Genomic DNA, 144,179 nt, shown 5'->3' on the forward strand with positions numbered 1-144,179 from the left:
CTCATTACCTGACTTAGGTAACTATAATTCCACTGTATATCACCTTTACAATAACAATAAACAAGAAAAATAAATAAATAAAATACTAATGTAAAGTTGGCACCGTTATCCCTGCAGTTTCATCCGGCTACATATTTTCATTTGAAAAGAAAAATAAAATCTTACCTATGAAAATAATTTTCCATTTTAGAAAGACGATGATCTACACTGAACCAGTATAAATTCTAGAAACAGACACTTTGGATGATTACCATATATTTCTGTTTTGCAAGTGATAAATTCCTGACTTCAGCTACATTTCACACACAACTTAACTTTTGAGTAAGATAAATGTTGTCTTTTGGATAATATTTATTTTTAACCTGCATCCCAAGAGACAGATTAGTTGTAAACTGTGAAATTTCTTAGAGCTCTAAAACCTCTTGCTTCCACTATATTAAATTTAACCCAGAGGCTTAGTAAAAAATGCAAATATTAAATAATTTTGCCCCAAACCCACTGAATTAGATTCTTTAAGGTATACGGTTTGAGAAGAAATCTTTTAAAAGCATTCCCTATGTTATTCTAATTCATACCAAAGTTCAAAATGTGCTTCACTGGAGGTTCCTTCCAGTCCTATGATTTTATGATTTTGGTTTATGACTAATAAGCCTCAATTTTAGTTGGTAGACCACACATCTCCCTGCACCAAATATAGCAAGAGCTGACAGATGCCAAAGCAGCAGCGGTCTTTGTCATGGCCCATCCTAAAAGCAGCTGGGCCACACAGCCCTTGCCTCAGCTGTCTGGAGCTGAACGGCAGGTGTTGTGATGGCCAGCTGTTCTGATGAAGCACGTCTGGCAGCTCTGCCTGCCCAGGTTTCAAATTCTCCCTTGGGTGGCCTCGTTTTTGTGGGTGGTCCAGCCCAACCTTAGTTCTGATGAGTATGCATTCCAATGCTGAAATACCCAAGCCAGTGCCTTACAGAGGGCTCATATGTGTTTTCTGTTTATAAATAAGTATGCACACTTTTGGATTGCATGATCACTTAAAGTCCATTTTAATTCTATATCTGTGTGTGCTCATATATATATATATGATACAAAATGTTGTCATACAGGATTCTCAACTACGAATGATGGTTGAGCCATCTCTTAAATCTCTTCAGTGTATTTAAAATTAAGTCTGTTTTCAAGAGCAATTATTTGAGACTGCAAAACCTAATTCTATTTTAATGTCACCAGCCTAAAATAACTCCACATAGCCAATTCTACAGAAAAGAAAAAAATGATCAGAGATTATCCAAGAACAAAGGGCATTTATAAAGTGGAGGGTGGAGGGTACAGCACAGCAAGAGGTTTTTAGTACGGAGAATAGTTTGCATGATATTACAATGATGAATGAATCACCAACAGTGAATGGTGAATGTCATTCTACATTTGTTCATTAGAACATCCAACACTAACAATGAGCTCTAATGGACTTTGTTTGATTGTAATGGACTTTGGTGGATAATGACATGCCAATGTAGGTATGTATGTATATGTATGTTTGTCTGTCTGTGTGTGTATATATATATATGTATATATATATATAATTTCTAGTGCTAGATGTATTTATTTTTGGGTCTGAAAGATATATTGCTATCTGTGAACCTAAAACCATTGCAAAAATTCAGTCCTTAAAAAATACCTTAAATCAGAGACAGTGCCCAGACCCTGAGTTCAAGCTCTAGGACCAGCACCAACAAATAAAGAGTGCTTTAAATATGAAGGAAAGAAAATATGTCTCCTTTCTGTGTAAAATTATAAAGAAGTTTGTGGCATTAAATTGCAATTGCCATTGTCATTTTGCTTTAACTTTTAATGTGACTGGAAAAATAATTATACCTTAATGTTATACTGGCAATATTGAGTCTGTAAAGTTATTGCAAAATTAGGTTTAAATTTAAAAATGAGGCTTTATTGCATTGCATTGAGATATTCATTGCTTGGTATTATTTTCACAGTTTTTTTTCTGGCAGTGGTAAATATGAGAAACTCCATTAGTTAATGAGATCAGATAAACTAGAGAAATTACTCACTATTTGAAAATGAATGACTGGTTTATAGATTGAACAGTGTCAAATTTTCTAAGAAAAATATCCAATCCTTTCATACTCTGAGTCAATACCATGGCAACCTGCTTCAGCCACACACTAATATCATGAATGGATAAGGTTGGAAAACTTCATTTTTTGAAGCACTTTTTTATTTTTCTCTTCATAGAAAATTATTATGATACATGACACTGAAAAGTCATATCTGAGATACTTTAAGAAACAAAAACTAAAAGGGGGAGGAGGGGGAGGTATGAGGGACGAGGTAACAAACAGTACAAGTAATGTATCCAATGCCTAACGTATGAAACTGTAACCTCTCTGTACATCAGTTTGATAATAATAATTTGGAAAAAAAAAGAAACAAAAACTAGTTTAAAAAAAAGAAAGAAAGAACAATCGCTAAGGCTACAAAATAAGACAAAAATACCTAGTAATTCTTTGGAAAGAGGACATCAAGTTTGTACATCAGCCTGCACCTATAGAACTATTTGGAGAAAAAAATCAAACATTATAGGAAAATGAGCAAATGCCTCCTGGAACAAGGTGAAATTCTCCTTTGCATATTGATTGTCATAAACAAGGGAGGCTTTACAAAAGCACACATATTGTTATTAAACACACAGACTGAAAATTATATGGTACCTACAAATGTAATTATTTTAACCAATTCAATAGCTTACTTCTAATTTCTAACTATGCATCTACATAGCTCCAATAAGCATATACAATGGTAGCATTGCAAAAATGGAGAAGAAATCTGATGGCAGGTTCATTTGATCAGGAAAATACACAAAGTGATGCAAACAAAGTCATGTGTAATACTGAATTTCCAGGGTGTCCACGCTGAGGGGCAGATGTCAACCCTGTGACCCTCAATTCAGTCCTTGGAATTTGGAAAGAACTCCTTCGGGGCCACTATGCCAGAAGTGGCTCTTCCCTCCCTCCAGAGCTTTTACTCTCTGCAGAAGCAAGGCTCATTCCCTGCCGGGTGATCTTAGTTCTCCCATGTTCTCCCCAGCTCTCCTTTTCTAGTTCTCTGAGAAAATTATTTGAAATGTAGTCATCACAATTGTAATATGAAGAAATATTTGGAACATTATATCTACTAATCCATATATAACTAACCTTTAAAATTGTTAAGTCTCTTGCTAAAGAAAATGATTTAGATTAATATGCCAATTAAACAGGTGGAAAAAATGGAACTCTAGGGGGACTTGCTGAGAAGAAAGGCCTCAGGAAAGCCTCTACATTATAGGCCCTGCAGTTACTGGGCCATCTCCACACTCATAACCCAACATACCATTATCAGCCTTTCTCCATTTGACTCTGTAAACCCTCCCAAGCCTAAGGAAAGTGAAAGACATAAACTTCCTTGTGACTGATGACATAATGAGAAGGTAAAGGCACTGGAGCCAATAACCAGGTGCCTTCCCTGGATTGGCTACTTCCTAATGATACAATTTTTGGCATTTAACTAGGGCATTTGTGGCACTGCACTTTTCATTTCTCCACCTTTATAATAAAAGCAGAATGAGGACTAAATGAGTCAATATTATGAAGTGTTCAGAATACTGACTGGTTAATGTAAGTGTGATAGATGATCAATAGATTACTATTTACTAGAAGAAACTATTGAAAAATAGACAATATAAAGATTAAACGCATATTTGTAAATGACATCACCAAAATATTAACATAATAGAAAAGATAGGAGAAGAAAAGTTTAGTAATAGGCAAAGAAGCTTCTGCTACATAAGCAAGTATATTTATTTACAAACAAGGTAAAATGCAGATTTTAATAAGCTTATAAAAATGTTTAAAATTAGTAAATAATATCAACAGCTCCATAAATTTTAAAATAAGTTATCAGATAAAATTTAACTTTTCTGTGATGTGAGAAAGAAATATTAATAAATAAAAATTATTAATGCTATCCAGCAGTAGAAAGGCACAAATGTTCCCAGACAAATGTTATTATCCCAAGAATATAAGAGAAACATAAGAGAACTTACCAATATACCCCATATTTTCACTGGTTTACAAGAAACTCATATCTAGGAATTTTTAAAGAAATAACTTAAAATATATTTTAAGTTTTTAAAATATTTGTACGTACAAACTTGCTGCAACATGCTTAAAACACCATTTGGAAATAGAATGGTTAATGATATAAAGTCAATAAATTAAGTCAAGATATTATTTTACATATCATCCATAGCATATTTTAAACTTAAAAAGGAAAAAAATTAAAGTGCATAACAAACTGTAATCTCTGGTTATCTGTGGGTTCTGTAAAGACTTTTATAGCTTACATTATACACACTGTATTTTTAAATTAATACTGTTTATTTCAAGGTAAAAGTAAATACTGCTGTACTACTAATCAAACATCAGATGCAAGGCATCCAAAGAGTGTATTCCAAAAGGAAAAAAAATCAATAAAACACATATCAAATGTTGGTATTTGATAATACTATTGCAGATGCTTTTCGGTTCTTTTAATTATATACTTTTTTAAATGGTCTTAATTGCCTAGGAAAAGCTAGTGTGGTTTCTATATTGGGGAGAATACAATGCTATTATTCTTTACAACCCTTCATGTCTCCCAAATGCCACAACTGACTATTAGAATAGAGTGCAAATGATGTAACTTTATTGGGGAAGAGTCTGGGTGATGTGCAGTAAATCTACAGTTATAATTCCTCTCACGATCTCCTTGTACATTCATACCATATATATATGTATTCATGCCATATATAATATATATATATATATATATCTTCACCCTCATTCTGAGATTCTAAAGCATAGACTATCACAGACACCAACAAGGGAAGACTGTAAAATGAATCATCAGGTGGGAGGAAGGAATAAAAAACTATGTGTTTCTACAAAATGAATCAAAGAAGTCTATTAAAAAGCAAACTTTAAAATTCTTATTAAATGATTTGAACTGTGATGCTTCATATAATATATTGTAATAATTTATATAACTGTAGAACTTTTGTTCAATTAGAGATATCAGTCACTATAATTAGGTTGCTTTACATGTTTTCAATTTTTATATGGATTTTCTTTCCATATTGAAATTGGCCAAAAAAAAAAATCTGAAATTATGTCAGTATTGTAGGTTTTGGAAGTAAAATCTCCAGTGGCCAAATGGATCAAATCAAATTTAATTTGATGTGATTTTTAAGGAGGCCAAGATACTAAAAATTGAAAATTAGTGTTTATTCTGGAAATATGACCTAAAATTTTTGAAATAATTTATGAAGGAAGCAACTTTTTTTTCACCTTAAGCAGCTCTGTTACATTTGGCAGTAATTTTAAAAAATTGTATCCTATAACCATTTTCAATTTAATGAATGTATCCAAGAATTGTACCACAGTGGCCTGGGTGGTAGCAGTACAGATTATTAAGAGTAATCGTTCATAAATGGGTTACTTTCAATGACTGATATAGCATGAAATCCAAAATCAGAGAAAAATAGAGACTTTAAATAGGTTAGAACTTTAAAAATTTTTCCTCAGCTTAACAAGAAGTACATTTTAATGATTAAGATTTTATGGAGGAGAAGGAGAGGAAGAGGAAGAAGAGGAAGAAGGAGAAGGAGAGGAGGAGGAGGAGGAGGAGGAGGAGGAGGAGGAGGAGGAGGAGGAGGAGGAGGAGGAGGAGGAGGAGGAGGAGGAGGAGGAGGAGGAGGAGGAGGAGGAGGAGGAGGAGGAGGAGGAGGAGAAGAAGAAGAAGAAGAAGAAGAAGAAGAAGAAGAAGAAGAAGAAGAAGAAGAAGAAGAAGAAGAAGAAGAAGAAGAAGAGGAAGAAGAAGGAGAAGAAGCTGCAGCTGAGTCCATAGCCAGGCACTTGTGGCTCACACACGTAATCTTAGCTACTCAGGAGGCTGAGATCTGAGTTCAGGTTGGAAGGAGGAATGTCTGTGAGACCCTTATCTCCAGTTACCCACCAAAAAGCAAGAAAGTGGAGCTGTCGCTCCAATGGTAGAGCACAAGCCTGAATCCTTCCTTGAGATAGTTGGAAAGGGCTAGAGGACTGACGATGTTGGTTCCAGGACTTTGGTAAAGCCAAGTTGGGGAGGAGAGAAACAGTTGGTTTTTCTCTGTAACGAGGAGCACCGTATCAGTTGGATGGTTGGTGCTGCCTGTGTTGCAGTGTGTTGAGGGCTACGATGTTTTGTGGAGATTTCCCTTTGCACAAAAACTGCTGTGGCCTGGGGGTGGTTGAACAGAAAACCTCAGTGGCATGTGAGCATCTCGGAGGTCATCTCGTGTCACCTGTTGAGGGTTTAAGTTGATTGTAAAATATATTGTAGCTGCTCACCTTTTTTTCTTCCCCATGTGAGTCAGTAGTAGTCATTCAGGTATGAAGATAAAGATTTTCCACTGGGCAGTGATGGTTTATGTCTGTAATCTTAGCCATTCGGAAGGTGAGATTGGAGGATTTTGATTTGAAGCCAGCCTGGGCAGGAAAGTCGGGAGACATCTTTAACCATCCAAAAGCTAGAAGTGGAGCTGTGGATCAAGTGGAAAAGTGCTTCCTTGAGAAAAAAAAAAAGCTAAGGGACAGTGCCCAGGCCCTGAGTTCAAACCCCAGGACTGGCAGAACTAATTTTTAGAAAATCCCATGATCTCTGTTCCCAATTTCATAGCAATAATGACAAAATACTAACCAGACTGTTTCTCCTAATGAGAGTGGGAAATCCTACCGAGTGAGACCAATGTAAGTAAAGCAAACAATATAAAACAATGTGAAGAGTGATCCTGAGATAGGAAGGATTCTAAAATAACTCCTAATAACCACATCTGCAGCTTACTGTGGGCTGAACCTGTTCTTTGCTGCTCCACCAAGAACACAGTGGGTTACTGTTCCTGTGATTGTTATACTGCTTGGCAGAGTTCTGGAAGTCTGCAGGTGCTGTTAAGGTCACTCACTGACCAGTTGATATTTAGTCAGAATGAAAGTGCCTGAGGACGGTCTGTACCCTTTACAAGAGAGCCTAGAGATCAAAAAGAAGTTGCCAGTCTTCTAGCTTTGAAAAAGTGGACTTCCATGTTTTGGAGAGGACCACAGAGCAGGAAACTGGATGCCTGCTTCCGCTGAGCTCCTCAGTTCTATAACTGTACACACTGGAATTCTGCCTGCTTTCAGTCAGATCTAAAATCTCAACCCTAGCTGACATCCAGACTTCAACCTGCTTAGACCCTGGACAGAGGACCCAGGGACCCAGATCTGGTGTCTGGATGCATGGAAACTGAGATGATGAATTTATTTGCTTGTGCTAAATTTGTGGTAATTTGTTAAAAGCAGCGAAAATGAATGCAGATTCTATGCTTTTCAAATGACATCTCAAAGAGTCTTCTAGATGATAACTACTTCAAGACTTTATTGTCATTCGTGTAAATTGAGGTCACAATTACTCTCTTCTTCAATCACTACCTGCTATGACTGGAAATCACTTAGTAGAAACCTCTATTCTGTCATTAAGGGTTTCCTGTGAGCTTGCTGCTAGGGGCTTCAGGAGGAGAAATTCAACAAAGGTGTTTGTCTTCTGTCTTCACTTTGCAAAATGATGTTATTCCAGTTTCTGTGGATGTCACACATACCTCCTTTTGTAGACTTTTGAGCCACCTCAGGGATGGCATTGGTGAGCAAGAACACTTGGGAAGGCAGTTCTGGGACAGCCTGCCTCCTGTAGTATGCAAATCATGCAGCAGTATGCAAATGATTGCTCAGGTCTATGGTCCTTTGCTCCATGTCTTTGTAGTTTTCACCTGGGAGTTAAAAATGCTCTTCTATTTTGCTACTTCTCAATCCATTTTTGTTGCAAGAATCTGGAAAATGTACTTTGTGGATGGTCTGTAGAGAGAGACCCAAAAGATATTTTGGGTTGACGGCAGGCTGTCCCTTCATGCCCATCTCTTCCTGGGGTGCCTGCTCTTCCTGGGGTACCTGGCACCCTCACTTTGTCTATGGAAGCATTATGGAGTTATGCATAATGCTGATGTTAATTTTGGTTTTATGATTTTTTTTAATTATTATTTTTTGTGGCACAGGGTCTTAAATTCAGAGCTGGTGCTTTTCCACTTGAGCCATAGTTCAACTTTTGGCTTTTGGTGGTTAATTAGAGATAAGAGTTTCATGGACTTTTCTGTCCAGGGTGGTTTCAAACTATGATCCTCAAGTCTCCGCCTCCTGAGTAGCTAGGATTACAGGTGTGAGCCACTGGCACCCAGCCTTTGAGTACATACTGAAGGATAAAGATCATCATGGAGGTTGGTTGGAATTCAAACTCCTGTTCCAAGTTGTATGACTTGTTAGCCGTGGAGCTGCTTCTAGAACGTCAGTTTTCGGAATTCCTGTGTTGCCCTCTGCCTAAGTCAGGTCAGAAAGCCAGTGTGCTTCTGATGAGCGGGTGGCAGGAAAGGGGCTGGGTGCTTTGTCCAGAGACTTCAGCTACACCAGCCTGCTTGCACTGCAGCCCTGCCTTAGGTCCCTCTTGGTGTGGAATCTGTCACACACGGCATTCTGATGGCCTCCCTTGCCCAATTCCCTGCAGTGAACTTTTCAGCTTCACACTTGGTGAATTTTATTTGCAATCAATAAATAAAGCTGGAAAAAAAGATTTTATGCGGTTTTTCTAGTTCTCATAGAAGAGAAAGAGATGGGAAGGGGGAGAGAGAGAGAGAAAGAGCAAGAGAGAGCCATAGTTTAAATAGGAGAACTGTTGGCATCATGACTCAAGGATATAGTCAACAATTAAGGAAATCTCTATTAAAAGTCATGTAAAATGAGACCCCGTTTTCTTTATATATCCTTGATATGAATAAATTACTTATGCTGAGAGAAAAAACGAACAATAAAAGATGACTTATCTTCTGCCTAAAAGATAGGAAATCATAACATGTAATCTGAAGCAGCAATGATTTATGACTATAAATCTATTTTTTGGAAAAGGAAAACACCACCTATTTTTTACAAAAAAGATTGTCATTCTTCTTTTTCATAACAAGCTATGGCTTCAAAGAGAAAATTAGAGCCAGGTGCTGGTGGCTCACACATGTAATCCTAGCTATTTAGGAAGCTGAAACCTAAGAATCACTATTTAAAGCCAGCATGGGCAGGAAAATTCATGAGACTCTTATCTTGAATTAACCACCAGAAAACGAGAAGTGGTTCTATGGCTCAAAGCGATAGTGTACTAATCTAGAGTTAAAAAAGGTTAGGGACTGCGCCAAAGCCCTGAGTTCAAGCCCCATGATAAGAAAGAAAGGAAAAGAAAGAAGGAAAGGAATGGGAGAGGAGGGGAAGGGAGGGGAGGGGAAGAGAAATTAATAGGGCCAGGTATGGTACTACTTGCCTCTCAAAAAGCAAAGATCAGGAGAATGGCAGTTCAGGCAAAACATTAGTGAGATACCATGCCAACAATTAATTTAGGTGGTGGTTTATACTGTAATTCCAGATACATAGGAGGAGATGCTAGGAAGACTACAGCCTAAGGCTGGGTCCAAGGCAAAAAGTGAGAGACTTATCTGAAAAGTACGTAAAGCAACAAAGTAACTTAAGTGCTACAGTACCTGCCTAGCAAACTTAAGGTCTTGAGTTTAAACCCCAGTATTAAAAGGAAAAAGAAGAAGAAAATAATGAAAGAAAGAAGAAAGCAAAAGAAAAGATTAAACTAAGATAATAAAAAAATAAGTTGTCTATTACATTTTAGGCCAGAGGAAGAGAATGTGATCGAAAAGAGGAAAAAATCCAAATCTTAAAATGTATATTGTTTCTTAAATTTCTCATAGTTATGAATTAAAGGTATTATATTATCTTCTTCATGATTATCATTTTCAAACATGTATTAGACAGCTTCTGTTACCATGTTAAAATGTACACTCTCAGGCTATATAGAGAGGTACATATCAGTAATCCCAATTACTCAGCAGACAGAAACAGGCAGATACCTGCTCAAGGCCAGACCAGGCAAGTGCATGAGAGCCTGTCTGAGGAGAGTGGGGAGAAAGTAAAAGGATTGGGGAAATGCTCCAGTAGTAAAGTACTGGCCCAGCAAGTGTTTGGCTCAGGGTTCAATAACCAGTACTGCTAAAATAATACAAACAAGAAAGATTATCCAAAACGTTATCAAGAGCTAAAATATGGCAATGGTTTTCCAGGCTCAAACGTAGCTAGGAATTAATTGCATATGTGTTGCAATTCATGTGTTTAGATGGCGTCTGCTCAAGAAAAGCATTCTAGCAGAGACTCTGTAAAAGTCGGACCTTCTATCTGACATTGCCAAAACCTCACTCATTTGTATGCACAAAATATGTGTCTACTGGCTAGCTCCCAGGTTCTCAAGGAGGCGTGCTGGCTGCATTTTAACTTTCCTGGAGTTAGACATGCTGAATAAAATTCTAAACTTATGTAATCAATTCATCATCATAAATGTTATCACATCGTTGAAATGAAAATCATAAAATATTACAAAATCTTTAAAAGCCATTCACAGTATATACACTTAAAATTGTTGAAATTACTTAACATATTTTAATTAAGAATAATTACACAAATTAAACCTAAAAATTAATGTATATTTTGGCTAATGTATATTTTGGCATCGTTTTCTAAGCATTGAACAACAAATAGTTAATAAATTATCTTACAAAACTCTAGAAATATTTCCAGATTATCTATTTGCCATTCAGTCAATGTAATAATTGTAAAAAATTCAATAAAACATTACATTTTCAATAAATGAAAATTACGGGCTGCATATATTTTTTGTCAGCTATTAGAAGCACAGCGTTCTACATTTTTCAGGTTATCAAACTAGTGAAAGTACTTGCTTCCCATAAAAATCAAAACTCCTATCTTAATTTTCATGAGTTAATGCTCAAATTCTTGAATGCAAATACAGTCAGTACTATCTTCTCAATGGTGAGGAATGATACCGTGCTGGATTATGACAGAGATGACAGAACACAGTTCTATTTGGAAGTGTTGGGTCACTTATGTATCATAACCTTTAACCTCATTCTATGACATTTGGAAGTAGTCAAACAGAAACAATTAAAGAATCAATAATTAAATAATAAAAGAAATGCAAATGTTCAAAATTAAAAATTTTAAAGCAATTCTTACCAGAATTATTATATTAGTATGTTTTAAAGGTATCTTACCCCCTCCCTTATTATTAAATAAAACAAGCACTCTAAAATTCATTTCTCTCCATTTATGCATTTATACCATTCAAATTCAAAATTCCTCCCAAATTATGCCCTTACACATAAGTGAAAAGCATAGATGTAAAGAAAACATTTGGAAATATAAAAGATAAATCAAAAGCACGTTAATTTTATGATCTACATTAAAGATAACAACAAAGTGATTGAAGGAATTTATCATGAGAATTAAGAACACCAATTTTGGGCTAAAATCTAATAAGCAAAATCTTCAATAGCATTTTCACACAGAGTTCAGAGGCATATGTTTGGAAAGACATAAGACAAGTATTTCAGCTACCACATTTCTATGGGAAGAGTTGATGGACTGGTCCAGAAAGTCAAAGGGATTTCATCTCTTTTGGTCTCTCCTCCCGTGGTACTGATTGTCCCTTCTCTTTTTGGACAGTAACTCTGCCTTGATTCAAACTTAATGTTGACAGTAAAATCTTACAATATGAATATTTTACTTTTGTTCTAAAAATGACATGCTTTGTACCTCTTGGTTTTCTCTGCAGAATTTCTATGATGGCTAATAGTGTAAAATGTAGGGGCATTTTGTTGTCATGACTTACACATGACTTCACTTAACTTCATGTACTAAGAACAATGTAAAGCAGAGGCAGCACTGAAACATGTTAAGTGCTCACAAGAGTAAATTTTCTTTGAGAAGCTCCTTGTACCTAACCACCTCTCAGTTAAGTCAGTCCTACTTCTGTTCAAACTCTGCATGGAAGACGTTAATTTATGTTAAAAAATATTAAGGCCAGGTTGCTGTTATCATCTTCCTTGATCATAAAATTATTACAAAAACAACTCAGAAAGGTGTAGACTGATGCAGTTCTGCCTCAAGTAGGTCACATAAACAATAATTAACTGAAAAAGATATTCAGATAATCAATTAAATTGGCTTCCAAATTGGTTTATTTAGTTACATCCATTTTGGTTATTTGAGAACATTTGCTAGACCTATTGGTGGAGTTAATGTAATTAATATTAAACTGTTCCTTCTGGAGATATATAAACAACAGCATCATTTGTCTTTTTTAAGCTATTTCTGGCTGTCAAAATAAAATTATATAGCAGAAAGGTACTTTGTTCCTATCGGTGCTGACAGGAAGGCCTGACTTAGGTTCACCAAATCCTGTCACTGAATTTCTTAAATTGATGTGGAAAAATTAAGTTAAAAGAAGAGGTTTCTAGACACAGTTTTTCTTTTACAACATCTAGGCAAGCCCTATGAGCATAGCGTTATGAAATTATTTCAGCGTAATTCAATCCTTGTATTAGTGTTTTGAGTCCAGAAAAACTGGCATTTGGGGCTAAGTTAGGGATAGAGGGAGGAAAAGAATGGATAGATGGAGGAAGGGATAGAAGAAAGGAGGAAGAGAGAGAAAACATTGATAATATAGGAACATGTGTACTTCTTCATTTCTCTCAAAATAGGATAGGAAACTTGATGCTTAATCGTGTTTTAAATTTTCCCTTCCATATCTGTTGTGTAAGAGGCACAAGATTCATCCATTAATTTGTCTGGCTTTATAAAATTACTCTTGTTAATTACAATATGCACATAATTCACTTCAATATGCACAATATTCACTTCAATTATTTTAGGATTTTTTTAAAACATAGAGGCAGTAGTAATTCATTTCAGTCCTATGAGAAAACTACTTTTGTTTACAATTTAATAACCTGATGTTATCACATACTATATTCACTTGTAGCTCAAATCACCAACTGTGTGTCAGCTTGTGACACTATGTTACTGTGGTAGAAAAGATTAAAGGCTGTTTGGGATTTGAGAACTTGTGAATTAAAAGAACTATTAAACCCAGACATGTGTTTCAGCAAACTAACTTTCCTTAGTCACGTGCATATGGTAAGTTCTTATGCTCTAGAGAAGGCTGTAGAAATGACCATAGCAATCATTTTGTCGTGCTACTTTATACTTCTTTTTGTTCCTGAGCCATTAAGAAAAGGCTTGCTAAAAGTCAGAACTTAACATGTCAGTCAGCTAATAAAGCAGAGATACCAAAAACCTGTTCCCAAGTACAATTCTGAAGTCTAGAACAATAAAGCTTATGTTTAAAAAAAAAAACAAAGAAGAAGCATTCACATACATGATTTTCAAGCTAAATCAAAGAGAATATTTAGAACTGAATTTACTTATAAATCTATAAGTAAACATGTTGGATGGTACGGAAGTGGTAATAATGTATAAATGGAAGTGGTAATAAATGAAATAAGGTAGATTCTAGGAAGACCTCAAATAATGTAGTTCTTTAGAAAGACAAAGTTAAGGCCCAACAAAATAAGCACCAGGAACTGATTACTTGCAAGAAGTCATGGCTGCCAAGAGGAGAGGGGTAGATGGATGAAGAGAAGTGTAAAGAATGCAGTCAAGAATTCATTTTATATATTACAAAATGAAGAAAAGTAAAGGAAAGAGTGGGTCAAAGTGGGGTAAAACGCTGAAAGCGGTAACAATGAACAAGATGCATTGTATACATTACTTTTTTAAATGTCAACAACTATTGTTATATTATGCTCTCCAAGATCCAATGGAGTCATAACAATGGACACAAAATTATACAACTGTCTCAACAAGGCAAAATCTATTTCTGCAGAAGGGTACTCCATCAGCCAGAAATCTGGCAAGTATACAAGGCAGGTAGGCTGTTCCCATATTTATCCCTAACACAGCAGGCCCTGCTCGTCTGCTCAGATTGACTGAGCTTAGGTTCAAAATCTGCTCGTTCAGGGGATAGCTTGAGTAGGGTAAGATGTATTTACGTAAAGTGGCCATTAAAAGACTGAAATGAGATTAACAGTATACAAGTAATCTCAAAATACAACTATACTCTCTTCTATTTCTTGAACCATCTGAAGTGTGCATTCTGAGATTTAATTCCATCTTGGAAAAACCAGTTAAAATTAAACCCTACATTTCAAAAAGCTTTCTTTACCCCAAAGCAGTTCTTTTTTTCCTTTCCATATCTGTTCTTGCTAATATTGTCTTAGCAGAATAATCAAGAGGCATGGCACCGGGCTAAAGTTGGAACTTTTACGCAATGCAATTGATAGAAATGACAGGGTGTTGTTGTTTTTTTAAGACAACATAAAGATAATTAAAAAGAAAAAGAAAAAAAGTTGGAGGAATTTAAATGTAATGGTAAAGAAGGTAGGACCTATCACTATACAGAACTTTTTGTATAGTTGTACTCTTTGGGAGTGAAAATTAGCAAAACCCAGCAACTAGTTTAAATGCAATCTCTTGACATGATGAGATATTCAATTTCATTCATCTTACCTATTAAAGCACAAGCAAGAATCTTAAAGAGGAAGTGCCTATATAATAAATTTTGCATATGTCTACACTGCTTGAATTTTTTTAAATTTTAAATAAGCATGTTCTTGTTAGGTATATTGGGAAAAAGCAGAATTTTAAATTTTTTCTAGTGTTACAAACTAATTAGCATATGCGCCTGTAAATAATTCACATGTTATCTAATTTAAGCTCCTTGTGCATTCAGAATATTTAAAGCAGTTTCTTTTTCAATGAGCCCGAGTCCTTTGGTAATATTTATTTATAATTTTAAAGCAGGGTTTCTCACCATTGAAGCAGACGGAAACCTTACATATTTTTCCTTTTCACAGTCTTACAGCAGAGCCAACAATAAGTAAATATTCTAAAAGTAGTTTTTTTTTATCTTTTAGGAATAATCACACATTTCCTTTCTCAAATTCATCAATGTAACATATTGATCCATATGTGGAACTGAAGCCAACCATTCTTCTGCTTGCATTTCTAAAACAATATTTTTCTTTTGCCTCAGGTTTTCTTACATTGAATATCTTTAAAAATTCAAATATTTGTGCTATCTTTTAATTATCATATATCCTCACCTGTTAATATGGATAATTAAAATATGGATAAATGAACTTTAATGAGTAAAATAGGAAGTAATCGTCGATAACATATTTTCTTTGCTTCATGAATTATATATTAAAGTATTTCATTACTCTCCAGGTTGAAATGCATATTTTTTTGATCCAGGAAAATGATTAGGTAGATTTACAATAGGAACTTGGCACTTGAAAAGCTAACATTTGTAATTTTCAGCCATTTAAATGAAACTTAAACATCAATGACATGTCATAATTTGTAGATTTCCTGAAGTACAGACTTGACTGTCAGGTAAGTTAAGAGTGTTGGAATGGAAAAAGTCACCAAACCAGAGGTGACCCTAGTTGACAGGTACTGGAAAACTTTGTTGTCATTAATCTTGTATAAATGTCTATCATTGAAAAATGAGCTAAAAACCCCAAGAATCACTTTAATCAAAGAGAGCATAAGATCCAAGAGAATGATTTTTGTTTCTTAACATTTTAATAGCAAAAGGTAATTATATATCTCCATAACATCAATGTTCCACAAACATTACATAGAATAGAAAGAGAATGAAAACTAGCGAACTCATTCTATGAGTCCAGCATTAGCTTAATACCAAAAAATCAATAAAACACAATAAAAAGAAAAAGAAAAACTTTCTTGATGAAGAGTTAAACTTATCACAAAATATTTAAGTTAAAGCTGAAATTAAACAACACATTGAAGTACCATATACCCTGAATATGTTTTTATTCCAAGCAAACATGATTTACCATACAAAAATTAATGTTACACATTATTAGAAAAAATATTAAAATACTGTATTTATAGAATAAAGACCAAAGATACCCAATAATAGATGCAGAAAAATACCCTTTGACAAAATCATTTATTCATAATAACATCTCTGAAGAAACAAGGAATAGGAGGACATAGCTCAACATAATAAAGGCTGTATATAAAAACCCTATAACTAAACATGGAAAAATTAAAAGTTTTTTTTCCCTAAAATAAGGAATAAAACAAGAATTTATGCTTCCTCCATTCTTATTCAACATAATGCTCCAATTCTTAGCTAGAACAAATCAGCAAGCAAAAGAAATAAAAAGGCTATAAATAAGAAAGGAAGAAGTCAAATTGTATCTTTATAGACATTTAAAAGACGAATCTGAAAATTCTTTTAGCAAAACTTTTAGCAAAGTAAAAGAATGTCAAAGTCAATAGCATATCTAACCTATACAACAATAATAAGCATTCTGAGAAGAGAAGGAAATCAAGGTAAAAGTCTTATACCAACTAACCTCAAAAGAAATAAAATATAACAAACAAACTCAGTGAAATGCCCTACAAAGAGTAGCATAGAATGGTTTAAAAAATGATGCTCCTCCCATGATCATATACTGACAAATAATATTGTGATGTATTTAAAATTCTAATGACATTCTTAACAGAAATTGAGGTAGCAATCCCAAAGTTCATATGGTTTCAACATAAAAGACTGTAAATAATCAAAATCAGTCCTCGTGAAAATAGCAATGCGGTAGTCAATCGCATTGTACTATAGAGACATAACACCCAAAGCATAGTTCTAGCATAGAAACAGATATATAAAAAGTGGGATACAATAGAAGGCCAGAAATAAATCCACACAAATATAGCTACGTTGTGGTCAACAAAATGGACAAAAACACAGAGAAAAGGAAGACTCTTCAACAAGTGGTACTGGGGAAAATGGATTCACATGTAGAAGGCTGAACTAGATCCTTATCTCTGAGCTTTCACAAACACAACTCAAAATCGGTAAGTTCTTAATGTGTGACCTGAAACTCTGAAATACTTGAGAACAACTGAAAAAAAAATTCAAGGCATAGGCAATAAGTTCTTGAGTAGGATTTCAATAATTCAGGAAATAATAAAATGGACAAAGAGGGTTACATCAAATCACAAAGCTTCTGTAGATCAAAGTAAGCTATTACTACAATGGAGATATTAGCAGAATGAGAGAAAAATCATGCCAGCTTTGCATGTAATAAGATATCAATATCTAGAATATATAAAGAACTAAAATAAAAAACAAAGAAAGAACAAATACAAATTAGTGGGAAAATAAACTGAACAGAGTTTTTGAAGGAAGGACTAATAAATTCATTAAAAGGAAAAGGTCAACATCTTTACCTATTAGAAATAAAAAGCAAATCAGAATGACACTGAGATTCCATCTCACCACAATCAGAATTGCCATTGGAAACAAAAGTGCAGACAATGAAGTGGAAGTGGGAGGGAACCATTTTTAGAAATGTTAGTTCAACAATTATGGAAATCAATGTGGTAGTTTCCCAAAATATGAAACTGGAACTAACATATGATTCTGCTATATCACTCCTAAGAATAAACCAGAAGCAATCTGAATCAGCATAGGGTAGGAAGACTTGAACACACTTGTTTTCTCATGTGCTATTCACAATAGCCAAATTATATAATCAGCCTGGGTGCTGATTAATAAATAAATAATAGACAAAAACATATGCTGCACATGGACATTGGTGAGTGTAGCTCACACCTGTAATCCTAGCCACTCAGGAAGCAGAGATCTAAGGATCACAGATCGATGCCAGCCCAAAGAGGAATTTAATATCAGAAAGCTGGAAGTGGAGCTGTGGCTGAGTGGTAGCCTTGAGCAAATAAGCTCAGGACAGTGCCCAGGCCCTGAGTTCAAGCCCCCACGACCAACCAAAGAGAGAGAGAGAACTTTTGAGTACCTTGTATACTTGCATAAGTATAGCATAGTTAAACCCATTATTTGGAGCAAGTAATAAAATCAAATAAAATAAAAATAATGAACAATTAGTAGCAATATTTTAAGGTTGAAGTGGAGAGTAAAATGTTGTGTGTTAACTGTCCCTCAAAAGACTAAGACTAAAAATAAAAGTTACATCTGTCTGCTTGCCAGTTCTCTGAAACCATAAATAGCCTTGTGGTAGTAAGTTACTGTGACATTTAGGAAACCCCAAAACCCACACTGAACATACAGACTGCAATATGGAAATAGCAACTTTAGCGCAGATTTCTTTCCTAACAACACAATTGGTTCATTTTTTTTCACAACACTTATTCAAATTGTCCTCTGAGTTGTTGAGATACTAACCATAATGAAACCAGAAAACTTCATTAAATTTAGAGGCAGTCTTTTATGTCCTTGAGGAGTAGGAAATCTAGCCTTTTCTACCCCCACCACCTCTGCCCAGCACGAACAGAGCTTAGTTTAAATGATGACACTACATGTATCGTTTTCCATCTCCACAAGACCATCACCCCTGATATTAATGTACAATGAACCCCCAAAACCAGCACAGTTTCAATCATGTGGTGAGAAGTCACAAGCAAGCAGCACTGAGCCCTGGCAGACTAGAGAAGTGTAAGGGCTGACAGTAGTGACACTAATAGTGCTCAGCATCAATGGTTTTGACCTCCTAAGCAGTTAAACTCTTTATATTTCCCATATGTGTGCACAAAGTCCTTGGAATTCAAAATTACTTTGAATTAAATAAATAAAAGATATTACCTTGAGTAAAGAAAAGGACTGTTTTAAAGTAATGTGTGTCTAACATAATGATTTCTACTCTCCTTTCTGATATTTCCTATTTTAGGACAACAAATAAAAGGAAACCTCTGAAAGTTATGGAGATATAAGCCAGTTTTCCAGCACTGATTACTTCAAGCTTACAAACTTCAATAAAAGCCTGAGGTCGGTCTCCTACTTGAGCTAGACTGTGCTTCCATCTGAAGGGTAACCTTACTTTGCTCTCAGTCTTCTTTACATTAACAAATCTGTTCCTGCTTGTCTTTCCTATGAGCAGCCTCAATTCTTTCTTTGATGAGACTAGAACTTTCTGATCCTCAGACTCAGTGATTTGTTTTGGCACGCCAAGGTAAGAGATTTGAGTCAATCCTTAGGCAAGAGAAAGTTATTTTATTTTTCTCTGATTCTGGAAAAGCTCTCTAATTTCATATGGATATGGGTGGGGAACATCTTTTTCAGTCTTACTGTCATTCTGGACTTTTATTTTGTTAAACTTGCACAACAATGCCAATTCCTGTGTCAAAAAAGGCCAAATAAATACCTATCAATTTGCTTATTGTATCCTGAACTAAAACTACAAGATTAAATGCAAAGATTAGACTGTTCATGTTTTCTTTGTTCTGCCTTCTTTTGGCTTGCACTAAGATAGTTTTGCAGTTCAAGGCTAGATGGTAGTCTTATGAACTTAGCCACCCCCATTGGAATGTAACATACTGTAATGCAGACTTATGTAAAGACAAAAGTGGGGGGGAGGATATCTAAAAGAATCTTTTGGAAATACAAAGTGATAGTAAAGTTTCAATATTATCTGTAGCTATTTGTGGAGTAGTGAACTTTGTTTCATTTTGTTCTTAAATATATTTTTGCTTAAAAATAAAAGTAAAAAAGAGCCAATAAGTAAGAGATAAAGATATATAAAAAGGTTATTAAAGAGAGCTTTAATGGAAAATATGATTTTAAGTAATTAATTTTTCATCCTTAAATGAAAGGATTGCTCTTAAATGGAAACAGACAGATAAGAGAAAAATCAGAACACAAAAGGTAGGTTGCAAAAGCATGGTGTTATGCTAAGAACTATCTCATGAAATATGGTAGGGCATGAAACAGCAAGTATGTCACTGTTAACAACCTTTGCTATTACTTTCATTATGGTTTATATCTTGCTTGAAATCTCCTGTAGGAATATAAGAACCAAGAATACCTCCCCCACCCCAAGCCCCTCATCAACAGGAGGATGGCTTAAGGCTGAGAAGTTGGAGGCTAGCCAAGCAATACAGTGTTTTCCCCTCTCCCCAAAAATGTTTAAAAAGGAAAAGCTCAATAAATTGCTTATTTTGATTATTAGTTTGCTATTTATTATTTCCAACAATAATTCTATTCCACTTTGATTATATTAATATCACAAATGTTAAAAATTACTTAGGGAAAGTATATTCCATCTTTTTTGTTCCCTTGATAATCTTTTGATTGTACCTTACACAAGTATGTAGACAGTGAATGAGTATCAACCTGAATAGACAAGTGTTTTGTGATAATTCCATAAATCCTAAGTATATGAGGAAAAGTGGTCATCTTGTAATAAGGAAATAGTTGAATAATTAAATTGGAAAAATATCTCAATTCTAAGTTCCACAAAATTGCTTTCATTTATTGTACCCTCTATATTTTCAATACGGGTACAAATGAAATCACAAAAGCAACAAAATATTTAAAGGACTAATACAGAGAAAAGGAAAACTTGTGAAAAGAAACTTTGTGCTGGAATCCCTTAGGTAATGCCAAGCTAGCAAATGGTAGAATGTGATGAATATTGAGAACATCCAATATTGAGAACTGCCCAACAATCAAGAAAATCTTTGTAAGGACTTGTAATGTCCAAGTTCAAAAATGCCTAGTCTTTTCCTCTAACAAGCAAATACACTTTGGGGAGGAGGGAGTCATTTGAAAAATGGCAAAAAGATCACAGTGAAAAATTGAATAACAAAGATGTGAAATTTAGTCTTTATCTCATACAATATATCATACAATATCCTCCTCCTTCCCAGAAAAGTATTTACCTAATACGGATTCCAAAACCCGTACAATCATGAATAACAGTAGAAAATTAGGAGCATTCTCTATCTGTTATGATGCCTTTTATAATGTCACTATGCATTAGTGTCTATCAGCATAACTTCATTTACTAATAGTTGTATAACATTCAACATACTTTAGAGTACTTTATATGGAATGATTCCGTATTTTATATGGAATGATCACAATTAGTTACAGAAGGTCCTTATAGATGCACAATCTCATTTCCTGTTTTTGCTTTAATAAACAATATTAGACTGAACATTTTATATACATTTTGACAAATTTTGTGAGTACAAATTACTGAAGTATAATCCAATGTTTAATTTCAGTTTAATGATGATGTTGAAATTACTATAACTAAAAAGATGGTATTCATTTAAAACTTCATATGTTTGTGAAAGTTCCTCCTCAGTTAATGATGAACATAAACAAATTAGCTATTATTCTTATCAAGCAGAAGGGCTATGAGACTTTTTTTCTGAGTAGCCTTTGGATACATTTATTATTACAAGCGGTTTTTAAAAAGTCTCTCCTAGGACTTTCATGATTTTTTGAACTTTCACTCAGTAATGAGCTGTATATATTTTTCAATATTTGGTTCTTCAAAAAAAAACCCAATCAATGGTCTTCTAAGCCCATATGACACACTAAAAATATTTATCTTCATTGGGTAATTTATCTTCCCTTCAATGATTTAATATTAATGTCACAAATACTTATAGCCAATCCTTCATGGAGTTTAACCTTTAGTGAGGGTATTTTTGATAAATAAACAGACAATGCACAAATTGTATACTATTCTATTTATAATGCTAACTACCATTCACTGAACACTTGCAGTGTGCCAGGTGATTTCCAGGGGACATCTAAACAAACAAAACCTTTGTATAAAATTTTACTTGACGTTAACAGGTTATTGTAAATAATTTTGGATCAAAGCTTCTTGTTACCCTCTTCTTCCCCTCCAGTATTAACTTAAATATACTTGTTGTTTCTAAGGAATTGTTTTGTATATAGGCTACTGGATGCTTAGGAGACCAGCACTTTCTTAGAGACATACTAGAATAAGCTGATCTGAGGATTTCCCTGACATAAGCAGGAGAAATTCCAATGAAAAGCTCATGTTAATATCAAGTTCTCGGAAAGCACTTGGACTTCAGAGAACACTGGATTCCTGGGAGACGATCAAGACCAGCTGCCTGAGTGTGCTAATTCTCTTTGGCCCTCAAGAGACCAAGGAGAAACTATAGCCTGAGTCATCGTAACCTCTAAATCATAGTAGTTACTGCGAGAGATGGAGACCTCTTTCTTTAGCATCACTGGCATACAAGTTTAAGTAGAACTTGTTTCAGCTTCCACCTTTGATAAAGATAGACTCATTTAGCATCTCCGGCATAAAATGTGAGCATTGGTAAGCTGGACAAATGCACAAACCTTAGCCAGAGCCACAAAAGTGAGAGAAAAGAGGGTCAAGAAGAAACATCTAACTATATATCTGCCAAATGAAATGGAGACAGTATGAATTGAGAATATTAGCAGAAGTTCAAGCTCAACAAATACACATAAAAATTTCTGGAGCAAACAAGCACATGTGTTTCATAAATTAATAAATCAATACATAAGGGAAGGAGACTGGCCACAGTTGAGGATCATATTGTCATGGAAGTTCAAGTATACAATTTTGCATAAAGTAAAGATATCAAAAAACAACTAGCAATCTTCCCTCCAGGACCCTTAGTAAATAAAAAAATTATACAAACAAAGGAAAGCAGTAAAAGAAGACCAATATTTAAACAAATACAAACGGATATTAAATTAAAAACTACCTCAGTCATCTTGGGATATTGCCTTGAATTCTCTTGATGAAAAAACATAGTATTAATACTTTATATTATCTCCAGAATCTATTCGTATCTATTATATTGTTATATATTCTTTAGTCATTTAACACTGTATTTAAAGCATTACATTTATTTCATGACTACATTTGTTCACCCTTCCTCCTTCTCTTTCTGTATGCCACTTTGCCCTCCCTAAAAAAAAAAAAACCAAAGCATAAACAAATACCACAGCCACTACCATCAACAACAATCATACAGCAGAAAAAAAACATTGATTCAACAAATAGTATAAATGTTCAGAGAAGTTACACTTTTGTGTTCCTCCCACAAGGGAATTCTCCTTTAGTCTAACGGTCCATCAATGCCTAGAGTCCTGTAGGTTATCATGTCCAATTATATTTTAGATCTAGCTTCCATGTATGAGAGGAAACATGTGCAGTTTGTCTTCTGAGCTTGACTTACTTCACTTACCATGATTTGTTCTAGGTCTACCCTTTTCCCTGCTATTGGCATAACCTTATCCTTTCTAATGGATGAGTAAAATTCTATTGTATGCATAGACCACATTTTATTGATCCACACATCTGTTGTAGGGCATCTGGGCTGTTTCCTATTGTGAAGTTGGCTATTGTGAAACCTGCTGCAAGGAACATGAATGTACAAGTGTCTTTATACCATATCCTAACTTGTAATCATCTGGGTAGATGTCCAATAGTGGTATGGCTGGGTCATAGGGAAGTTCTTTGTTTAATTTTAAATGAATTTCATTTATATTTTTATTCTCATGTATACTAGATAAGTGTTCTACACTAAGCTGCATTACACCTTTTATAAATTTTATTTGGGGAGAAGTACTTGCTACTTTCCTAGGTTACTTCAAATATGTAATTATTATGCCTCAAACCTTTCACATTGCTGAAAAATAAAAACATTTTCAGATACAGACAACACTGAAAAGATACGCCTTATCACATAAGAAAGACCTCAAGTAAAATAAACAAGAAAATCAAGGAAAATGAAAGACCCAGATATCAAGAAAGGAAAATTAGATGCCCATATGAAGAATGGACCAGAAAGAAATCAGAATCAAGTCCAAAAATTGCATGCTCTGAGTCAGGTGGGCTAGTGTATTTTAGCAGTCTAGCTGGGAAAGATCTGTGGATCAAGTCTTGTCTCTAAGATACAAAGCTAAAAAAGGATAAAATTTCATTTTAATTTAATGGAGAAAATATTTCTGATTACATGATTTTTTTTTAAAAAAGAGCTGCTTTAAAAGAGCAGGCAAAAAAACTTCTGATCCTTTCCCATAATCTTCAAATATAAATAAATGATAATTGCAGTGAAATATTTCATTCTACCATTTAGGTCTCTTGTGAATCCAAAAAGAGAAGATGATTTTAATTTTATAGGTAAAGTATTTTCACTACTACAACAATAATTTTTGTCCATTGTGGAGCTTGAAATGTGGGCCTGGGCGCTGTCCCTGAGCTCTTTAGCGCAAGGCTAGCACTCTACCACTTGATCCACAGCACCATTTCCGGTTTTCTTGCGGTTAATTAAAGATAAGAGTCTTTGGTATCCCCTTTCCCTTCTCTAGTTCCAGTACATGTATATACAGCATCCAGGGTACTAAGATCAGTTACAGTAATAGCAGGAGAAAAACCACAGTAAGGGAATACGAGAGAAAAAAAGGTACGGTTTCACATGGCATGTTGAAATTAACTACAACAATGATATACCACTTATTTTCATAACATGGAGTTCATTTTGGTTAGCATTATCTTATGTGTTCACATGGACATAACTATTGAGCTATTGGGATCTTCTGCTATGTCTGTCCTAGATATGTATCTGTATGAGGGAAACCAGAGTTCATGCTTCTTTGGGTCTGGTTCACTTCACTTAGTATGATTTTTTCCAAGTCCTTCCATTTCCTTATGAATGGGACAGTATCATTTTTTCTGATAGCGGCAGAGAAATCAAGAGACAAAGGTTAAAAAGACAAACCACTGCAATAGTGATACTTACAAAACCAATTGGTGTAAACGAATCATACAAGGCATATTGAGGAGAGGGAACTGGAGACGGGGGAGGGGGGAAATGAAGGAGGAGGTAACAAGTTGGATAAGAAATGTACTTGCCAAAAGAAAAAAGAATTGTACTTGCCTTACATATGAAACTGTAAACCCTCTATACTTCACTTTGACATTAAAGAAGAAATAAATAAATAAAATAAAATAAATTAGACTTTCTTGCCCTGTCTGGATTTGAACTGTGATCCTCAGATCTCAGCCTCCTGAGTAGCTAGGATTACAGACATGAGTCACCGATGCCCAGCAAAAATAATATTTTTGAAAATAGACTAAAATACTCCATTTAAATCATGAATATGTCTATTCATCAGTGAACATATTCTGTACTAAAATCCAAAACAATTGTGTAAGCATTCATAAAATATATTATTTTATTTCTTACATGTATTTCATCTGAGCTGGGAAGCCTAGAATTTTTTCTTTCACTGAATGAATTCTGTCATCAACTGCATCTGATTATCATAGCCTTAATCTCGCAGCATTATTTGTTACTATGTCATTTTAAAGTTTACTTGCTACACTTTGGGTGAAATAATAAAATCTTTATTTCTCTTTAATGAGTAATGAATGTGGACTGTGCATTGGAGAACAAAAGAGTATAAAAAAATAAAATAAAGCACCCACAGGAAGGCAATTTGGATTCAGAAACGAGTACCAGAAAAATAAAATACTTTGCTATTTATAACGGGAACAGGTGCAAATTAAAATTGTTTTACATCAGAGTCCAAGACATAGACCAAAGATTCCAATGAAGCAGGGAATTAAAAAGAAAGATCAACTATTACTTCATGGCATTGAGTAGAACTTTTTGAAATATTTCTAATTTCTGCATTATCAAAAAGAAAAATGTTAATGCTATATAATTATAATCAGCATAATTAATTTTCTTACCACCTGCATGTAAGATCTGGACTTCTTGCCATAGTTTGCCATTATTCAAATAAAATATAGCCATTATTAAAATAAGAATATTGCCAACATGGTGAATGATAATTCTCTTGTAATAGGTTGTGTTATATACTAACACAGATATGCATGCAGATATACATTTAAAAGGTCTCGTTTATTTCCCTTAACATGATGATCTCCAATCCATCCGTTTTTCTTTCTTCAAGCAATATAATTTTATCATCTTTATGGCTTATAGTACTCCATTGTGTATATATGCCACATTTTATTTATTTATCCATCAGTAAATAGATGTGTAAGCTAATTGGATAGCATGCTATTAATTTAAAACCACCCACAATTTAGATACTCTTCTCATAGCATATAAAAGTAATGCTCAATTGATTAAGATGAAATGTAAGAAAATAATAAAACGTTAAAATCATGAGTAAGATAATACTGGCTATGATGAATGAGAACATTCTTGTAACAAGGCACTAAATCCAAGAGGAAATGGTGATAGATTTGATAAATGAAATATTTATTATAATATGCCATGCTATATAAAGTCCAGAACAAATATGAAAAAATAATTGTGTAAGATCTAATTAATTTAATGAGCCTATATAAAACAAAGAATGAAAATATTTAACTGAAAAATAAGTATGAAAAAAATGCAACTCACCAAAATCAGTGTAGCTATCAGGCTGGTAAGATGTAAAGGATGGCTTGTCAGGCACGGGGGAATGCATTTTCTAACAGCCTATCCCTCCAGGCACAAAAATGCTGCAAGGGAAAAGTTGAGCTCTATTCAATCATGACTTTTAAAAAACTTTATTCAAGTATACTACTTGTGCAAAGAGTTTCCTTGTTCTAAATCCATGCATGCATACATTGTATTTTGATCAAATTCATTCCAGCTATCACCCTTTCCTATTCTTTCTCCAGAGCCCTTCTCCTTACTAGTTTTTAGTGAGTTTCATTATGCTATTTTCAGGCATAGTATAATGTACTTTGATGTTATTCATCCTCATTACTCTGCTTCACTCCCACCTCCATCTAGTGTATCTTCTCTCACTAACAGTTCAACTTTCATAGTAAGATTATATTATTGTTTTCATTATGTTTAGGCCTTAATTCCATATATGAGGTAAAGCATGTAATATTGTCTTTCTGAGTTTGGCTTATCTCACTTGGAATTATGACTTCTGTCTTACTCAATATTATGAAATCTGGTTCCATCCATTTTCCTGAAACATACTGAACCTCACTAATAGTCGATAAAATGAAAACAATAGAGATCTTGCTTACATTTATATATGGAAAAATCTTTAAATGTTGCTGTCAAATATCAGTGAGCTAATGCAGGAATGTTGGCTGACAGATGGGGTTACAATTTTTATAAGAACAATGGAAGGTATGACATTAGTCAAGATGCATTGTTCTCCTAACCTGATTTCTGGAATTAAAACCCATTTGTACAACCACTTAATCAAAATAAACACTGTTTTTAAATTATGGAGTGCTGGTAGCTCTTGCATATCTGTAATCATGGCTACTCAGAAAGTTGAGATCTGAAAATGCAGATCAATGCAGAAAAATTCTAAAGACCCAACTGGGCACGAACGTCTGTAATCATCTAATCTTCACTTTATCACCAAAAGGCCAGACATGGAGCTATGGCTCAAGCAGTTGAACTCTATTGTTGAGCAGAAACGTTCAAAGACAGTGTTGAGGGGCTGGGGGTACATCATCCCAGCAATTTTCCTGTAAATTCTTTGTAGTTTTCCTAAATTTTGAATTGTGTCTCACATACACACTAACACTCTCTTAACACAGTAAACAAGTTTTAGAAAGCATACTTCACAGAAGTGAAGGATGATAGACTTATTTATTCTCAATGGGATCTAAAGTATCTATATAACCACCAGAAAGGTAAAAATCAATTAAATCATCTGTTTTAATATATAATGCCTTGTGGCTATGTCAGCAAATTGTCTGTGTTTACACATAATTTTCCATGTCTACATGTATTTCTCTTCTACATCTAGCCAGGCATGAACTTAAAGAGGATCTATGCAAAAGATCCATTCTGTGTAGGAAGCTGTCATTCTGGGGAGGCATCCTCAGACCCCGAGCCGTGACGACTCAGGCAAAGCCAAGCTCTCACACCATCCTTCCAGGCTCACCATATGGAAAAGCCATATTTTTCCTTCCAACAAATTATTCAAAAGATTTTTCCATTTTTTAACATGATAGCCAGCTACAGCCATGAACAATGGTGTCCTTTTCTTTTTTACATAACAAAAAAATAGTCAAAAAGTAGTGAAATATGGCAATATATTCTTAAGTATCCAAGTCAATTTCTGATAAAATCAGTAATCAGTATGCTAACACTGTAAGTTCTGGACATTTTCTTTTTTAATTAAAAAATGACTAATGGGAATGATGAGAGAAAGTTAATTCCGAGTATAAAGTGGAAAGTTGTAATACAGGTAAAAAAATAACAAATTTATTATCCTTTAAAGAGTGATAAGTCCTTTAACAAGCTGCTATTCTCTAAGGAAGCCTTGGGTTAAATGTCGATTTGCGGATTCAGATTGTTGACTTTGCTGTCATTGAAATTCAGATGATGATATTAAGAAACACATGGCTTTCGAAGCATCCAGAATACCTCCATATGTGGGCTTTATTGTATCAGGACCTCCAACAACGAGACAATACTATACATGCAGTCACTATTCCACAGGGTAAAAGGAAGGCAGAGCCTGTAGTTTAGGGTCAGCAAATAATTCACAGAAATTTAATCTAAATAAACATCCATTCACTAAATATCCTCTCTAGGTTGATCTCCACCCTCACAGCTCACGCTTTTCCTGTAATACACAGGCTTGACAATGGCCACTTGGAAAAGTAGTGTGGCCATTTGTCTTCAGGCTCACTAGTGCAAATCTGCAATTGAGAGGCTGCAGAAAATGCTCTGTTATGGGAAGGGACAACACAGTAACATTACGGAAACACTCAATGAGTATCTCCAACTTAACTTGAGATAATTCATCTCAACAAGGACAGGCTGAAAAATTTTCAGTAACTGTGTCATCCCAGGCAAAGTCAAAATATATGAATACGGTCTGATCCTCAAACAATGTATGAGAAAGTTTTCTGGGCTAGATGTGTGAACAACTATGTTGCTCATTATCTGGTCTGATGAGACACTAAACTGCGGAGGCTTTCTGCTCTAACAACTTAATATGGGTTAGATTATGGCTGGTTTTTTTTTTCCTTCAAATCACATTGCAAATTACTTAATGACAAAAATTATACAGTGCAACACAATTCTTTTGGCCACATTCCCCCCCCCCCAATTATCCTATTCCAATGAACTGATCACCACTAATGGAATAATCATATCTCATTAATTGGTCTTGATGCTTTCACACATGTTAGGTGGCTGTTTTTATTTGGTGAGTTAGATTCAGATATCATTTTTTATTTAAGGTGTTTGAAATACTTCAGTGATTATTAGTTAAATGTATAAGAAAATTGTCCATTAGCAAGTATTGACAGAGAAAACATGACTATTCCTCATATCAAAAGGCGTTCTATCCTCAACACAACCACCTTCATAAAGGGGAAGAGCCTTGCACTGTGGTTTTTTTCTTCTCTTCTTTTTTTATTGTCAATATGCTGTACAGAGGGCTTACAGTTACTGACTTTCTTTTTTTAAAATTTTTATTGTCAAACTGATGTACAGAGAGGTTACAGTTTTGTACGTTAGGCATTGGATACAAAAGCCACTTCCTATCTTCTTCCCCTCTGTGTTTTCCTTCTCCCTCCTTTTGTTTTGTTCTTTTTCTATTTCCTTTTAGATTTTTTTTTTTTTTTTTTTTTTTTTTTTTTTGCCAGTGCTGGGCCTTGGACTCCGGGCCTGAGCACTGTCCCTGGCTTCTTTTTTTGCTCAAGGCTAGCACTCTGCCACTTGAGCCACAGCGCCACTTCTGGCCATTTTCTATATATGTGGTGCTTGGGAATTGAACCCAGGGCTTCATGTATAGGTGGCAAGCACTCTTGCCACTCTTGCCACTAGGCCATATTCCCAGCCCCTTGAACTGTGTTTTCCCATGTCTTCCCAGTTCCCATCTCCAGCCCTTGGACGCAATGCCAAATGGTCAGAAACCTCATACATATGGTCAGGACAGAGTTATTACAGTGCTGATGCAGTAGTGATGCATCTTTCTTTCATGTGAGAGTAATGCATAAATTACTATGGAAATGTTCCTGAAATATCCCGTGTATGTTAGTTTTCTCGGCTATCATAGCAGATTACAACAAACTGAGTAGTGTTAAAACCCCCAATATGTAGTTTCTCATAAACTAGAGTTAAAAGTCTAAGATTTCAGGAACAGTAGGGTTATCGTCCTCTAAAGCTCTTTGGGTGGTAGGTGGTCGCCCTGTTGCGCCTCTTTACAAAGCCATCCTTCTTGCATGTCTGTCTTCCTGTGTAAACTGCCCCTTTAAGGATAATAGAACAGATTGTGACGCTCTCTACCAGCTTCATTTTGACTTAATTATCTCTCTAAGCATTCTATTTTCTTTCTCCAAGTAGCACCACATGCTAAGGTAATAGGGTTAGAGCCACAGCATAAGAACTGAAGTAGACATGACCACAGCAGCTTATTAACAGGAGTTAAGGAATATGAGAATGAGAAAGTCTACTTGGAGGGTAAATTAGTAAACACATAGCTATATTTATTAGAGTATAATTGCAACAAAATGGAACCTATGAACATTTTAAACCTTAAGAAAGAACAGTGATCATAGGGCAGGGAAAATATGAAGACAAGGAAGAGAACACCACAATAGTAAATCTTTTCTCTTGTTTTTCTATCTTAGTTAGTATGTCCATAAATGATCTAAGAATTTTCTTGAATAGCTGAGCAACATTTTCATTTATCTCTTCAGTCCCAATAATTCTCAGGTTCACTTTGTATACTGTGCTTCAAAATTCTTTTATATTTCAATTGACAGATGCTACACCATCAGTAGTTAGTACTTTATTTTCTTTATAAATGTATTGTTCTTATTATGATAACTAATTTTCCGTGTTAACTTAATAGACTATAGTGTCCAATTTTTTGGTCAAACATCACCCTAACTCTGCTGTAAAAGTATTTTGTAAGTGTAATTAACATTCATAACCAATTGAGTGTACACAAAGGGAACTACCCTCAATAATGTTAAAGGCAAATGTGGTTATCTGAAGAAGAAGGAATTCTTCCTCAACCAGAAGATAGAAATCCTTCTAGGTTTCAAGTCAGTCATCCTCATGCATTTCATGTGGCTGATTCTGTAACACCAAATGAAGTCGTATCTTCCGTGCAATATTCAAACAGATCCCTACAATTTTATTAGCCAATTCCTTAAAATAAATCGAGATGGATGGTTAATAGATGGTGAGAGATAGATGGTAGATAGATAATATACACATATATGGTTATATACATAATCCATATATAAATATACATATGTATATGGAGAGGGAGAGACATATATATATATATATATATATATACACAGATAGATCCTATTGGCCCTATATGTGTGTGTGTATATATATTTTTTAACCAAATCTCTAGTAGATCTAATTGATCAAATTATTCTAAGCAGTTTTAGTTTCTTACAGTCATTTTTAATTTCACTTTTACTTTTTTATTTTTTTTTTAATTTTTATTGCCAGTCCTAGGGCTTGAATTCTGGGCCTGGGAGCTGTCCCTGAGCTTTTGTGCTCAAGGCTAGCACTCTACCACATGAGCTATTACTCCACTTCTGGCTACAGTTTTTAAAGTTTAGCAGAGATAAGAGACACTGACTTTCCTTCCTCGGGCTGGCTTCAAACTGTGATTCTCAGGTCTCAGACTCCCGAGTAGCTAGGATTACAGGTGTGAGCCACCAGCGACTGGCCACCACTTTTATCTCTGTAAATACTTCCAACATTAGAATTGAAAAGCTTACATCAGCTATTTGTGAGTTCTGAATCATTAGGCTATCTAACACTATTGTCATTTCACTTTGAGAACACTCACAATGTGATTTAGTTCTTTGTGTCTAGTGAGGTTAAAAAAAATGTAGTTCACATTTGATATATTTCATCCTATGAATAATCTACTTATCCAAATGCAGAGTATTTTCTTGACAGGATTTTATTTGCTTCTTCTGGGAGCCAGAGGATGTTCAGAAGCTGAAAGACTTTCTAGTCTTTTCTTCTTTTCATATTGCATTCCAGAGGATGTTCAGAAGCTGAAAGACTTTCTAGTCTTTTCTTCTTTTCATATTGCATTCCATGCTACTTTTACTCTGTGTTCTTGTCCACGGCCTAACTTGAGGACCACTGAACTTATATATGTATAAGACACAGATACCTGACCTTGAATAATCATGTGTCTGTAGTATTTGGTTCATATATTGTTGGCTACACAAGGATCTTTTACTTCCTGTGAGATTAAACTCACATGTATACACAAAAACATTTTGTGTAAGTTCTCATTATTATTTTACCCCAAAGTTCTCTCATAATAGCTGATTTGATATCCTACCAGCAGCACAACACCAAGCTAAGCATTATGTAATGAGACAGAGAGTTCATGATAACTGAGTAGAAATGTGATATCAAGATAATTGAAAACCTATAGAATTTGTTTAAAAGACATATGTTAACACATTTAATTGGTTGGCCATTTTTTAAATTTTGTTTCTAATAGAATGTCAGAGACTTCTGTATTTAGACAGTGGAAGGCCCAGCAAAATATTTCTATAAGCTTGTACAAATTGAACTTTGGGTGATTTACCATCTCAAACTGCAATATTGAGAGTTGTATTTGTCACTGGTGTCTTACAGAGCCAGAAAGTCTGCTTGAAACACTTTTATATTTGAAGGAATCTTATTTTTGCTGGCAAGGAGGAAAACAATGATTGGAAGGACCATCAGTCAGAAGATTAAGCAATTTTTCTCATATATGAATCACAGACCCATGGAAAGTAAAGTTTTAAAAATGACCCAATAATTCATCTAACTCACCTCTTTCTCAAAATAAGAATCTCTTTCCCAAGAATTTAAAGGAACATGTCATGTTTCATTCATTTTTTTAAGTCTCCTTGGGCCTCTCTTTCTTTCTCCCTTTTAAACTGTTCTAGTTATAATATGATATGAATGATATAAAAGTTTTTCAAATTGCCAGGGATTAAAATGGTAAAAAAAATTTAGGTTAATATATGAAGAATGAAATACAAATTAAGGGAAAATGTTCTGTTTTGTGAAATTCAGAAACTTTATATCATCTGAAATTTTAAGTCTTCAAAGTCTCAAATAAGAGAAACATATACAAGTATCTCAAATAGAAAGAGGCTGCCATAGACTTACAAAACAATAATTTATAATCATCAGTGAGACATATTTGGAATTTATGATATAAAGTGAGGCTGAACTTCAGAGTAACTATGCATGAGTATAATCACTATCTTTTCAGCCAAAACAACAGCATAGTAGTTCATTTCCTCTTAAACATTACCTCCATTCCCTCTGTCTCTCTAAACCATACTTGTCCTGACTACCTGTCCCTCTCAATACAAATCTAATCTTGTCATATGATGGTACAAGCCTTTGACTGGCTCTAGGTCTCCACATTATAAAGTTTAAATAATTTGATTTAGAATCTAAATTTCATTCATTTCTCATGAACCAAGTCCCTATCTCCCTTTTATTTCCTGTGATTTAGTTATGATGAGTTTGATCCATCTGTTCTCTGAAAATGTCTTCCATTCCTCAAACTATTTATCTTTAGAGATTTTCAAATCATACTCTCCTTATCTCTCTCTATCTCTACCTAGATATCTAATTTCTCTATCCTTAATATACTTTCTGCAGAACAGCACTGCTTTTTTTTTTTCGGTCGGTAGTGAAGCTTGAACTCTGGCCTGGGCACTGTACCCGAGCTATTCAGCTCAAGGCTAGCACTCTAACACATGAGCCACAGCGCCACTTTCAGTTTTCAGGTGGTTAACTGGAGATAAGAGTCTCACAGTCTTTCCTGCCCAGGCTTGCTTTGAACCATGATCCTCAGATCTCTGCCTCCTGAGTTGCTAGAATGACAGGTGTGAGCCACCGCGCCCAGCCCACTACTGTTTTTTCTTTGCTCATTTGTTTATCTTGTTTTTGTTTTTTGCCTACAGCACTCAGTATTTCCAGGCTGTCTCCCAACAAAGGATTAACCAGGCCTGATCCTGCTTAGCTTCCAAGATCAGACGAGATCGGGCACATTCAGGGTGGTATGGCCGGGCTTTTATACTACAAATTTATAAAACTTGTATTATTTTCACAAGACAATATGTTGGAAATTAACTGTACAACTCAGGGTTGTGATTGGAAAGTAGGAGAAAAATGAGAGAGGGGGAACAAATTTGACCAGAAATATGCTCACTACCTTACGCATGTAATGGTAACCCCTCTGTATATCACCTTGCCCAAAAAAATTTTAACTTAAAAAAACTTGAATTATTTATAGATATTCACATTTAGTACCTTTAACTTTCAATCAAATAAACTTTGTTAGATTTGCCTCACAGGCCCTTCAACAAGTCTATGATATCTGCTTGATAGTTGTGAACTCCTCAGTACATGAACAATATTATTTCTTAGCTTTCTCTTTATTTCATTCTTAACTTATAAAGCGGTTATAAATAGAAATTTGTTGACCTTAAAGGACTTAAAATTTTGTATCACTTTACTTATATGTCTATGTCTCTTCCTCCCCCCTACTTCATTCTCTCTTTTCTTCCTTTCACCTTCTCCCTCTCCACCATCCTTCACCTTCTCCCTCTCCACCATATCTCTCCCATACTCTCTTTCTCTCTCTCTCACTCAACTAGATTTTCTTAGACCGCCTTCTCTCTTTATTGAATGGCCTTATTTTACCTCTAGTAAGGTTATCGTTGCAACAAGCTATTCATGAGACCCTAAGTATGAACTTAAGAAACATTCAGTCGTAACTGCTATTTACATACATAACTATTCCTTACATTCACCACTTAGCTCTCCTGATATGGGTCAGTTTTCTTCCTCTTGAATCAATAAGAATTTGATGATAACTTTCAAAAGGAGTATTTCCAAGTAGTAACATTTTCATATGCATAGTGGCAGAAAGGAACTATTTAGAGATAAAAGTCACAGAAGTTCAAATGCTTCAGCTACTATTCAGAATTAATTCCTGTTGAATTTGCCACACAGAGCCTCCAAAAATAAAATCCATGACAATATGTCTTACCCTTAGAGAATTTAAAAATTTTAGCACTCGAGATTTATTATTTCAATCCAGAGGTATTTGGGATATAAAGTATGTTTTTGCCTTTGATAGCTGTTCACAAGCTGTAAAGTATATGAAAGAGCATTCCTTACTAAAAACCAATCCAAATCAGAAAATAGAAATGACTGTATATTAACATCTGCAACAACAAGAAGAAAAATTAAAAGGATAAAACACACTTGGTATAAGAAAAAACATGTCATCCAGCTTCAACGATGTAAATTAGTTCTTTTGAAGAAGCACAGATATTTAAGGTTGTAAATTATAACACCAAATTAGGTAGGAATCTTCAATCTAGCTCAGACACAAAATCATGCATGTTTCCTTTGGACTCAATACTGAAAGACTGTATCAATGTCACAGAACAGAGAGATGAGATATGATAATATTTTCAAAATGAATGATAAGCCTGCACCTGGAATACAACACTCAATTTTGTGCATGTTGGTGCTCAGAAGATCTAGATAAATTGAAAGGAATTCAGAAGGGCAAAGAAAAAATATCCTCAGTGGAATGAAAGGTTAAGTTGGATGGAGTGAAGAAAAAAAGAGTAACACACAGAGATTCTAAATAAAAACCTGGAGGGAGAATTAGTTAAGAAAATCCTAGTGATAATAGAAAATTTAAGCTTTAGATATGGCAAAAAATAGACTTGAGGAAAAAAAATAAACCTATAGTATTTTGGATATTTACCAGAATAATGAGATGAAATTATAAAAAAAACAAAACACATTATCTATGAAAAGATAGCAACTCAAGTGAATGTCCCTTGCTACTCAAATCATGGCCCAGAGTACTACACCACAAGCATCTCTGAAAAATACAACAAATTACCTCTGGGTAATCCTGAGTGTATTTTAAATCTTTAAAAACATTGGTAACATACCAAAGAATAATTTTAGACAAGGCTGACTTTAAGTTTTGATGTTCACACTAATAACTATGTGACTATGAATATCACTTACCGTCTATATATTTGAGCTCCAAGAGGTGTATAAGTCGACATCTGATAACATTCAGTATAATACATCTGTCATGATAGTGAGGTTATTGCAATACTACAAATAAAGTGCTTATCTGGACAAAGGGGGGCTGCAAATTACAACATATAAAATGGTATAATGAACCAAGGGAAATGAAAAGTACAAGAAAATTAGAGCAAGGAAAATGTAAGGCAGTAGAAGAGTGAAGACTTAGTGAAAGATCATGTTCAGGAGTTTAATGAGAGTAGTTTTCCATCTTTCACTCATCAAATTCAGTACCCACATTCTGTGGGCACTTGATCTGCTTACTACTCAGCACTTTTTGAAATTTTATTTTATTGTCAAGGTGATATACAGTTACACATGTAAGGGAGTGAGTACATTTCTTGTCGAACATTATTACCCCCTCCCTCATTTTTCTCTCACTATCCCTCTCTCCCAATCTCCCCCCTCCCAAGTTGTAAAGTTCATTTCAAAGATATTGTCTTGTGAGTATTGCTGTTGCATTGGTTCACCTTTTGTCCTTTGTCTCACCATTTTGTTGCTCCCCTTCCCTTCCCTAATTCAAATACAAAATACACAGGGTACCAAAATCAAGTACAGTGACAACAGGGGATAATCCACAGGGAAATAAAACAAAAGGAAAAAAGCAATAACATCACATAGTACATTAAAAACAACAACATCAAAGAAAAAAATCTCTTGTTTCCTTATCTTGGAGTTCATTTCACTTGGCATCATCTTTTACCTCTTTCTTAGATTAATTAAATATTTACTTGCTCTTAATGTGTGACTTAAAGACTGGTAGTTTGTCACAACCATGAAATCCTGAAAGAAGAAATAACAAAAGACCCACTTAAACCTTTGGAAAGGGAAAATTGGGATAACATCGCATCTATTCTGTCCCTACATTCATATTTTTAATTTCATTTTGTTGTGAAGGTGCTGTACAGAGGGGTTAGAGTTACCTAAGTAAGGTAAAGAGTAAATTTCTTGTCAGTGTTATACCTCCCTCATTTTCGCCCAGTTTGCCTCCTCCATGACTATTTTCCCCCGCCCTCACATTGTAAAGTTCATTTCCAACACAGTGTCTTGTGAGTGTTGCTGTTGCACTGGTTCACCCTTTGTCCTTTGTCTCACCATATTGTTATTCCCTTTCCCTTCCCTAAATCAGGTAAATGTATATACAAGACACAAGGTATCAAAATCAGAAACAGTGACAACAGGGGATAAACCAAAAGAAAAAACAAACAAAAGAAAAAGAAATAACTTTACAGAGCATATTAAAAAAATACAACCTCTTGTTTCCATATCTTGGAGTTGATTTCATTTAGCCTCATTTTATATGGTCATATGTAAATACCTACTGAGCCATTGTGATCCTCTGCTAGGACTATCCTAGACACATACTAATTATTACAAATGAGGGAAACCATGCATTCTATGTTCCTGTGGGTCTGGCTTACTTCACTAAGTATGATTTTTTTTCCAAGTCATTTCATTTCCTTATGAATGCGGTGATGTTCTTCCTTCTGATGGCAGCATAGAATTCCATTGTGTATATATAGTACACTTTCTTTTTTTTCCCTTTATTGTCAAAGTGAAGTACAGAGGGGTTAGAGTTTCATATGTAAGGCAGTGAGTACATTTCTTTTTTTCTTTTTTTTTTTTTTTTGCCAGTCCTGGGCCTTGGACTCAGGGCCTGGGCACTGTCCCTGTCTTCCTTTTTGCTCAAGGCTAGCGCTCTGTTACTTGAGCCACAGCGCCACTTCTGGCCATTTTCTATATATGTGGTACTGGGGAATGGAACCCAGGGCTTCATGTATAGGAGGCAAGCACTCTTGCCACTAGGCCATATTCCCAGCCCCGTGAGTACATTTCTTGTTCAACTTGTTACCTCCTCCCTCATTTTTCCCCTGCTTCTCCCTCCCCCTTTCCCTCCCGCGCCATGAGTTGTACAGTTGGCTTACACCAAATGGTTTTGTAAGTATTGCTTTTGAAATTGTTTGTCTTTTTATCCTTTGTCTCTCAATTTTGGTATTCCTTTCCCTTCCCTAGTTCTAATACCAGTATATATAGTATCCAGGGTACTCAGATGAGATACAGCGATACAGGGTACAACCACAGGAACGGAATATGAGAGGAAAAAAAGGTACAGTTTCACATGGCATGTTGAAAATAATTACAACAATGATATAACACTTGTTTGTGTAATGTGGAGTTCATTTCACTTAGCATCATCTTATGTGTTCATACGGGTATAGCTATTGGGCTGTTGTGATCTTCTGCTATGACTAACCTTAACATGTGCAATGTATTCCCTATGAGGGAAACCAGAGTCCATGTTTCTTCGGGTCTGGTTCACTACTTAGTATAGTTTTTTCCAAGTCCTTCCATGTCCTTATATAGCACATATTCTTGATCCATTCATCTACTGAGGGGCATCTGGGTTGGCTCCACATCTTAGCTATGGTAAATTCTGCAGTGAACATAGTTGCTCTGGTAGCTTTAGTGTGGCCTTGTTTCTACATTCATTTTGACTGAAGTTCTGAGGGGATAGATGTGCAATTCCAGTATCTTTACCTCCTTGCACACATTCAAACACGGTCAGAGTTATCAATTCTACAAGGTGAAAATTCTAGTTCTGAACAGCAACAGCTATTACCATAGGAGAGACTATGCCTTTCTTATCAAAATTATAAATCTTATCACTTATGAGACATCCTTTTATAAATTTGTTTTCTCTTTGCTAGTAAAACATTAAAATGTGTTCCAAAGCACATTTTTTATTCTAATGAGTTTGTTTTCTAAAACACTCTAGTTAGCTTGTATTTGAAGATGAATTTCCTTAAAGTGATCTGTTTTATTTTAAATATCTGTGCAATGTGTGAAAGAAATACTGAAATATAATTTCCTAAGAGTCAATGAGCTCAAAAATTATTTATTGAACAAGACCGTACAGTGAAAGCAAATTTACCTAGAAGTAAAATTGAAAAATATAAATTTTGTAGATACAATACTCTATAGAGTAAGTCATAGGATTGTAATTCGTCTTAGAAATTGATAAATTCAAGTTCCATGTTTCAGATAGATTAACCTTTAGAAATAATAAGTTATTCCTAATCACTATAACATAACTAAAACTGCACTTGAAATTTAATAAAGAGAATAAATAATAACAAGAAAAGAATTGTATGATAGTTTTTTCAACAATTCTTATCATGGTGATGCTTTTCCCAATACTTACATTTCAGGAGAAATCAAACTTATCATGCCTACAGCTCACTTAAATATTTGAAGATTTTAAGTGTACTACTAGATTTCTTAAGAGCAAAATATACGAACACAAGAATATATGTATACTAGGCCACAGTAATCTTTAAAGCTAATTTTTATGGATGAACAGATCTAAAACATGCACAGAAATAAAGAAAGCCCTCATAATGTGTGTTTTATATCCACTTTATTTCCATTGCCACTCAGGGGCTAGCTCTGAGGAAAAAAGAGTGTTGTTCTACCAATAATTAATAGCTCTTCCTGAGTTATAACTTTCTCACTGGGCAGTCATGCTGTGGGCAATCTGTACTATGTCTATGGATATTGCTATAAGGGCAGAGCCAGTATCAGCCCCTACCTAGCCCTACAGTGAACATCAGAAAGCCTGGCTATAGGATGCCAAAAAACAAGGCTGCTGGAAGAGAAGCATTGCAGCAAGCTCTTCTTACTTCCAAACTGAAGCTAGAGCCAGGTTAGTGGGAGAAAATCCTGAAATTAAAACATATCTTTTTAGTAGAATGTGTATTTACATATATATTTTAATATAGGCATTCATATATACTTGTATATGTATATTTGGATATATACATTGATATCTATATCATATTTGTATATATACATTAATATATATGAATATATAGTTATCCTTAGAACCATTATCTCTGTCTACTGCTAACTTCTCAAAGAGATTGCAAAGAATCTTAGTAATCTAGCTTTTAACTGAAATAAGAGAATAAACTACTTTGAGACAGTCTTAGGAGCACTTTTGGGTAGCAACGACAAATTTGAGACAATCACAGGGTTGAGTGATTTAATTTAAAGTAGGCCTTTTACAACAAACAGTACAAGAAATGTATCCAATGCCCAACGTATGACACTGTAACCTCTCTGTACGTCAGTTTGATAATAAAAATTTGAGAAAAAAAAAAAAAATAAAGTAGGCCTTTTAATGTTGAGACCAGCTAGGTGTTAGTTAAAACAGTTATGATAAAGATTAGCAAACACATTAACAAAAGAATTTGAATACAATCTTGGAAAGTAATAAGCAACTTGATAATCCTACTTGATGAAACTGTTGCAGAATGAATTGTTGTTTAGATAATGGATTTTCAGTAAGTCCATTTGAAATAAACTGTATATTGGCAATATTGGCACTATTATATTCCTAGTTTGGAGTTCTTAGGATAGCACAGTTGGAGACATGTCTACATTAAACTAGTGGCTGATGGTTTCAGTTGTTATTGCTGTAAGAGGCTTAATAAGCTAATTGCTTTCTATTTAAAAACCAGCTGAAAACTCTGACTTTGTGTGTGTGAACACACAAAGTTTATTATCTTTACAAGTTACTAGAAGTAAAATACAGTTCTCATTCCTTTGGTAACATTTTACAAAGAGTATAATATCTATTAAAAAAAAAAGGAATCTCTATTGCTTTTTTGATGCTAACAATGACTGTTCAGAGAAATAGAACTCAAAACAAGTGGCCAGAAATTACCCAACAATAATGCCTCTATTCTAGCACTCTGCAACCGTCCAGTAATTATTTCTGAAAACCTGACATTACAGAGCATATATATTAGAAGTCTTATTTTGACTGGTAGAGGTATGTCTTGGTCTGTTTGATGTTGCTACATATGAATAATGCATTCTGAATAATGTGCAAGGACATTTTTTTCCATAGTTCTGGATACTGAAAAGATCAAGTACATGGGTTACATCTGGTGAGAGCTGGCCTGCTGGCGGGGTCTCTGCAGAATCCTAAAGTGGAATAATGCCATCACCAGGCAGGTCAGAGCTTCCAGCTCAGGACTCTTCTTCTCTTCCTATACAGCCATGTTTCATGGGATTAGAGCTCTGTCTTTACAGCTTCATTGACTCCCAAGTGTCCTATTTACATATGTAATAGTTGGGTTGAATTCTTCTCTCTTAGTTGAATTCTTCTCTCTTAATACATTCCAATGAGAATTGTATTTCAGCCTGAGTTTGGTGGAGATACTGATTTCATAGGAAGGTGATTTAGAAAGCAAGACTCACCAATGGTTGGAAACAATGAAAGAGGATTCTTTCTTTTTTTTCTCAAATTTTTATTATCAAACTGACGTACAGAGAGGTTACAGTATCATACGTTGGGCATTGGATACATTTCTTGTACTGTTTGTTGCCTTGTCCCTCATGCCCCCCTCCCTCCCCCCTTTCCCTCCCCCCCCCCAGGTGTTCAGTTCACTTACACCAAACAGTTTTGCAAGTATTGCTTTTGTAGTTATTTCTTGAAAGAGGATTCTTTACCAAAATAATAATCTGCATGATCGATATGCTTTCTAGGAGAAATTAGGGGGAAGAAGAAATTGCAAAACACTAGAGTATCTTTCTTCCTTAATGTACAAATATTCATTTTGTGCAACAAGGCAGAAATAAAAGCTGCTAGGTAGATATCCTTGTAAATCAATGGATATCATAATATGCAGATATATCTAGACTAATAATGGCAAGCAGGCAGCAAATAGTTGTAGAAAATGTGTACACCACTGAACCCTGTTTTTTACTGCTAAAATGAAGTTCTCCATATCTTTTTTCCTTGGGCTAGCCTCATACCACAATCCTGTCAGTCTTTATCTCTGAGTGTTTAGGATTACAAATGTTCCCACTGTTCCTAACTATAGTAATTGCCATTTTTCATGAGGAACTTGGGATTTGCTCTTTCTTCCACACATCAAGACAAAAAGACTGAATGTATAATTTCATTAAGAATGCAAAGTCAGTGTTGGTGATTTGTCAGCCTTTAACCACAATGCATTATTTTAAGTAAGATACTAGAAATCTCTCTTAAATCTCTCAAATTATGTGTAATTTAACATTGCACAGTCTAGAACTGAATGCCCCCAAGAGTTTTGAGAAAGTAGCTCAGAGCCTTATGATTACAAAAGCTTATTAACAAAGAATGGAGAAAAGCAGTTAAGCTACTTACAGAATGGCAGAAAATAAGAAGAAATGAAGTCAACACCACCAGGAATGAAAGATAGCAAAGTCGTTTCTGAATTTCCTCCCAACACCATATATCCTGTTGCCGCCAATTTATTTCTCCTGTTTCAATGAGTCTGCTGAACTTCAGCTTGTGCGTAAACAGGTTTCCTTTTGCTTTTGCAAAGACCTTAGATCTTTATTAATTCGTTTTGTTTTGTTTTTTTTGCCAGTCTTGGGGCTTGAACTCAGGGCCTGAGCCCTGTGCCTGGCTTCTTTTTGCTCAAGGCTAGCATTCTACCACTTGAGCCACAGCACCACTTCCAGCTTTTTCTATATACGTGGTGCTGAGGAATCAAAACCAGGGCTTCATGTATATGAGGCGAGCTCATCACCACTAGGCTGTATTCCCAGCCCCAAGATCTTTATTAATTTGAAGAACTGATCATATTGAAATGGAAACTGGCCTAGTGGCAAGAGCGCTTGCCTCGTATACATGAATCCCTGCAATCGATTCCCCAGCACCACATATACAGAAAATGGCCAGAAGTGGTGTTGTGACTCAAGTGGCAGAGTGCTAGCCTTGAGCAAAAAGAAGCCAGGGACAGTGCTCAGGCCCTGAGTCCAAGGCCCAGGACTGGCAAACAAAAATAAATAAATAAATAAATAAATAAATAAATAAAGGCCTTATAAGGCACTGGTGACTTGAAACCCTTGTTAAAAAAAAAAAAAAGAAATGGAAACTGGGACAAAATGGATACAACACAAGCAAAAGAAATGCCTCATCCATGAAAACAGTTGAGAAATTTGTAGATGATGAAGACCTGACAACATAATCACTGGGTCAAAGAAATTGTATGGAACTGACTCTCCAAGCAAGGAGCATTTGCACACTAATTCTCTGCAGTAACTATAGAATAGCATAACAGCCTGACAGCAACAAGCCACAAAAAGGAAAATGGAAGAGAGAGTAAAAATTTTAATGCTCAACCAAAAGGGCCAGGAGAGCCATTGTTTTTATTTTTTCTGCCAGATCTGGAGACCAAACCAAAGGTCACACTCATGTTATTCTCCCACTGTACTACACCCCAGTCTGAGTGATCTAGTGTTACACCAAGCATTTGTCATGAAGTGTCTTCCTTATTTTAGGGAGCTGGAGACAACTTGGGTCCATGCAAGAAAAAAAAAATAGAGAGAGAAAGAGAAATCTAAGTGCAAGGGTCAGTATTATGCATTTGAAGCCCACAGATCTGAGGAAGGATGGGAAAGAATTGAGAAGATCACATCTCTGAGACTCATGATTCAGCAACTACTTAAGACTCAGATTTACACCACACTACAAAGGTTGCCCTGCCACAATGCACTCTCTCACTAACCCACATCCAGTGAAAAGTAGGAGCAGAACATTCGAGGGAGAGGTCCAAAGAACGTGCTCATGTAAAGTCCCTTTACAGGTACAGCTCCAGAAGACTACTGAAATTGCAGCATGCACATAAAATATTCCCCTGGATTCCTATTTCCATACTAAACACAAGTACAACTACTGGAAAGAGAAGTCTTTAATGCATTGAAGATAATCATTGCATAACAAACTCCAAACAGGGGTCAACTGCTAACAGGTTTCAACTCAAAGGCAAACCATACAAATCATGTTCTCAGTTCCTAATGGAATTAATATCAATGACACAAAGGTTTTTGGAAAATCTCCAAATATTTAAAAATTGAACAACATAATTCTACATAATCCACAGGTCAAAGAATAAGTCTCAAAGGAAATTTAAAAAGTTGAACCGAATGAATAGGATAATTCAGTATATAAAACTAGTGGTTTGTAGTGAAAGCAGGGTTTGTAAGGAAATTTATAGCACTAAATGTTCACTTTGCAACAATATAACTTCTCAAGACAGCAACATTAGTTCCTTCTTAGCAAACTAGAGGAAAGAAAGAAGAATATTAGTGAACTTCAAAACAGAAAAAAATAGTGAAAATTAGTAAAGCCAAAATTTTGTCCTTGGAACTAATAAAATTTATAAACTTGGGTCAGATTAGCCAAGGGTATCAGGTTTGATATCAAGTCACTACTGATCTTATGGACAGTATGAGGATTTTATAGGAATAAAATGAACAATCCTACACCTACAAATTCTAAAAGTTAAGCACAATGGACCACTTACTCAAAAGGCATAGATTACCAAAATTAGATAAACTAGTTAAAACTAGTTAAATAGTTCTTTATCTATTAAGGAAACTCAATTGCAGTTAAAAATCTCTAAAAATGTCTAGGCCCAGTGATTTCACTAGCAAATCTCACTAATGCAATGAAGAATTTCTATCTGTTCACACAATCCTTTCTGGAAAATAAAAGAGGATACAGATGCAAAGCAACAGGCCCAGCTTTTTCTGTGGAAATGGAGTCAAGTGAGTTTTATTGCCTGGGTTTGCATATAACTGTAATCCTCCTGTTCTTAGCCTCCCTCATAAATGAAATGACAAGCACCACTACACTCAGTTCTTCATTAATCTTTGTGTGTGTGTCTATATGCAAATCCTAGGGTTTGAACTTAAAACCTAGGCACTGTCTCTGAGATTATCACTCTACCACTTGAGCCACAGCTCCACGTTCGGCCTTTTGGTGGTTACTTGGAGATATAAATCTTACAGACTTTCCTGTCTGGATGGGTTTAGAACCACAATCCCAGCTTCTTGAGTAGCCAGGACCACAGGTATGAGTCACCGGTGCTGGGCTAAGAAGAAATTTTTTTATATATCTTTTTTTTTCATTTCTTTATTGTCAAAGCAATGTACAGAGGGGTTACAATTCCATATATAAGGCAGTGCAAATAATCTGTCCAGACTGGTCATGAACTGCATTTAAATAGTGTTAAAAACAATTCAACCACAGCCAGAGGTGGGAATGAATTTAGCTGCAAGTTTGGCTCCTGACAGTTATATGTGTATTTACACATGAATATGTGTGTATCTGTGTGTGCTTGTGCACAATGCTTTATTAAGGCTATGATGATTCTCTTATGATTTCACCTCTGTAAACTCTCAAAATGTCTAGTACTAAATATTTAAACGTACAATTAAAAGGAATGTTTTCTATTGAAAAAAAAAAAAAACCAATTCAATCTCCAGAGGCAAAAAAGTTGAACCTTGAGCATGCAAAATGATTCATAAACATTAATATAAGTCCTAAAACAAAAGCATCTAAATACAAGTATAGAAGTAAAATCTGTGGCAATTTGAGATTTCAATTATTTTAAGACAGGACTCTACACAGAATATACTTAAAAACATAAAAGTTGGACAAGTTACCAAGGCATTTTTTGCCTTCTAAGAGATACCACAATGATCATTAAAAAATAACCCATTTCTGGAATCCTGCCTTGGGTATACATTGCCTGGCAAGACCACACACTCACACAAATAGATAAGCCATATCGTGGGAGATGGAAACATATGTAAATCACATTATAATATTGAACTTGTAACCAACTATAAAAAGAACCCTCAAAACCTAATGTGTAACAACAGGAAAGATCCACATTAACCAAAGGAAAATACAAATGAAAAACCCAATTACTTACTGCCAATATTATTAAAATTCTAGTTTCCCAGATAAAATTTTTAAAAAATGAAAATGTCAAATATGGTGAAAACAAAGTACGATTGGTGGATATATAAATGTTAGAGCAACTAAGGAGTATTTGGGCAGTTATATATAAATACATTTTGGCAGTTATACATAAATGTATTAATCATACCACCCAGCATTTCTACACCTAAGCATTTACAATAAAGAACTATAATAGTATACATAGAACATTTGTTCAGGTGTGTTCATAGCAGTTCCATTTATATGATCTAAATATCAGAGGCAATGCAAATATTTTTCAGCAGTAACTATAGAATCAAATGACACACAGAATACTATTGAGCATTAAAAAATTATGGGCTTTCATTTGATTGAAATACAAAAACAATATCGTTTTCACCATAAAATGTTTCTTCAATATAGGTATTATGGTTGAATCAGACCAGCAGTCATGTAAGGTAATATCATGGTAAAGGAATGAAGGGTATGGAAAAGCAAGAATCTATTATTCGGAGAGTGATATGAGTTGGCAAAGAAACGCTAAAATCTTAGTAGAAACAAAAAAGTTGGCTCAGTGTAGAGATGGAGAAACAAAATTTATTCCATTATGTAGACTTTGTAGACAGTGAGTTATTCCTTAATTGTCTTCTCATCTAAACTCCATTCTCCAAAATTTGGAGTACCCTCCTTTCTGACAAAGTGTGTTATATCTCTTTCCCTTGCTAGACACTTAGTTCTCTCTGTAACTACATCTTAGTTGCTATACTCCCACCATAACCCTCATCTAGTGACTCAAAAATAATGAATATGTTGTAAGTGATTGTCATTTTGGCTTGATTAGATTTTGCTAAGGTTTGACATTTTCTTGCAAGCATTGTTTCTTTTCAAGTTCAGGCAATCTCAACACACTATCCTCTCTACCTGAACTTCTTTCACCACCTAGTACAATACTGTGGTATGTGTGTGCAATGTCAAGTTGACTAATTAGGATATGAGAAATGTCAAATTCTCTTTAGGGTAAAATGCCTCCAAGGAATTCAATGGACAGTACTTTAGTTCAGAAACATGTCAAAGACTTAATTTCATCTTGACTTGATGGAAGCTCTCTGTATATAGATTCTGGCTCTGAGGAAGCCTAAGCCTGTCCTCCATCTCTTCTGACAGACTTTTTTTAAAATTAATTTCCTTATTGTCAACATGATGTACAGAGGGGTTACAGTCCTTTGTTTAGGCTATAGGTGGGAGTTCTGTCACCGTCAGCTTATTTTGGTACTAGTCAGTCTACAATCCATAGTGAAATTTCGCAGTTGGCAAACTGTACCCTTTTCAGGACACCTGCTTTAGGCTTCTCCCTTAAGTATGAGTGGTCTCTAGGGTTATTTCTAATTTATTTCTATGCCTGTGATGAAATTCAGTTAGCAGATTTCACTTCTCTAGCTAAGCCAGCTGGTGCTGAGACATGCCTTCAAGAGATGCACAGAACAATTCCAGCTGTTTCACTGTGGTGGAGTCCTGGAGGTTCCAGTTCAAGTCAACCCTGAGCATGTCAGAGCTACACTCACAGGAAACAGCAGCCACAGCACAGACAACAATTTTTGTCCATCTTTTTCTATTTTATACAGTTGACCCCTCCAATTCTCCTTTTAATTATTGACATTGAAGAGTTTTGAGGAAGAATCAGAAAAAGAGAAGTAGGAACTAAAGATGTGAGTACGCAAAGAAACTTGGACACAATACTTGCTGATTTATGAGTCATGTATCCTGAGACTTTTCCGAATGAAGATGAATTGGTATCAGAATGATACTGACTAAAAGGAAACAGAAGTTTGGCCTCAGATTACCATCCTGAGATCACATTTTACATGGCCATAAAGAGAATAAGAACTCCTGCTCAGAAAAAGTAGAATAAAAGTGGGCAGGACTTGGTTCTGTATTGTTTCATGGAGTCTTGCAAGCAAGAGACAAAACAGCCCTTTCAGAGGAGCTATTTTCCTTTATTTCCTAAATCTAACACTATGTGTACCAGAATATGATCAGTTCCTCTCAAGGGAAATGTTTCCCAATTTACAAATTTCCCAGCGAATCTACAACTAAATCCAACATATTGTTAGCTTTTTCTGGGATGCCAGAGTGTCTTCACTTTACAAAACAGAAAAGTGAAAAGGAAGTGAAGAGATGGGAGGATAGTTAAGAAAAAAAATGATACAAATGGGTGAATTTGGTCACCGTACATCATATACAGTTTGTAGACATCACTACAAAACCTCTTTGTTCAATTAGCTTTTCTCATATAATGAGAGAAGGCCTCAAACTCAGCAGATTCAAGCTGATTGCTCAGCAACAGAATACCATAGCAACTTTGCTGGATTGGCTCTGCTTTACCTACATGTTCTGCTTACCACCAAACATGACCTCATCTAGGAAAGCAACAATCCATCATGAAGAAAATATTCCATCAATAAATCATCTTTGTTTTCATGTCATTGAGGCTTACTAATTTATCAAGCAGGCATAGAAAATATTACGGAAGTAAAAGCTAGGTTTGTTATCTAGTGCAGTAGCACAGGGCACTGTTGACTAAATAAAAAAACCCTGATGGCCTGACCCACCCATGTGTAATGACACTGCAACTGAGAAACTTATTTTAGTACATTCCATATGGGCATGATGGAAAGAAGGGGTGCTTGGCTGAAAAATAATTTAAAAAGAAAGCACAGACAAATCAGGAAAGGAAATTAGTCAGATTATTTTCTCACCTTCAAGTGATTGTTGCAGATGTTTTCACAAGTCTTGGGACATCTGCTGTTCATCAATTCTAACAAATGCATGGTGTCACCAGACAGCCAAAGCATTACCCTGTATTTACAACCTGGTGCTTTTCAACTTTTCTCTCTCTCCTGCTTTGTTTCTGAAACTTATCATCCACATGGAATAAATTATTCTAGGCAGCTTTTGTTCTGCAGCAGGAGAAATGGATCTCCTTAATTCAAGGCAGAAAGGTGGAAAAATCCATGGTATATAATGGGCACAAGAAGCAGAAAAGAATTAGCTATCTTATTACCCACCTATTGAGGGTGGAAGGGGGGGTCTTTAAAACTTATTTATATTTTCTTCTAGGAAACAAATTAAGTACTTGATGTAATTAACTTGGACTATACTCTATTCACTGTGATTTAACTGAATGTAATTGCTTGTTAAAACAATTTGTTAGCTGTCTTACTCTTCTAGTAAAACCATCTAGGATGTTTATAATAACAGTTCTACCTTTGAAATTGATTATTATTCAGATATGGAAGAAAAAATTTAAATATAAGACATTTTAGTTAGAAACAATTAAAAAACTGTTAAAAATCTTTAGCATGGTTTAAATTTTTTAAATATTATGCAAGGCATTTTAAATTGGGGTATAAGACATAAAGTTTAACTAAAAAATCAATATCCTATTTGACCCATGTGTTATAAAAATAAAAAGTCTTTTTGAATTTTGTAACTCAAGCAAAATTTTTAAAAATAATAAGAATAAAATAAGTCTATGTGTGATTATGTAAATATAACTGCACTGTGTTCCTCCCTGGTTAGATTCTCCATTATGAATAAGTGCTTTTGTTTTCCTTGTCCCTGTGGGAGAGCTCAGGTCAGAGGTCAGCTATGGCCTCAAAATGGCCTCTTAAAATCCTGGCTTTCCTTCCTCCAAGAGCAGGTGCATGAAATAAAGCAGCAGGCAGTCAAAGTTGAAATTACATTTGTATGTCCTAAATCATGACATTCAGTCTTGAAGAATAAGAAGAAAGCACAGATGTCTTTCCACCAAAGGGCCTATCTCTGTGGAAAAAGAAAAGGGAGGGGGGAACAGGAAATCTCAGAGACACAACACATTCCTGTTTGCTCCAACTGAACACTTCCACAGACCGCCTTTGTACCAGAGAGAATGGAGACCAGACTCACACAAGTATCCAGACCCAGAGCAGAGCTGCAGATTCCCTGCATCTCTGAGCTCACCATGCTTGCTCTAAATGATCAAAAGTAATACCATTTCATGTTTAATCACTGTGAGTCTCATGCACTGGGTAAGCAGGAAAACATTTATACTATAAAGAGATGAAGAAGAAAGTCCTGCTGGGGTGCATGGGGCCCATTTCTGGACAATCCATCTGCTTGAAAATTATCCAGTACTGTACCCTGGTCCCTCCACACACACACTGACTTCCAAATACTGCAGATCCTCCAATGAGCTCAGCAACTTCCCTACAATGGCCATTTGAAAAGTTCTAAAGGAAACTATTTAGAGATCTGGAAATGTAATTTAAACTTTGAAACGACACTGTGTTTTGCACCTGCATTTTCCTTCATCATCAAATGAAACATTTGAGATATTTCCCAAGTCATGCTTCTGGTTGGTTTTATTATATCTATCTTATTGTGTTTTTTTAATTAAACTTTTTTCTTTATTGTCAAAATGTGGTACAGAGGAGTTCCATATTGATATGTAAGGCAGTGAGTACTTATTGTGTTTTAAATGTATGTTTTAGCTTTTTAAAAATTACAGGACAAAAAGAAAATAATGTTTCTCTTTGAACTCAGGGAAGGCGCTCTCCCATTTGACCCAGACTTGCTGCTTTTTGCTGTGGTTATTTTCCAGATAGAATGTTGTTTTGTGCCCAGCCTGGCCCCTACTTCCATTGTCCTATTGATGCTTCTTGCCATACTTAGCACAACACATGAAATAATACATTTCTGAAAATTAAGAGAAAGCCAAAGAGAGGATTTTTATGATAATAATACATGCAAGTCTGAAATGCCATGGGGAAACTCTTGGTACAATGGAAGCACACTAAAAAGAAAAAGAATGACAGGAAAATACAACAGGTTGGGGGTTAGTGTCAGAAAGATGGGGAGAGTGAATGGAAAGCATCAATGAGTATGACTTTGGTCCAAGTAGCCCATGTTCATGTATGAAAATAAAATAATGAAATCTGAAATTGTTTGTAAAAATCAGGAAGGTGTACTAATTATTCCTGATGAGGGAAACCATAGAGTCTATGTTTCTTTGAGTCTGGCTCACTTCATTTAGTGTAATTTTTTCCAAGTCCTTCCATTTTTTTACGAATGGAGCAATGTCGTTCTTTCTGATAGAGGAATAACTATGAAAACACAAGATGATGCTAAGCAAAATGAACTTCAAGTTATAGAAACAAGTGGTTTTTCATTGTTGTTATTTTCAACATGCCATGTGAAATTATGCCTTTTCCTTTTGTCCTTCTTCCCCGTGGCTTTTACCCCTGATATCACTGTACTGATTTTGGTACCTTGGATATTGTATATACATGTATTAGAACTAGGGGAAGGAAGGGGGATATCAAAGTGGATAGACAAAGGATAGAAGACAAACCAATGCAACAGCAATACTTACTAAACTAAGCTGTAAACCAACTGTACAACTTATGAGGGGTGGGGAGGAAAACGAGGAGGGAGGGAGATGGGGGAATAAGGGAGGAGGTAACAAGATTGATAAGGAATGTACTCACTTCCTTACTATGCAACTGTAACCCCTCTGTACATCATTTTAACAATAAAGAAATAATTTGAAACAAAAAATCAGGAAGATAGAGATTGATGACAAAAGGGGTGAGCTGATCCAGATACATATATACACATATATGTATATATGTGTGTATAGAAATGTTATAATGAAGCCTTCCCTTGTAGAACTAATGTGTACTAGTTTTTAAAATGTTATCCAGTCGGGGCTGAGAACATGGCCTAGTGGCAAGAGTGTTTGCCTCATATACATGAAGCCCTGGTTCGATTCCCCAGCACTCTGCCCACGTGAGGCTAGTACCATTCTTCACTAGTTTATCAGCCGAAAGGGTGATTTCCCCTTAGGGAACCAGAATCACCTGTATTGAGAACTGCTGCACTAAGCCTTTCCCAATTACTTTCCTCCAGAATTGACTTGATGGACATTGTAATAGGGAAATTGCTATTAAGTGAGGATTCCAATTAAACATTTATCATGTAGAGCTTACTCTACTGAAGATGATTGACATGTGGATCTCCACCCCCTTTATTCAACATCCTCTACTTCACCTGAAAACAAACCTCACAGGACTCACATCAAAGGTAAGATCTTCCCAAGTTCTTCCTGACCTCTCCTCAAATGTACGTCACTCGTCTCCTTAATCATTTTATCCCTTCCTCCTTTTCATTTACTAAAACATATTTAATAAGCTATTATGAGCCAGGTACTCTTCTAAGTTTGAGATTTAAAGTGCTAAAAAAACCTTTTTAGAAAAGATAATCTCCCTCATGGAAATTATCATTTGATAATGAACGTGGGGAATGGCATTTATTAAGGTAGTGGTGTATATTAATAAAGAATAAGTAAAATAAAAAGCGGATGGTTTGATATTATTGGCAATCTCAAGGCCTCTCTAAGTGGAACAAACCAGAATAGGGTGAGAGGTGAGACACATAGTTACTACTGATGAATCAGGTGCTGGACTCAAGGGAGAGCATCAAGATGGCGTGGAAGATTCCACAGGGTTCCACCCCTAGACATCCTTCTCACCTTTTCCACATGGAACTACAATGCTGTTCAGGGTTTCGTCTTACTATTCATTGTATAATGTTTGATATAATCATGTTGTTCATGGATATTTTTTGTGGAGGTGGATTGTTTTTAAACATCTGTTCCAGAGCTGAATAATTTACTCAGTGGTGGAGCAACTGCCTCAAACACACAAGGCCTTGAATACAATCCCACATTGCAGAAACAAACAAGAACGATTCCAAACATGCCAACCTATAACCGTCAGTCTGTATTACTGCATTCATATTTTTAAATTTTGAGACTCTAGGAAAATGTCTAACTATATGTCTTGAAATTCATTTATAAATTTCTCAGTCTACACGTCTACCATCTATTGTTGTATCTGTTTTAAACATGTGCATATGACCAGCCAAAATGACATAGAATAGGATTCCAGCCTTGCTCAAGGTTTTTAGTCTATTTTTCCCATTATAACTGATTGAACTCTTAAGTGTCCACTAAGTGTGGTCTTTCTTATGGCTAAAGCAGAGTAACCCAGCCCTGCTGAGACTTTGCATCAGCTGTCAGGCATGCAAGCTGGCCTAGAGGGGGCGGTTTCTTCTTTGTCTCCTGAGACTTATAACTATTTGTGAAAACTCCTCAGCCTCTTCCTCTGTGACTGTGCAGAGCTTTCAAAGGTGATTCATACGCAGGCACCACAAAATCTTAAATGCTTTCTAAGACTGCTTTCCTTTTCTTCTCCGAGAGACTCTCCTTCCCTCTGCTGTCAGTGCCTTGTCCTTGTGTTGCTGTTTTCCATCTGCCTGCCCCATGGTAATGAATGGAGGATTACTTCCTTCCTGTGCTGCTGCTCAGAGCGAGGAAGATCCAGGTTGCTGACAGAAGCATTGGTGCCCATTCTGGCCCACACAATATCCATTCTGTCTGCTCCAGGGCCCCAGGCATTTGTATTCCCAATCAGCTAGAATCCCAGTAGGAAACAGATACAACATTCAGTCTCACATTATCTGTGATAACTTTAAGAACGTAAATATTTTCATAGATGTAGTCAGAGTAAGAGAATAATGAAGAGGAATGTAGGAGCAAAGGACTCATGACTTGTGTGGCAGGGGCCCAAAGACAAGCAGCATTGCAAACCACAAGGGCAGGCTGATGGACTCTGCAGCCTTGATCGCATCAGCCATGGAGGCCCTGCAGGAAAGAAATAGGCTCAGTCTACATTCCACCTCTTTTTCATCTCTCCCCTCTTCCCTCCCTTGATCTGAGATCCAAAGAACCTTTGGTGGCACTGCACAGACAGCAGCCCCTGCAGCCCCGCAGCGCAGACACGGGTGGAGTGGGAAGCACCAACGGAGGATTCACAGCACAGATCGCTGAGCACCGCACTCTTCTTATTCCCTAACAGACATGCAAACCTCACAGAGGACGTTCCTCATCTAAGCTCCTCAGACACTGTAATATTATGGAAGCCAGTTAGAAACAGAAAAATTCCCATACATCTGGAGACAGTAAGTGATTTCCACTGTACTGTGCCAGGCTGACACAAGAAACCTACAGAACTGAAATGATAAACTCAAGTTAGAGCTTCCTTCAAGGTGATGTATGGGGGGAGGTGTTACCTTCCTCTCCTATCCTTTCTCCCTCCCCATCATCTTCTTCTTTTCCCAGGTCCCACCCCCTCCCCCCCCTCCTCCTCTCTCTGTATACATATGTAGATAGATAGATGGATGGATGGATGGATGGATGGATAGATAGATAGGTATAAATACATATATGTATGTCTATCATCTATCTATCATCTATCTAAGTATATATGTGTATGTAGTCACAGACAAATGTAAATATTCATCAGAGTTAAAATGGACAAAGAACACAATTGGTACATCAGAAAAATCTCTCAGAAATGCCCAGGCCAGAAATTTCATAAGAAATACAATTCCACTTAATTGAACACAGGTGTGTAACTGACTGATTTCTTACAAATAATTCCCCCAAATGGAGATCTTTATACTTCATATTTTTATTTTAAATTTTATTGTAAAGATGACAAACAGAAATGTTACAATTGCATGTCAGGTAATGAGTACATTTCTTTTTGAACACTGTCACCTCTCCCTCATTTTCTCCCACTCTTTCCCCTCCCGATCCCTCTCCCCATCTAGTTGTGTAGTTATGTCCAACACAGTGTCTGGTGAGTATCACTGCTGAATTGGTTCGCCTTTTGTCCCATGTTTCTGCGCTATCCTTTCTCCTCCCAAAATTAGATAAACTTATGTACAAAATAAAGGATACAGAAATCAAAAACAGTAGCAAAACAGAATAAAACAAAGAAAAAAGAATCACAAAGATTATAATACAAAAACCTCTTGTTTCTACTTTTTAGGATTCATTTTAATACATGCTTCAAATTCATACTTCAAACTTAATACATGCTTATAATTACTTCTTTAAACCAAGAAAACTCTTTTTATCATCACATCTCTTTTTCTGTCCTAATATCAAAAATCTTCTATTTTGCTGGAATGCACACAAAATCTTTGAAGTATGACTTGTTTATGTAATGATAATGTCTTACGCTTTTTATTTGACTTGTGATTTATTTATCACTATACAAGTCATTTTTCAGATAACTTTTTAAATTACCAAAATAGGCAGCATATTTTTACATAAATTTAGCTACTTGAGGGAATAAAAATATTTATGAACTGTATTACAAATTACTCTGACTACTTATGCTAACATATACTTTAAATAATAGAATCATTTTTTGGTAATGCATAGATGTTATTGTAAATGTCAGTTGTTTACTAAAATGTATCTGGTTATTTTCAAAGTTGAAGGGAAATTATTTGTCTCTACAAGAAAGAACTTTGAATTGTTCTGCTTTTGAAATTATGCTATCTACTTTGTGTGTTTGATTGTTTACCTCATTAGATGCTGCCAAGAGTTAAGCCGTAAGTCTTGTTATCAGTCTACCTCCTGCTTGTGTCACATAGTTCACAAATTAACTCCGCTCAGTACATTTCTGCATTTATATGGCCAACAATGCTTCTTGCAGATCTTCTAAGAAAACTTCAAAGAGGTAGATTATGTTAACATTTATAAGGGTTCTAACAAACCCATCTAAAGATAAAACAAAATTCCTCCTCAAAAAATTACCAGTGTCTCAGTTGGGCACTGTTAGCTCACGCCCATAATCCTAATTACTCAGGAGGCTGAGATCTGATGACTTAAATTGAAGCCAGCTGTGGCAGAAAAGTCTGTGAGGCTCTTATCTCCCATTAGCCACAAAAACGCTGGAAGTGGAGCCGTGGCTCAAGTGGCAGAGCATTAGCTTTGAGAACAAAAGCTCAGGGATGGCATCCAGACCCAGAGTTCAAGCCCCAGGACTGGCAAAAAAACAAAACAAAACAAAACCAACATACAGCTGTCTTGTCTTGCAATCTGTGTAACTATCATGTGTGCCGGATCCTCATGTGAGGGACTGTCAGAAGCAAGGCTTCACTAGCATAGTTAGACATCAGGGAGTCAACTCTGCAATATTAGATCATTCACAAGATTTTTGGATACTAGCTGTCATTTTCTTGAAAGGCAATTTTTTGTACGTGTATGCTGGTCCAGGGGTTGACATGCCATGGCACTGTTTCTGAGCTTTGTTGCTTAAGGCAAGTACTCCACCACTTGAGCCATCATGACTTTCAGATTTTAGGTAGTTGATTGAAAATTAACTTACAATTCTCCTTCCCAAGCTGGATTTGAAGCTGATCACAGAAACCCGAGTAGCTAGGATTATAGGCATGAGCCTCTGGCATCCAAAAAGTGGAATTTATTCTTTTTTTTTTCACTTCTTTACTGTGAAAGGGGTTACAGTTTCATATGTAAAGCAGTGAGTACATTTCTTAAGTGGTATTTATTCTTACCACCAAAGCCTAACTCACTTTAACTGTAGTTAGCAATGTCAAAACAAAACTGTGAAATTGATTATTTCTTGGCTCTCAGTTATTGCAAGGAGGAATGGTTTACAGGTAAACCCTGACAAAAGCTCAATTATGGAATCAACCTAGATTTCCATCAACAGAAGAATGATAAAGAAAATGTGATATATGTGTGTGTGTTCACATGTATGTGTATGTATATATGTACAAACATACTCATATATATGTGTGATATGTATATTGTATATGCATATGTGTATGCATATATACATATATACTCAATGGACTATTATATGGATATGATTATTATTTGGACATGATTATTATTTGGACACACATAAAAATGAATGGAAATGGAGATGGTCATGTTAAATAAAATAAGTTATATGCAGAGCAATAAATACTGCAGTTTCCTCTCACATGTGGAAGCTAGTGCTAAAGAAAAAAGAATAGAATACACATTAGTGAAGAACTGTTTGATGGGAAAACCAGTGGGTGGTGAAAGGGGGGAAAATGTACATTCTGTACATTGTAGGCATGGAAGAAAAAGTCAAAATTAAACCTACATTAAATTATTCAAGAAATTTTTGAAAAGGGATAATGGGGAGGAGGGATAAGAAAGAGTAATATAGGGAGTTATTATGATCAAATTAAAATATATGCATGTATGAGAATATCACAAGAAAACTGTCTACATTATATAATTAACATGTGCCATGCTACGAAAATGTGAGAAAAGAAATAGAATGATAATATCTGTCATATCTCCAAGAAATGCTCCAAATTCCTTTACTATGCTAATTATTCTTAGTGAGTTTACCCAATAATCAATACCACAGTGAAGAACATAAAGCATTATGTGGTTTTATTTGATCAAAGTCTAAGTAAAATTCGCAAAACAAAGAAACTCTCTGGGTAGCCAAATATGAGCTGAGTTCACCAGTTTGACTAACAACAAGAATACTATTCACTGTCAATTTGTTGAAAAGTGCAACTTTTTTCTCTAAAACTTCCCTAGAAAATAACCTTCAAAACCAATGAACTGGGCCGGCGGGGGAGGGCGTGTGGAACTGGGGAGGAGGGAAAGTGGGAGAAAAATGAGAGAAGAGGTAACAAGTTTGACAAGAAATATACTCATTATGTTATGTAAGTAACTGTAACCCCTCTGTACATCACCTTGACAACAAAAAAGAAAAAGAAAACCAATGAACCACCCACCATGGGTGAAAATAAATCATTATGTAAAAGTGGAGTCGGACTTGGTATATAAAGCTATGAAGAATATATTATACACAGAGTAGGCTCATTCACTTCAAAAAGTTGGTGGCACATCTCTGGTGTCTCCTGTAGTCTAAAAGATTCATCTATGAAGAAAAGAGCCAAAAACATTCTGTCCTTGTGGAATGTATTGTAGTCTGAAGAATGGAAGTGCAGAAAATTAACAAAAGACAATAACTGTTTGAAATTTAACATTATTATATAGTAAGAAGTGCTAGGGCAAAAAAGAAAGGAAAGACTAGTGGGGTAGACTCAAATTTTAGCTCAGCTAGACCAAGACATGCACCATCAAATGTGACTTTCAAGTAAAAGCTTGATTAAGTGAAAGTGTTCGTGACAAGGGGCATTGCTAACAAACTAAAAAAGTAGTCTACAGAAGCTGGGAATATGGCCTAGTGGTAGGGTTCTTGCCTCATATACATGAAGCCCTGGGTTCGATTCCTCAATACTACATATACGGAAAAAGCTGGAAGTAGCACTGTGGCTCAAGTGGTAGAGTGCTTGCCTTGAGCAAAAAGAAGCCAGGGACAGTGCTCATGCCTGCAGTTCAGTCCCCAGGACTGGCAAAAAAATGAAAAAACAACAAGACAGTCTACAGAAAGGGAGAAGTACTTTGACAGCTGTTTTCACAGGAGACAATGGCCTAATATATATACAGAGCTTAAAAAACTAAACCCTCAACAAAGCTGTTCGATGGGGATGTAAATTCATTCATTCACCCTGGGAAGCAGTATGGAGGTTCCTCCAAAAACAAAACATAGAATTCCCCTATGTTCCAGTAATCCCACTCTTGGGCATTTAACCAAATGATTCCAAACCATGATAGATACAATAAAAGCACCAGCACAACCATGTTTATTGCAACATTACTCACCATAGTCAAGATATGAAATCATCCCTGATTTCCCTCAATAGATGAATGGATCAAGATTTATACACAATGGATTCCATTGTGTATGTATACACAATGGGATTTTATTCAACCTTTAGAAAGAATGATATTGTTTTCTCTCATATGTGGGAGCTAGAAATAGTTTATAAATACATAACTAAAGGCTTTGGAAGTTATGCAAATGTTTAACAGAAATAAGGTAGATACAGGGGAGAACTCAAATAGTATAAAAACCTTAGAAAGGCTAAATCAAAGTCAACAAAATAAACACCAGGAATTTAGTACTTGAAAGTGATGGGGTAGAGTTAAAGGGAGGGAGTAAATGAATGAGCAAAAGAAGAGGGGAGATGCCATAAAAAAAAATCAATACATATCCTACAAAAAGAAAAGAAAAGGAGGGAGGGATGGAGAGGGAGGGTTGAGAATAGTCACAGAGAGATGACATTGACCAAGCACACTGTATGCTGTATTCATAAAGTGCTTTGTCAAATGGCAATTCCTTTGTGCAACTAATTAAGGAGAATTTAAAAAGTGAATTGCTGGATCAGTTCATACCTTGTACCAAAATATTTCAGGCACAATGACACAAGGTGAGGTCCCTGGAGCTGGCCTACCTAGATATTTGAAGATGAACCAGAAAACTGATGCATAGAAAGTCCAGGAGCAAAGGAGGGTGTGTGGCCAATCATAGAACAACGGTTCACAGGTGGTCATGCAAATATTGACTCTGCAAACAAGTGGTATGGGAAAACGGAACTTTTTGAATAAAAGAATAACATGATGTGGCTTGTATTCTCACAGGAACACTTCAGCTACTGTTGACAGTGTACACTGAAGGGGACAAAAGGAAGAAGGAATGGCAATCAATAGAGTGATGACTCAGAGCAGATTGGTTATACACTTGTACTGCATTGACAGTGGAGATGGTTAAAAAAAAAAAGTGGTTGCATGTTTCAAGATGTGTTTTTAAAGCACTGATGTTAGATCCAACGTGAAGCTTCAAGGATGAGACCAAGATTAAGTGGGAATACACAAGGGCCTAAGGTAGTTGGATCAACACTGAGTTGCTAGTTATTTTCCTTGGCCTAAGGACCGCACATACCTGACATAATGGTTTATATGGTACATAAGGATGTCCAGAGGAAGATCATCTAATTCCACAGGCACATGTACAATGCAGAGAAATAAAAAGGCTGTGGCTATAAGGAAGATTTGACAGATTTTAGAGGAGCATAACAGCTGATCTTTGCCACTAAATGCAATTTGAACTTTACCACCTAGGCAAAGTAACACAGCTAGACTCAGTTCTTCATTTTTTCTGAGTGTTTCTCAGAAATTTATAACTATACCTAATATTATTAACAAATGAACTTCATTTATTATTTGTATGTGCATGGCACTATAGTATGTTAAAGTTTAAAAAAAACTGCTAACTTTTGAGGAAATTCATAATTTAAGAAGTCATTTTTGACTCTGTGGCATTAGCCAAGCTATTTAATTCATATGTGATGAATGAAATCATTTTCAAAATGATCTGATTATAATTGAGAGATTGCAAAACATAAAGAAGGGTTGCATTGGAACAGTACAAATTATTCTGCATTTATCCTAACGGCTGCTGTTGAGATCTCCAATAATACCTTGTAATGGTATTCTATTTTCTGTTTCTGTGTGAAGACTTATCTCATGCATCGGGTGAGATAATTTCTGGAATAGCAATAGCCATTCTGAAAGCAATTTAATTGAAATGAACTATGGGACACTGACCAATTATTTCTATGACCTGCCAACAAATATATGAAGTCTTAATTGACTAAAGAGTGAGTCAGTTCTTTTTTCTCCCCTTTGTGTAATCTATTCTTATTGGGAAAATATTACTTCCAATATTCAATTATATCACACTTCCCTGGAATATGATGCTGCCAACACTAACATGCAGAACTTCTGCACTGTAAGACCATAGACCATCTTCTCTTCATGGATTTTGCTTTCTTGACATTCTTCTGTTTATTAGTGGCACTTTTAGGATCACAGTGACTTTGCTGTACCTCTTGGTACAGATGTAGCTAGACAATGACAAAAACAAAACATCAAATCTAAGGGTATAAACCTACTTTTTATGCAAAGTAGCTGTGCACTGACTACTTTGGAAAATTCTAATAGCTCGAAGTCTTTGGCAGGGTAAATTCCTGTGTGTGGTCTGATTAGTGAAATAGTAGCACTGCCCTAAATGAGATTAATTTCTAAGATATCAGTAGTCATGACTCTCTCATCAAAGAAGACAGTTCTCTTTGTCTTTCTCTGTTTTTATTTTTATTTTTCAAGTTATTTTTGAATGTCTACTACTAAAGTCAAAGTTATCTTTGTATCTTTAGCAGTTAAAAATCCATCTGTTTTTGTTTCTGCCACTTCCAAGCATGTTTTACAAAAACACAATTGTTGTGTGCCTCCTTGGGGAATTGTATCTATTTTTGCCAAGTTAAAGTACAAATAGAAGATAAAACTGCTGTTGACTCATAAAAGAAATGCAAATCAAAAAAACTTGAGATTCCACCTCACCCCAGTTAGAATGGCCATTATCAAGAAAACCAATAATAACAGATGCTGGTGGGGATTTGGCCAAAAAAGAATGCTACTACGCTCTTGGTGGGAATATAAACTTGTTCAACCACTCTGGAAAGCACTATAAAGGTTCATCAAAAGACTACACATACATCTTTCTATGGCCAAGAAATCCCACTCATGACCATTTACCCAACTGACCACAAACAAGGCCACACTAAAGCTACCAGCACAATTATGTTCATTGCTGCATTATTTACCATACCTAAGACATGGAACCAACTCAGATGCCCCTCAGTAGATGAATGGATCAAGAAAATGTGATATATATACACAATGGAATTCTATGCTTTCATCAGAGACAATGAAATTGTCCTATTTGTAAGGAAATGGAAAGACTAGGAAAAAATTATATTAAGCCAAGTAAGCCAGAACCAAAGAAAAATAGGTTGCATGGTCTCCCTCATTTGTAATAACTAGAATATGTCTAGGATACTCTTAGCAGAGGATCACAATGTCTCAATAGGTATGTGCATAAGACCAATAAAATGATGCTTATCAAAATAAACTCCAAGAAATGGAAATGAGCTTTTTTAGTGTACTGTTTTCAGTTATTTCTTTTTTTATTCTTTTCTTATTTTTTTCCCTTTGGTGTATTTCTTGTTGTCACTGTTTTTGATTCCTGTACCCTTTGACCTTTATGTAAGTTTATCTGATTTGGAGAAGTGAAGGGAAATCACAGAAACAGTGGGACAAAGGGTGAACCAATGCAACAGTGATACTAGACACTATGTTGGGAATGAACTTTACAACTTGAAGGGGAGGAGAGCCGAAAGGGATGGAAGAAGCAAGATAAAATTAGAGGATAACACTGTTCAAAAATAAATATATTCACTGCCTCACTTATGTAATTGTAACCCCTCTGTACATCAACTTTACAATAAAATAAAATAAACTGATATTGGCTCAATGTGTCTTCTTCTTTTTAATTTTTTTTTTTTAATGTTAGGACCAGGGCTTGAATTGAAGTCCTCGGACTCTCATTTGGCATTTTTGTTTGAAGCTGGTGCTCTACCACTTGGACAACTCCACTTCTAGCTTTCTGAAATAAAAATATCTTTGATTTGTCCCCCTGAGTTGGCTTTCACTGTACTCCTCAGATCTTAGCCTCCTGAGTAGCCAGGCTTACAGGTGTGAGCCACAAGTGCTCAGATTTCATTGGTTTTTTAAGGTCTTTCTGTCTCTTCTTTCTCATAAACACAAGTCAAAAGATATTTCTGGAGCTAAATTTCCTATCTGATTATATCCCAACGTGAGCAATTTTAAAAGGGAATATTTAACAAATGTGCTTTGGGCTTCTAATCAGAATAAAGCGTTGTGAAATGCTGCTCCAAAATATTCATGTGCTTCCTGTTTCTGGAGTGTTCCAATCCGAATGCAAAGAAAAGTAAGTTCACAAATGTATTTACATTGCAAGACAATCTTTGTACAGTGAAAAAAGTACAGTCCATCAAGAATGTTAGAAAGGTTCTCTAATTAGTCTTCATTAGTCTAGAATTTATTCATTAAATAAGATTATGGTGGTGATGTTATTATTAAAGTATCGTTATTAATCTTGGCCAGCAGGATCATAACTTATCTGGAAAGTATTGTACTATTTATAATCTCACATTTTGGGCACGTAACTCTCTTTCACACATATTATTGTTCTTTTTTAAAAGGGAGATTTAGGGCTGGGAATATGGTCTAGTGGCAAGAGTGAAGCCCTAGGTTCGATTCCTCAGCATCACATATATAGAAAATGGCCAGAAGTGGCCCTGTGGCTCAAGTGGCAGAGCAAAAAAAGAAGCCAGGGACAGTGCTCAGGCCCTGAGTCCAAGCCCAGGACTGGCAAAAAAAGAAGAAATAAGAAAATAAAAGGGAGATTTAGTATTTTGCAAGAAACCCTACAATCATATTACTTATTGCTATCATTAAAGCAAAGTGATTTACAAATAAAATAACTCACACTGTTGATTATACAAAGTCATAAATTGACAATAAATCAAACTCTGGAGTCATCTTTTAAAGGCACAACTAATAGAGCACCCTGGTTAGACTATATCAGCCTAACCCAACTCTGCATTGTCTACTTAAAAAATAATGATAATAAAACTGGGCACCAATGGTTCATGCCTGTAATCCTAGCTACCCAGGAAGCTGAGATATGATGATCACAATTTGAACCATATTACTATTCTTAACTGGAAGATAGTTTTGAAAAATCAAAGTAAGTTATTTCTAGAACATTTATATTTTAGATAGATAATAAATGCATGCTTTTCATCTTTTCTTTGTAAATTTTTAATTATTTGTATTTGCAGCAGCTCTGAATTACAATTATTTCTGTTGTGGTTCCCACAAGGAAGAGACTCTGAGGCAGATATAAACTCGCAAAAGGCTTGATGGATAGTGTATTTGGAAACATCATTGGTTAGAAAGTGAAAAGAGCAAAATTTAGGAGAGATGTTGGATTTAAAGACTGACAACTCAACATAAGCTTATGGTTTTGTTCATAGGGCATACCCAATGACATCAGACAACTTCACAGGTTTCTGCTCCATCTTCTGTCTTCATCATTTCTGCATATAGCCTCTACAGTTGTGTAAGAGATATTTATTGCTTTGGTCTGAAAAATGACACATCACCTAATTACAACTTATTATCCAAGATTAGTCTCATAGCTCTACAAGACAATTGGGAAGTTTATTTCCATGCACCTGGAAAACCTAAGAGACCCAGATAATCATATCTCCACATTCTCTCAAGATACCAGGATAAGTTACACTAAAGTGTGAAAAATCAGGCAATTAGTATGTACTTAGTAAACATTAGTTTTGATAAGCCATTTGTACCAGAAAAATAGAATATTAGAAAGCTAGATGGGATGAAGGGAAATAAAATCATGGCAGAAGAACAAGAGAAAGTTTTACAGGGAAATACACAAGTAAGAACTATTTTGTGAATATTGGTGCTAAATAATAGACAAATATGTGGAAAAGGTATCAAAGAAATGAGAGATCAAAAAATGCTTCATGAAAAATATAATTTAATTGAATGCAGAAATCTATCTGCACAAGGTCTTGGAGGTTAATCTCCAACATCTCACACACATACACACACACACACACACACACACACACACAATATCTCATGAGCTATGGCTAGAATGTCCCCTCCAAAATTATTTATTTATTATCACTGTGATGGCTCTGGGTAGCTAGGATTACCAGCATGAACCACTGGCACCCAGCTGGGAAATGAGATTTTTTTTTCAAATTTTTATTATCAAACTGATGTACAGAGAGGTTACAGTTTCACACCTTAGGCACTGGATACATTTCTTGTACTGTTTGTTACATCGCCCCTCATTCCCCCTTTCCCTTTCCCCCCATGAAGTGTTCAGTTCACTTACACCAAACAGTTTTGCAAGTATTGCTTTTGTAGTTGTTTGTCTTTTTTTACCCTGTGTCTCTCAATTTTGGTATTCCCTTTCAATTTCCTAGTTCTAATACCAGTATAGACGGTTTCCAATATATTCAGATGAGATTACAGAGATAGTGTAGATACAACCACAGGAAGGTGATACAAGAACATCATCAATAGTAGAAGCTACAGATACACATGGGACGTTGAAAGTAGTTACAACTGTGATATAACAATCATTTCCATAACATGGAGTTCATTTCACTTAGCATCATCTTATGTGTTCCTAAGGGTATAGCTATTGGGCTCCTGTGATCCTCTGCTATGACTTGCCTAGACCTGTGCTAATTATTCCCAGTAAAGGAGACCATAGAGTCCATGTTTCTTTGGGTCTGGCTCACTTCACTTAGTATAATTTTTTCCAAGTCCTTCCATTTCCTTACAAATGGGGCAATGTCATTCTTTCTGATAGAGGCATAAAATTCCATTGTGTATATGTACCACATTTTCCTGATCCATTCGTCTACTGAGGGGCATCTGGGTTGGTTCCAGATTCTAGTTATGACAAATTGCGCTGCAATGAACATTGTGCTGGTGGCTTTACTGTGATTTTGTTTGTGGTCTTTAGGATAGATACCCAAAACTGGGGCTGCTGGGTCATAGGGGAGTTCTATATTTAGCCTTCTGAGGAATCTCCATACTGCTTGCTAGAGTGCCTGAACCAGTTTGCATTCCCACCAACAATGAAGTAGGGTTCCCTTTTGGCCACATCCCCTCTAACATTGGTAGTTATTAGTTTTCCTGATAATGGGTATTCTTACTGGGGTGAGTTGGAATCTCAATGTTGTTTTGATTTGCATTTCTTTTATGGCCAGTGATGTAGAGCACTCTTTCATATGTCTCTTGGCCATCCTGGGAAATGAGATTTTTAAGAGGTGACAGGTCTTGTGAGGCCTACCTTCAGATGAATACTCTTACATGAGAATGAGTTGGTATTTTCAAGATTGGTTTTGTGACAAAATGTTTCAGTCATATAAATCATAAAAAAAAAAAATCCTCTTAAAATCTGAGAAACAAAGCCAGGGTCTGGTAACTCATGCCTATAATACTCGCTACTCAAGAGGCCAAAATCTGAGGCTCACAGTTTGAAGCCAATCCATGCAGACAAGTACTCAAGATTCATATCTCCAATTAACCAGTAAAACTCCAGAACTAGAAATAGGACTTACGGAGTACAGCACAAGGTGTGAGTAAAATATATATATGTATATACATATACATATATATGCATATATACATATATACATATATATACTATATATATATACATATATTGATTTCAAGCTCTAGTACTGGCACCCAGACAAAAAATAACAGTATCAGCAATAAGAAGAAGTACCGGGAAACAATTGTTGAAAATAAAAACCAAATCAAGAAACTATTTGTAGAAGAGCAAAAATCACTAAGGTGAAAATTTGTCCAAAGCAAAAAGCCTGGTAATAAATTTGTTTAGTAAACTATGTTCCTTGGATTTCAAGACCTAAATTTAACTAACTGTATATGTGCATTTAGTATATCCTCTCTGTAGCAACTGATTTTACTCTAAATTCATCCCAGACAATCCGTGATTCTGCTTGTCCAGTCTCACAAAGATAGGAAAATGAAGGAGCAATTTTATCTATGGCCCCTTAATGTAGTCAGCTCAGAATATGCAGCAAAACTTTAGCTAGCCATTGAGGTTGTGAGAAGACTGCGAAATGAGATGTCTGCTGTTTCAGGTGTGCCACCCGCTCTCTAACTTAATTCTCACAATCCTTGAGGGTAGATAATTTTATACCAATTTTCTGTATAAAGATTTGAGGTTTCGTGAGGTTGAATTACTTTTCCCAGGGTTATAGTTGGTTAAATTGCTGGTGCTAGGCACATTTCCATTTCCAATCTCTTATCTATTTGATTCTAAGATTCATCATCTATTTACTCTAAAGGTCTCAGCCAAGTTAATAATTCTAACAATGTCAGTCTGTACCAGATCCCAGTTTTATTCCAGGCTTTTTATAAAGTGAAACTTAGTTTGAATTTTAGAGTAATGTAATTGCTAATATTCCTAATGGAGAATTTCCAAATGCATCTGCACCATATGGTGGTCCCGGGCCACCGTCTCTGGGAAACCGCATTAGGGAAGCTCAAACGTAATTCACAGTGTGGTTGTCAACATTTACTCCACACTGGTAAGCTGCAAGAAATTACACTGAGACCACCCAATTTGTTGAACTGATCCTTCAGTTGTTTCTGACCTGAGCCATGCTCACACCAATGACCATAAGGTAAAACATGTTGTATTCCATTCTCACTCTGTGAAACAATGCTGTTCCTTTTGATTACTTTGAAAAACACATGCTCCAAAAGCATCTGTCCATATTGCTATGCAACAGCAGTTTTCAATGGACCATGCTTGAGATAAATGGAAACACAGGATGTGTCTATCACACAGAGCAAAGCATGAGAGATTAATGAGACCAGATGTTCCAAGGAGTTGTGGGGAAGGAACAATGGAATGTTTTTCTGCTCTTGCTATTGATTTTTTTTTTCCTTCTCTTGTTTTCTGGGACCAACTACATAATGTAATACAGGACATAAGCAAAGTAACTCCATATAATTTAATGTGTGATGTATCCAAGTTGCTAGGTGAGCATATAAACAATCTATGACTGCAGCATGAGATCCCACAATCTATTTCTGTTCAATAATCAATTACACAAATAAACAAATATGAACATCCAACACTAAATAAAAGAGTTTAAAAGGCTGGTGGTGTGGCTTAATGGTATTACTTGAATCTAGTAAGTGTTAAACCCCAGGACAAAAAAAAAAAAGAATTCAAGAGGAAAATTATCCATGCTATAGTCAACAAAAGAAGATAAACTTTTTAGGACCATTGTATTTACTGGAGAGTGAGTCAGAATTAATTTTAAAAAAGACTAAAAAGTCATTTAAATTATAAGATAAAGTGAAACTGATTAAGTGATTGTTTTTGCTTTTCATAGGGCTGCTTTAGTAAATTCCGTAGTATTTGATCTTGCCTTTGAGAAGGTGGTGTATTCTAAAATCCCCACTCATAACCAAGTCACTCAAGGCTGCAATTCCATCCAACACAAAGTGTTACTGGAAAGGGAAAGGGAGGGAAGCTCTCAACACTTGCTTTCCAGGTTCCCTCACATTTCAGAAGCCAAAGAAAGACCCAAGTGGATGAGGAGGAAATGCAATCACCCTTCTCACCATGCTGATCAAAATCCCCTCTGTGGTAATCACCAGGCAGCTTCTGGGAAAAAGAGCATTTAATCTAAATGTAAAACAGAAGGAAAGTACTTTTGACGGTCCGGGGCTCAGCCCACTGATGGGAAACATGTCATGTTCTTACCTTTCCCTTCTCTGGAAACGAATCAGTGTGTTCACTTTGAAACTCATCAGCACACCCCTGTTTTCACTTTCCCCACAAATAGATAAGAACTCTCTAATTTTGACTGAGAATGAACACCCTGCAGGCAGGATGATTTGTGGCAGATAATGCAATTGATTCCAACCGTGTGATGGAAGATCACCAGTGATGTGAGCATTCTGCAGAATGAGATTTCTTCATGTACAGTACTGCTCACCAAACACACACACACACACACACACACACACACACACACACACACACACACACCCCACAACAGTTCATGAACAGGATAATCCTAACCACTGGCAACCAGTTCCAGTGCTGTCATTTGTTTAGAATTGTATCCAATAACTTCATGATAATACTTGCCTCAAAATGCAGAAGTGGGCAAGGAAAAGAGTAAATATGGGAGACGGGGAAGTCTGGAGGATTTGGTCTTAAGAAAGTTTGGGGAATTTAGTGTTTAGCAAATTCACCACTCAATGACAAGGCTAGAAAATTCATCTCTTATTTTTTAAAAACTTAATTCCTATATGTAAAATATGCCTTTACCATGGTATCATAAGAACTAAACAATTAAAATATTTTTATATTCTTTCTCTTCTCGAATAAAACTTTAGATTTACTATGGAAGAGGAAAATAAATTCTCCAGTCCTGCCTTTCCTTTCTATGCAGCTTTAGTGATTCTGCAGAGTTGGTCACGCCACTGATTGAGACTTACCAAAAGAAACAGTAAGCTTAATTTCACCTTTCTCTTGGGGTTGAGATGCTGAGAAAAGCTGAAACTCTGTTCTGATTTCCCTTTCTCTCTCTTTTTTAAATGAAAGACTCAATTTGATCTTTTATTCCACTCAGGACAATCTACAGGAAGTCAAATTGAACATATAATTTTAAATCTATTTATTCTTATTGTAAAGGTGACATACAGAAGGGTTACAGTTACGTAAGTCAGATAGAGTATAGTTCTTTTTGAACAATGTCCACTTGTTCCCTGGCTCTCTCTGTTTTTCTCTTTCATCCCCATCTACAAGTTTGCTCTTGATGCCTTTGTCTGGGCTAGACTCTAAATTCAGCGGATTAACATGAACAAAAGCTACTTTCACTGAGATAATACCTCTTTTATTTTTTCTCTGTCTGTCTTCCCTCTCTCTACCATCCCACCCTGCTTTCCTCCTTCCCTCCATTTCTTGGCTGTTTTCTTCCTTCCTTTCACTCTCTTCTAGCTCTTAATATCTTTCCTTTCTCATGCTTCCCTATTTTCTCCCCCTCCTCTCTCTCCTTGCCCTTCTGTGTCCCTTTAATCTCTACCACCACCTTCTCTCTCTAATCTCTCTCTCTTTCCTTTATCACTTTTGTTCATCCCCCAATTTACTGCTTTTTCCATAGACAGCAGGAAATCTCTACAACCCTCGTAATTCTCAGGAATCAGGGCAGCTTACTTGTTAAAACTGCCCATTCCTAAGAATTAGTATTAGGAAACTTATTCATTTCTCATATTAACTTACATCTTATAACTTACCACTATTCAAAATATAAGTTATATTCAGATTTATTGTCAACCTTCTTTCTTAATTCATTACCCTATTAGACAAGTATAGTTTTTACTAAAACCTAGAAACATGAAGTCATGTGTTTGTAAAACATAAAATACAAAAAAGAAAAGAAAAGAATAAAAAGTACAAAAAACTACAAGATACAAATGTGTGTTTGTGCACGGGTGCACACCTGTGTGCATGTACAAAATTGTTTAATGGGAAATTTGGTCTTTGGCTAGTGACACTCTTTTATATCTGGTCACATATCTTAATTCTGTAGATCCTTTTTGGTTTTTGGTACTTCAAACCATCACATTGAAAGAACAATTTGAATTGGTGCTGGTTTCAAGGTTATTTAATTGAAGCCAGAAAACATTTGAAAGTTAAGTGGAACTTGTGGGTGCAGTTAATAATGTTGTTGGGACAAATAGGGTCCCTTGGGGATATTTCATGAAATAGAATCTATTTTTCTTTGTTTATGAAATGAGACCTTCCAACCTAAGAGTCTATGAATTCTGTACTATTTGCCTTTTCGTCTTCCTCCTAAGAAAGTACTAATGCATCTGCCTAACTTTAAAAAGAGTGACTGTTAAAGCTTTTAATGAACTTTTTTCTTTTTTATGAGGATATACTAAAAATTTTTTCTATTTCATTATGACATTTTCATACATGTTTTTAATGTACTTGGACCATATTCTTTTTTCCTCTTTACTCAAAATCATTTCAATTGGATGTAAAGACCTCATTTTTGTCCACACCCATGCATTTTATTATATTCCTGACTTTTCTCTATGAAAATTTGCTAAAAGCAAAAACAAGTATTTTACTTGTCAAGAGGAACAATTGCACGTCTGGAAGCCCTATGCAACATGAAAATATTTGAGGCTCAAGGCGCTTTGTGATCAACTCTCTCTCTGTCTCTGGAAAGCTGCCTCAGTGCTCCATTTTGGAGCTGATATAACCATCGTGGGTGGTATTGAGAACATCTGTCCCCATGATTTCCAAGGAGCAAGTGCCATGAATCATTATATCCAAAAAAGATTCAGTTTTACTTGCGGTCTTAAAAGTCCCTAATGATATATTAATATTCCCTTCCAGGGTGTTTTCAGTAAACAATGAATGTTTAGTGACCTAAGACTGACAAGAGTTGCCATGATACTATACAGAAGCTAAAACAATGGTGTTTTTTGTTTTTGTGTGTGTGTGTGTGTTTTAGGACAAAACACTTCATTTTATCTTCCCCTCCCTCACAACACTAAACATTTCATGGAAAATTCTCATGCAGTCTAAAACTCATAAAAGTTTGCTTTTGAGCTAGCTCAGCGGTACAGGGGTTACCTGGCATTTGTAAAACCCTGCGTTCAATCTTTAGTACTGAAAAAAAAGTTATTGTTAGGTTGTCAATGAAGATTCAATTTCCTTTTCTATTTTTTTAATTAATTAACTTATTTATTTATTGTCAAAGTGATGTACGGGAGTTACAGTTTCATACATAAGGCAGTGCATATATTTCTTATCCAACTTATTACCTTATTACCTGGACCCTCATCCCCCCTGCCTTCCCCATCCCTGATTTGTCTCTCTCCCACCCCCCATGAGTTGTACAGTTGCTATACAGCATATAGTTTTGTTAGTATTGCTGTTGCATTGGTTTGTCTTTTGTCCTTTGTCTCTCCATTTTGATATCCCCCTTCTCTTCCCTAGTTCAAATATATGTACATACAATATCCAGGGTACCAATATCAGTTACAGTGGTTTCAGGGATAAAACCCTGGGGAAGAAAGACAAAAGAAAAAGGAATAATTGCCCATTATGTTGAAAATAACAACAACGATAAACCACTTGTTTCCATAACTTGGAGTTTATTTTGCTTAGCATCATCTTGTGTGTTCATATGTACATAGCTATGGAGCTATTGTGATCTTCTGCTAGGATTATCCTAGACATGTACTAATTGTTCCCAATGAGGGAAATCACAGAGTCCATGTTTCTTTGGGTCTGGCTCACTTCACTTAGTATGATTTTTTTTCCAAGTCCTTCCATTTCCTTATGAATGGGGCAATTTTATTCTTTCTGATAGAGGTATAGAATTCCACTGTGTACATGTACCATGTTTACTTGATCCATTCATCTACTGAGGGGCATCTGGGCTGGTTCTATATTTTAGCAATGACAAATTGTGCTGCGATGAACGTAGTTGTGCTGGTGGCCTTAGTGTGGTCTTCAATTCTCTTTTCTAAGAGAAGTTAGATGTAATTATTTTATAATAATTTGTTATATTTTTATTGTATTTGCATGCTACTGAAAAAGTTAACCTAATCCAAGAATGCTAACCCTCCTTACAGGTTTGGAACTTGGGGATTTCATTTGGTATTTGAGTGAGACAAAAATACCTTGAATGAGCAATATTGTTTTTGCATTGAATTAAAGAAACTAAAGAAGCTAATCAAGTCAGATTGCTGAGGACCTGCAATAATGCTAAGAATTTCATTTTTTAAATGAAATAATAACTTCTTTAAACTTATTCTCCCTTCCCTTGCTATAATTTATGTTAAAGATAAATTGTAGGTATCAAGCATCAAGCCATTATCTAATGGGGATAAGCAGTGACAAAAAAAAAAAAAACTTTGCTGCCTGCTGCTTTCTGTGTTTCTCCCCAGAACTATCATTTCATTAAATACAATGTTATTTCTTGAATTCATTGATACCTATTCATTGCATTGACTTTTAAGTATAGTTATAATAAGATAGTACATTTTTATCAACAAAATTTTATAAACATTTTGTTTGAATTGATTCTCATTTTATTAGTGAACCTTGTTTATTGGTATATAAATATTTTATTAAATATGTTTCTCAAGTACTTTTTCCTCACCAACTGCTTGTCTTTGAATATTGGGAACAGTGTCTTTTGAAGGGAAAATGTTTTTTTGATGACACATCACTCATGATATTTAACAAAATCCATAACCTTAGGAAGAAATAGGGAATAAATAAACATTTTCTAGAAGTTGAGAGGAAACTGACTGCAAATAGACACAGGGAGGGAGGATATGTCTTATTGTTTGTGATGTATATTCAGAATTATAAATATTGTCAAAACTCATTGAACTGTACTCTTACAAATATTCATATCTGTTGTTTGTAAAGCATACCATTATAAGACTTATTTAAGAATAAAACAGAGCCCACAGGGAACCTCAGTGGTGGAGTAGACAGAGGCCTTAGATTCAGTCTTCAGCACTGCAAAAACACATCAACAAACACGTTTTATGAATTAATCTAATGTTTGAAAATTTCACATTTGTGGAAAATGTGATGTCAACAGGTCCCTTAACAACAAAAAATTAAAACTAAGGATGAGATGGGATAATATTAATAATAAAAGTATTGCCTGAAAATTCTTGGACTATAGGAAAGAAGTCTTAATTCTGAGGACCTGCCTGAAGAAATGGAGGAAGTAAATAAACAAATGAAAAGAATCGGAGAAAGGTATGGAGAGAGGAAAAGAAATAGAAAGAAATGCTATATGCGTTTGTTTACCCTGGAAATATTTTTCTCTACGAACATTTCCTTATTATTTTTTCTGTGGAGTTGCTCAACCACCGGACACACTTTAACTGAATAAACATGTTCTTTTTAGTATTATCTTTTTGTGTGAATATATATTTATGGTTGATCTTAAAGAGATATTGATTGGTAACAAAAACAAATCATGTTTTCCATGACAAAAGCATTATTTATCATATGTAGTGTAAATGGACTGGATTTTCAATAAGTGAAATTCAATGGAAACTGTCACTTCATGGTCCAAATAGATTTGTCTTTTATAAAAAGCAATCACTAACCACAGATTACAGTTTATATCACTTCTATCCTTTCCCTCCTACAATCAAGATTGCATTTGAGGTGTAAGAGGTATTTTATGTATACTAACCAAAAAATCATTTTTGCATATTAGTTTCTTAAAACATCAATGATATTATGTTGGAAACTTTAAAATGATAAAGAACTAAATTTGAAATTAGAACCACAGATGACACAGATTACGTTAGTACTTGGTTGTGAAACTTTTTACATTCAAAACTCAAGGTGTCTGAAAGTATAATACCAGCACAGGACTAACAGCAAAATCCAATACAATGATGGTTTTTGTAACACTCTACCAGGCAATAACATAAGTTTACATGGATAACCAGAGCTGTCATACTTCATTTTATTTGAGAAGTATCTAAGAACCATAAGAACTCTTTTTGCCCAGATACTCTTTCAGGCAATTTCTTGTAATAAATGATTAAGTACCCATTCATTCATAGATAAACCTGTGTCACTAAGTCTGAATAGGTAGTTTAAAAGCCAGTGTTCTGAGCCAGGGGTGTGGCTCATCAGAAAAGAGCTTGTCTAGCATGTTCCAGGCTCTGATTCTTAGCCCTGTAAAACAAATACCAGAGAGGTGCTTGTTATTGATCCTTTTCATTTCATATTCTCATGGTATTTCCATGCTGTCTCAACTCTCTCAAACTTTATATTTGGGACAGGATAAATGTGTGTGTTTGTGTGTGTTTGTGTGTGTTTGTGTGTGTATGTGTGTGTGTGTGATTGACTGAGATAGCAGTGCTAACCTGATATGGTTTTTCATACTTCTAGGTGAAAGGCACTTGGCTTACCTGTTTCTGCTCCTCTATTTTCTCCATTTACAACATAGCTCAAAAGTCCCTTTATCTAGACACCAGTAAAAGAAATTGAGCCCATTGAAACCATCTAAAAATACATTTGAAAGTTTAAAATAGTCCATTCCTATGTTGCTTATCAAGACAGTGAAGAATTACTTTTATGTCCTAGAGAAAAATTATTATTATTATTTACTACTAGCTATAAATACTGAGTCTGAAAGGTAATGTAACAATTCACCAGATACCCTGAAATGCCTACGGCCATTGATGGCCATTGGTTGAATATGACTCACCTAAATATGATGTTTTAGAGCCATACTTTTTCCTCTTATACATTACTAGCACTCCCCCACCCCCCCTTCTCCACCCAAAGAGTGCCAAAAGAATGGAAAGAAGCTAGGGAGCAAGTGAGCAGATGACAACTAAAAAATGCTAGGCAAACATAGAATTAAGTTGTTGGAGAATGATTGATATAACTTCCATATTCCCTAGACATAAAGGAAGCAATGAGGCAGTAATTACATAATTCTTTTATGAATGGAAACTACTATCTTTACCAGCTAATGGGCAGGTAAGACCTGAGACTATAAGACAAGAAGATAGGCTGCATGAAGGCTATGCCAAAACAGTGCTAAGAAAAATAACTTTTCTTCAACCAACTCTAAAAATGTATCACCAAATAGAAGACTCTTTTGAACTATCAAAAATGAGCTGCAAAGAACTCATGTAGGCAAAGGAAATAAGATTACTGAGTTTAATATAGCTTTCAGGAAATTGTCTTTTTATTATCTCAACACCAGGTTCTGAGTGACACAAGCTTAGAATGAATGAAAATGTATCAAATGTACAATCAAATGAAAAAAAATGCTATAGCTTCATAGAATATTCTTCTTGACACTTATCTTTCCCAACCGGCATTTAAGCAGCTGAAATTATATCTAAGGAAATATTATCCTGTGGCAAATGGGTCCCTTGCACGTTTCTATATCGGGTGGGTCTATGGATGTTCCTTTCAGTGCAGAGTAGAGGCTCCGCTCGCCTTTCTGACTTCATCCGGAGTCAGTGAGGTGCAGACTCATCCTCTGCGGTTCCCCCCACCCCACCCAACAGCCTTCCTCCAGATCCTTCTCTGGGTGAGGAACTCCTCTTTCCCAGTCACTTTGTCTAAACCAAGCCACAAGTGCTTTTTACTCTTTTGATTTTTGTGTGTTTGTTTCATATATTGTTTGGGCAAAGAAAATATGAAGCAGAAAACAAAAATAAACAGCAAATTCATTTGGTATTATAACGCACCTTTGCACACTTAATTGTAATAATCCCTGGATTCCATGTGAAAGAGCATGCTGGCTCTTTATCACTTCTTTGTTTCTTGAACTTGATATTTAGATGTCAACCCAGTCAAGATAATACCAGAGCTGGGTACTGGTGAATTATGCCTATAATCCTAGCTACTGACCAGACTGAGATCTGAGAACAATTCTAAACAGTAAAATTCTTGGCAGGAAAGTCCACTGACACTCTTAGCTCCAATTAACCACCAAATTGTCAGACGTAGAGCAGTGACTCAAGTGCAAGAGTGCTAGCTGGGAGCAAAAACAGATCAGTGACAGTGCCCGGGATCTGAATTTAAGACCAAGACAGACACCAAAAAAAAGGGGAGGTGGGGGGAGTTTTCATAGATTTCTGGCCTCTTCTTCTTAGTCATTTTGTTTTCATCTAAAATCTCCTCTTAGCCTGATCTCTGCTAAATGTGTATTAGAAAATCTCTAGCAATCTCAGCTCCTGCTTTATTTCCTCAATTTGTAAAGGAAGAAACAAAATTCTTCAGTAACCAAATAGGATACCTGAATTCATTTTGGAGCCACTTCCTTTGTCCTTTCTTGGCGCCAATGGACTACCTGAAATGCTACATGCTCCCTTGGGCTAATATCTTTTGTCTCTACTCAGTTTATTTGATTCAGTAGCCAGTTACTAAGGCAGCAAATGAACTTATTTGGTAGATGGTCATTATTGAGAGCTGCTAATGTGCTAGTCACTACACTAGGCATAGAAGCCATTGTTGCAACCAAACAAACAAAAAGCCTGTCCTGAGGAAGCCTAATTAAGAGAAAGAAGTAACACAGACTTTAATGCTATTAGTATAATGGGAGATAAGAAAATTCCTGGGAGGGGAATTAAAGGTATCTACTTTAAATTGGATGCTTAGAGGGAGCATACATAGAAATTAAATTTTTACTGGAGATATTAAAGCAAGGAAAAGCTATTCTGGAAATGAGCAGGGAAGGAGGCAATAGAAGCACACTGCACATCTGACATAATGTTCCAGTGCATTGAGGTGGCCTCCCATGCTTACTTAGGATACACAACAGCACAGGTTGCTCTGGGCTACACAGAGATTCTGACAGAGCTGTCTGGCATTAGACCTTAGCCTAAGTCTACTACTATAAGTTAAGGTTATTGCCTAGCTCCTAAAGAGATCTGGTGCTTTGAGGCCCTCATTCAGAATACCAGATTACTACAGATCTTTTAAAAATAACTCTGTCCTATTCTGCCTCTGTTTCAAGGTTCGGGCCTCTTAGAGACTTTCCACTAAGCTTAGTGCCTAAGCAAACTATTTCTAGGCCTCAGCTTGTTTTCAGAGACGTTTCAAGCCCTTCTTGCTCAGATTGATAGTTCTGCACATTTTCTCAGATCCATTTGGAGAATTATCTATAGTTTTTGAAAAATATTTAATCTTAGAAACGACTTATCCTCATTTAAATAAGTATGAGCAATGCTCTAAAAATAAAAATTGAATGGAAAAATGAATTTGATTTTTACTTTTTAGAGGTGATTTTTCAAGAGAGGCTCCTAGAGGGTGATTGGATAATGCCAGGCAGCAATATTTCTCATGATCATACTTTGCTAAACATCTGTTCCTACTCCTAAGATCCTACAGAACTGTTAGGGAAATGTGATAGACAAACAAATTTGAAGTCAACTGCATCCCATGAGTGACATAACATAGCACAGTGCAGGTCAATAGAGAACACTGCAAGAGTGCCAGACCCTCTTTCCTGGTCCCTAATTGCATGTCTGTAAGAATAACATTCATTCAAAAAAAAAAAAAAAAAAGACCATGATGAGAAAGTGAAATAATAGCAATAAATCCAAAATTCTCAGTAAAATTCTTAGCAAACTGAACTCAACACATTTATGAAATCATGCACCATGATAAGATTTGTTTCCTTCCAAGGACACAAACTAAAAATAACAAAAATCTTGTAGATCTGAAAAGCATTTCCTGCAATGTAGCAGGTTATAAAATCAACATACAAGGGCTGGGATGTAGCTCAGTGGCAAAGTGCTTGCCTAGCAAGTGCAACGTCCTGGGTTCGATCCCCAGTACCAAAAAGAAAAAAATAATAATAATAAAATAAAGAAAGAAAGAAAAAAAAAAGAAAAGAAAAAAAATCAACATACAAAACCAGTAGCTTTTTACTAAAAACAAACAGGTGGAGAAATGTCACAATGAAAACTCACTTATATAAATAATGTATACTAACAGAAACGTTCTTTTAAATGTTAGCTTTTATTTTCATTCTTTGAAGAGAATGTGCTAATATTTTTACAACATAGAGCTTTAAAGGCATTAAAGCCATACTTCAGAGATAAAAATCCAAGGACTGTTTCTATAATATCCTGAGATAATTATCTTTGTTCAGAATATAAAAATCATAATAAAAATTAGGAGTGTCACAAAAGAGAATTTTAAAGGATGAATTTATGAGAAAAATATAGTTAATGCCAATAAATCTGTTGCTTCAATGTCAAAAGGGTTTCAATGGATAGGCTCAATGAAGCACTTTCTAAATCTTGCCAGTTTGTGAAAACTTCAAATCAATAGAAGAGAAAATTTTAAATTAGAGAAGTATTTAGTAGAGATGTTTCTCTATAACCTTGTTTTGAGGCACTAGAAGTAGGAATGAGTCTTATAGTGGAACCCTGTCAGACTGCTTAAAATGCCTCTTATATGATATTATTAATCTGGTCTATTTTTAATTAGAAGTGATACTATTCCTCAAAAGAAACATGAGTCTTCAGATACACGTTTCTGTATACTAATCTCACTGTTTTTTCCAGGTCTAGATAAATTATAATGAATATAATGATGCTGTCACAACACAGAGTAAAACCCTAAGGAGAATATTGGTTAATTAGTTTCTCCAGATCATCTGGAAATAATAATTTTATTCATAAAAGAGAAGTAAATTAAGCCTATTTACTAAATCTCCAAAATTAGGGCATCTACCTATTACCTTTCTTGAAGTATGCATTTCCTATAGAATTGAACTAAGAATAGATCTTTTCCAAATTAAGAAGAGCCGTTATAGTGTGTGTGTGAGAGAGAGAGAGACAGAGAGAGAGAGAGAGAGAGAGAGAGAGAGAGAGAGAGGAGTCCTGAAGCTTGGACTCAGGGTTTAAGCCCTGTGCCGAGCTTTTCTTTTTCCGTGTGTGTGTTTGTGTGTGTGTGTGTGTGTGTGTGTGTGTGTGTGTGCGCGCGCGCTAGCTACTGGAAGATGAGTCTTTTCTGTTTGACCTAGTATTGAACTGTGATAGTCAGATTTCAGCTTCCTGATTAGCTGGGATTACAGGCGTGAGCCACTGGTGCCCAGCATTTTTCTTCTTTTTCAATATTTATTTCATCAAGTTTGGTTACCCCCTACCACATGCATTCAACTTTTGGTTGAACTTTTGGTTTTCTCTGATATTCATTACTTTGGAAACCTGAGTTTTGTGACTAGAAATGCTGGTGGGAAACTCGTTGGCAAGTGCTAGACTTAAGGGATGTGCTAATTCATTTTTCATTTTTGTTTTTGTTTGTTTTGGGGGTGGGGGGCTTTGGTAGATGAGGATTATCTGTGAAACATGAACGATATGATTTCCTGCTGAGTTATTCAAGAGTCTGACTGCTATGTATGACTCATTATTCCATTATTTATTTGTTAAGTAATCTTAGCTCATAATTGATTCTCTACATTCATATATGTTGTCATCTGTGAAGCAGGAAAAATAAGTGTTTATGTCAAAATGTTTCAAGAGGATTAGTGAGTTAATTTGTGTGAAGAATTTAGAAGAATGCTAAGCTCATGTTATATGCTCAACAACTGTTAAGTATTACTAGTACCCACATTTAGGAATAAACAGTACTTTATTTCATGTCTTGAAATTGCATGTCGCTGTAAGTAATATGTACATGAAAGAACATAGACTATAATAACAAGTAAAAGGTGGAAATCAGGACTTCAAGCTTTAGTTAAATATTTGTGTACATTTCCAATCCATAGGCATAGCCAAAGTATATAGTATAGAGTTCATGTTTTTTCAGGAAAACAGGATGTTATAAATATTAAACTTATTTTCTCTGTGCAAGTTACTTTAATGTCATCACCTTATCAAAGACTACTTATAAGACCAAAACATAATTAATGAGAAAAGTTTTATATTTTTACACAATCTTTTAAGTGTTCAGCTATCACAGAGTGTTAGATTCTCATCTCTACTCATTCAATCTGCTATGAACATCACTAGCCATGTATCTTCTGGTAAACTCCACAGCACACTAGTTATAAGAGTAAAAGTAAGCCAGACCCAAAGAAACATGGACGCTATGGTTTCCCTAATCGGAAATAATTAGTACAGGTTTAGGTTAGTCATAGCAGAAGATCACAATAGCCCAATAGATATGTCTGTGTGAACATATAAGATGATGCTAAGTGAAATGAACCCCACCTTATGAAAACAAGTGGTATATCATTGTAATTATTTTCAACGTGCCATGTGAAACAGTACCCCTTTCTTTTCTTTCTTTCTTTTTTATCTCATATTCCCTTCCTGTGGTTTTACCCCTGCTATCACTGTACCTCATCTTAGTACCCTGGATACTGTATATACGTGTATTCGAACTAGGGAAGGGTAAGGGAATACCAACATCAAGAGACAAACAATAAAAAGACAAACCATTCCAAAAGCAATACTTGCAAAACCATTTGGTGTAAACCAACTGTACAACTTGTTGTGGGAGGAGAGGGAAAGGGGGAGGGGAGGCAGGGAGGGATGAGGGAGGAGGTAACAAATTGGATAAGAAATGTACTCACTGCCTTACATGTGAAACTGTAACCCCTCTGTACTTCACTTTGACAATAAAGAAAAAAGAGTGAAAAGGACAAGTACTACCTTATTGTTGTTAAAAAAAAATAACTTTGAACTTTTAGATTCCCTGAAAACATTTGAAGGACTTTCAAGTGTTCCCCAAACTGCACTTGAAAAATTGTTGTCCTTGGAAATTAGCTTGTTATCTACCAAGAAATTATGCTATGGTAGTGATGCATTGTGGAGTAAACAAGAAATCTAAGATGGACAGAATTTCTTCAAAAAGGTTATATCCTACATAAGGAGATTCAAAGCACATATATCCTCAATTGCATAACACTTTCAGGACAGCTCCTTTTCTTCTTTTCTTGCAGTGCTATTCATACATTCTACTTTTAGATAAGATTATAGACATAAAATCTTATGTCCTATGAGAAGAAGCATAATAGTTCAATGAAAAACAATTACTATAGCCTGAGCACATATCAAGGGTAGAAAAAGGCTCTGAACTGAGCCCAGAATAATCAGTAAGACAAGACAAACATAGGAATTAAATATTGGAAATGCATTCCAAGGCACATGAACATAGTATCATTTATACATGGTACTTTGAAGAGACTACACAATTCAGGGGAAAATTCATGAAGGCAAGTAATAATCAAATTTAACTTGGATTTAATTATGAAAATCTTTTAATATTGCAATGAATATGGGGATGGTTCTTCATATGAATAATACATAAAAGTGATTTTGAGACTTGGGTAATGCAAACCATGTATGATCTAGATGTGGGGGCGGGGAAGATAATGATTAGAATGAGGGAGAATACTTTGTTCCAAGTATCCCCATTTCTTTACAAATGGTACAATATGTTTTTTCTGATGAATGAGTAGAATTCCATTGTGCATATATACCACATTTGCTTGATGCATTTGTCCACTGAGGGGTTTCTAGTTGATCCTGCATACCATACTGCAAATAAATTAATGATCTCTACTTCCCTACTCTGCTATCAAGTCCTCCTTGTTTAGCTGCTCACTTGTTTTCTGACAAAAAATTTATGTTTTCCCCATAGCAAGATATATTTTATTCCCAATTGTGTGTTTTATCTCAAGCTATGACCTGGGACCATCTGACCCTATCTACAAAGAGCCCTTGCTCAACAATCAGGTATTTTGTTCCTTGTTTTAGCCATTCAGTTAGCCTTATTTCTGGTATATGTTGTTCTTTCTTATTCATAATAAAAATATAATCTTCTGATTTGGGTCCAGTTACAACTCTTGTGATTAGTAGTTACTTTGTTGAAAAGAGCCATATCACCAATCTTTTCAGACTGGAAACCATTTTGCCTTTTATACTCCCTCAACGTTAACAAACTGAATCTTCTGCTCCTGGGTCATGCTGACCTTTGCTGATTCTACCTGCCCAGGCCTCTATACATTGCTTGAATCTAGATTTATCGGCCAAGCACTTGCTTGAAAATTGAGGGAATAAGACAGAATTCTTTTTACTTTCAAATTTTTATTAACAAACTGATGTACAGAGCGGTTACAGTTTCATACATTAGGTATTGGATACATTTCTTATACTGTTTGTTACCTTGTCCCTCATTCCCCCCTCCTTCCCCTTTCCCTTTCCCCCCATGAGGTGTTCAGTTCACTTACACCAAACAGTTTTGCAAGTATTGCTTTTGTAGTTGTTTGTCTTTTTTTACCCGGTGTCTCTCGATTTTGGTACTCCCTTTCAATTTCCTAGTTCTAATACCAAAGAGAGAATTCTTAATTGAATTTGACTTAAACTAAAACAAAGTAAATATATTGGCTAAATCAAAGGAAGAAACTAGTTAGTACCAGACATTTAAAAAATATTTAAGAGATATTTTATTTGGACTCCCTTCCTTCTTTATTTCCTTCATTTCTTCCTTCCACTTTTCCTTGTATTCTGTGTAGATACTTTCCCAACAAAGTTCTGAAGGCTTATTATCTACCCATGCAGATAAACAAGAAAATATGCTTGTACTGAGACTCAGTATTCCTCTAGTGTGGTCCCATTAGAGTCATGAGGTCAACTTGAATCTGTCAATGTTGCGGGGTATGTACTGTTCTTATTTTGACGTAGCGTGGGCCTCAGGTCCACTCTTAAAGGCAGGAGAAAAATTGATACCAACCACTCTATAGATTGAGAGTGAAAATGGGATGATTCCACAAAGGAACATTATGGCTCCCATTACTACTAGCAAAAGAAAAAAAAACTTAAAAAACTAATCATTTCATTTTTTTCTATTTGTACAATATTTTTCCATTCCCTTACCTATTGCCTAACACTGAATCCTATCAATACTGTGTTTTGTGTTCCTGCTACATTTCCTTTCATTACACAAAGATGTGTCTGACCTTTAAGATTTTCTCTACCTTATTATTAAAACTAATTTGTTCACTTCAAGGGCCGGTAAGGGTATTGCAAAACTAGCTTTCAGTTTTCTTATGAGAAAAATGTCAGTAAATATCACCAAGGACGTCTGGTTATTGAAGGAACTAAATATAGGAATGCCATACATTCTTCAGGTAATTCCATGTTATAGTCCAGGTTAATAGCCACTAGTTAAGTTATGAATTATCAAAATGAATACTGAAGGATACGGAGGATGTGGCATAAAATGGCGGATTGGGAGTATGTAATAAATGAGGCAAGTCAGGAAGAGTATGGGGAATCTTGAAGGAGGTATCAGGACAGCAGAGGAGCACATCACTACAGGAGAGAGAGGGGAAAATCTCAAGATGCAGTCACAAGGCAAGCCTGAGTGGATCGTGAAAGCTTCCCCTGTAACTGAAAATAGAGAGGTCGTCGTTCCAGTTCTAAATTAATACAATAAATAATTAACTGGAATAAAATAGAATCAATTATACTCCATTGTATATTGGGTCAGAAGTACACAGGTCAAAAAGAAATTTAAAAACTGTTAAACTAACACTAATAATAGGATTTCAGGTATAATATTTAAATGTCCACTTTATGGGAGGCATAAATCATCTATGCTTCATAACCATCACCTTTATGCTGTTATGACTAACAGAGAAATACCCATACTGCTTTGTGCTATTAGTCATGTTGGTATGCATAAAGTACTTTGTGTATTATATTATGTAGTATTTTAGGTTAAAAAAGACTTAAGTTTCTTTTTATCCCCAAAGTTATTTTAGACACAATGTCTTTCAAGACTTCCAAATTTGGTTTTTAACACCAAATGAAAGCTGGACTATGATCTAAGTAGAGAACAGAGCTTCTAGTTTTCAGATAAATAAGACTGACTCAGGTTAATCTATTGCAAATTAATTGAAACATTCTTTCATGTATATGATACTTATCCTCTCTAAATTATATTGCTGAAAAGTATCATAATCTAGGGAAGGAAAAGAATATTTCATTGCTGAATTTTCATTTTCACTAAACATGCTGACTCAAATGGAGGCACTGAAATCCAGAAATTTTGTCTGTCGTATTCATCAATGCATCCTGGACTCTGCATAAGCAGTGGGTTCTCCATACACTTACCAAGATGAATGCATGCTCTTTGCCATCATATGTCTTGAGAAGTTTCACCTTTGGGCCTCCTAGCATTCTTGTCATTCTAGTGATACTGATTCAATGTTTGATGTAAAAATTAAATCTCAGAAAGAAAAACATCATTTTGTAGCCTTTTCCTTAGTCCTATTCATGAGACAAATGTAGTGAATTTGTAAAGTACTTTAGAACAAAGACTAAAGAGAATTTATCCATTATATATTTAATCTCTATAGAAATATCTGAAAGCAAAATAAATGTGAAATGCCAAATTGACATAGATTTGTGGTAGTAGAAATTACAATATGACATCCCAGACACTTTTTTTTACGTTGTTTCAACTTAGTGTAAAATAATTTAGGCAAAATGTGGATTCCAATTCACCTCCCTCACTAATGACCCACTCAACTCTCACAAGATATGAATTCTGGGGCTGGGGATATGGCCTAGTGGCAAGAGAGCTTGCCTCACATACATGAAGCCCTGGGTTCAATTCCCCAGCACCACATATACAGAAAATGGCCAGAAGTGGCGCTGTGGCTCAAGTGGCAGAGTGCTAGCCTTGAGCAAAGAGAAGCCAGGGACAGTGCTCAGGCCCTGAGTCCAAGGCCCAGGCCTGGCAAAAAAAAAAAAAGTTATGAATTCTGTCCATTTACTGCTAGTAATAACATCATCACACAGCTTTGACCCTGTGTCCTTATCCTCAGTGCCCATGATAACAATGTTTTTTAGCTCCAACTGCATTTAAAGGTTATAAAGGGAGTTTAGTTTCATATAAGGACATTGATCAATAGACATATGTAAAATGTTCCTATTCAGGTGCCATTCATTCTTTATATGACCTGGTTAAGACAGTGTTTATAATATGCAAATGTTCCATAAGTGAGGAAAGAATTAAAGATGCAAGAGGAATTAAGTAACCCCTAGGCAATGGTTGGTATTGGTTTCTCAGCAATTACAATAGAAGCTCTCAAGAAATTCTACAACACATAAATCAGCCTGACACCACCTGATCCTACAGATTAATCTTAATATCCAAAAAAAGGTAATTAGACAATATGCATCTCCTGATGTAAAAAAGCATGTAACAACTCCCATGAGACATTCTGCCAAAATTCATCCTAAATCTACTTACCTCCCTGTGTCTTTTTATAAGTTTATAAAATGTAGAAGGGCAGAAAAAATGAGAGTATATGGTGCTATCAGCAAAACCCAGCATGCGGAAAAATACAATCCAGACAAGCAAATCATTTTGACAAATAACTTAGTAGTAAATAAAAAGGAAAAAGCATTCTATGAATTAATACAAGATGTGATAGCAAAATATAATTACAAAAAACAGAAAATTGGGAAAACATAAACACTGAATATGTAACCCATTTGTGTTCTAATGAATTGCATTTTAACTGATGATGCTTTATTTATGTTTAAAAGAATGAAAGAATGCCTTATCTTTTAGAGACTTATACTTATGAGAATCTACAAAGAGAATGATATTCAGGCTTAGACTAATTTAATAGGATAGAAAAAGTGAATGGATGTTAAAAGAAAGTGATGGCTTATGATGAGAAATTTAAAAACATGAAAAACAAAATTAAGGCAAACTAAGGAAATGGAAAAACCTCAAGTTGTACTACAAAGCTATAGTAATAAAAACAGCTTGGTATTTGCACAGGAACAGGCCTGAAGACTAATGGAACAGAACTGAAGACCCAGAAATGAACCCACAGAACTATGCCGAATTAATCTTTGATAAAGGAGCTAAAAAAAAATAGGATGGAAGAAAAATAGCCTATTTGACAAATGGTGCTGGCAAAACTGGTTCAACACCTGCAACAAACTAAAACTAGATCCTTATATCACCCTGCACCAAAATCAATTCCAAATGGATCAAAGACCTCAAAATTAAAACACATACCCTGAAAACACTACAAGAAGGAGTAGGAGAAACACTCTCCTCCTTGGCACAGGAGGAAACTTCCTTAATAAAGGCTCAGAATTGCAACAAATGAAAGACAGGTTGGACAAATGGGACTGCATGGAACTGCAGAGCTTCTGCAGGGTGAAGGACATGGTTTACAAGATAAACAGAAAGTCCACAGATTGGGAAGAGAGCTTCACCGGCCATACAACAGACAAAGGCCTCATATCTAAAATATATGCAGAACTAAAAAAATTAAATTCCTACAAAACAAAACCGCAAAGAACCAACAGCCTCCTTAAAAAGTGGGCTAAAGACTTAAAAAGAGACTTCTCTGATGAGCAAATGAGAATGGCAAAGAGACATATGAAAAAGTGCTCTGCATCACTGGCCATAAAGGAGATGCAAATCAAAACAACGTTGAGATTCCACCTCATCCCAGTAAGAATGCCCATTATCAGGAAAACTAATAACTACCAATGTTAGAGGGGATGTGGCCAAAAGGGAACCCTACTTCATTGTTGGTGGGAATGTAAACTGGTTCAGCCACTCTAGCAAGCAGTATGGAGATTCCTCAGAAGGCTAAACATAGAGCTTCCCTACAACCCAGCAGCCCCACTTTGGGGCATCTATTCAAAAGACTACAAACAAGAGCACACTAAAGCCACCAGCACAACAATGTTCATCACAGCACAATTTGTCATAGCTAAAATATGGAACCAACCCAGATGCCCCTCAGTAGACGAATGGATCAGGAAAACGTGGTACATATACACAATGGAATTTTATGCGAGAAAGAATGACATTGCCCCATTCATAAAGAAATGGAAGGACTTGGAAAAAATTATACTAAGCGAATTGAGCTAGACCCTAAGAAACATGGACTCTATGGTTTCCCTCATAGGGGATAATTAGCATAGGTTTAGTCTAATCACAGCACTGGATCACGAGAGCCCAATATCTATGCTCTTATGAACACATAAGATGATGCTAAGTGAAATTAACTCCATGTTATAGAAACAAGTGTTATATCACTGTTGTAATTACTTTCAACATGCCATCTGAAACCATAGCTTCTTTTGTTGATGATCCTCTTGTATCCCCTTCCTGTGGTTGTGCCCGCACTATCACTGTATCTCATCTGAGTACCCTGGATACTGTATATACTGGTATTAGATCTAGGGAAGTGAAAGGTAATATCAAAATCGAGAGACAAAGGATAAAAAGACAAACAACTCCAAAAGCAATACTTGCAAAACCATTTGGTGTAAACCAACTGAACATCTCATGGGGGGAGAAGGAAAGGGGGAAGAGGGAGGAGGGAATGAGAGAGAAGGTAACAAATAGTACCAGAAATGTACCCATGGCCTAACATATGAAACTGTAACCCCTCTGTACATCACTTTGATAATAAAAAAGTAATTATTTTAAAAAAAGACGAAAGTGATGACTTATATTTTCCTTTCTATTGTAAATGCTTGGTAATTTTAAAAAACAGAATCAAATAAACATAAAGCTCCAAGTGTTCTGTCTAACATGAAGTAATCAGTTAATGTTAGCTAATACACTTTGAAAGGAAAGAATGAAAAGCATTCCATGGGTGCTTTACACACATCTATTCATTTTGTGTATGTATATGTATAACCCACTTTCATTTTTACTAGTTTACATTTTTCTTCTGGTAATAGCAGAGTAACTTATATGATTCTAGCTTTCCCACTGATAATTAATATCAATTCTAGGCAACATTTTTTTTTTGTATGCTAGTTCTGGATCCTGAATTGAAAGCCTTGGCACAGTACCTGAGGGTTTGGGGGTTTTTTTGTTTTTGTTTTGCTCAAGGTTAGCACTCTACTATGTGTGCCACAGCTCCATTTCTAGCATTTGGATGATGAATAGGAGATAAGAGTCTCACAGACTTTCCTGCCGGAGCTGACTTTGAATTCACTCCTCAGATCTCAGCCTCTTGAGTAACTAGGACTACCAGCCATCAGTGCCCAGAAAAGCAACATTAATAAATAAATAAAATGAAGAAATGGAAGAAATTTGAACACACAGGAGGGAGGGGGAGCCTATACTCCAGATAATATGATGATTGTTGAAAGAAGGATAGCAAATAGATGAGCCATCACATTTAATTTCTGTCCCCAAGTGTCCTTCCTTGTTTTTCTAATCATTACAAAAGTAGCTTCTGTTGTCAGAAAAATCCTGAAAAGGAGGCTCCTACAGAAGGAGAATAAAATCTACACTAAAAGTCCTTTCAAAATATTGTCCCAAAATATATTGTTCAACTGCTGAACAGCTTGTGTATAGGATACAACTCAAAACTTTGAGGAAAGTAATGGATATATGGCAGAAATTTCAACACTAATGAATGAATGTTTTGACATAAGCTTTGCCATGGTAGAGGAGCTGTGTAAGAATCTCAGGCTTTCCATGACAAGCCCAGAAAGCTCACACATCAAGAATACAACTAGTGCTTCAGACCTTAGAGTTTAAAATGGGCCATCCACAGGTCACAATGCTCAGTCAACAAATTTTGTTCTTCCAAACAGAAAAAATGTACTGCCTCTAGAAGAAGAAATAAAATCCCATATCAGCCAAGCTTTTAAATGTTTTTTTTTTCAAACTTTTATTATCAAACTGATGTACAGAGAGGTTACAGTTTCATACGTTAGGCTTTGGATACGTTTCTTGTACTGTTTGTTACCTTGTCCCTCATACCCCCCTCCCTCCACCCCTTTCCCTTTCCCCCCCTGAGGTGTTCAGTTCACTTTCACCAAACAGTTTTGCAAGTATTGCTTTTGTAGTTGTTTGTCTTTTTTTACCCTGTGTCTCTCAATTTTGGTATTCCCTTTCAATTTCCTACTTCTAATACCAGAAGGATGCTAGACATGTAAAGGAACAGAAAAATCTGATTCATAACTGAGAGGAAGCAACAGAAATGGAAGTTACATCATCTAAATGTCCCAGATTGTTTTATTAAATGGAAAGGGTTTTATTTTCTTTTAATCTTTTATTGTCACTGTAAAGGTAATGTATAATACATTTCTTTTTGGACATTGTTACCTTCCCTCCCTCTTTCCCAGTTTTTCCCTCCTATCCTCACCCACAAGTAGTGTAGTCCAATTTCAACATAGTGTCTAGTAAGTACCACCATAGCATTTGCTTAGCAGGTGCCCCCCCCCCACTTCTGTACCCCCATGGACCATCCCAAAGACAGATAAACAAGACAAAAAGAAAGAAAAAAAATGCAAAACTGTAACCCCTCTGTACATCTCTTTGACAATTAATTTTTTTATTTATATTTTTTTTTCAATTTTTTATTATCAGACTGATGTACAGAGAGGTTACAGTTTCATATGTTAGGCTTTGGATAAATTTCTTGAACTGTTTGTTACCTTGTCCCTCATACTCTTTGACAATTAATTAATTAAAGAAAAATAACAACAAAGAAAAAATTGCTTGTTTCCATTTCCTGGAGTTCATTTTTTAAGGCATGGATTTTAAAAAGGATTTATAAAGGGATTAAAAGCAACAGAATGGGAAATAGTAATTTAAAAAGGAAGCACATGAATTTAAAAGTTTGCTTTAAAGGGGGATTCTTTTCTTTTCTGAATACTTATTTATTGTCAAAGTAATGGTACAGAGGGGTTACAGTTTCATATGTAAGGCAGTGGGTACATTTCTTGTACTGTTTGTTACCTCCTCCCTCATTCCCCCCTCCCCTTCCCCTTTTCCCTCTCCCCTCATGAGTTGTTCAGTTGGTTTACACTAAATGGTTTTGTAAGTATTGCTTTTGGAGTCGTTTGTTAAAGGGGATTCTCTAACAGACAAAAACAACAACCAGTAAATAAATAATGACTATAATGCACCTCGGTGTATTATGGCACTACATTCCTCATTTGGTTAAGAAAGTTTTGCTGCTACTTATCCAGAGAAGCCTCTTTCTGTTCCCTCTTCTCTTCAGGCCTTGAAGGTCAGGTTCTGGGACCAATCCAGGTTGATAATAGCTCATGTTCTACAGACCAGAAAGGTGGTTTTCATGCTTCCATAAGTGACTGAAGTTAAATATCAACTACAGCTCTATCAAATTATAACAATCGAGTTTTGCCTTCTCTTACTACTTTATATTTAGCAAAGGCTACCACATATATCTTCCATTGCTTTTTGCAAGAACAAGAGCTTAGTTATGTGACATTAGTGCCGTTGTCTCTTTATAAAAATAACTATGCCTTCAGTTACAAAAGTTTCCAAAGACAGTTATGTCTTCAGCATCATAAAAAGGAGGGCTAGACATTTAATTGGTAAAAAGCCCAAGCTTCATTAGAAAGAATGGCATCAGTTCTGAGCTAAGGGACCCTAAGCATATGGGGTACCAGGTGATCTATTTATTTTTGCAATTATACAAGAATGCTTGACTAAAAATAATTGACATGTCCCTAGGCATTAGATGTTGATTTAGTTCACAGCTTCAACTGTAGAATCTCGCCTTTCCCCAGCTGTGATATCAGGTCATGGAAACAAAAAGGCATTGTGAACTGATTTATCAACATCCAAATTCTATTGTCCTCTAGACTGTTTAAGATCATCATAAAATACACTAAGAATTGCTAAATTCTGTTCATCTAGCCATTTTTTAAAATTCAAATGGTCATTTGCAAAATACCTTGCAATTCAGAAGACAGCACTCTAGACAGGCTTTGATCTGCCATCGTGAAACTGTGGATGCATTATGAGTTCAATATCTGATAGTAATAATAGCAGGTAAATGTGAGAGGGAGAAAGTCATGTAAGTTAATGGGAAAGTTAGGTTGGATTCAGAGGCAGCCAAAATTAAATATCTTCCTACAACTGGTGCTTCCTTGCATCCCTGAAAAACCCACTTCAAGTCTCTTTTGCTGGACAGGCCACTGAAAAGCTGTCTTTATTTGAATCTACACAATATTCACAAATCATATCTCTAAAATGCTAATAAAATATCATATATGAATATCCTGATAATGACACAATAATCTATTCAATGATCTTTTGTCTATCTTGTCACCTGAGACAATAGTAAAGTGAGTAACTCTTTCTGTATAGATGATATTCCAATCTGAAAAATCCTATTTTCATTTCCCAGTTGACAGAGAGTAAACCTTACAGCTTTGAGGTAAATGCTGATGAAAAACCCAGTGAAATGGTTTATAATGTTGTCAGATTTACTGATTTAAAATGAAGTCTCCAAAATCATTATTCATCAACATTTGTTTTGAATTGCATTATTAAAAACTTGAGAGTTCAAAACTGCTTAATGTTTGCTTGATAAATCAATGTATAGAAACACAATGCAGGGCTGGGAATATGGCCTAGTGGAAGAATGCTCGTCTCCTATACATGAAGCCTTGGGTTCAATTCCTCAGTACCACATATATAGAAAAAAGCCAGAAGTGGCGCTGTGGCTCAAGTGGCAGAGTGCTAGCCTTGAGCAAAAAGAAGCCAGGGACAGTGCTCAGGTCCTGAGTTCAAGCATCAGGACTGGCAAAAAAAAAAAAAGAAACACAATGCATTGATTAGTTTACATAACACCAAGTATATAATTAATTTAATTTCTAAAGCCTAACCAGAGATAAAATTCACTGATTCACCTGCTTTGTACCCAAGATGAGCACTCATTCCTCTAATTTAATTAGTATGAGAATTTCCAAAAAGTTCTAAAATCCCTTCATAAAATGAAGTAAGATTCAGAAAAATAATTTCTCCTCAGTTTCCACATGATCTTTGGCCGTAATTCCATGGACACACTCATCCAGGAGTTTCAAATGGTAGCCTTACCTTCTCAAAGAAGAATGTGTACTACTGCTCTTGGAAATTCATTATGTCCCTGACTAAGTGACTATATTGGCCACCTGTTCTTTTTTTTTTTTTCCCAATCCTGGGGCTTGGACTCAGGGCCTGAGCACTGTCCCTGGCTTCTTTTTGCTCAAGGCTAGCACTCTGCCACTTGAGCCACAGAGCCACTTCTGGCTGTTTTCTATATATGTGGTGCTGAGAAATCAAACCCAGGGCCTCATGTATATAAGGCGAGCAGTCTTGCCACTAGGCCGTATTCCCAGTCCCTTGGCCACCTCTTCTGTCTGCCCTGAAAACCACCATACAACTCTGCAGGCAATTTGACAATATTTTTAAATAATGGTCAGAAAATTTATCAAGTAATGTTAGGATAGCAACAATGAACTCAATCAACATCAAAGTGAATTGAGAAAAATGACTACTGGGTGCTCATGGATCACACCCATATTTCTAACTATTCAGGAGTCTGTGAGCTAAGGATCAAGATTTGAAGCCACGTGAGGCAGGAAAATCCACAAGACTGTTATCTCCAATTAACCACAAAACAAACAAACAACCTCATAGTGATGGTATGGCTCATAAGCAGAATACTTTGCCTTTAACAAAAAAGCTAAGAGACAGCACCAAGGCTCTGTGGTTTAAACCAAAGACTGGCACAAAAAAAGATAGAAGAAGAAAGAAGAAAGGAGGAGAAGGACGAAGAGGAGGAGAAGGAGAGAGAGGGGGAAGAAGGGAGAGAGGGGAAGGAGGAAGGAAGGAAAGAAGGAAGGGAAGGAAGGAAAGAAGGAAGGAAGGAAGGAAGGAAGGAAGGAAGGAAGGAAGGAAGGAAAGGAAGAAAGGAAGAAGGAAAGAAGAAACAAAATAGGACAGTGCTCTGTAACAATGAAATTATGTGCATTATATAAGAAGAATAAGGTTGTTTTGTTTCTCTAAGTCGAAGTTTCAGTGCAGAAGTCTAACGTTCCTGAATCATTCCCTCACAAGCCATTGGCTTTTTTTCTAAAAAAAAAAAAAAAAAGCATGTTATGACAGCTGATCTTTTCATAGTAAGAAAGGCTCTCATGAATCATAACTGAGAAAAATAATGGGCACTGCAAAAAGTACATTAGAGAATGACTAGGGCACGCCTGAGAAGGGCTCTGTTCTTCTGCATGGCATTTGCAACTGGCTAGGTAAGTTTATTTATTCTGTCTATAATGAGGTCAGATGTCACTCCAAATGTATTTCTTACCACATGCAATATCCAGATTAAAATGAAATGAAGTTTGTCTACCCTGAGCAGGACAGTATGGATAGACTAGAGTAGAATAACATAAAGTAGTGATGGCAGAATTAAGTATGTGCCTTTGGTGTGTGCTGTTCTCAGAAAGGAAGATATGAAGTTAGGAACAAAAGGGAACACACAATCTCATGCTTGGTCTCCTCTGTACTCAATCATCCTCAGAGGAGGAAATAAAGGAATGAATAATGCATCAGCCAAGTAGAAAAAGAGAAAGTACTCTTACTAATAGGTCAGTTGGTCCTGAAACGTTGAAAACTATCTATAATCTTATAACATTTTCCTGTCCCTTCTAAACAACTAGAACTCAAAAGAAAGATAATAACTGTAGCAAAAGAAAACTCATCATACTTAATATGTAGGAATCTCTGTATTCATTTACTTTACCTTTTTGGGGGGGGGGGGGGTGGGGGGAGGCTCCTGGGGCTTGAACTCAATGACACTTCTTGGTGACAAACAAAAGAATCAGAACCAGAACTTTCATTTCCAAGTTCATATTGTCTGGACTGAACTCAATTCCACTTGAAAATTATGAAATGAACACGTGTTGCATCTTAAGTACTGTGATGCTTGCTACCCATGTAGACTATGCTCTCGCCCTTCATTCAAACAATTTAGAGGAAAGGAGCTTTTTCTGGGGAAAACACCAAACCCCGGTGCAGCAGGAGGAGCCCGAGGCCCGCGGCCCAGGTTCAAGGCGTGTGTAGCCACTGGAGACTACAATGACCATGTGGGTCTGGGTGTTAAGTGCTCCAAGGAGGTTGCCCCTGCCATCCGAGGGGCCACGATAATGGCCAAGCCCTCCATCGTCCCTGTGCGGAGAGGCTACTGGGGGAACAAGATTGGCAGCCTCTCACCTTCCGTGCAAGGTGCCGGGCTGCTGCGGATCTGCGGGTCTGTGCTGGGCGCCTCATCCCCGCACCCAGAGGCACTGGGATCCTTGCAGCTCCTGTCTCCAAGAAGCGGTGGATGATGGCTGGTGTTGAGGACAGCCACACCTCAGCCAGGGGCTTTGCTGCTACCTTGGGCAACTTTGCCAAGGCCACTTTGATGCCATCTCCAAGACCTACAGTTACCTGACGCCTGACCTCTGGAAAGAGACCGAGTTCACCAGATCTCCTTATCAGGAATTCACTGACCATCTTGTGAAAGAAAACCTATATCAGAAGCTCCGTGCAGACGACCCGGTCCGAGCTGTGGCTACGTCATAGGATTTTTATACAAAAATAATAAATAAAGTGAATCAAGCCCGAAAAAAAAATTGAGGAAAAGAAACCAGATAAAGATATGGTGATGGCTATAGATACTGAAAGAAATATGAAAATATCTTAAATATATCTATAAAATATTTTATATACACAATTATACAAATTTACTTTTATATAGACTGTAATTTGTGTAAAATAATGAGTGATTGTAAGGAAACAGAAAATGCATTTTCTAAATTTATAATAATAATATTAACAATAGGAAATTTTTTAGTATAACCTGAGAGCGGGCTATGTATTTACTCATTTAATCCTAACAACCCTTTCCTAAGACAAATAGCATCAAGACCTATTCAGTAAGGAGCCAAAATAATTTAGCTAGGTCATACAGTGGATAAAATGCCAAGTCAGGATTTAAGCCCAGACAGAAAAATGGTCTCATAGATCAAGCTGCCTTATAAAATATTAAGTTCTGCATATCCATGAACCTCAAGTTTTATTAGTATTTCTTCTCCTACTAAATCAGCAGTGAAGGTGGACAGCTGTAGTTTTGTATTAAAGAAAGGCTGAATGCTTGCCAGGCTCCAACCTGCATCTGAAAAAATTATTCACACTTCATTTCTTTTCTCTAATGATTGTGCTTTCCAACTTGGGATTTCAAATCCTTACCTATGATCCCAAATAATTGAAACCCAACCAGGGCCAGTACAAAGAATATCTTGAGGAGATTGCATGCCCAGGGCTGCATGATAATCATGTATCAATTCTACTGGAGAGTGGTCAGTAGGGTGACAACATTCCTAGCGAGTGGGTGCCATTTCTTTGCTGGAGATCACCGTTCACAGGTCTCCCTTTGTTTCTCTTCTTTTCCATATACCGTTGATGAATGCACTGTCAGTTTGGAGAGCATAAATATACTTCTATCTTTGCAACCAGGTGTAATCCAGTTGGCTTCTCAGTCACTATTCCTCATTTCCTCTCCTTCTTCTCAAACCAATGTCACCAAGCTTCGCTGCTTTGTTTTCAAATATGTGCATAAAGTACTTTAGCCACATTTACCCTCCATTTTTCTCTCCCTTCCCACTATTGCTCACAACCCTGCACTCCTGACAGAACCTGTTTTGCACTCCTGTCATTTCATTTGTTTCTTAGTATGTGTTGATTTTCCAAAAGGGTTTCACTGTGGTATTTCACACATGCAGATACAGTTCTTTAATCATATTGATTACCTTATCTATTCGCACTATCCTATCCATACTTAAATCATAGATAAAAAGCATTTCAGTATTGTTCACGCTGATATTCTTTTTTCCTCCCACACAGTCCCCACATACTATTCCACAATTAGAAACAATGTGTGTATGTGTGTGTACATATACGTGCATGGTTATATATGTTATACATATCCACATATATAACATATACGCATTATGTATGTATATGTATTACAGATATATTCATTCTATTAATTACATCCTTTATGGTGCAGAATTTTTCATTCTAACATAATCCCACCTGTCTATTATTTTAAGTTGTCTATGCTTTTGAGTTTATATTTTCTTTTAAAAATCCTAGATATAGGTCATAGACCTTTCCAACTATGTTGTTTTTTTTCTACTAAGTTCATAGTTTCTTGTTCTGACACTTAGCCGTGTGTGTGTGTGTGTGTGTGTGTGTGTGTGTGTGTGTGTGTGTGTGTTGGTTCTGGGGCTTGAACTCAGGGCCTGGGTACTGTCCCTGAGCTTTTCTGTTATAATTTTGTGAGATGGTATACAGGGGAGTTACAGTTACACCAGTCAGTTAATGAGTACATTTCTTTTTGAACATTTTCCTCCTTCCCCTCACTGTCTCTCATTTTTCCCTCCCTTCCCCACCCACAAGTTGGATAGTTCTTTTGCATCATAGTGCTTTCTGAGTGTCACTGATGTATTTGTTCACCTTTTTGCCCTCCATTTCTGTTCTGCCCTTTCTTCCCCTCCAAGACAGATACAGGAACAAGCAAGCGAAAAAGAAAAGAAAACAGAAAAAACAATGGAAAATCCTCTTGCTTCTATTTCTCAGAGTTCATTTCATTAATTTTTTTAATAAGTATTTTAAATGACCAAGACATATAGGCAATAGTTTACTACTTGAGCCACACCTCCACTTTTAGTTTTCGTGGTAGTTAATTGGAGATAAGATTCTCACAGACTTTCCTGCCAGGGCTGGCCTTGCAGTGAAATCTTCAGCCCTCAGCATCCTCAGAAGCGAGGATTAAAGGTGTGAGCCACCAGTGCCAGGCTGAGTCTTTAATTATTTTTGCTGAGAAAAAAGTATTATCTTTATTTGTATCTAATATTTCAACATCATGATGAAAACATTGTAAAACATACTTTTTAATACATTTTAACTTTTTATTATAAAGGTGATGTACAAAAAGGTTATAGTTAGGTAAATCAGGTACCGAATACATTTCTTTTTGAATAGTGTCACCTCTCACCCTCATTTCCTCCCAGTTTTCCCCTCCCAACCCCTCACAGAAAGTCTTTAATCTCTTTTGGTTATGATGTGAGATTGAGGTCTCTTTTCACTCTTCTGCATGTGAAAAGCCAATTTCCCAACACCATTCATTAAACAGATTTCTCTGTGTTGTTGTCTTTACACCTTTGTGGGAAATCAATTGGCTGCAAATATTTAATTGATTTTTTTTTGTCAAAGTAATGTACAGAGGTGTTACAGTTTCATACATAAGGCAGTGAGTACCTTTCTTAGAAAACTTATTACCTCCTCCCTCATTTTTCTGCCACCCCATCCCCAATTTTCCCCCCTCCCCATCCTCCCCAGTTGTGGCTGTAAATTTATTTCTTAGATTTCTCCTCCATCTCATTGGTTGATGGGACTTTTTTGGAGCTTTTTCTGATTAGCATGATTTTGTGCTATGTTTTAAAGTCGTGTGAGGTAATTCCTTAAGCTTTGTTCTTTTTCCTCTCTCTCTCTCTCTCTCTCTCTCTCTCTCTCTCTCTCTCTCTCTCTTTGAGGTACTTTTTATTTTTATTTTTTAAATATTTTTTCTTTATTGTGGAAGTGTGGTACAGAGGGGATACAGATTCATATGTAAAGCAGTGAGTACATTTCTTGTTCACCTTGTTACCTCCTCCCTCATTTTCCCCCTCCTCCCCCCTCCCCCTTTCCCTCTCCTGTGCAGTTGATTTACACCAAATGGTTTTGTAAGTATTGCCTTTGTCCTTTTTATCCTTTGCCTCTCAATTTTGATATTCCCTTTCCCAGTTCTAATACCTGTATAAATAGTATCCAGGTTATTCAGATGAGATACAGTGGTAGTGGGGGTACAACCACAGGAAGGAAATACAAGAGAAACAAAACTAAACAAAACAATCAATCAAACAAACAAACAGACAAGAAAAAAAAACAGAAAAATACAAAAAGTATGGTTTCACATGGCATGTTGATAATAACTACAACAGTGGTATAACTCTTGTCTCCATAACATGGAGTTCATTTCACTTGGCATCATCTTATGTGATCATATGGGCCTAGCTATTGGGTATTTTGATCTTCTACCATGACTAGCCTAGTCAGGTACTAGCTATTCCCTATGAGGGACACCAAAGTCTAGGTCACTTTACTTAACATGATTTTTTTCCAAGTCCTTCCATTTCCTTATGAATGGGGCAGTGTCATACCTTCTGATGGTGGCATAGAATTCCACACTTTCCTGATCCACTCGTCTACTGAGGGGCATCTAGGTTGGTTCCATATTTTAACAATGACGAGTTGTGCTGCGATGAACATAGTTGTGCTGGTGGCTTTAGTGTGGTCTTGCTTGTAGTCTTTTGGGTAGATGCCCAAAATGGCCAAGAGTCACATGAAAAAGTGCTCTACATCACTGGCCATAAAAGAAATGTATATCAAAGCAACACTGAGATTCCATCTCACCCCAGTAAGAATGCCCATTATCAGGAAATCCAATAATAACAAATGCTTTAGAGGATGTGGCCAAAGTGGAGCCCTACTACATTGCTGGTGGGAATGCAAACTTGTTCAACCCCTCTGGAAAGCAGCATGGAGGTTCCTAAGAAGGCTAAACATAGAGCTTCCCTATGGCCCAGCTTTGTTCTTTTTGCTCAACATTTTCCAGGGTACATTGGGTCTTTTCTGCCTCCATACAAATTTGACGGTTGCTTTCTTCTATTTTTATGGAACATTTACTTGGATTTAGATGAGGATTGTATCAAGTGTGTAGTTGCATAATACGAATATTTTAACAATATCGACTCTTTCAATCGTTAATATAGAATATCTTTCCACTATTTGTGTATTTATTTTTTTTAAACCAGAGTCTCACTCAGGGTGGATGTAAACTCAAAATTCTCCTGCCATGGATTTCTAAGTGCTAGGATTACAGACATGCACCACTATAACCAAATACTGAAGTCTTTTTTCATCAGTGTTCTAAAGTTATTGTGCATATATCTTCATATATGAAATATGAAAAAGCAGAACTTTCAATAAACCAGCCTCTTATCTCTTTGGTTAGGCTTATTCTTAAGTGTATAATCTTGGCAGTTACAATAAATGAGATAGTAAATGAGATTAATTTATTAATTTTTGTTTGGATTTGCATCTATGTAAATGTACACATGAATGAGAAATATGTATCTCAGGTATTTATGGAATTTGATTTCAATCATTTTGTCTATTATGTCTCCTCTTAAATTTTGAACTTGTAAAACATAGCATCATTTTAAATATTCTTGCCAGTTCACTTTTATATCTGCATCAGTTCTAAAGTAGTTTGATTGGCTTGTTTTTCTTCACTTTATTGGTCATATTTTTCTCTTACTTTGTATGCCTGGTAATTTTTGGTTGAGTACTAGATATAATTTCATCTCACCAAAGTAAATGTGTTAGATATGTTGTGTTTCTATTGATATTTCCCTTAGGACACAGCTGAATAACTTGGAAGTGGTTTGATCATTATTCATCTTGTTTTAAGAATTGATAAATGAGACAAGAACAGTGTTTAGTCTAGCGTTAATTATTTCCTGTTACTGAGACAAGTACTGTTTGAGTACTCTCTTTATTGTTCATGTATCATGAAATTTTCCACTGTGATAGGAAAAAGTGTTCTTTCAAGCCCTGAATGGATAACAATTACTTTTCCTTTGAATCCTTTCTAGAAATTCTTTCCCCAGTCTTGGCATGCTTCTTTACAGATAAATGCTAGTCAGTAAACATTAATACTGTTAAAAAGTGCCAAAGTTTAGCAAAATAAAACATCAGGAAGCAGGTATTCCAAAGGGATGGGATGGGGGAAAGGAAGAGGAGTGTACAAAAGAAGAGAAGAAGAGGGGGAGAATGAAGGCAAGAATCCAATGTATATCCTACAAAATTAAGAAGATTGAGGGAAGGGGTGGATATAGGACAGTTAGGTGAGAATATTGAAAGGGGTGACATTGATCAAGACGTAAAGCAATCATAAGCTGATTGTTAAATAGAAACTCCTTTGCACAACTAAAGATAATTTTTAAATGTCAGAAAAAGCATTCTTTATAATTAATTGTTGAACATTGGTAGTATAAAATTTAGAATTCCCAAAGTACAATCCAAAATTATCAGTATTTAAAAAAAAAAACAGAAAAAAAGTCTCCAGTTTTCCTAAGGTAAACCAAGTGAATTAAGATAAACTACATGTTTTAATTATTACAGAAAAATTACAGTAGTTGTTAAAATTATATTCAGTGAGGAAATATTCATATAATGAAATAATGGGAAATAATAGAAATTGTAAACATAATACTGTCCAATATAAATCTTAAAACTAAAAAATACAGTTGATACAATTTTGAGATTCACTGAAAGAACTTTATAGCAGAACATAGATGATGGGGAAAGTATATGTATACAAGATAATAGAGTAAAAGGCTTATGCTTTCTGAAAAATAGGAAAAGATTGTGGAAAGAGAAGTATTAGGATTCTGCATTAAAGGGTAACTGGCTTTTCAGAAATCCCAGAGGATAAAGATACAGATTCATAAATTTAAGAATTTCAATTCCCCAAATAGAATTAGTATGAGCAAAGTTACACTTGAATAAATCAAAGCCAAGTTGTTGGAAACTAAAGATGAAGGGTCATATTTCAAAGCAGAACAGAATTAGAAAAATAACATAGAGGAGATTTGAATGACCACAAGGATTTCTCAGCAGGATAAAGACTAAAAGATAAGAAATAATAGCTTTAGCATTCTGAGAGAGCAAAACTATCGATCTAATTCTACATGAAGTAAAATTGTCCTTTAAAAATTAAGGTGAAGCCAAGTACTGGTGGTTCAAACCTGTATTCCTAGCTGCTCAGAAAGCTAGGGTGCTGATCTGAAGATCAAAGTGTGAAGCGAGCCTAGGCAGGAATGTCTGACACTCTTATTTCTAATTAACCAAAATCCAGAAGTGGAACTGAAGTTCAAGTAGTAGAATGCTAACCTTGAGCAAAAATGCTAGGGAGACAGAGCTCAGGTACTGAGTTCAAGCCCTAGAAGGGACACACACTTATAAATTAAGATGAAATAAAGACATTTCACTTTTTTGGTGTTTTGGGTTTTTTTTTTGTATTTTATTGTGAAAGTGATGTACAGAGGAGTTACAGTGACATACATAAGGTAATGAGTATATTTTTTGTTGAACATTATTACCCTTCCTTGGTTTTTATCCCACTTTCCCTTCCCTCCAATCCCCCCATCCCCAAATTGTAAAATTCATTTCCAACATATTGTGTTGTGAGTATTGTCATTGCATTGGTTCATCCTTTGTCCTTTTTTTAAATAAAGAAAACAAAGAACTGTGCATTCACCAGATATATTTTATACATACTAAACCAATGTAAAGGAAATGGTGTCAGGGTTTCAGTGACAATAACAAAAAATATCATCAGGAGTGTTAATTATACCTTAAGAAAATAAATATTCAGCACACTTACAAAGGAAAATTAGCCTAGCTAACATCATGATACATAAGTCTAAGTTAGAAAACCAACAAAAATTAGAAAAATAAGATTTAAAAATCATCAGTATCATAGCAACTCAGACCAATGAGGATTATGTCCTCCTGAAATGGACTTTTACAATTGTGACTAGGTATCATCTTTTCAATTCCTTGTCTGATGAGTTCCTAAAGCAAAGAGTGTTTATCTACTTTTGAATTGTCTAGTATATAAAAGATGTCCAATTAAGTGCTGTTGAATTGATTGAATTTTGAGTCTATGTCAGACTAACTAAGTTGAGAGTCCTATGCATAATGAAAACTTGGAGCCCCCTTGCTGGATGAATGTCACTCACACTAAACATATTTATGATATCTTGAATGATTCAAAAGGCCCTCAAGCTCTCTCAAGGTCACTGGTATGAGGTAATTTTTTTCCTCTTGATCCTCAGGTGCAGAGGGTCTGTTAATCAAGCCTCATAGTTTATGGCATGTTATTAACATTGGGCCATAAAAAGGTCTTTTTGCTTTATTTATTTGATTTTATTTCCTTCCTTCCCACCTATTCACTACTCGCTGTCTCTCTAGCTAGACATTCCATTCTGTTCAATCTATTTCTTTTTTGTGTATGTCTTATTATTAATGTGACTTTTGTTAAAGATATGAAATCTTTAGGGTACTTACTTTCTATGTCTTATTCAGCTTATTATTTTATTTCATTATGCACTGAAATGATAAGATCTATCTGTATTTGTTAAAAGAAAAAATAATGCATTATTTCCAACCACTGCAAATAATTCTGTGGTATGAACACATCATACACTACTGTATTCTTGTCCCAATGGTCACTGGTTCAACCACTGTCACCACAAATGACACAGTAATGAAAATCCTCAGATATTCCCTTAGTGGGTCTATGTGAGACTTCCTTTGAGATATCTACTATGGAGAAAATTAATCTAGACTTAGAGTAGGAGAAAATGTTGTTCAATAAGTTCATATTTGTTCTAATGAATGGCTGCATCTGTTTTTCTCCCTCCAGCAATACACACAAATTACTGTGTCTCTATAGCCCTGTCAATCCTTGGTGTTACTTAACTTTTACTTATATCCAGTAATATGGCTATAAAATAATAGGCCAGCATTCTTTTCATTTCCATGCTTAGCATTACAAATAACTTTTGGGTTCTTTCCTGCCTTCTTGAATTCCTTTATATAAAAGGACTTTCAGAGCTCATGTCATTTTCTTTTTAAAGTTTTGTCCACTTCTTACACTTACCCCCTTCTACCACTGGGTTTTCTATGTATCAACTTTTTCTATGGTGTCTTTCATTAAACATGTTTTTATATGATAAAACATAAGTTCCTCTCTTACTTAGGCTTTATAGTTTAAATATCTTTTTAGAAAGACATATTTTTTTATTTCATTTCTTTTTTTTCTCAAATTTTTATTATCAAACTGATGTACAGAGAGGTTACAGTATCATACGTTGGGCATTGGATACATTTCTTGTACTGTTTGTTGCCTTGTCCCTCATGCCCCCCTCCCTCCCCCCCTTTCCCTTCCCCCCCCCAGGTGTTCAGTTCACTGATACCAAACAGTTTTGCAAGTATTGCTTTTGTAGTTATTTCTCTTTTTTTACCCTGTGTCTCTCAAATTTGGTATTCCCTTTGAATTTCCTACTTCCAATACCAGTAAACACGGTTTCCAATATACTCAGATAAGATTACAGAGATAGTGTAGGTACAACCATAGGAAGGTGATACAAGAACATCATCAATAATAGAAACTACACATACACATAGGACATTGAAAGTAGTTACAACTGTGATATATCAATTGTTTCCATAACATGGAGTTCATTTCACTTAGCATCATCCTATGTGTTCCTAAGGGTATAGCTATTGGGCCTTGTGATGCTCTGCTATGGCTTGCCTAAACCTGTACTAATTATTCCCAATAAGGGAGGCCATAGAGTCCATGTTTCTTTGGGTCTGGCTCACTTCACTTAGTATAACTTTTTCCAAGTCCTTCCATTTCCTTACAAATGGAACAATGTCATTCTTTCTGATAGAGGCATAAAATTCCATTGTGTATATGTACCACATTTTCCTGATCCATTCATCTATGGAGGGGCATCTGGGTTGGTTCCAGCTTCTCGCTATGACAAATTGTGCTGCAATGAACATTGTTGTGCTGGTGGCATTACTGTGATTTTGTTTGTGGGCTTTTGCATAGATACCCAACAGTGGGGCTGCTGGGTCATAGGGGAGTTCTATATTGAGCCTTCTGAGGAATCTCCATACTGCTTGCCAGAGTGGCTGAACCAGTTTACATTCCCACCAACAATGAAGTAGGTTCCCTTTTGGCCACATCCCCTCCAACAATTGTTATTATTAGTTTTCTTGATATATGACATTCTTGCTGGGGTGAGATGGAATCTCAATGTTGTTTTGATTTGCATTTCCTTTATGGCCAGTGATGTAGAGCATTTTTTCATATGTCTATTGGCCATTCTCATTTCCTCATCAGAGAAGTTTCTTTGTAAGTCTTTAGCCCACTTGATGAGGGGGCTATTGGTTAGAAAGACATATTTTTGTGACTTCTAAGTCACAAAAATATTTTTCTGCATTTTCTTCAATTACACTTGTACAATCACTTTATATTTTTTGTGACGTTCTCTATATAGAGATCCAGATTTCCTAATGATTTGCCTCTGAAAAGATGAGGAAGAAATGATGAAAACAAACTCAGTAAAGGAAAATTTGTGAATGGAAACCTTTGCAACAAAGTAAGCCATTAATTACAAGGATAGCAACCAAAAGCCCAAAACTCTATGACACTAGAAGTATGTAGCAGATATTGAATATCTATGGGATGGACTTCAAGTACTGTATGTGGTTGTTAACTTTGTCCTCATACTCTCTTACACAAAATAAGAGGACTCAGTTTCACCATCTAGGCCTGTCATGATTAAATTCAATGGTTTTATAATTCTATAGTATCTACATTACCTTCCAACTTTATTTTTAACACAATTCTCTCCTTTATAATTATTCATATAATGGTAACAAATGCTGTTAGCTCTAAATGTTACAAAGTAGTTATGTATATATCTTCAGATACAAACTACAAAAAGAGAATTAGCTGCAACTCTTAAGTAAATGAGATGGATTGTCCCCTATACTTTTATGCAAAGGTATACAGGCTTACTTCTGCTTACCTTAGCAAACTTCTGCACCAACTTCTTCAAATAAAGCATGCATTTTTCACAAAAGAACTACAGATCTAACCTTGAACACATACACACATACACACACACACACACACACGAAGTCAAGTACACTTATGTATTTGGAGGACAGCTTTGTGTGTTTTTGCTTGTAACTTACAAGAGGTCTTTACACATATTAAACAGCCAGGAGACATTCATACATTCTGCTATTTTAAAGTTTAGGGGAAAAATAAGTCTTATTACATTTGGAAAAAAAATGTGTGTGGTGGCAGAGTAAAGTGTACACAAAAGACAAAAAGCAATGTGAAAATTCTCCTATCAGAGTTCTTTAATTCATCATAATGAAAAATTGTCAAAATTACACTCCATGGTAATTTGTTTCTGCCTAAGACCCTGGTGATGTAGCTCAAGTTTGAGATATGTCCATAGATTTCAATCAAATCTAAGTGGTAATTTCTGAGGACAGTGAACCCATCACTAATGAACAAGTGCATTTGCACAATTATTGTGTTGGGAAGGTTGCATTGTGGTGATATATTGGTCCCTGGCTCTATTAGAATCAGGGTTATTACACTGCAATGAAATGACTAGAACAACAGCAAGATGCTGTTTGATTTTCTAATTATTATTAAAGAATGCCTCCTGAGCCCAGCCTCGAAGGCTCTCTTTTGAATCATCTGTAGCTCATGCTGCGTCTCATGAATTATACATTAAACCCATATGGCCATGTGAGGTGGAGAGTCTCTAGAGAGAAGTTTCATACTGCTCTTTATCCTGCAGGAGAGAGAAGGGTAGAAAAAAAACAAGAAAGAAGGAAGGAAACTGGGAATACTGAGTTAAAAAAAAAAGAACACCACCCGGCAAAGTTCAGAATTCAAATGAAAGTGTATCAGATTAATAAACATATTTCAAAATAGCAAAGAGTGAATTTAAAATGTTCTTAACAACAAAGAAATGATAGCTATTTGTGGTGATGGCTATGCTAATTAACTAGATGTGGTCATTGTACAATTTATTCAAGATATCACACTGTGCCTCATAAATATATACACTTATACGTCAATTAAAAATAAAAGTTCAAATGGGAGCCAGAAGACAATTTATGTTTAGATTTTTGTCACTAAGCTTGTGGGAGCTCAGAGAGACTATTTTGTCAATGTGTTGGTTTCTAATAATTACTTCAATCCTGTCATTTGTTAAGATGGATTGGAGCTATTTGGCAAATGACTCTATGCAAAAGAAAAAAAAAAGGCTGATTTTATAAAATCACATTTAAGACTCTTTCAAAAGATCCCATCCAACAATATTTTACAAAGTCTGATAAATCATATGTAGAAAGTTTCCAGTATGCTCAGAAACACACCTTTAAGTCCAGACAATAGAACATTAGTTTGCCAGATTTTAGACACAGAAGTCATTCCTTGGGCCATTTACACAGAGGAATACACCTAGGGTTTAATTTCTGCAAATCTTGAAAATTATCACTATTTGTAGTAATATTCTTATTTTCTCTCCATCAACCACATCTGAATAAGATTCAGATCCAGTAGAATTTAAAGATCACCTAGTAAAGTTGAACACAAACTGAGCAATAACCATAAGCAAGACATGAAGTTGAGGCTTAAAATCCATTATTTTATATACTTTTCACAATAATTCTATTATACATATACTCAGATTATTCTTAGTACTTCTACTTTACGGAGGAGAAAACTGAGACTTTGAAATAATTCATGTTTATCAGCCTTAAATATACATTGTGTTACAATTAGTCCCTAATTTACTAATACTATTAAAATAAAATTGTTAATGCTATAACCTAAATTTTAAAAAGTATAAACATATATAAAAATACAAAATTGAAAGATTTTTTTGTTTCTGTAATGGTCCACATGGATTGGTAACATCCCAGTCTTACTTAGATCACAGAAATACATGCAGCTCTGTAGGTTAATAGGTGTTTTCTTGGTACTCCCTTTTTCTTCAGGAAAAAATTGACCTAAACAACCATTACAAAACCATGTGAACTTCAATATTAGTAAACTTTCAGCCAATGGGCTATTAACTGTCATCTCACTCACCTTCCCTTTATCAAAACCTTTCTATAAATAATCAGGTTGCATTTTTTTCAAATGTAAATGTTAATTTTTCAATTAAATATTTATCATTTAAAGTGTTTTCAAAGAATGTGATGTCGTTTAGTAGTGCTGGGTGAATAAAAGAAAGGCATGCTAATAGCACTGAACAAATACTCCATATTTATTTTGAAATGGAGTAGGACTCTAAGGAGGCATTACATTTTACTATTCCCATAAAGATGGTGTATTTCTCTTTATGACGCTGGCTTCCTGCCCTTGCTCCTATGCAGTTAGGAGCGTAACTGAGCTCCAGATCTTATTTTCTCACCATGGCTTTCTTCAGTGACAGATGAGTTCTCTCCATCATGGTTTGACCATGATGACTTGTGCCTGCCACATCACCTAACCCTTACTAATCACAATGAGGTGTGTGTCTGCTTTTCAGAACACCACTGACATGTGAGTACAAGCTGAAGAGGAACAATTCAATATCTTATGTGGTCTGTTATACAAATCTTGAGCATTTCCCCTTTTGAAGAAGAATAAGAAATCATTGTATTTGCTCTCCTGGAATGCAAATGATCCTCAGGAAATATAAGTTCAATTAAAATAAGAATTTTTAAAGACATATACTTCAGGTATTTCTTTGTCTCACTATTCAGTTAGCTTACAGCTCCTATTTTATAAGGATAGTTATCTGTAGTATAATAATTTTGTTTCTGTGTTCTCTGCTAGACTGAGTCAAAATAAGAAATATTTAATTCATTTTTGAAATATCCCATACTCCTAACAGTGCTTTCCAAATTCTTGCAAATAGGTTTTATTTTAATATTTATCTTTTTTAATTTAAATTTATTGTCAAGGTAATGTACAGAGGGATTAGAGCTACATAGGTAAGGTACTGAGTATATTTCTTGTCATACTTGTTACCCCTTTTCTCATTTTTCCCCATCTTCCCTCCCACAACCATCCCCAAACTCCACAGTTAATTTCCAACATACTGTCTTGTGAGAATTGCTATTGTATTGGTTTGCCCTTTATCCTTTGTCTTACCATTTTGATATTCCCTTTTCCTTCCCTAATTCAGATAAACGTATATACAATGCCCAGAGTACTGAAATCAAATACAGTGAGAACAAGGGATAAGCCATAAGAAAGATAAAAGAAAAAAATTTCACATAGTACATTAAAAATGACAACAGCAAAAAGATTTTAGGCAATTTTTTAATTCATTTTATTTTATTGCCAGTCCTGGGGCTTGACCTCGGGGCCTGGCTTCTTTTTGCTCAAGGTTAGCATTCTACCACTTGAGCTACAGTGCCACTTCTGGCCTATTCTACATATGTGGTGCTGAGGAATTAAACCCAGGGCTTCATGTATACAAGGCAAGCACTCTACCACAAGGCTATATTCCCAGCCCCTAGACAAAATTTTAGACAACGATTAAGAAACAAAGCAAAGAATAGGAGAATGAGAATTTGATACCTCTGGATGCAAAGAGAGAAGTTATAAAGAGAAAACTTTCTACTGGTAAAAACTTTGTAAAATGGACATTTCTGCTTACCATTTTTTCAACTGTTCCACACTGAACCCTAAAGCATGACCATATAACCAACATAATAGGAGGTAGAAAGTAATTACTAGAACATAAATACAATGAAATCCAGACACGTAGGAAAAGATGTAAAGAAGCAAGAGAAACACAGTAAAATAGTCTCAACCCCTGCAGAACACAAACCTCAAACTCAGAAAAATGCTTTTGACCAGGTGTCCCCACCTTGTGGTATTTTAAGTAATTTATGTGAAGTCTTTTGAAGTTCTGCTACATTTTCACAACTTGAAACAGTGTTGTTTAACAGTATGTACTCCCATAAATCCATTAGAAAGAAACCATCTAAATGAAGGGGGGTTACATAATGTACTATACAAGTTTTATATTTATTTTATAGTGATATGTTCCAAATAGTAAACAAAATTGAATGTAAAATTATGGAACAGTGAGAATTATATGCAATTGAGTTAGAGAAATATGTTTAAGGTACTTATGATGCTGAGAGAGTCTAGAATATCTCAGACTATATATCCCTGAGAGTGAAAAAGTGGTTAGTTTTAGAGAGGAAAGTGAAGGACTTGTGATAAGAATTTAGGCAGTCTCATAGCTGTTTCCCTTGGAAATTTTTTTAGTTCTTCTAATTTAAATTTTTGTAATTTTTAAATTTTCTTCTAATTTTTAAATCTTACCAGGCATTTTGAATGTTAGTAATGATAAATGACATTAAAATATTAAATTAAACTATTCGTTCTCTCTCAGGATACAGTGTTTAAAACAAATAGACAATAAATCACAAAACCTAATGCGTATCAGTAATTTACATACAAGAGTTTTATTCAGCCTCTTCCACCTAAAATTGCTTTCTTAGCCACTCAAAGTCTCTAAGACTCTCTTAATTAGGACTCTGATTGGGAGACAAAACAATAATGTGTACGGTTTGATTTATGAGCATTTGAATCCTCCCATAATAGTATTATATTAATCACCTTGCCTATAGATGGCAGGCATAATAATAATTGAGAAAACACATTTGTGCAAGGAACACTGAAATAGGAAAGAGAGAGTGAAATAAAGACAGACACAAAGAAAGAAAAAAAAGAAAAAGGAAGAAAGAAGAAACAAAGAGAAAGGAAAGAAGGAGAAAAAGGAGTGAGAATGAAGAAAAAGAGAAAAAGGAAGAAACAGAGGAAAAGAAAGAAAAAAAGGAGATAAAACGGAAGAGAGAAAGAGAAAGGAAGAAAAAGAGAAGGAAGAAAGAGCAAGAAACAGAAAGAGAAAGGGAGAGAGATGGAAGGAAAGAAAAAGAAAGAGAAAATGAAAGGAGGAAGAAAGAAAGAAGGAAGGAAGGGAGGGAGGGAGGGAGGAAGGAAGGAAGGGAGGGAGGGAGGGAAGGGAGGGAGGGAGGGAGGAAGGAAGGGAGGGAGGGAAGAAGTGAGGGACCGAGGGTTAATTGGGTGGAAACACAGCCATATTCTTGAGTAGAAAATTTGTGTCAGTGGTCTGAATATATACAGAAGACTTTAAGCAGAAATATTATGAACTATCTCTGGTTGCTTTTAATCTTTCTTTTTGTAATAACATGACACCAGAAATTACTATTTATCAAATCCAATTGATTATATTATCATCTACATTATTAGTAAGGGTGGAAAGATGTTCTCATCTTCATGACATGGCCTGATTAGGCAACGTACTTGCTCCCCTTGCTGGGGGAGTGGCAAATCATATTGCAAAAGAACAGAAGTGTCAGGACATATCACAACTACTATTGGAAAATCCAGCTGGGATTAATAATGTGTCTTCCAAATCTAAGTTACTATGCACATCTGTTGTTATTGTGCTTTAATAGAAAGACAAAATACTTAGAAATTGGAAAATCAAGTCCAAGATTATTTTAAGATCGTGATCATATTTCTTGACTAAGATGCAGAAAATACAGAGTACGTGATAGTTGTGAAAATCAAAAGATTTTATATAAACATACCCTAAGGTTCTATAACATCCTCAATTCTCAATTGTCCTCATTTCTCACAATTTCTTTCCAAGGATATTTCCTATATAATATTATCTTAGGAGTGTCACTTCTTATTAAAGAGTGATTTTCAAATATATAGTTACACCAATGGATCCCCAGGCCAAAATTCCAATAAAAATGTCATTATAGGAACTAATAATGGTAGTAGAGCAATACAATAAGGTTTACTTGATACTATTGATGCTATTAGGAAACATATAAATTGCAGAGTTAATGTAAACTTTCCTGAAAATAGTCATTTTATTTTTTATATGTAAAATACATGCGCTAAACTACTTGGGATGAACTTTTGGCTTGATGACAAAGATTAAAAAGGAAAGAGAAAGAAGAGAACAGAGGAGGGAAAGGGAAGGAGGAGGAGGAGGGAGAGCTTAAGCGATATAAACACTTGTGACAAAATGTTAACATTGGTGAACCTAATGAATATTCAGTGTTCTGTTTTTAAAACATTTGAATAATTCTTTAAACTGTTTCCAAATAAGAAGCAATAGGACAATGATATGCTTACTTCTTTCTTCCTTTTCTAAGCACAATTGACTCAAAAGTAAATTGTTTTATCTGTCCAGCTTTGTTGAGCCACACAACCCTGCTCCCCGCACTTGATTAGCATTTGGGATTAGGTCTCTCCTCAGGGACATCTTCACTCTTCTTCAGAGTGAGCCAGTCACTAAGTTCTCGTGATTCCTATGTTCCCACTTTCATTGCTTTATGACAAAAACTGCAATCAGGAAAGTTAACATATTTTTAAATCATTTCCCCACTCATGCTCCTTATCCTAGATTTCCTTTCTAAAGCATCAATGTCTTCATATCCTCTCTTGCTACAAAAAGCTTTTTAAAGTTTTCCTAATGTATGAAACTGTAACCTCTCTGTAATTCAGTTTGATAATATATATATAAAATAATAATAATAAAGTTCTTCAGATGCCCCCAAAAACAATCAATCCTGACGAAACCTCTTTTACATGCCTTCATATCAGCATGTGTGTGAACTGTTAATATTTTCCAAAGCATCTGACATTTGTATCTGTAACAAATTATAGCTTAACATTGCTTTATAGAATCAAATGAAGTTTTATTTATACACCTTTTTAATTTACTACTGAATAGTCAAGAAAAATCACAATCAGCCAGTGTGCCAGTGGTTCACACCTGTAATCCTAGCTACTCAGGAAGCTGAGATCTAAGGATTACAGTTCCAAGCCAGCTCAGAGAGGAAAGTCCATGAGACTCTTATCTCCAATTAGCTACTAAAAAGTCTGAAATGGACCTGTGGCTCAAGTGGTAAAGCACTACTAGCCTTAAGAACAATAGCTCAAGGACAAAACTGGGACTCTAAGCTCAAGCCCTAAGACTATCAAGAGGGGGCGGAGGGACAGGGAGAGAGAGACAATCTAAATTGTGAGTACCTGACTGCATCAGAAGTAAAGACATTGTGAATCACTTGCAGTCTGATTAGTAAGAAAGATACGGATTTTTAATGTATACGATGTGGCATTAGAAAATGGTGCCTACTAGCATCATTAATCAATGTTTAAAAATTACCTAACAAAACCCAGCAGTCCCAAATACCAACCATGTATTTACTGTTGTTTTCTTGTAAACGTGTGCCATTGTGATTTTGATTAAAACCTTTCTCTAATCTGTCTGTTCAGCCCTACCACCTGTTTTATAAATTGTAATTATCAGTCAGATTGAGCTTGGCTTATTTGTCATCAGAAAAGGAAGATCCAGGGAGAAGAGTTTTCTGGTCTGAACATGTTTTTGCACAGGTACATCCAAGTCTTTTTTTATGGACTTGGCAAGCCTTTTGACTACAATTTGTGATGCTCTGATATACAGTGAAATCATTTTCACTCTGAAGTAAATTTAGATTGAGCCATTTATCACAGAACATCAAACGCTATCTGAAAAGATAAAGTGAATGGTGGTTCAATTTCCTAGTTAATTTCCTAAAAATAGAGTTCTTGTCAGTGTCTTATAAAGGATTACTCATGCACATATCAAATTCTTCTCAGCAGACCCCCAAGTCCTTTACAATCAGGAAGCTACCAGAATATGGTGATATACTCTCTCTCTGTCTCTCTCTCTCTGTCTTTCTCTCTATCTCGCTTTCTCACACACACACAGACACACACCACCTAGCCCAGTGTCACTGAAATAATAAATATGGGTTTGAGAAATTAATAATTCAAAAGTTTTCCACTTTGTCTCCCCCATCCCCCTTTTTTAATGGACTACCTAGTTTATCGATGTCAGCCTTCAGTTCATTTTAAGATTCTGGTCAGATGTCAGATTTCTAGAATTTTGGAGTTCACAAGCAGTTTTGAGGCTCACAGGATGCCACTGTTTATTTTCTGGATAAGAACACTGAGGACATAAGCAATTAAAGAAGTTCTCTTCAGTCATACAAGTAAGGAGCCAGTGGCAGTTCTGGAACTAGCCATAGTTCTGAATAGTTCTGAATTTCAGTGCTCGTTTCTCTGAACCACACTAAACTGCCTCCTACCAAGCCGATCTAAGTGTGTTGTTAAAATAACACCAGACAACCCTTGCACTATCTACTTACATCCATACACAGAATGTCCTTTGTTCCTTAAGTGGGAAATGTGAATATTTTTCCAGAACTTTACATGGAAATTATCTGCATATTTCTGAAGGCCCATGATTGCAAGACACCAACAAACGTTGACATTATTACAATAAATAATGGAGAATACATATTTACATTTTTCCCTAAATTGAATAATTCAGGATTTATAGACAGTTTTACTATTTTGCATAGACTTTGAGCAGAAGGTAAAGATGGAAGAAATTATGTATTTGCTTTGTTTAAGTATTCAGAAAATTTCCTAGAGAGTCCAATTTGATATCCTTTTTGTGCAAACGAGGCTTGCAAAGACCAAACAACCAGTCACAAAGGAATCAAGTTGTTTATTCCCTATGAAGCACATTCAGATATTCACAGGGAAAAAAAAAAGAAAATGTGGTTTTGGATCTCCACACCTTAAAAGTGTACAAATGAATGTTAAAAATATCAGTGTGCACTTGGGATGTAACGATATGGTAGATAGCTTTTCTATCCTATACAAGACCCTGAGTTAGACACCCAACATTGAAAACAAAAATTGTTGATGCACAACTAACCCCAACATTGCCTCAGAAAAAGAATTTTATTACATAGGCAATTAAAACAAAGTTTCTGTTATGGTTACAACAACTGTAAGAATGTGGCCTCCAGAGTCCCTTGGGCTGGAAATTGTAGACAGATAATCTGCACAGTGAGCTTTGCATGACGAGGCAGGCAGTCTCTCACCAAGGCCTTGGTGCCTCTGGGTTTACATTCAAGGGAAGTTTGCAGAGAAATTCCTCAAATTGGACTGAGCAAGATGTCCAGGGAAACCAAGGAAGGAAGGAAGGAAGGAAGGAAGGAATGTTCACTGACAGGTATTTCTTATTCTGGAAATCCCAAGGACACTGAAGAGGAAATTTTTTGTGCAATGCAGAAAGTGCAATAGCAACAGTCAACACATTAACTTATTCCCTGCAGCTATCGGCACGCTATCACGCCATACTCAATGATGAGAAGTCATTGCATTTGGTTTGATCATTTCTGCAAGCCAGAGAACTCTAGGAAATTAAAATGACAAATCTAGATAGCTATGCCAATAGATTATCTTTATGTAAATAAGTTCTTTGGAAAAGCAGAACTAGGAGCAAATCACATCTGAGTACCCTGGCTACTGTTTATACGGGTGTTAGAACTGTGGAAGGGAGAAGGAATACCAAATCGAGAGACAAAGAACAAAAAGACAAACCATTCAAAAAGCAACACTTACAAAACCATTTGGTGTAAACCAACTGCACAACTCTTGGGGAAGGGGGAAGGGGGAAGGGGGAGGATGAGGGAGTAGGTAACAAGTAGAACAAGAAATGTACTCACTGCGTTTCATATGAATCTGTAACCCCTCTGTATCACACTTTAACAATAAAGAAAAAAACAGAAAATACATACAGCTAATATTTACTAGGACATCAGTGAATTGCTATATTTAATTCTTGTAACAACTTCAGTGATATATATTATAAACATATATACATACATATGTGTATATATATATATAAATAATTGTTATCTATCAGAAACCATGCAGCTACCTTCTGCTTGAATAAGCATATATAACATTTTGTCGACAGTCTCTCCTGAGACACATTAATTGTATCACCTTAGGAACTGATGCTGGGATTATGAACTTTTATCTTCCTATTTAATTATACACTATAGAACAACTCAGACTAGTGTGATGTAACTTCTTTTTTATATTGGGATTTTTTTATTTTAAAAAATTTTATTGTAAAGGTGATGTACAGAGGGGTTACACTTACATAAGTCAAGTAATGAGTATATGTCTTTTTGAACATTGCCAAACCTTCCTGCACTTTCTCTGCGTTTTTCCATTCCTGACCCCCCTCACCCCCAAAGTTGTATAGTTCCTTTCCAATATAGTGTCAAGTCAGTATCACTGCTGAATTGGTTTACTCTTTGTCACACCATTTCTGTGTTTCCCCATCCCCTCCCCAAATCAGATAAACTTATGTACAAGACAAAATGTACAAAAAGAAATAAACCAAAGCTGGGGGCGGGGGGAGGACAACAAACAGTACGATAGAAAACCACTTGTTTCCATTTCTTGGAGTTTATTTTTTGATAAGCTTCATTTTATATTATCATATAGCTATTTAGTCTTGTAATCTGCTCCTAAGAATATTTTCCTTTGTAAATATTTTGTCATTTACTATCCATTGAGTTTACCTGTAGATTTATAGGCACACATTCTAATTATTACAAATGAGGCAAACCATGCAGCCTATATTTCTTTGGGTTTGGGTTACTTTACTTAATATAATTTTTTCCAAGTCTTTGCATTTTCTGACAAGTACTTATCTATTTCTTAATTTTAATATGCTTCTCAAAATGCTCAATCGATTTGTTACTCATTAATGGGTCACCACCATCAGATTTTTCTTTAATGCTATAAACAGAACAATGACACCATTCATTAGAACTAAGCTATCTTGAAGTACATCTTTTCTTCAGAAATTTCCTACACATTTCCAAAAATTACCATTGTTATTTCAGTACAACTATAAGATTTATAGCTAGTGAGATAAACACTTTGCCTATACAGGCAGTCTAAACACTTCACATTTTCGGTGTGTGGTATATTTGTTTTGACTTAGAGCTGTAGATCCAGCAACTGTTATTTACAGACACAAATATTGATGTTTTTCTCCCACAGAGATGAGAGTTCTTGAGATAAAGGGTGAAGAGACAGAGATAAGAAGAGAGATTATGAGGTGCAGCTTAGTAAAGATAAATGTAATAAATCATCTTTCCTTCCCTACTTTGCAACCAATGAGATCATTTGCCTGGGTATTTCATTTGCTTCAGTACCTATTACAAGGGAAAAAGTAAAACTCCTCCTCAGGGGGATTTTCAAAGTAGGAGTTAATAAATTACAAAATCACGTAAAAAATTACAAAGGAAGAATAATTTTCATACCTGTAAGTCCAAGGGACAACAAATCATTTTAAATATTTATCTTAATAGTTATAACTATGTTGCTAACACTGTACAGAGATAAAGTTATTGTAACTTTTGCTGAATTAAGATAGTCAATTTATGTATTCACAAATTTTATAATGTTGAATAAACATTTTGTTAAGAAATGAATGGAAAATTGAAATGTGTCCAATCTTCCTATAAAATAAAGCCATATTTAAAAATATACTTGGGTCACTTTCTCTAAATGTATCTTTTACTAGTTCATTCATATTTACTATGTACAATTATTAAGTTATGAAAATGCCTTCTTTTTTAAAGGAAAAGAAAGGTGAGTTTTCTCAAAAATATTTGTAATGTACATTTACAATTTTTAACTATATTTGGAAGTAGTAGGATTCAACTCAGGACTGTGTGTACTAGGCAAGTGCTCTACCCCTTGAGCTACACATCCAGCCCAGTTTTCAATCATTTTTAAAATAGTGTTCAGAGTCACTAAATATGTTCAAATTATTGTACAATCACCACTACCTATCTTCATAACTTTCCTATCTCCCCAATAAATATATTTTAACACATGAAATTTAAATATTGCACAACAAATAACAGCATAAGCAAAGGCAAGAGACAACATGTTGAGTGAAAACTTTGTAACATGTTTCCACCACATAGATGTTCCATAAGTGGATAAAGACAATCTAAGAAAAATGTGTATGAAAGAATGTGAACAGACTTTTCACACATACAAATTGAAATGCATCCTAAAATGTTCTCGTCTATACTTCGTTCAAATCCCCAATCATCAGGTTAAACAATATTAATTCCCTTTGGTTTTGTTTGTTTATCTGTCTTTAGGAGAGGGAAGAGGAGCACAGAAATGGTTACACGAACAAATGCAACAGTGATACTCACTATACACCATGTTGAAAATGAACTTTACAACGTATGGGTGGAGAGCAGGGGGAAAACTGGAGAGGGCAAAGGAAGGAGTGATATTGTTCAAAAACAAATGCACTCTTTATCTGACTTATGTAACCATAACCCCCCATCCCCTGCACATTACCTTTATAATAACAATAAATAATTTTTTAAGTAAACTTGAGTGTATTTTATGCTTCCTATGTTTCCATTGCCTGTTAGGTCATTTCCAAGATCCAAACAAGGCTATGAAAATTTCACTGACCAGGATCAAGCAAGTTTATCCTTCCTAATTTCTCAGTTCTCCACTGTATGCTCAACATACAGACGTTGTTGTTGTTGTTGTTGTTGTTGATGTTGTTGTTGTTTTAATTTGAACACAGAGATACTTGTTCTTATCTTTGTTAATGTTCATTCTTCCCTCACCGTGGAGTTTCTATCATCTCAGCACCTGGGCAAATCCTACCCTTTACTCAAAGGGGAAAACTTCTCCTCAGGTATTTCTAGCCTAGGAGTAAAAATGGGGTTCATATTTGCATTAGCTGATTCTAGAACTTAATGAGTTAAAATGACCATTTAATGACAACATTAGGTGTTTTTTTCTTTGCTTCTCAGATTAGGAATTTGGAAGATGGTTATCTGAACAGATCTGGCTCATTTCCCTGCTTTAAAACATTATATATCACCAAGTCTTTTGACACAATTGGAAAATATTCTCTGCCTTGATGCAGTGAATGTTACTTCCTATGGCCCTGTAGCTATAAATCAACACATTAAACTTTCTACTTCTTTGTAGTGTGTGTGTGTGTGTGTGTGTGTGTGTGTGTGTGTGTGTGTGTGTGTGTGTGTTGGAAAGTTCTAACTGTGATCTAAAAGCCGCATAGTAAAACAGGAAAGGAAATCATCACTCAAAGATGAATCAACCTTTCTTACTAAAAGAACCTTTCCTTCTGAAACAATATTTTTTGTGCCATACCTGAGGCTTCAAGCCTCGGGGCCTGGGCACTGTTTCTGGGCTTTTTTGCTCAAGGCTAACACTCTATCGTTTGAACCACAGCTCTACCTCTGACTTTTTGGATTGTTAATTTGGAGATAGGAGCCTCATGGACTTTTCCTGCCCAGGCTGGTTTTGAGTCATGATCCTTAGATCTCAGTCTAGGTAGGATTAAAGGCATGAATCACAAGCTTCCCAGCTGTGAAACAACATCCTGACACACATTTTAGTGTCATGCCCAGACTTGGGGCTGTATCTGTGATGGTATACTGTATTTTCTCCATGTCCCTGTCACTATCCACAAAGTAGTTAGTTCTAATCTTTCTGTGGTAATTAAACAGAAGCCATACCAGAACGATTATCCAGAAAATCCTGAAAAATATAGCTCATGTTTAATAAGACAGACCATTATGAGGATTAAAAAACAAAATCTTAAGAGCAGTGTATTATTTCTCAACCTTGGCTTCATAGTATTGGTTTGAAAGTTCTATCTTTCCTTCTCCCAGTGCTCTTAAGGTGAGACATCCCAGCTATCACATTGTCTCTGCCAGCGACTCTTTCCTCCCCTGGCACTGACACCCAGCACAAGTAGTTTCTATCTGTGAAATCCCATCCGGGTCCTTCTCAATAGGCAGGGAAGATAATACCATTTCATACTCATACCTGCTAGAGTCCACATTCCTCTACATGTCCTGAGCATCCAGAAAGGTCCCTCTTCCCTGTAGCAGCGTCAGTCCTTGGAAGCCCAAAGCAGAGCTGCCTGGTGCTCAGCATACCATCTTCCAGAAATGTGGAGAAAACTTTTCCAAAAGCTTCATTGTTTTATTTTCCTCAAAGCTGCATCTTTCATATTCCTGATTTTCCATGCCGACCACTAAGCTGTGTTCAATTCTATCCTGCCACCTTAGACAGAGCTCAGCTTGCCACGTCTTTAGACAGAGTTCTTTTCCAGGTGGCCATTGAGTGGCTCAAGCAAAACCATTGCCATTGTTGATATATGATCAGTATTGATGGCATATCCAGGCATCTCCCTCTTTGAACTTTGCTTTAAGTTCCAATGTCCTTATTCCCTATTGCTGTCTTTACTGACTTCAAATGAAGTTGTCAAAATCTAATAGTTAAAAGTACAGCTTTGAGTTGTTTACAAGCTTTTATTATAATAAAAGATACTTATATATTATTTTATATGATCATATATATGCACATAAATATTGCACCTTTGTGCTCTTCTCCTTTGGTCACTGTGTGTGATGGCCTAGAGACCCGTATATTCATCATGTCCCCGTGTATTTTTACCATCTGTGTGTTTACTTGTGGGTTTATAGGCACAGGCTCATTACTAAAAAGGAGAGAAACCAAGAAACCTATGTTTCTTTGGACCTGGCTTACTTCAAATGGAAGCAAGAGGTTTCTTTTCTTTGTTGCTTTTGTTTGTTTTCTTTTCCCATTGTCATATTTGTTCATTTATCTGTCTTTGGGAGGGTAAGAGGGAGCATACAAATGGAGGGACAAAGGGTGAACAAATGCATCAGTGATACTCACTAGACATTATGTAGAAAATGAAACTGTACAACTGTGAGTGAGGACAAGAGGGGAAAACAGAGGAAGCAAGGAAAGGGTGACATTGTTTAAAAAGAAATGTACTCTTGTCAATAAAATTTAATTTAAAATAAATAAAATTTAAAAAAATAAAAATAAAAAAGTAAAATACAAAAAAAAAGAAACGTACTCTTTCTCAGACATATTACTGTAGCATCTCTGAGCATTACCTTTACAACAACAACAATTTCATAAAAATAAGCAGGACAGAAAAAGATACTTAAGACTTGAATATTAGTATCTATTACTGATCAACAAATTACCTCAACCATAGTAACTGTGCAAAAACAAATGTATTCTTATTTCACAATTTCAGTGAGTCATTCGCAGAGCATCTCATGAGGCTGACATGAAGATGCTGAGCAGGGATACAGTTATGTCCAAGACTATCTGGGATAGAATTTCTCCTCATATGGCTGTCGAAAGGCGTTGGGTCCTCGTTAATACTTGATCAAATGAATAGATTTCTCATTAAGTAGATCTCTCTAGAGTTACTCACAATGAAAGCTGGCCTCTGTCACAGGCAGGACTCCATTGAATAGACACAGAAAGAGGAAGAGAGGCAGATACATGCTTCTAACTCATATAAGTGGATCTGGGGCACATTGCTTCCCTGCAATATTTCAGGATAGAATCATTTTATAGTGTTCATGGTGAATTTCTAATGGATATTGTGTTAAAGGGGAACTCTTTACAAGTGGCACATCATGTCTGCATAGATACTAAATTTATTTCTTGCCATAGCACCCAGCAGCAAACTATCAAATATACACAAAGTAATTGGCTGTTTCAAGTCATGTTTGCAAAACACCCTGTGATTAAACCGTAAACTGCTTGCTAGCTTGGCAGTGGAAAAATAAGACAGTTTTTAGTGAAATGACTTTTTTTAAGATTTCTGCTAAAAATAATGATTTTCCTGGAAGTGATTCATAAAATCTTTGCACAAAGATATACCACAAACAAGACTACCAATTGAGTGTTTAAACATCTCTGCCTTATTGGGGCAGGCTACTCTACAAGAATCCCCACCACAGAAATCGCTGCCAGTCCCTGGATCCTGTGAATGAATATGTCACTTGACATGGCAAAACGGACTTTGTAGACATGATCAAATGAAGAATGTTGAGATGGGCTTTTCTGAATAAGCTGAAGGGACTTAAAAGTAATTATCTGAAGGATCGTAATTAAAAAGACACTGGAGCTGTGAGAGTGAGACAAGTGATAAAGCAAGAAAAACGACAGGGAAAAGGAGACTTGAATAAACTACAATAGTTGACTCTGAAGATGAAGGAAAATGTAAATCTGGATCCACTCTTGAAGGTTAGAAAAGATGAGCAAATGAATTCTCTTCTAGAAGCACTAGAAAGAACCAATTCTGCTGCTACTCAAAGTATGCTGGGAAAGAATGCTGAAACCAACACCCCTCCAAATCAGAGGCAAGCAGACACCCATGAGTCCTAGCTCCTCCCTAAGACCTCCCGTAGCCATCCTCTTTGGGGATAGCTACTGGTCAGTTTGTGGTTTGGACTTCTGCCTGGGGGGAGAAAACTCAGGGCCAGTTCTAACCAGACAGAGGCACCTGAGCAGTGAAACCTTTTGCATTCTTAGCCTGACCTTTGTGTAACAATAAACTCCTACAGGTGCTTCATGCACATGGGTTGCACACACACACACGCATATGTATATTATATGAGCACATATAAATGTGCATATATGTACATATATGTATATGTAGTTGCATCATATATACATGTATGTATGAGTATTCATGTGTGTAATGTATATATACACATTTATGTGTTTGTATTTGTGTATATATATGTATTTGTAGACATATAGATACTTAAAACTATAAGATGGTAGCCTGATATATGCACAGAACTCATTCAAAAATCTTTCAAATTAAGATTCCTCCTTTCCCTAAAACCACCCCACTACTATTACTATGAAGTCCTATCATACTCCCTGGTCCCTAAAAAAACTGAAATTCTTAACCACATGTGTGTTCCTATGCCACCTGACTCAAGCTGGCCAGCTCCCTTAGTGGTGTACTTTCTCTCTTATTAAACTCTTTACTTTGGTGTTTGTCTTCATTCAGTTCTTTGTTGGAGAGTTAAAAATATGAGCTCCTTACCTCTCCAAGCCTCAACCAGTAGTATTACCTCAACTTTCCCAATTGGCAAACACTAGAGCATGGCCATCCATTCAAACTCATGGATTTTGGCAGATGATTCAGTGGCTCTCACCCTGCAAAGAATTTGAATTTTTCACTCATTCTAGAAAAAAGATATAAATTAGCATGTATAAGATACACATGTCTTCTCCCATGATCCAATTTACAGACTCCAGTCCTTCCCTAAACTTTCATTACATGCTAAGTAGACCATAAAATGTAATTTCTAATGAAGTTCTTAGAATTTGTGTAAAAAGTTACTTGAAAATACAAAAGTATTTACTTCCCTAAATAGGTATACTTATCACAAATATACTCCATGTAACCCCAAAATAAAACCTAATTTATGAGACAAATCAAAAACATATTTCCAGCCATGGTAGCCTTAATTTTTTTATTTAGATAAAGGCATTTTACTATGCCATTAAGAGATCCATTTGTGTGTGCAAAGCTAATCAGGAAAAGATATCTTACAGAAAAGGAGAGATCTGCAGGGGAATATCATAAAAATCCTAGAATTGAAAGTTTATAAACACATATTGGTTTGTTTGTTTTAGTTTTGTTGCCAGTCCTGGGATGTAGACTCAGGGCCTGAGCACTGTCCCTGGCTTCTTTTTGCTCAAGGCTAGCACTCTACCTCTTGAGCCACAGCGCCACTTCCGGCTTTTTTCTATATATGTGGTGCTGAGGAATTGAACCCAGGGCTTCATGTATGTGAGACAAGCACTTTACCACTAGGCCACATTCAGGCACATATTGGGAGAGAAGCATCTCACTGCTGGAACATGAGGTTGGTCAGTCCAGTGAGGGAATTTACATCACTTGTTCTCAATAGTCCCAACCTAGGAAAGGATTTGGACTTCATGAATGCACTCTGATCCATAAGCTAAATGTGGAGGTGAAGGCATTGCCTCCAATTGCCTGCCCCCTTTCATAGCTGGAACCACAGAGAATCTCACCGACAGAGAACTGCTGTGATTGGCCTGTGGTAAGAAGGGCACTTTGAGTAGCATGCCAAAAGTGAATAATAATAAACTGGAGGAAATTCTTATATTTTAATGCTCACCAGGACTCTGGCATGGCTTTGTCTTGAATTCCATAGACTTTTTCTTAAATTTAATTTTGTTGTCAAGGTGATATACAGAGACATTACAATTACACACATAAGGTAGTGAGTACATTTCTTTTTGTGTTTTGTTTTCTTTTTTGTGAGCAAATTTCTTTTGTTTGTTTTCGTTTTCTTATTAAACTTTTTTCTTTATTCAAAGTGTGGCAGAGAGTACATTTCTTGTTCAACTTGTTACCTCCTCCCTCATTTTTCCCCCACCTCCCCTCTCCCCCTTCCCCACTCCCCCCGAGAGTTGTGCAGTTGATTTACACCAAATGGTTTTGTAAATATTGCTTTTGGAATGGATTGTCTTTTGGTCCTTTGTCTCTCAATTTTGATATTCCCCTTCCCTTCCCCAGTTCTAAGACCCATATAAACAGTATCCAGGAAATCCAATAATGACAAATGCTGGAGAGGATGTGGCCAAAAGGGAACTCTACTACATTGCTGGTGGGAATGCAAACTTGTTCAAGCCCTCTGGACAGCAGTGTGGAGGTTCCTAAAAAGGTTAAACATAGAGCTCCCCTCTGACCCAGCAGCCCTACTTTTGGGCATCTACCCAAAAGACTACCAAAAAGACCACACTGTTAAACCATGGAACCAACCTAGATGCCCCTCAGTAGACGACTGGATCAGGAAAATGTGGTACATATACACAGTGGAATTCTAGGCCTCCATCAGAAGGAATGACACTGCCCCATTGGTAAGGAAATGGAAGGACTTGGAAAAAATCATATTAAGTGAAGTGACCCAGACCCAAAGAAACATAAACCCTATGGTGTCCCTCATAGGGAATAGCTAGCACATGATTAACATAGTCACAGTAGAAGATCAAAATACCCAATAGCTACACCCATATGATCACATAAGATGATGCCAAGTGAAATGAACTCCACGTTACAGAAACAAGAGTTATACCACTCTTGTAATTATTATCAACATGCCATGTGAAACCGTACCTTTTGTGTGTTTTTTAATTTTTTTTCTTGTCTGTTGGTTGACTGTTTAGTTTTGTTTCTCGTGTATTCCCTTCCTGTGGTTGTACCCCTGCTACCGCTATATCTCATCTGTGAGTACATTTCTTATCAAACATTGTTACCCCCTCCCTTATTTTACTCCCACTTTCCCTCTTTCCCAACCCCTCCCAAGTTGTAAAGTTAATTTCCAACCTATTGTCTTGTGAGTATTGCTATTGCATTGGTTTATCCTTTGTCCTTGGTCTCAGCATTTTGTTGTCCCCCTTCCCTTCCCCAATTCAGATAAATGTATATAAAATACACAGGGCACCAAAATCAAATACAGTGTTAACAGGGGATAAACCAGAAGGGGTGGGGGGGGGAGAGAAAAGAAAAAAAGAAATAACTTCACATACTACGCTTTAAGAAAGAAAGAAAAACCTCTTGTTTCCCTATCTTGGCATGCATTTCCCTTAGCATCACCTTATGTGGTCATAGGTGCATAGCTATTTATCCATTGGTCTTAAGGGATATGGAATTCCCTAATGTCTCAGGTTTTCTCCTGTGATCAACCATGATCAACCCAAGCGCTATTGACAGCATATACCATCAGAAGGATATGTCGCCATACAAATGCCCTCCTAAACCTGGACTTAATAAAGCCTCTTTCCTGGTTCTCAGCATCTTATATGAGGTCCATGATGTCATTACCTGAAGAACCCACACTTTACACTTACTGAACATTGCCATGAACACTGCCTGCAGACCCCAAAGAAGGGGTCTTCTTGACTAGTCCACATTTGGCAAGTGTGTTCAGAAGTCCTTCCTATACCTGCAGAAGAAGATAGACCTAATAATGGCAAAACCTTTTCTTTTTTATTTAAGAGTTGAAGTATTTTTTAAGCACTTCCCATCTGAAGACACTATCTGCTACTTTAGTGACCAAACTTCAAGGACCTCTCTCTGCATATGCTCTTCAAACACAAGTAGAAAAGGTTCTCTCAACCCTGTAGCTTGGCATTTCTTTGAAAACTCCTGGGCATTGTCTCTTTGAATTACCCAGAGGTAACTGAGATAACAATGTGATAGGGTCCATCACTATGAAACAATTTACATTGATTAGAAGAGTTCAGAATTGTATAACCATGAGAATCAAGGGGAATACACACCTGCAAATGTTTCCAATGTCATTTGAATAGATTTTTACATTGCTTCATGCAGACTCTGCACAATTTTAATTGAATGAGATTCTATCTGACCTCTTAGTTCACAGCCACATCTAAAAAGTAAACGATATTGTAAGGTCATGGATTAATTTTGCTTTCCTAAAGACTCTGGCCCAAAACATTTATTTCCTTAGACTAGAACTGAGATATGAATACACAAGGATATGAAAATGAAATATCTGTCTTGCAAACTAGCTTGAAAATCCACATGCTTTTGGAGGCAGGTAAAAAGTATCAATTGTGGGGGCTGGGAACATGGCCTAGTGGCAAAATGCTCGCCTCATATACATGAAGCCCTGGGTTTGATTCCTCAGCACCACATATATAAAAAAAAGCCAGAAGTGGTGCTGTGGCTCAAGTGGTAGAGTGCTAGCCTTGAGCAAAAAGGAGCCAGGGACAGCTCTCAGGCCCTGTGTTCAAGCCCCAGGACTGGAAAAAAAAAAAGTATCAATTGAGAGATTCAAATCTCTAACCATCTAATATGAGCAAAGGTGGACAAATGGTTCTGCACCAAGTTAACACATTTCTACATGTCGAAGAGACAATGACAACAATTGAGATAATTCAGAGACTTCAAGAAACTCGACTATCTATTCAGTGGGTAAATGTCTAATGTCCAAATACACAGAGAGCTTGAAAGAAACTAAAAAGCAAAAGAACAAATAGTCTAGTAAAAATAAATCCTATTGAACAGACAATTCTCAGAATAAACACAAACATGAAGAAATGTTCAACATCCTAAGCCATAAAATAAATGCAAATTAAAAGTACAATAATATTCTATCTCATCCAAGTCAGAATGGTAATCAACATGAAAACAAACAACAACAAATGCTCACAACAATGTGGAAATCAAAGAATCCTCCTAGACTGTTGATGAAAATGTGAATTACTTCAACCCCTATGGAAACTGGTAAGAAAGTCCCTAAAAAAACGAAAAATCGATTTGTCCTATGAGCTTACGAAATCATCATATCACTTGAGATTATATATGAAAGGGAATAAACCAATATGCAAGAAATATATTTACATATTTGGTAGCTCTATTTATACTGTGGAACTCACTCAACAACTGATGAAAGGATAAAGAAAATATGGTACATAACCATGGAATAATATTACTTGTCCATAAATAAAAATAAAATGGTATCATTTCCAGCAAAATTGATGAAACTGGAGTTCACCATGTTAATTGAGATAAACCGAGCTTTAAATACCAAATGTTTTCAATCATTGTGCAACTTAATCCAAAAGTAGACATATTCGTATGCTTACACATATGCATATAGAATATGGTTCTAAGTATGGTATTGTTTGCAATGATGACAAGAATGGAAAAGGTAATAGAGATGGAGAGTGATTAATATTGAAATACAAGGTGCTTAGGTATGAAGGTGGCATAAGAAATCTCTCTGAAAGCTGTTTAGCATTATAAGGTTGGATGATAGGGAAGAAGAGAGGATTAAAAGAAATTAATCTTATTAAAATTAATCTTATTAAAATATGATATAGCTAGGTGCCATTGGCTCACACCTGTAATCCTAGCTACTCAGGAGGCCGAGATCTGAGGACTGCAGTTCAAAGCCAACCTAGGAAGGAAAGTCCATGAGACTCTTATCTCCAAATAATCACCACAAAACCAGAAGTGGTGCTGAGGCTCAAAGCGGTAGAGCACTAACATTGAGCAAAAAGCTTAGACCCTGAATTCAAGCCCCACAACTGAAAAAGAAAATTAAAATATAATATATGAAAATGTCGAGCTGAAATCTCGCGGTCCACTTAATAGGCATTTTTTTACATGAATGACAGGAAAGTAAAACAGGTTCTTTGTGGGGATGGATATCAATAGAAAGGCAAACAGAATAAGTGATAATGGATATGAAGTATTTATATGCATATGTAAAAACATAACCCAGAAGCCTGTTGAAAATATTTTAAGAAAAGGGAAGAGGCTAAGGGAGATGCTAATCAGGGTACATTGTATGCTTAAATGGAAATGTTATAATGAACCGCCTTTTATATCTAGTGTAAGCAAATAAAACAATGTTAAACTACTTTAACAAATACATAAACTTTCATCTCACTTACAGGCCAGACTATATAAACACCTTGTAACAGATGACTAGTTTTGCAAGAGGAAAAGGTTGCCGTACATTCTCAATTATCTCAAAATGATGGTCACAGAATTGTGACCCCTCCCTATCTCACTGATGTGGAAAGATAAAGGGTCTAAAACTCACTTCTAACTCTCACAAAGTCACCATCATTGATTCTGCTATGACTTGCCATTTAGCTAACGGTGGGCCACTGACAAACGTACCATTCCTTCCTTCTGTCCCTTATCACCTCTCTGCTTAGCCACCACCACCATTTTGACCAAAGAAGTCTCTCCTTCCATTTGCCATTCAGGTACTTTAGTGATAACTGACACAATTTAAAACCTGTTTTGAAAAGCATTATTCAAACTCTTTAGCTGTCATATTTTTCTCTATGTTAATTTTTAGACATAACCCTACAAACCAATCACATGACAGAAAGAGTACCCACTCAAACTGACTTTGCAGTCAAAGAAAAGGTGTGAACTATATAGCCAGAAAAAATATCGGTGGGACTGGGCACATCATTTTCACACCCCATGACAAAATGACAATGTCGGTGTTTGGCTCAGAATTATTAAGAACTTCAGGATGGTACCAGCTGAGTATTTTACCAAACACAGTATAGGCTTCACACCCATGATTCCAGCCCCAATTATGGAGGATGATCTTTTACTTCCCAAATTACCAGTGTTCCCTAAGAATCTGCTGGAACACACCAGAACTTTCTACTCAGTAACCCACAAGAAGCTGTAGTATATTCCAGAGAAGAGAGCTGTGGATTAGAAGAGTGGAGTCTACTATTGCCCGAGCCAAACGTTGTTCCACCAGGCTATTGCATTTATTTTAAAGAGCCTGATCTAAGAAGTCACAGATACCTCACAACCACTCCCAACTTGTTTCTGCTTGTTCTAGTCTTTGTACTTTCTGCCTTGTTGGCTTCAGAACAGCTTTGATATCTGATTCTGGCACCTGGCCCTTGTTAATCAAATACCCTTCCCAGACTAGTATCGGGATGATGAGTTTCAGTTCTCTTCTCTCCTTAGGTTTTGATATCCCACAATGAAAACAAGATACTTTCTATTGCTTTCTCTAGTTCCATTTATTTTCTTTGCCTAGACTACCCTTATTTCCCTTATTAGACAAGGGGGGGAAATATAATCATAAAGGACCATATGTAAGCCACAACTTTTCAAACTGGCAACTAAAAATTATGCCCATGATTTTCTGTTTACCTCTTTCCTAAAATTATTTCTTTGATTAACTTCTTTGACACTATTCTTTCCTGTTTTCTCTGTACCCCATTCAAATACCTTGTTTTACTTTTCCTCCTCCTCCTTTGCCTCTTACTTTGCACAACTGCCTACCTTATTTTCCCCAAAATGTTGAGATGGCAGTACACAATCCTTAGCTCCCTTCTCGTTCTATGACCTTACTAGGACCTCTTCATTTTCCAGCTGTTAGTTACTTTTTTTTCTCAAATATTTATTATCAAACTGATGTACAGAGAGGTTACAGTATCATACGTTGGGCATTGGATACATTTCTTGTACTGTTTGTTAGTTACTTTTAAATGTTGATCATGTAGACATGTATATTCCACTGCCCTCTATGTGACAACACAGTTTTCACCTACAAAATCATACTTAGAAGAATGTTATTTTCTCAATTTTTCTCATCCAAGTGAGAAGCATTACTAAAATCACCAATTTCTCGAGCTCACAAACAGAAATAGCCTTTGTTTACTCCACTCTTTCCCTTACTCATTGAATCAAGTGCATCAACAAAGCTGCCTAACTCTCCTTTCAATATATCCTTTATCCAAACACTTCTCTTCAAAGGCTCTGCTATCTCTTTATTCTGAACTTTACACTAAATTAAAATCAATTGTCATCTAAATAGTTACCATTCTTTTGCATTTCCCACCCAATTCTTCCCTTTAAATAAAGATAATCTTTTTAAAAACCAAAATGACACAATATAATTTTTCTACTTAAAGATGTCCAATGGCTGCACACTGAATTTAGAATACAATCCAAATGCTTCACAATTTTCACATTTCCCTCATCCAGTCTTACCCCTCTGCCCTCCAGTAAATTTGTTCAACTTCTTACTTCTCTTTTTCCTCACTCATACAACAAAGGCTAGGAATCAGCTTTGCATCAATACTGGAACATTTTCCCAGATTTTTCTCTAGTTGAAATCTTTTCATAATGACCTTGGTAAAGTATTTGCTGACCATGTTATTAAATGTTACCTAATTTCCCAGTCTCATTCCCTACCCCAGACACACATCTTTTTTCTCTTCCCCTTTTCTCCATTCCTTACTTTTCTTTTCTTGCCAGTGTCCCTCTGCTCTTCCCTCCACATTTCTCCCCATTTTTATTCTTGTTATTTCCTTTTTCTTTTCAGTCTTTATTATTTCTTTTTAATTTGTTATTACAATAGAACTTATTTTCATTATTCATCATGTCCTGAACACTTAAAAGAGTTGGTACAATACATACTCAGCAAACATTTACTGAACAAACATGTTTACAAACTTATGAAAGATAGTGTGATACAGTCATATGTAGATCAGTAATCTACCATGCATGAGCCAAATCTGGCCACCATCTGTTTTGGCAGATACAATTTTATTGGAGTACCACTATGTGTGCTTGTTTACAAATTCTCTGACGTGGTTTTCACACTGAAGGCTAAGAAATAAATAGATACAGTGAAGACAATGAAGCTCATAAACCTGAAAATATTTACTATCTGCCTTTTTCCAGAAACAGTGTGAAGTCCCTTGTGATACTATATGCTAGGCCAGGTTGACATTTGGTTTGAATGAAACAGACATTATTAGGAAGTGTTTCTGAACAAAGCATATATTTCTCTATCACAGCTGACGAGGCTCTGACTCATGCTGAATTCATCTCTCCAACTTTTGGAGTTCATCTATTTATTATGGACTTGTGTTTATCTAGTCCAGTCAGCATGAGAACATCGACCTAACAAATCAATGTGGTGCTCTGTGGGAAGTCTGAGAATGCAGATCACTTTGGAATATGTTGTGGGAGAAAAGAGACTAGTATAATCCTTGAGCAAATCTATAAATCCATCCTTCCTGAACATAGCTGTTTCTAACTCACTTTTCTAACCAAAATAGAAAAGAAAGCATTCTCCCAAGTTAACAGCTGAATTTCATATAGAAAGTCCTCACTGAGGTATTTGTAGATGGTGATAGTTTGCTGAGCCTGTGGTACTTTACAATAAGTTGGACTAATTAATACCTTTATTGGGCTCTCAGGACCTTAAAAAATTGGGCGAATCTTGCAAAATAAACAGTAATATGGTAAGAGTCATCGTTTTTATCTTCTTTGTTTATAATGAAAGCACTAATTTTTATAGCTGCCTACACAAAGTAATTTGTTTTTAAGATTTAGTACAGTTACAGGCTTAGAGAAAACACTTTCTGATATTTCTTTGGGGCCTTGATAAGTCAAGACACAGGTGTGTGTTAAACAACAGTCCAGAAGCAGCTTCCTTGTTGGCCATCCACCTAGCTTGCCCATATCAAACTCTATGTGCCTGCTCTCCAATCCACCTGCCTGCCCTCTCATATTTCCAGTTGTTATAGTAATTGTGTGCTCCTAGTTTCTAAATTTCAGCTTTGTGAAGAGTTCAAGCCCCATGACCAGCAAAAAAAAAAGTATATAGATTTAAGCTTTAGCCACTTGGCGTTTATTATTTTGTACCTCAATATTCATGTGGATATTGAAGTGTTCAGGTCTATGAGCTCCACTCCTCACTTCCCATCATCTCCCCTGACCTCCAGAGATGATCTACATCTGGAACTTGTGATGATGGTGATGATGGTGATGATGGTGATGATAATGATGATAATGATACCACTGTATCCAGGACATTTTTCATGGCATTGGTGATTGAATATCATGTAGGAGGTCAGCTGATCTCACACAGTAGTACTAAAGTATTCACAACCCTGAGACTTTTTATTCCTTTGTCTACTATCTACCCAAAAAATTCCACAATTTCTCCTTCAGTCAGTATGCACTTTTGACTTTCCACCCATCCAGCAGTGAGTTTGCCCCTTTTTAGGAAGCCCTTGCAAGCATGAAATCACATGTCCTGTGAAAGATCACCAAATAAATGAATTTGATTATATTGTCTTTTTTCTTCCCTTCTTCAATAAACAACCACTAATCTAATCTAAAATTTAATCTCTGAGCCTAACAGAGGAAGACCACAAGGGAACACAATGAGAAAACAGTCATCTACAACACAATAAGACAGCCCTCACCAGACATCAACTCTCCTGGTACCTTGATCTTGGACTTCCAATGTCCCATACCAGGCCTCTTTCCTAGAATACCGCTGTGAAAAACTTCAGGACTAGGACCCTACCTGGTACCAGCAATTATCCATGTTGCACATTTCACCTAAGTTGAGGCCTTTCTTGTCTCACAGGTAGGGAGTGAGCCACCGTCCAAACTCATCTTGTGGCTTCATTTTCCTGAAGCAATCAATCAAGTACTATATCTATCCATGCAGATCCCTCTAGTAAGCAAACCAAAGGACAATATTCAATAGTCAAGAGATTAATGTGATGTTTTTTGAAGGAGTTGACAAGAGTCTATAGACTACTATATATGCTGAAACTTGTGAACGGAGTGATGAAGAGAAGTTTATTAGAAGCATCCTCTGAATACAGTGCAATTCTGACAGTCTTGAGCATGCCAATGGGTATACCCAAAACGCAACCCCCTCATGGAGGAATCTCGCGTAAGCATTAATGACCACCAAACTGGGTCACTGATTCACAGCAACTGGGGTTATAAACCAACGAAGTTCTCCACATCTATCCTTGGAAATTTGAGTAGCCTGTTTCCCTAAAATGGATATTAATATTTGGTCTTCACTTAAAAAGTAAGGCTAAAATTCTGCTGTTTTCCTACTATATCCATCACATGTGCCTGTCTTTCCTGAATACAATAGTTCCCTGTCTTGTTGAAGTTTGTTGCAGTCATATGATTTTACTAAAGTTGATGGAATGCAACCTCTTAATGCCTGGCCCCTTACGTCTCGCTTCTCCTCCTAAGGCAAACTCAAAGTTCATGTGTTGAAAAAGCATCATGGAGTGAAGGGTAGAGGTCAGCTTCCACTTTGATAGAGATACCTGATCACACTGGACTGTTACTTAAAGCAAGTAATAAGTATTAAATTAATTAAGATACATTTGACAATTGCTTGTTTTAACAATTAGCCTACTTTTTTCTGGCAGTTACTTCCTTTACTGATAGGAATATTTTTAAATAAACAACCTCGAAGAGTTGGGTTTTAGAGACTGAGCATATATCTCTAACTGAGTTAGAGCACTTGCCTCACATGCATGAGATTCTGAGTTGAATTTCAAGTTGCACCCAAAAAAAATTGTTTTAATTTTGTTTACTCAGTTGGAGCCATCATAAATGAAGACAGAATGGAACACAGAAACCAGATAATTGCTCACTCGTATTCTGGCCAGTAATGTTATTCCTAAACCACAGTTCACTTTTCCAAAGAATTGAAAGGAATTTTAAGTAACGAATGTAACATGCATTTTTTCAATTTCTTATACAAATCAATTTGCAAAATATTACTCACTATTATTCTCTAGAAATAATTTCCCAAATGGTAAATAACCACAGTTTCTAGCTAATACCTAAAGTGGATCCTGTTAGAACCCAGGATATGTTTAAGTGCCTCGTAAGGGTTTGTCCAACAGTATATTAGTGAAATCAACCTTTGTCTGGCACTTCCACAATGAGAAGTGAAGCTGCACAACCAGAGGACAGGACTGGGTACAGGCTGTCTAAAGGAAACCTTTCTAATGTCAGTGAAACAATTGCAATCAACTTTATGTTCAAGGTGTCTAACTTTTAATGTGGATTAATTGAATTGTTTTACATAATTTGTGAATCTAAGAAGCCAGTGTCAAATCACATATGAAGACATATGAAATGATCTGTAATTTTCAGAAATATACTCCACCTGCCCATGAAACTTAGATCATAACACTTCGCAAGTTGCCAAAATGGCACGTATTCCGCATGTTGTGAAAAGAACAAAAGCTGTTGTTTTCTTGCAAAGTAAAAAAAAAAAAATCCTAGATTCTTCTTCTTTATCAACTTAGAGACACAAATGTTGTTAATTCTAATAATGTTTCTATGATTGTTTTAGTAATTGCTTCTAATAATTACATCTGGATTGAATAACCAATTACTTTGTTTAGGGAGTCTGCATTTCTGTAATTTTACTGTTTATATCTGTTGAGTGCCTAATAAATTCCAGACAGTGATGCAATAATTACTAAAGAATCCTAAGGTAAGACAGATAGGCAAAAAATCTTGTTTCTCAACAGCTAGAGAGATCAACCATTAAAAAAAAAAAGCTAAAGGAAGCAACATTCATAAATATATTGGTTCATAGTTGTAGGAGAGAAAGTTGGCTAGTAAAATGGAGGATGAGAGTGGTGCATGAAGTTATTTTAAACATATAGTCCAGGGGCAGACCTTTTGGAAAAAACAGGTCAGATCCCTCCTCAATGACTAGTCTGAGGAAGCCACATTAAAATGGAGCACACAGAAGCAGTGGATGATGTAAAAGGGCTAGAAAAGGCACAAACCCATAGACTTGAGAAGAAGAAAGGACAAGGTAAGTGGAGCAAATCATACACTGGGAAGAAGCAGGCGATGTATAAGAGGAAGGGTTTCACAGAATGTCTGTATTTTTAGACAAGTTGTGGCTTTTATATAAAGTTTGAATTTTATTACAGGTAACCTAAGGAGCCACTGGAGAATTAAAAACAGAAAAGTGGTGTATTTGTATTTCCAATTTGAAGGAATATTTTGTGAAGCTTCATAAACAAGGGCTGAGGTTTTCAAACTTCCTTGCATAGCTAAAAACTATATATTAACAAAACCTTTAGATGGTAAGGAAATAACTCCTTATGCAATATAGTACTTACTCATTCAGACATATGACCAGAATGAGTAATTGTAGTCAATATAGTTTAATGAATAGGTAATATATCATTAGTATATAATCATTAATATATAACTTACCTCTAGGTTTCATTAAAGATTATTTTACCCCTAGGTTTCATATAAGATTAGAATATTTTGGATATAAGGATTTCTTCCTGATATCAATGTAAATACAAAGAGATAAAACTCAGGTAGCCTGCTCCTATCTTTTCATCTAATCAAAGTGAATCATGCTATGTTTCCTAAGAATTAATCAGGAACAAAAAAACAAAGACAAGGAAGAAGAAGAAGGACTGGGAAAGGAGAAAAATAAAGATGATTTTTCATTGATTTAAGATGAAATTTATTTTTACATTAATCTTTGTTTCAGTTCAAACTGCTTTCAACCAATATAAAGGATTTTTCTACTGCTCTGTATTTTATTTATTTCCTCCTGTAAAAGTAAGGATAGCAATATAAACTAAAGGAAAGAATAGGCAGCAATCTACAAATTAGGGGTCTTGTCTGGGTTCATATTGCTTGCTGGCTAACTCCTGTACTCAGTAGGTGGCTTTGTGAAAAGGAGGCATTTATAGGTGAGTAGAAATTGTTCCTCTGCCATCCTACAAACAGAACCAAGAGCTAAATACAATTACCACATCTAAAGCCCCACAGTGCCAATGAGCTAGCTGTATGTCCAATTTAATGTGGCAGATTGACTGCAGACATTTATCTTCCCCCTCTAAACAACTTTAAATGGCAGTAAATAAATTCTTAAAAGAAAGTAGAAAAATAATGGACGGTAGAAAAGAGATGGCACCCAAGTTTGTAAAGCAGAGAAAAATCAGGAAGTTGATGACAAATTTTAAAAACTTCAGAGAGAAATGCCAGTGACACCAAACTGGATGAAATATAACAGGATCAGTACTGAGAAGCATCAACATAGGCCAAAGATGCATGGGCAAGAGCCAAAGCTGAAAACAATCACTAAAAGCCTATATTAAGAAACTGGGTTTAGAAGAGCAACTCAAAAGCAGACTGCTTGTCTCCCATCTGTGAGTGGGTAGAGCTGGGTGTGATTCCTCCCCTGCAGGAGTTTATTTGCCTTCACTACTGCCATCAGTCCTCAAAGCCTAGAGTCTAGCAAGCAGGGGAGGGGAACTTACAGCCCACAAGAAGGGAATGATTATACCAGATATAATTGAAGAAGACTTTTACCTCCTTCCTTTTCTTCTTGGTCAGACCCTCTCAGCCAATAAAATGTAGGGAGGAACACTTTAGAAAAGTTGTTGACACATCAGCACATTATATTACAAGTAGAAAAGGCTCAGTTAGTAACAGCACAATAAATGACATGGATGATAGAAGGAGAGCTTAATCATACCTACATGCATGCATGTTGCCACCCAAGCACTCCCATGTACTAATCCTATAAAGACTTTCGGGGATCAGAATGATATTAGTCCCAAACTCTACAGCTAAAATTTGTTACGACAACTGCCATGGTTTCAATTTGAATTGATCCCTCTGAAACTCAAGTAGAACTTAATTTCTATCGTGAGGTACTAAGAGAGTGAACACTTACTATGACTATGGCTTTGTGTAGGAGGAAATTTAAGAGATCAAGATTAGATGGAGTCATCAAAACTGAAGCCTGGTGATTGAATACTGTGAAGTTTATAAGAACAAGATAGTGAGAAAAGCCTTTCCACATACATGTGCGTGAGACCTGTGTTTCCCCATGTGGTGGCCATTAAAGTCTTGGGATCTAACAAAGCTATCATGAAATTCAGCCGCAAGATATTGCACCTCCAAAACTATAAGTCAAGATAAATAGAAAGGGCTGGGGATATGGCCTAGTGGTAGAGTGCTTGCCTTGCATACATGAAGCCCTGGGTTCGATTCCTCAGCACCACAGATACAGAAAAAAGCCAGAAATGGCACTGTGGCTCAAGAGGTAGAGTGCTAGCCTTGAGCAAAAAGAAGCCAGGGACAGTGCCCAGGCCCTGAGTCCAAGCTCCAGGAGTGGCAAAAAAAAAAAAAAAAGAAAGAAAGATAAATAGAAAATGGAGTAATATATTTAAAAACTAGAAGTATGCTGAGGGCTGATGACTCACTCTTATAATCCTAGCTACTAAGGAGAATAAGATCTGGAAGACCCTGATTTAAATTGCGACCCAACTTCTGACTCAGCAAATAGCTTAGCTGGAGGCATTGCTCAAAGTGTAGATTGCCAGCTAAGCAAGCAAGTCCAGTGAGAATGAGGTTCTGAGTTCAACCCTAGTACCAACAAAAAATGACATTATAGATGATAGATAGATAGATGGACAGATGGATGATAGGACCAAAAAATTAATCAAATATTAATATAAAATGAAGATTTTTTGAAATGTACTTCTACTGTAAAATGTACTTAACTAGGCAATGTAATGACAAAAAAGGATTACTTCCCGGATGAAGGAAGTATAAGATGTACAACAGATGTTAAAAAGTAGCAACTTTAAATTAAATACTTTAAATTCAAACAATAAAGAGAAGACTTAGGAGCAGAGCGAAATTGGCTCCTAAGCAAAAAAGTTATCATTCAAGATGGAAATCAATCACTAGATCAATCTTAGAGAAATGAAAATATGTTCACACTAAAACCTGTATTCAAATGCTCCCAGTTGCTTTGTTTGTAATAATTTGGAGTCACAACTAACTGAAATGTACTTCAGTGGATGAATGAATTGTGATGGTGCACACAATAAAATTTTGCTTGGCAATGAAAATACACAGTATTAATGGGCACAACTTGGAAAAATCTCAAGGTATGCTGTAAACAAAAAAATAAAAATAGACCCTAGCCTAGAATTTAGCATCTGGCCAGCAGTTTGACCAATAAAGTTCCCTTCCTGCCTCTCCCCCCCCGAAAAAAAAATTATATTTTTTTTCACTAAAGTCACAGGCACAAAAACAAAAATCTGTATAAAACAACAACACATCTATATGAGTAAGAAGAGATTACTGGTTACCACAGGTTATGACTGGGTGTAGAGCACAGTTATAGGCAAACACAGTGTAGTCTGGAGACTAATAGAACTACTCTGAACTAATTATGATATAGTTACTACAAGTCTGTAAGTGGGATGATATTTTATAAAATACTACATCAAAAGGAATAAGAGCAAAAAGTTGCAAAATGTCTGTAGAAAATGATATTGTACATACTCAATTTCTACAATTAGATCTTTTCACTAAATAAAGCTGGGGGGACTACCACACCCTATTTTTTTAAAACTTCTTTCTGAATTCAAAACCATTTCCGAAAAAAAGGTTACAAAGTAAAAATAAAAACTGCTGGGCACGGTTGGCTCACCCCTGTAATTCTAGCTACTGAGAAGACTGAGATCTGAGGATCACAGTTCAAAGCAGGAAATGGGCAGGAAAGTCCATGAGACTCTTATCTCCAATTAACCACTAGAAAACTGGAAAACTGTGGCTCAAAGTGGTAGAGTATTAGCCTTGAGCAAAAAAACACTCAGGATGGGGCTGGGGATATGGCCTAGTGGCAAGAGTGCCTGCCTCGTATACATGAGGCCCTGGGTTCAATTCCCCAACACCACATATACAGAAAACGGCCAGAGGTGGCGCTGTGGATCAAGTGGCAGAGTGCTAGCCTTGAGCGGGAAGAAGCCAGGGACAGTGCTCAGGCCCTGAGTTCAAGCCCCACGACAAACAATATAAATAAATAAATAAACATATAAACTAACAAATAAATGAATAAATAAATAAATAAACATGTCCCTGGACAAGAATTGCAGTAGTTCTGAAGTAGGGAGCAGGAATTTTATTTTAGCAGTAAGTGCTTCTCATGAGCAATCACATGTAAAATCTGCCCATTTACTGCGTGATGTCTTTGAGAAGATCTGACACTGAAAACAAGCAGGTTTCACCCCATTTTCTACAGTGCACCTTATTGCAAACTTAAGGCATCAAGCTAAAGCAATGTTAATGAACATTTAGAGGCCAAAGCAATCTCTACTATATCCAAGTGGCATGGCTGATACCCAACACCTAGGCTATGATTGGATGATTTGGGATCTCTCAAGCAACACTCAAAATGCATTATTTCTTGTCCTTAATTTTATAGTATATTTTTATAGCATAATCACCACTCAGTATTATACCAAGTTAAGAGTAAGATGAGGGCTGGGGATATAGCCTAGTGGCAAGAGCGCCTGCCTCGGATACACGAGGCCCTAGGTTCGATTCCCCAGCACCACATATACAGAAAACGGCCAGAAGCGGCGCTGTGGCTCAAGTGGCAGAGTGCTAGCCTTGAGCGGGAAGAAGCCAGGGACAGTGCTCAGGCCCTGAGTCCAAGGCCCAGGGACTGGCCAAAAAAAAAAAAAAAAAAAAAAGAGTAAGATGAAGTCCAGAGGAATATTTTTTTGTAATCTTCCTACCTTCACAGGAAAATGGACTAAAGGAAAAGCTCTAAGAAGGGCCAAGATTTTACTAGGGAATCTACAAAATGAGTAATTGGGGTAATTATTCATTACTTTAATTGAAATGAGTAATTGAAACATCAAGCATTATCTCATCAAGCATTATCTCCTAATTACAATGACTCTAAAATGTGGTTTATTCTAATGGATATCAGTTGCCACTACATGACAAAAAGCTCAACATTCTGTATTGCTTAGTTAACCTCATCCTCTACCATATAAACATGTCACTGTCATGAACAAAATGACTATGCCTACATATTTTCTTCAAATTATTTCCCTTAAGAATCACTGTTGATAGGAAATAATTTTGCTAAATTGGAAATAATCACTTGCAACCTTATTAAATATGTACATTGTAGAAGTAAATTATTTATTCAATACACACATTTTGGTATCTCAAGAACATGGTAGATGCCATGCTTGATATATACATTCCAATGTAAATAGAATGTCACTTTTTTTTTACATTTTTTTCTGTCTCATTTCTATTTGAATGAGAAAAAATTAAGTTAATAATGTCTGTATAGTCATGAGTATAGGATAGGGCACGCAAGATGGATCTTGAAAGCTGAGTAGAACATAGCTAGCTAATGAAAATATCCTGTGCATTGCAGGGAAGGGGGAAAGATGATGAGGGTGAATGGAAGAATCAATATATGTGTCCGGTAATGCTGTGTCTAAAAGAAATGGTCCCTTGGGTGTGAGTTTGCTTGTGGCAGGATGACTACCTGAACTAAATAACACTACTCTGGCATACAAGGTCAGTCTGAAATTCCTCAAGTGTTTTGGAAAGAACATCCATGTAGCAGTGTTGAAAAATGATTGTAGCATGATGAAACAGAAGGCAAAGAGAAAAATTCAATGGTTAAACCAAAACAATGGCCTGGAGTGCTGAAGAATTTATGTTACAATGATTCCCATCCTCAGTATGGCTCAGATTCTTCACACATTGCAAAGCCATCTATGTTAAAACTGCCAAAATTAATGAGTAAAATAATTCAAAGGTCTATCACATGACACCTATAGTCATCCAGGCACAATAATTTGAAGAAGATAGATTATTTGTGTAGCCCAAGTCTCTGCTAATAGAACAACAATTGTCCTGTGAGTTGAAATTACCATCTGGATCATTTCAAGCTGATGTGATACCAAACATAGCACTGAAAAGCCTAAAGCCTGAAATATATAAACACAAAACTCTTAAAAGAGATTTCAAATCTTAAAACAAAAAAAATCCTTCACTTAAGGCTGGCTGGCATTTTTCACACTGCACCTGGATTTTCTTACATTAAAATGTCATGTTACTTCCTAGAAAGGATCTTGTAAAGATGAACATGCTCATGGTGTGAAAGTTCTTCAAGTTCCTTCAAGAATGAAGCTGGATGTATCATTCATTTTACACTGAAACCCAGCTCTATAGAGTATCAGAGTAAAACAAGTCCAACTCCTTTCTAAGGTTCTACTGCCTACATTTAATAGATGTGTGAAATTTAGAAGAGCACTGGAATTGGTAGTGTCTGAATTCTTAAAATCTAGGTTAAATAACTGCCTCTGATGCTTCTAGATTCCTGGGAAGACATTTCTTAGTATAGAATGTATTTTTATATGAATTAGGATAATGAAGTCTTTTGGTCATTGATTTTTTTTGGGGGGGGGGTGGGGACTTCTTGGTTATTAGTTTGTTTTGCCCTGGGGTCCTGGGGTTTGGACTCAGGGCCTGAGCACTGTCCCTGGCTTCTTTTTGCTCAAGGCTAGAACTCTACCACTTGAGCCACAGCGCCACTTCGGGCATTTTCTATATATGTGGTGCTGAGGAATCAAACCCAGGGCTTCATGTATTCAAGGCGAGCACTCTACCACTAGGCCATATTCCCAGCCCCTGGTCATTGATTTTTTAAGATTACACAAAAGAGTCCTACTGCAAGTAAAAAGAAATAATAGTCAAAAAGTATTCCTTAAATATGGGCCAATTAAATCTATTTGTGTTCATCAGTCCTACCTAGTCAATTATGCATATTTAGTAGCCCTTGAGGTTAAGTATTCTGAGAAGTTATTAAAAAGCAGTAAATTCAAAAGAACAACCCAAGTGTCATTTGTTTCTTTAAGAGGATTTAAATTTTGCCCCTAGGATAAGGATGCTATGGTGACAAAGACATAGGGATCACTAAAACAGTGACTTGGGGTTGCTAATAACATGAGGCCTGTTCCAAAGGCTAGACCAGAACAGAAAGCTATATGTATTTAAGAAAGTAATTCTTTGGGGACTTTTTCCCCCTTTCCTTGATTCTAGTATGCATCCAGCATTGAGACTTCCACACTACCCCACTTTAAAGCAAGTTGCTTAAAAGACTGAGAAAGAGAAAGAAAATATTGTATTAAAATTAAGGTAGCTTTGGGGGAAAGTCTGTAGAGGAGAAGGAGATGTTATAGAACAGCTATCAAAATGGAATGCAATATGGTAGGTATATTATAACAAGCAGGGGTTGCATAAAGTAAACATAATTCCAGCACCCAAGCTAGGCAGAACTAGATCTAAGTGCCAAGTGTATGAATATTTATCTCCAAATTGTAAAAATTGAAGTCCCTGAAAATAGTTTCTTCCATGTGTTATATTTGAAATACAAAAAAAAATACGGTCTAGAAATGCGGCTTAGTGGTACATTGCTTGCCTAGCATGCATGAAGCCATGGGCTCTATTCCTCAATACACATACACAGAAAAAGCCAGAAGTAGTGCTGTGGCTCAAGTGCTAGCCTTGAGCAAAAAGAAACTCAGGGACAGTGCCCAGGTCCTGAGTTCAAGCCCCAGGACTGGCAAAAAGTAAGTAAATAAATAAAAGAGAAAATCAAGAAAACAATCCAAGATTTTATGTTCAAAAGAGATACATTACAGCCACTATTGGTAATAGCCAATTCATGGAATCTACCTATGTGTCCATCAATGGATGAATGAATAAAGAAAATGTAGTATACACAATGAACTATTATTTTACCACAGGAAAGAATGAAACATTTGCAAGAAAATAAATGGGAAAAATATAGATTCAGACAAGTACCACATGCTTCTCTCACATACCAAATCTAGAAAAAAAAAAAAACATTACAAAGCAGCAATACTAGACAGAAGAAAGGGGGCCAGGAGATGGGGGTAGAGAATATATGAGTGAGAGATGAATGTGATAAAAAATATAGGATATGCATGAATGAAAATGTCACAATAAAACCATTATAGCATACAATAAATATGCTCTTGTTGAAAATAAAAATAAAAGAAAGAAAAAACTGGCAAAACCTTTGACATGGCCAAGAACAATGCATCTTCTCATGCTGGGACAAGATCTCCTAGACAATGAAATGCCAGGAACCAGTAGTCTATGTCAGGAGAAAATTTTGTCAGGAACCAAAAGCCGAATATGTGGGCTGGGAATATGGCCTAGTGGCAAGAGTGCTTGCCTCCTACACATGAAGCTCTCAGTTCGATTCCCCAGCTCCACATATACAGAAAACGGCCAGAAATGGCACTGTTGCTCAGGTGGTAGAGTGCTAGCCTTGAGCGGGAAGAAGCCAGGGACAGTGCTCAGGCCCTGAGTCCAAGGCCCAGGACTGGCCAAAAAAAAAAAAAAAAAAAAAAGCCGAATATGTGTGGTTCTTACTCAATTGTCCTTAGTAACAACTGATTTTTTTTAATGGAAAGAAGGACTCCAGTTAAGCTTTCCTAGATATCTTTTTTTGGTGCTTGTAAGGATAACTTTTACCAGTCACACAGTTTTAATAAGATTCACACGAGACCAAAGTTTATTTTCTACTCAGCAAAACAAAGGGAGGTTTAATACAAATAAAACCTCAGGACTGAAAAGCAGTGTGTTGAAAGTCTTAGCCATGAATTACTCAGTAATGTCTGAAACCAAAGTTTATAATGTTGTAAAAATATTTTTTCAGTAACATCACACCTCCATGTAATGTTTTCAGGCATGTCTACCAAGTTGACTTCATCTTGATTAGAGAAAATAATTATATAATGAATAGAAAAACTTCATCATCAAAGATTTTGGAATATGGCCACACAATTACCTCTATGCTCCACTCCTTTCGAAGTGTGTCATCTGTCATTCAAATATTCAAATGTGTTTTTGGAATGTGCCAATAAATTATATTTTTAGAATTGTCATTAAATACCCATAATATCATTTTTCCCGTTAAATTGCCAATGTGTCTCTTGCTTGTTAAGAAAATGATTTTAACTCCAGGAAAAGGAAGTAAGAGGGTTTTTTTTATTATACTGTTTGTAGTTCTCTTAAAATATATATATTTAATTTTGCTTTATTTTGTTGTAAAGGTGGTTACAGAGGGGTTACAGTTATATAGGTAAGGTAGTCAGTACATTTCTTGTCAAATGTTGTTACTCCCCACCCATGTTTTCTCCCACCTTTCCTCCTCCCCGAACCCCCTCCCCCAAATGAAGTTCATTTCCAGTGTCTTGTGAGTATCGCTGTTTCATTGATTCACCCTTTGTCCTTTGTTTCACCGTGTTGTTATTCCTCCTCCCAAATCAGATAAAAGTATATAGTCTATGTGTCTGTTGCCTGATAACAAAATTATTTTCATGTTTGTTTTATGAGAACACAAAATAGGACTATATAAACAAGTATGAATAGAATTTAATGAAGTATTTCTTCCCAAGCTTTTGTTATCAAAGAGTATATAGCATCATCCTATGAACTAAAACATAGACTGATAGAACAGAATAGTCTAGAAATAAATATGAGCATTACAATCAACTGTTGTTGTTTTTTTAACAAAGGTGCCAAGAACACATAATAGGGAAATGATAGTTCCTCCAATACATTGTCTGGGAAAACTGGATATCGCTCTGCAATCGTGCTGGCAAGGATGTACAGAAAAGATTCCCTTTCCACACTGCTGGTGGGAATATAAATTAAATCAGCCATCTGGATAGCATTATATAGGTTTCTAAAAGAAAAACTTTTTTGAATAGGACTAGCATACAATCATGTAATCCAGGTGCTGGTTTACCATCCCAAGGAAATGAGGTCAATAAGTGAATGTAGTACTTGCACTCACATGTTTATTGCAGCATTACCTACAATAGCTAAGGTGGAGAGTCAACTTCTGCCTTCAAAAATAGATGAATAGGTAGGAAGTGTGTGATATTATTCATACCATGGAATACTATTCGGCAATAAAAATGAAATTCTATTATTTAGGATACTCTTGAGGATAATATGATAAGTATATACAACAGCCAAGAATCTATATCATGTTTTCCTTACTTATATGTGAAATCTAAAAATATCAATCTAATGATGTAAATGAGATTAGTTACCAGAGACTGGGGGAGTTAGAGTAAAAAATCTGAAAAATTGTTGGTCAAAGGATCTGAATTATCATTAGAAGAAATAAATTCAAGATATCTATTGTACAGCAAGTGACAACAGGAATGAAAATATATTAAATTCTAAGAGAGCAAGTTGCCACAAAGGTGATAATTAAGAAAAGTAATGATTTCATATGCTAATCAGTTTGATTTAACTTTTTTACAATACATATGTGCATTATAGTGTACATGACAAATCTATATAATTATATGCTCTTTTAAAATAAATACATTTTGCATTTAAACTACATACTTTAAAATATACAGTACTAGTTTGACAGCTAATAAAAGATGTCCTTTCACTATCATTCTATTTCTAGATAAGAAAATAGTTTCATTTTTATTAAATTTTCAAAAAGAGCAAACTAGGTAATATATAAGTACAAGTGTTGATGGTTTGGGTATTGGCTCCCAAGGAATTATTTGCATTTTCCTAAATTAGTCATAAGAATCACCTTTTTTACTTTTTATTTTTTGCCAGCACCAGGGTTTGAATTCATGGCTTCACATTTGCTTGGCTTTCTTGATTTTCTGGCTCTCTACCACTTGAGCCACACTTCTAGCTTTTCTTTTTGTAGATTATTTTGAAAATGAAGTGTCATGGACTTTTCTGCCTGAGCTAGCTTTGCACCACAGTCCTTTACATTTCAGCCAAC

General features: G+C 35.9%; 1 pseudogene; it reads left to right on the forward strand.

The window, feature by feature from the left end:
• The first annotated feature begins 8,362 nt into the window (after positions 1-8,362).
• On the forward strand, positions 8,363-94,118 carry LOC125339952 (annotated as a pseudogene).
• Positions 94,119-144,179: the final 50,061 nt, after the last annotated feature.

Source organism: Perognathus longimembris, chromosome 22, assembly GCF_023159225.1.
Source record: "Perognathus longimembris pacificus isolate PPM17 chromosome 22, ASM2315922v1, whole genome shotgun sequence".
Classification (NCBI taxonomy): Eukaryota; Metazoa; Chordata; class Mammalia; order Rodentia; family Heteromyidae; genus Perognathus; species Perognathus longimembris.